This window comes from Macaca mulatta, chromosome 6, assembly GCF_049350105.2.
Source record: "Macaca mulatta isolate MMU2019108-1 chromosome 6, T2T-MMU8v2.0, whole genome shotgun sequence".
Taxonomy (NCBI): Eukaryota; Metazoa; Chordata; class Mammalia; order Primates; family Cercopithecidae; genus Macaca; species Macaca mulatta.
The window spans coordinates 98,091,761-98,235,939 of NC_133411.1; positions in this window are offsets into that span (position 1 = coordinate 98,091,761).

Below are 144,179 nucleotides of genomic sequence, written 5' to 3' on the forward strand. Positions count from 1 at the left end.
GCAGCAAGCAAAACGAGCTTGTGGAGGAAAACTGCCCCTTATAATAATCATCAGATGTTGTGAAACTTACTATCATGAGAACAGCAAGGGAAAGACCTGCCCCTATGATTCAATTACCTCCCACCTGGTCCCTCCCACAACCCATGGGAATTCAAGATGAGATTTGGGTGGGGACACAGCCAAACCATATAATTGTCCCCATGGCCCCTTCCAAATCTCATGTCCTCACATTTCAAAACCAATCATGCCTTCCCAACAGTCCCCCAAAGTCTTAACTCATTTCAGCATTAACTCAAAAGTCCATAGTCCAAAGTCTCATCGAGACAAGGCAAGTCTTTTCTGCCTATAAGTCTGTAATTTTTTTTTAAACCTCATTACTTCCTAGATACAATGGGGGTATAGGCATCAGGTAAACACAGCTGTTCCAAATGGGAGAAATTGGCTAAATTAAAGGGGCAACAGGCCCCATGCAGGTCCAAAATCCAGTGAGGGAGTCAAATCTTAAATCTCCAAAATGATCTCTGACTCCATGTCTCACGCTGATGCAAGAGGCAGATTCCCATGGTCTTGGGCAGCTCCACCCCTGTGGCTTTGCAGGGTATAGCCTCCTTCCTGGCTGCTTTAACAGGATCACACTGAGTGTCTGTGGCTTTTCCAGGCACATATTACAAGCTCTCAGTGGGTCTACCACTGACCTGTCGGTAGTCTGGAGGATGGTGGCCCTCTCCTCACAGCTCCACTAGGTGCTGCCCCAGTAGGGACTCTGTATGTGGGCTCCAACCCCACATTTCCCTTCTGCACTTCCCTAGCAGAAGTTCTCCATGAGGGCCCTGCCCCTGCAGAAAACTTTTTTCTGGACGTCCAGATGTTTCCATACATCTTCTGAAATCTAGGTGGAGGTTCCCAAACCTCAGTTCTTGACTTATGGGCACCCACAGGCTCAACACCATGTGAAAGCTGCCAGAACTTGGGGCTCCCATCCTTTGAAGCAACAGGCCAAGCTGTACCTTGGCCCCTTTTAGTCATAGCTGGAGTGGCTTGAGCACAGGGCACCAAGTCTCTAGACTGCGTGCAGCACGGGAACTCTGGGCCCAGCCCAAGAAACCATTTTCTCCTGTACCCCTGGGCCTGTGATGGGATGGGCTGCCATGAAGACCTCTGACATGCCCTAGAGACATTCTCCCCATTGTCTTGGGGAATAACATTTGGCTCCTTGTTACTTATACAAACTTCTGCAGTTTGAATTTCTCCTCAGAAAATAGGTTTTTCTTTTCTATCACATTGGTAGGCTGCAAATTTTCTGAACTTTTATGCTCTGATTCCCTTATAAAAGTGAATGCCTTTAACAGCACCCAAGTTATCTCTTGAATGCTTTGCTGCTAAGAAATTTATTCCACAAGATACCCTAAATCATATCTCTCAAGTTCAAAGTTCCACAAATCTCTAGGGCAGGGGCAAAATGCCACCAGTCTGTTTGCTAAACCATAACAAGAGTCACCTTTGCTCCAGTTCCCAACAAGTTCCTTATCTGCATCTGAGACCACCTCAGCCTGGACTTTTATTGTCCATATCACTATCCGGCTTTTGGTCAAAGCCATTCAACAAGTCTCTAGGAAGTTCCAAGCTTCCCTACATTTTCCTGTCCTCTTCTGAGCCCTCCAAAGTGTCCCAACCTCTGCCTGTTATCCAGTTCCAAAGTTGCTTCCACAGTTTTGGGTATCTTTTCAGCAGTCCCCACTCTACTGTGGGGGGACTTACTATATTACCAACTTACTATATTAATTCGTTTTCATGCTGCTGATAAAGACATACCCAAGACTGGGCAATTTACATAAGAGGTTTAATTGGACTTACAGTTCCACGTGGGTGGGGAAGTCTCACAATCATGGTGGAAGGCAAAGAGAAGCATCTTACATAGATGGCAGCAAGCAAAAACTGCGTGTGCAGGAAAACTCCCCCTTATAATAACCATCAGATCGCATGAGACTTACTATCATGAGAACAGCATGGGAAAGACCTGCCCCCATGATACAATTTCCTCCCACCAGGTTCCTCCCACAACATGTGAGAATTCAAGATAAGATTTGGGTGGGGACACAGCCAAATTGTATCAGTCAGAAATACCTTTCCAGGGAAGTGCTTTGTGCCTAGCTCTTGGCAACTGGGTTTAAGTTTGTGCTAGGAAAGGATCATAATCCCCAAAGATGTAATATGTGTCCAAACAATTCATAATAGGATTATTTTAGAATTTTCATTTATTCTGCTTATATCATATGCTGACTGACTTCTGCATCCTATCTATATTTTATCATGTGTCATTCATCCTTCCTTGCCTCTCGAATTTCAAAGTTGCCTTATTGTCTAATAAACTCCTGAATTTAGCTTGCAAGGTTCTCCACAATCTCATACTAACTCACAAATCTTAAAATTCAATAAAAGGAAAGCACACATAGACATTGTAGTTTTTTAGCTTTTGTGTATATGAGTTTTGGTCTTCACCTATCTTTGCCCATAAAAAATAATTTAAGACATAACTAAAATCTCATTTTCTTCAATAAGTTCTCTGATTCCACTCCTTGGGAAAAGCACTTACTTTCGAGAACTAAGAGGTTTATTTTTGTTTGTTTGTTTATAAAGTTAATTTGGCCCTTACCCCGAATATATTTCCTGAGAAGATTTCACTGACAGAATATATTTAATGTATAAAGTTATTTACCTGAAAAGAAAATAAGACTGCTTGAAAAATAAGTGAAAAAGTTATTTCATGTGCCACAATTACATTTTGAGCTCATTAGTGTTGGTGGTACAAAATTCAAACATATACTTTAACTCGGCTCTATCTCAAAAATTAAGTAACTCATTTTGAAGAATATAATGCATCTATTTAATAGTATGGAAGTTTTATAACAGTTCTGTTTCAAAAATGATAAAAATTATGCTTTATGAAACTGTATTTTTCTATACATTTATTTTTTGGCTTCCCAGTTAAATTTTAATAAGCCCTGTGAAATAGGGACCTTTCTTCTTACTTCTCTTTCTTCCTCCTCTTTTTCCTTAGCTTTTTCCCCTCCCTCCCTGCCTTCCCTCCTTCCCTCCTTCCTTCCCATGTTTATTCAGTAAACATGTTTAAACTACAGATTCATTTAGGGAGCATTTGGATGCCTGAAAGAGGATGCTTTAAATTAAGGAGTCTAAGGAAAAGAACTACCAGGGCATGTCATGGAACCCAAGGGGAGGAAGTACAGCTAGTTTTCGAGAGGTGCTAGAATTAGAAACTGGAAAATAGTTACTAGTATTAGTCCATTTTCATGCTGCTGATAAATACATACCTGAAACTGGGCAATTTACTAAAGAAAGAGGTTGAATGGACTTACAGTTCCACATGGCTAGGGAGCTCTCACAATCATGGCGGAAGGTGAAAGGCACTTCTTACATGGCAGTGGAAAGAGAGAGAATGACAGCCAAGTGAAACGGATTTCCCCTTATCAAACCATCAGATCTTGTGAGACTTATTTACTACCAAGAGAACAGTATGGGACAAACTGTCCCCATGATTCAGTTATCTCCCACCAGGTCCCTCCCACAACACTTGGGAATTATGGGAGTACAATTCAAGATGAGATTTGGGTAGGGACACGGAGCCAAAGATACCATTACTAAAACAGCTATTTGATCTCTTTTTTTCTCTCTGAGGGAACATAATTCTCTTACCTCTGGTTTTCTCTTTGTGTTTCCTCTGTTGTCTTCATTTTCCCTGTAAACGTGTCTTAACTAGCTTTTCGGCATACATGACTCAAGACCCCACTCTCTGACAAATATGACTTTTCTGATGCAGGACCACCACCAAATAAATGACTCCTAGGCTTTGTATCTCACAATTCAAATTCTGCAAAGAATCTAATCTGCTCAGCCCATTGTTCAGGTCCAAACAAGGGAGGTGAAGGATCACGGTTGTACGAACCTGGCAAGTGAAGCCGCCTCTTCTTGCTAGAATCATTGCTGCAGGAGGATAGGCCATCAAATGAGAGAATGGTCCAAACATGCCTGTTACATTTATTATGTATTAAGCACCCTGATAGGTATTATGAATGGCAAAGGATGCTATTTAGGAAGACAAAACTCAAACTAGAATTAACGAATGAGATTCAAAAAGAAATAATGAGCATAAAAATTAGTAAATTCATCAATAAATTTAAAGTCTTATTGAGACATTAAACAAAAATATGTAATTTGAGGAAAATAAAAGTAACATGAAATATATTTCTTTTATATTATTACTTGTAAGATAATATTGAAGAGTCTAAAGATGATTTGATGAATTTGATTATGAATAAAAATATGTACATCACCTAGCACATGTATATAATTATAATAAAGATTTCTTTGAGAAATTTAAAGACCATTGTAAGGAGAAAATCAGTAATCAGAAAATTACAGTGCAATATACCAAATTATGTGTAAGGGCAGGTTGATTATGAGATAATTTGTGAAGCAGCTATCTCCAACATTAGAGTCTGGGAAAGCTTTCTGAAGAGTATTCCATGTAAGTCGAGGCTTGAAGAATGTGTAGGAATTAATCAGAGAAGAGGCGGGGAAAGGAATTCCAGGCAAAGGACCTGCAAGTGTAAAAATCCCAGAGATTAAAGGGCCCATGATTGGCTTAGAAAACTTGATGAAGTTCACTAAGTCTGAAACACTGAGTGTGGAAAAGTAACAAGTTATATACAGAAAAGGGAAAGAAGAGCAGATCAGGCAGAGTCTTGTAAGACATATTAAAGTTAATATTAAAAACAATGTGGAGTCTTATGGCATCTTAATTAGGGGACGACACGGTTAGATTTGACTTTTCTGAAGAGCACTCGGTGCAGTCGCTTTGTCGCCCAGGCTGTAGTGCAGTGGGGTGATTTCAGCTCACTGTAGTCTCTGCCACCCAGATTCAAGCAATTCTCCTTCCTCAGCCTCCCGGGTAGCTGAGATTACAGGTTTGTGTCACCATGCCACACTAATTTTTGTATTTTTTGTAGAGACAGGTTTTGCCATGTTGCCCAGGCTGGTCTGAAGAAGTAAGTCTTGAGTCTTGAGAGTATTGCAGTCATTCTGGTGTGATGTGATTGGAGTTTATTAAAATAGTTGGCAGTGGGAATGGGGAAAGTAAGATGGAGTCAAGAGTATTTTGGAAGTAGAATCCACAGAGATTGCTGTTTGTAGGAAGTAAAGTATGTAACATAGTCAAGTATGACTCTCAGGTTTCCATCTCAGACTACTGTCTGGACTGTGGTATTATTCACCGATGCAGACACAGAAAGAAGAAAAGCAGGCTTGTGGGTGGGAAGAGGAAGACAATAATTTCAGTACTGAATAGATAATGTTTAAATAACCAGAAAAGCATTCAGATAGGTGTTTCCTTAGTTCTTGGCAAGTCATTGTTACCAACATTTAGTAGCAATTTCTCATTTTGAAGAAATAGTTCAGTGTTGACAAAGAAACATTAAATACCTTTTAACATTCTAATTTTAGTTAAACCACATACCACTCTTCAACTGATTTTTTCGAAAACCTATTTCATACTACTCACCAGTTCGAGATTTTAAATATTTAATACAGATTGTTGCCAAATGGAAATTGTTTATTCTTCTACTATTTTGTTGTACATAGAGGACACTCAGGTTTTTTTTAGAAGTTCATATTTGTTATGTAATTAAATTCACTTAATAAATATCTGCAACTTGCAACCCACTGTTGAGACACAAAAGCAAATCAGACATGGCAATGATCTTCAACAGGTTTTGAATCTGTAAAACATTCACTTGAACTTTATGTAGCTCTGTAACACAAGAGGGGAAGTAGGAATAATCGAAAGAAAGAGTGACAAGGTTTTGACTGCTTTAAAAAGAACCAAGATTCAGTACATCCTCAGAAACCTGGAAATGTTAGGGAATACATAAAGGAATAAAGATTAACCATGTGGGCATTGAGAAGATACTAAAAATATGAAAAAATATAGATTCTCATTTATCTAGTGATGAAAAGGTCATTCATTACTTTTCTGAGGGCAATTTCAGGTGAACAGTGAGGACCTAAGTCAATCATAAGAGTATCACAGAGAGAACAACCATAGTCTACATTCAATTAGATTTTATATAAATGGGTAAAGTTGATGGATAAAAGCTGGAACTAACACTGTGATTCAGATCACAGTGTATGTGTGTGAGAGAGTATCCATATGTATGTGTGTATATATGTATATGTGTATTTATATATTTTTAAGTGTTTATGAAGAATTGAGGTAACTGTAGTCTCTAGAGATACTATTGTGGCAAGGTCTATCAATTTTCAAAAGGTATTTAGTCATATATACAAATAATAAATAAATATTATCTGTATGTGATTAGACAAGGGGTAATGAAAAATAAATTGCTGCATGGTTAAGTTAACCTAGAGGAGAAGAAAGGCAGAGATAATTGATAATTGATGATATTCTGTTTTTCTTGTGAAGACGCTTTCAAGAGTCTGATGAGGGATTGGAATCCAGTAAAAGACTGAGAATGCCATGACAAGCAGAAAATTTGAGTTTTTGATAACCCCATATCTGGAAACACAACACAATAGGGCTCAGGGCTGCCAAAGCAATCAGAACTTGAGAGAGCATGATCCTGGATAAATGGCAAGTACAAAAGAATGTCCAATGCTCATAATCTTCTCTCTTGAGGTAACTGATGAATTCTTAAATTCCTCAAGCTAAGAGGTATGCATAAAGATTCTGAAAAGCAGAGAGAGGTTTTTGGAAACTTCAAAATGCTGAGAAGACAAAAAATTATATAGATTAGGAATTGCCAAGGAAGAAGGGCCTTACTAAATGACCCATGCTTTTGGACCTGAAGGGTTATGTCCTAGTTGCAATATTATAAGCAATATGGAGCCCTTATGGCATTTTAATTAGGGGGTGACATGATTAGATTTGCCTTGTCTAAAAAGCATTCTGTACAGTGTGGCAAATTGGAAGAAGCAAGTCTTGAGTCTTGAAAGTATTGCAATAATTCTGGCATGATGTGATTAGAGCTCATAAAAATGTTGGCAGTGGGACTGGTGAGAGGAAATTAAATGAATCAAAAGTAGAGAATCAACCTTAAAAAAACTGCAACCTAACCTTGGGTCAGCATAGCTTCTGACTGATCCAAGAAGAAAACAGATACCCATATAAAAAGAATAAAAAGTTATAGGCCTGAAATATAAAACAACTGAATTGAATAACTCAATTTTTGTGTTTAATATAAAATGAACATTTCATAAAAGATGGCTAGTGTCAGCTGAAATGTCAGTTGTTATCCAGGATGAAGAAGAGGGAAAAATTACTGAAAAACCAGGAAAGAGGAAGAAACAACAGGCCACGGTTGGAGTATCTAACATATATTTAATTGGAGTCCTGTAAGAAGAGAACAGGATGTGGCAGATGTAATATTTAAAGATATAAAAACAGATGCTAAGCCCATCACACTAAAACACATTGAAAGGCAAAGACAAGGAAGAACACTCTTGATAGCAGACCGAAAGAAAAAACACATAAACTTCACAGGAGCAAAACTAAGAATTGCTTTTTTATTTTTAGAGATAGGGTCTTTCTCTGTGGCCCAGTGGCATGATATCATAGCTGATTGCAGCATCAAACTTCTGGGCTCAAGGGATCCTCTCTCCTCAGCCTCCTAACTAGCTGGGACTACAGGTGCATGCCGAAATGCTTGGCTAATTTAAAAAATTGTTTTTGTACACAGGGGTCTTGCTGTGTTGTCCAGTCTGGTCTTGAACTCCTGGCCTCAAGTGATCATCCTGCCTTTGCTTCTCAAAGCCAAGTATTACAGGCATGAGCCACCATCCCTGGCCAGGACTTCCTTTTGAGTAGAAATGAAGAAAACCAGAAAACAATGGAACTGCATCTTTCAAGTGTTGAAAGAAGACAACTAACTACTTCAAATTTTATAAATGAGCACAACTATCCTTCAAAGATGAAGATGCAATGAAATATTTCCTGACAAAAAAGAGAGAATTATTTAACACCAGTTAAATCATATATATTAAAAATACTCAGTTGCATTCCTCAGGTTACAGAAAATCCATAAACCTTAGGATAAAAAACTAATATTTTTCAGGTTTTAGGGAACTTCTGCATCATAATTATTGTATATATAGTTCATGATACACTAGTATAATCAGCAAATTGTAAATACATCAGTTCAGTAATAATTGTAAACACTCTTTTTAGTAGAGAATATTTTCTTTTGGATTTCTTTTGGGCCATTTTATTAGTTGATTGTTTTTGTGTTATTTCCCTTTCTCAGAAAATACATCAAATGCAAGCCAACAGTGTGGGTAGAAAAATCTTTATTATTATTATTTTTTAAATCATAATTTATTTTGGCCTTATGTTTAGCAGTTAAATACAAAGTCTATAACATCTAACAAGATGTAGTATGTGACATACAGTATTACTATGGTCTGAGTGTTTGTGTCATCCCAAAATTCATATACTGAGATCCTAATGCCTAAGGGGTGGTATTGAGGTGAGGCCTTGGGAGGTGAATGCCTCATACTGCCCTCATAAAAGAGGCCCAGGGGAGCTCATTTGCCCCTTGTACTATATGATGACTCAATGAGACGATGCCTTCCATGAACCAGAAAATGAACTCTTACCAGACACGAAATCTACTGGTGCCTGAACCTTGAACTTCCTAGTCTTCAGAACTGTGTTAAATAAATTTCTCTTACTTTTACACCACCCCATGCATAATACTTTGTTAATGTAGCTCAGACTGACTAACCTAGGCATGTACAAGAATAGTTTTTCTTCCTACTTAATAATTTTTTAGTCAACCCTTCTTTAAAAACAAACAAGCTTAGCTTACTTTTCTTAAAATTGACATTTAAAAAAAATTTTAATCACTTTTTATAAATTTAAAATGTAGTTTTACACTATATGGTTTATAAACATATGCTATATACATATAATTTTATTTATGTATACAAAATTATATATAATTATATACACATATACAATAGTTTAAAATCAGTTAAGAGAATAAGAAGAATAAATATGGATTTATACTATCTTTTATAATTATAGAATTACCTTTACTGGTGCTCTTTGTTTTTTGCATGGATTTGAACCTCCACCCAGGGTTACTTGTTCTCAGTCTGAAGAACTTTCATTAGTATTTCTTATAAAGTGATTCTACTAACAATGAATTCTCTCATTTTGTTTACCTGAATGTCTTTATTTCATCTTCAGTCTTCAGTTTTGAATGACAGTATTGCTGGATCTGGGATTTTTTTTTTTTTTTTTGAGACAGTCTCGCTCTGTCACCCTGGCTGGAGTGCAATGGCATGATCTTGGCCCACTGCAACCTCTGCCTCTCGGGTTCAAACGATTCCCCTGCTTCAGGCTCCCGAGTAGCTGGGACTACAGGTGTGTACCACCACACCCAGCTAATTTTTGTATTTTTAGTAGAGACAGGGTTTCACCATGTTGAGCAGGCTGGTTTTAAACTCCTGACCTCAGATGATCTGCCCACCTTGGCCTCCCAAAGTGCTGGGATTACAGGCATGAGTCACTGCACCTGGCCACGATCTAAGATTCTTAGTGGAAATTTTATTTTTCTTTCAGCACTTGAATATGTCATCCTATTGCCTTTTGGCCTCCATGTTTTCTGATTACAAGTCAGCTGTTAATTTTATTGGGGTTCCCTTGTATATGATGAGTCATTGTTTTGCTTGCTGCTTTCAAATTTTCTATTTGGATTTTGCTGAGTTTCTTTTATGTGTGAATTAATGTTTTTCAGCCAATTTGAGAAATATTCAGCCATTATTTCTTCAAATGTTTTTCTGTTCCCTTTTCTTTCTCTCTTCTCCTTCTGTTCTTCCCACTATGTGTATGCTAGTGCTCCTTCAAAGAGTCCTCCATTTCTCTGAGATTCTATTCATTTGTCTTTATTCTATTTTTCTCTGTTCTTTAGATTTCATATCTGTCAGTACTAATATGTATGTACAATTTTCTGTTTCTTTTCATGTCTCATATATTTTTGTTAAAACTTGGACATCTTAGGTAATGTAGCAACTCTAGACACTGATTCCCTTCCTTTCTTTTTGGGGCTGGTTTCAGTTCTTGTTTTCTTAGACTAATGTAGTAAAGTCTAGTTCCTCCACAGTGTGAAGCCTTTGGTGTTGCTACTCAGAAGGTGCAGTCTTGGGGTTTTGCACAGGCTAAGACAGTGGTTTTCATGGGTCTTTCTTCTACCGGTTTTTTGCTTACTCTGTCTTTTTTAAGGTGTCTGACTCATGTGGTATTATGCCTAGTACTCAGTCTCCACTAATTACAGGCTGATTATTTCATTGTTTTTGATAATGTCCTGGGACATAAATTGCTTGGTAGTTTGATCCAATTAAATTCTGGCAGAGGTAGTTTTTGAGGCCAGTCTTTGAGCTTTGCTTTTGTTAGCTTTCCTTGTTTCTCCTGGTGAACTGGCTGGTCTATGATTAAGCTTATTGCTCTTAGTCAAGTGAATCTATTGTTATCTACAGTACCCTTTAGCCTATCTTTCCTCATGCCATTTCAAATAAAATCAGTTCCTTTGATGCACTCTTTTTTTTATGGACTGCTTCTTCCCCTGGTTAAAGTATCTAAGTCATTACTCTGGGCACTGGTGGTAGCCTCTGGTCTTCTTGACTTCTCTTTCTTGCATGCAGCTTCTGCTCTACAAAGGAGTTAGGGTGAGGGTGATCAGGTCCCCAGGGTTTCTTGGCATGCAATTCTTAGGGCAGAGCCTCTGTCTTATGGGTGGGGGCCTGGGTGGAGGAAGGGAGTCTTCATCCTCTTACCTGTACTCAGCAACTCAACGTGGAGCTGACTGAGGTGAGAAATGCTGGCTGCCTGGCCCTCCCAGTACGATAGGATAGTCTTTGATTAAGAACTGAGAGGAGATGGAGCTCTTTCTTCTTAGCCACACCTGCCCAGAGTGGGGTTTCATAGAAACTGATATGGGGCAAGTCAGATAGGGGATATGGAGAAAGTGCATTGTGGCTAAAAAATGGGAACATATTTAAAACCCATAAAATTATAATTTTATAGATTTTATTGGATAAATGTTTCTTGATTTGCCATAAGCTCTTAGGACAATTTCCTGATAATTTAAATACTTTTTAAAAATAGTTTTTGCCAACTTTGCTTGTTTAGCTGGGGAGCAGTCTACAGCACTCCTCATATTCCCATCCCAGGAGTGGAACTCCCGGAAGTACAGTTTTTGTAGGTATCATATAGCTGGGTCATGTCTTTTTATCCAGTCTTATAATTTCCACCTTTTAAATGGGCTTTTAATATTATTTTTATTTAATGTGATTAGTGATACGATTGAGTTTTATTATATTTTTATTTCTTTTCTATTTGTCCCATATGTTCTTTGCTTTTTCTTTCCTTGTTTTCTGTCTTATTTTGCATTAAGTATCTTTTCTGATTTATTTTATCCTCTTTTTGGCTTATTTCAGTAAACCAATATTTTATTTACTGACTATACTAAAATAATCACTCAACATAACAAACAGTTTCAGCACGATTGATTGTATATTTTAGTGATTGCTTTAATATTTATCGTGTTCATCTTTAGTTTATCACATTCTACCTCCAAGTAATATTACAGTATTTTAGGTTTAGAAAATAAAGCCTTAAAAGAATATGCATTCATTTTTCCTCTCCTGGACTTTGTGCTGTTGTTGTTATGCATTTTATATCTACACATGTTATTAAAATCCAAGTGCATTGTTCCCATTTTTTATTTAAAGAGTCAATTCTATTCGAAAGAAATTTAAGTACTTGAAAAAAATCTTTATATGTATCCAGTTACCATTTCTGTTGATGTCATTTTTTTATGTTGATTTAGATTTCAATTTCACATTTTCTTCTGTTTAAAGGACTTTTTAAAGTATTTCTTACAGTGCAAATCTGTAATGAAGAGCTCTTACAAATATTATATATCTGAAAAAGTCATTCTTTCACCTTCATATTTGAAAGATATTTTGACTGGTTAAAAAAATTACAGGCCAAATTTCAACTCCTTTCCCTGCCCTGTACTTAAAGATGTTCCAGTGTCTTTTGTTTCTGACCAGAAATATGTTACAATCCTTATGTTTGTTTTTCTATATGTAACGTGTCTTTTGCTACAGCTATTTTTAAGATTTTTCTCTTTATCACTGGTTTTAAGCAATTTGAAGATGATGAGTTTCAGTGTAGTTTTCTTTTCATCTTTAATGTACTTGGGATTCGCTGAGTATTTTAGCCTAGTACTTTATAATTTTTATCACGTTTAGAAAAATTTCAGCCATTATTACTTCACATATTTTTTCCACCCTTTAACTTCCTATGTATTGTTTGAGAGATTCCAGTTACATGTATCTTTATCTCCTTGAAGTTGCAGCCTGGGAACTTTTTTCAGGAAATAAGTGAGGGGAATATAGAGCTTATCCCCACTTTTCATCATTTTTTACAATTCACTGTTCTTTTTGACTTGAGTTCTGATGTCTTAAGTGCCATTACTTCATATATTTTGTCTATAATTTTGTCATTTCATATGGAGTAAATCCAGTCCCTGTTACATCATCTTTATTAGAAACAAGCCTCTCGGTCTCTTAATTTTTAGTGAGAAAAATGTGTTGGATAGTTTCATGAGCCCCAAAGTTAGTTCTCTGTTTGAAGGCCAAACATGTGAGTCAAAATAATAACAATGTTGCTTGGTGACTGTGGATGCAGATCAAAGGGAAATCTCTATAAGTTTTAAATGTATAAAGACTGAAGACCTTGACAATTTCAACATTATATTACACAAAGAAAGGGAAATAGGAAACAAAAGAGCAAAAATATGGCACTTAACTTGTATATATAATTAGAGGAAACATCTGATTAATAGTCCCATCTAAAGAATTTGGAAGTGATTTCTTTTTCACAATACATAGGTACACTATCAGGGTAAGGGACAAGGGACACATACAACATTGTACATATATTTGTATGATAAAATTCCATAAAATAATGAAAATGAATGAAGCATATGTAGACATATACATATGGATGATTGATATTTTCAGAAATAAGTCTTTGAGTAGACAAAATACACAAGGCAGAATCAACAAGACCTAGAAATAGTGCAATGGTATAAAATATTTATTACAATGAGGAGAGTGACATTTCACAGATCAAGATTTCTGACATAATAGGCAAATAAGAGATGGGTTGTACCTGTGGATCCTGAATTTGCCATGACTAATGATGGACCTAGAACGAAAGATTTAGATAGTTTATCAAATAAAGACATCTTCAATAAATTGGGGGAGTTGGGTGGAAGTAATGCCATGTTGAGTGACATAGGCTTATTACAGATGCTTTAGGAGATCTATACATTTTTGAGAGAAAAAGGTAGACTACGTTGTCAAAGTTATAGTAGAGGGATGAGGATGAAGGTTTGGTGGGTGATATAGGTAAGACCTGGGAGCACCAGAGGGAAATGAAATAGAGTCACATTAGCAAAGAAGTAGGACATTGAGATTATAATCCCTGACTCCATCTCCAAAGCACACACCATTTTAATGCAGAACTCATCAACTTTAATCAGCAGACTTCAGCAGAGGGTCACAGCACGGATTCTCAACAATAAGCAGGATCAGTGGTATTTTAGCAGGTGCCAGCATCTGTACTTGGACTGAATCAAATACCAAAACTCTAGAAACCACAGAAGGACCAGAAGTCATATCAGAAAATATCTTTAATATTTTCTATGAGGGAGGATGCACCTGATAGGTACCTTCCAGAGAAAAATATCAAAGATAGGTGTATTAGGCCATTCTTGCATGCTATAAATAAATACCTGATACTGGGTAATTCATAGAGAAAAGAGTTTTAATTGACTCATAGTTCTGCAGGCTGTACAAGCACAGTGCTGGTATTTGCTTGGCTTCTGGGGAAATCCTCAGGGAGATTATACTCATGTTGGAAAGTAAAGCAGGATCGAGCCCTTCACATGGTGAAAGCAGAAGCAAGAGAAAGGTGGAGGGAGGTGACACACTTTTAAACAACCAGATTTTACAATAACTCCCTCACTGTCATTAGGACAGCACCAAGCTGTGAGGGCTCAGTACCCATGACCAAAATAACCTCCCACTAGGCCCTGCCTCCAACATTAGGGATTAGAATTCAACATGAGATTTGGTGGGGGGCATCTATTCAAACTATATCAGTAGGCAAGAAAGGTAATTCAGAAAATATTAAGCATTTAAACTATCTGACACTGAAAGAGACTTGGTTTTTTAATTAGAAAAAACTGTCTCAGCTTCATACTTCTCCTGTCTATACTCCCTCCCCCAAACAGTACAATAGGCTTTGATGACATTCAAATTCATTTGAGAAAATTTAGAAACTATATGTAAAACACTGCAAATATATGTTAATTATTTATCCCACACAAGTTATACACACACACACACACACACACACACAGAAAAATATGGTATTTCTCTCTCTCTTTCCCCACCTTCTTTTATTCATCATTGCATTCTAGTTACTTAAACAATTTGTGGTTCATCCAGATATATATTTGTTAATTAAATGAATATATGCATGAACTTAATATATAATAAAAGAAAATCACAAAACAAAATAAGGAGTTATGATGGCAAAATAATCAGGGATTTTCCTCTACTCTATACTGATATATTTCTGTATCTGGATGATTTTCTGGGAAAATAAAATTTTCTGGGAAAATAAAAATTTTCAAAATTTATAGCAAAAGAGACTTAAAACTCAAAAAGGGAAATTATATAAGATCAGAGACAACACTTTCAAAAGAGCTACTCCCACCCCAAAAGCATTACACCAAGATATTCCTACAGATTAATTCTACCAAAACTTAAAGTAACACATAATTTCTTCACTATTTAAAATCTTCCAGAATTTTTATAGTTCCAGGTCTTAGATTTAAGTCCTTGATCCATCTTGAGTTGATTTTTGTATAAGGTGAGAGATGAGGATCCAGTTTCATTCTCCTACATGTGGCTTGCCAATTATCCCAGCACCATTTGTTGAATAGGGTGTCCTTTCCCCACTTTATGTTTTTGTTTGCTTTGCCAAAGATCAGTTGGTTGTTAAGTATTTGGGTTTATTTCTGGGTTCTCTATTCTGTTCCATTGGTCTGTGTGCCTATTTTTATACCAGCAGCATGCTGTTTTGGTGATTATGGCCTTATAGTATAGTTTGAAATCAGGTAATGTTATGCCACCAGATTTGTTCTTTTTGCTTAGTCTTACATTGGCTACGAGGGCTCTTTTTTGGGTCCATATGAATTTTGGAATAGTTTTTTCTAGTTGTGTGAAGAATGATCATGGTATTTTGATAGGAATTGCATTGAATTTGTAGATTTCTTTTGGTAGTATGATCATTTTCACAATATTGATTCTACCCACCCATGAGCATGGGGTGTGTTTCCATTTGTGTCGTCTGTGATTTCTTTCAGCAGTGTTTTGTAGTTTTCCTTGTAGAGTTTTTTTTACTTCCTTGGTTAGGTATATTCCCCAGTATTTTATTTTATTTTATTGCAGCTATTGTAAGGGGGTTGACTTCTTCATGTGATTCTCAGCTTGGTCATTGCTGGTGCATAGCACAGCTACTGATTCGTGTACATTAGTTTTGCATCCGGAAACTTTGCTGAATTCTTTTGTAGTTCTAGAAGCTTTTGGAGGATTCTTTAGGGTTTTGTAGATATCATATCATCAGAAAACAGTGACAGTTTGACTTCCTCTTTACTGATTTGGATGCCCTTTATTTCTTTCTTTGTCTGATTGTTCTGGCTAGGACTTCCAGTACGACTTCCAGTACTATGTTGAAGAGAAGTGGTGAAAGTGGACATCCTCTTGTTCCAGTTCTCAGAGAGAATGCTTTCAACTTTTCCCCATTCAGTATTATGTTGGCGGTGGGTTTGTCATAGATGGCCTTTATTATATTGAGGTATGTCCCTTGTATGCCAATTTTGCTGAGAGTTTTAACCATAAAAGGATACTGGATTTTGTCTAATGCTTTTACTGTGTCTATTGACATGATAATGTGATTTTTGTTTTTAATTCTGTTTATGTGGTATATCACATTTATTGACTTGCATATGTTAAACCATCCCTGCAACCCTGGTATGAAACCCACTCGATCATGGTGGATTCTAGAAGATAACGTCAGAAAAACCTTTCTATTTAATTTAATTTAATTTAATTTAATTTAATTTAATTTTATTTTTTGAGACAGAGTCTCGCTCTGTCACCCAGACTGGAGTTCAGTGGTGTGATCTTGGCTCAGTACAAGCTCTGCTTCCCAGGTTCTCCTGCCTCAGCCTCCCGAGTAGCTGGGACTACAGGGGCCCACCACCATACCTGGCTAATTTTTTGTATTTTTAGTAGAGATGGGGTTTCACCACATTAGCCAGGATGATCTCGATCTCCTGACCTCGTGATCCGCCCATCTCAGCCTCCCTAAGTGCTGGGATTACAGGCGTGAGCCACTGCGCCCAGCCAAAAAACCTTTGTAGACACTGGCTTAGGCAAGGATTTCATGATCAAGAACCCAAAAGCAAATGCAATGAAAACAAAATTAAGTAGCCGGGACTTAATTAAACTAAAGCGCTTTTGCACAGCAAAAGAAACAGTCAGCAAAGTAAACATACAGCCCACAGAGTGGGAGGAAATCTTCAAAACCTATACATCTAACCAAAGATTAACATCCAGAATCTACAATGAACTCAAACAGATTAGCAAGAAAAAAACAAATAATCCCATTAGAAAGCGGGCTAAGGACATGAATAGACAATTCTCAAAAGAAGATATACAAATGGCCAACAAACTTATGAAAAAATGCTCAACATCACTAATGATCAGTGAAATGCAAATCAAAATCACAGTACAATACCATCTTACTCCTACAAGAATGGCTATAATCAAAAAATAGTAGATGTTGGCATGGATGCAGTGAACGGGGAACACTTTATACTGCTGGTGGCAATGGTACAACCACTATAGAAAACAATGTGGAGATTCCTTAAAGAACTAAAAGTAGAACTACCATTTGATCCAGTAATCCCACTACTGGATATCTACCCAGAGTAAATGAAGTTGTTATACAAAAAAAATACTTGCACACACGTTTATAGCAGCACAATTCACAATCACAAAAATGTGGAACCAACCCAAATGCCCATTATCAATGAGTGGATAAAGAAGCTAGTATTCATATATGATGGAATACGACTTGGCCATAAAAAGGAATGAATTAATGGCATTTGCAGCAACCTGGATGAGACTGGAAACTATTATTCTAAGTGAAGTAACTCAGGAATGGAAAACCAAACATCTTATGTTCTCACTCATACACGGGAGCTAAACTGTGAGGATGCGAAGGCATAAGAATAACACAATGGACTTTGGGGACTCGGGGGTAAGGTGGGAAGGGAGTGAGGTATAAAAGACTACAAATTGAGTGTAGTGTATACTGCTCAGGTGATGGGTGCACCAAAACCTCACAAATCACCACTAAAGAACTTACTCATGTAGCCAAACACTACCTTTTTCCCAATAACCAATGGAAATTTAAAAAAATTTTTTAAATGTAGAATTTTTATCTCAAAAAAATAAACAAAATCTTCCAAACAGACTTAAAGCAAATAGTACTTCAAATTTCTTTGACAAAGTCTGCAAAGCCTTGATAAGAAAACCAGAAAAAAATAGCACAGAAAAGAATATAATGAACTAATAAATGTCAATTAAAATAGCCTTAATAAAGTATTAGCAAATAGAATACAGAAGCATGTTAAAAATACATGAAAAAACAGCCATCTGGGATCCACAGCAGAAATACAAAGATGGTTTAAGAGTAGAAATTCCATTAATATAATTTAACATATGAAGATGAATCGTTATCATTTTTCATAGATGCTAAAAATTCAGCATCAATTATTAATTAAAATTATTATTTATTTGTTCTTTATTTACTTTTTATTTATATAAACCTAAGGGATATAAGTACAGTTTTGTTAAATGGTTATATTGTGTAGTGGTAAAGTCTGGGCTTTTAGTGTATCTGTTCTTTATAAAGTAATAGTAAGTTGATAGCATGTAAAACATGTACATATCAACCCAAAACTCAGAATTATGACTGATACGGTAATACAAGGAACATTTCTACTGAAGTCAAGTACAAGACATAGCTATCCAAATTACTGCTGTTTAACATTTTTCTGGGAGGACTAGTCAAAGCAATTGAAAAAGAGGAAAAAATTGATGTTAAATGTTCATAGGTCATAAATTGAAAAAACAAAACTAATACACTTGGTTGGGATTTCTAGAAAAGATTATTTTTACTCTGGTTCAAATGGTTGTGTAATCTAGAAAAAGTTACTTATTTGCAACTAATTTTTTTTTCATATAATGAGGTGACTGAGAGAGGAAGTAGTGGCATACATTTCTGAAATGACAGATTTTTTTTTGTAAGTAGCAAATGAATTTCTCTACCAGCCTTCCTCTTCCCCTCTTACTCCATTTGAAAACCATGGCTTAAATAATACATGGTATTTCCACTGGCTTTATATTATTTTTTTCTGTTTTATATTTGTATCTTAATAAAAATGGATCTCAAATGGTGGTGCTAGTTGGAGAATTCAGCTATTATTTGATATTAGTCTTAAGACATTTTCTTGTCAATTTGTAGAGGGAAATTTCCATTTAAGGGCACATTCTCAGAAGGGATAAAACATGGAGTGGTAGTGAAAGGAGAAAATTGCCTGACCAGCTAGACTGGCTTGTTTAATCTAATGGCAATAAATAACACTATCTATTTTTAAAAAAGAAATTTTAAGGACCATTCTCCAAATTTGAAGAGACTTAGAAAAATGATATTTTTAGCAGTTTAGAAAAATGATTTTTTCAATATAATCTAATATTTTGCCAACTTTTCATTTAAAAAGTCATATTTTTAATTTAGTGAATTTGAGAGTTGGTTTTCTCAAAACCTATATAAAATGCTTTATGAGTGTGAAAGAGAAAATAGATAAACTAAGACTTGTTGAACTTTAGCTAAGAAGATTAATTATTTTTCACTTTCAATTTAAGAGAAACAGCTCATTTGTTGCTTTGTTTTACTTCTAGAATGTAATTTATCTTGTGCCAAAGAGGCAAGAATGAATCCAAATTAGAAATCCAAATGTAGAACACATGTTTTTTTACTCAAATACCATTAAAATGATGGCATAAATAAAAAATATTAAGAAATATATAAGGCAAAAGAAAATAGTCAAGGACAAGAGGACAGAAAACATCATGTAATAAAGATCAACATAATATTTTAAAGTATATGTAAAATGGACAAGTGGCAACTCACTAAGACTAGAAAAATCTGAATTTTAGTTCTGTTTTCATGCTGAGGATCAATCAACAAACAATTTGATTTATTCCAAGGATTTGGGGATTGGCAACAGCTGCATGTTGGATATGATGGTGGCAGGACAAAAGCAGGAAGAATGTTGAAAGCTGGTAACACAAAGCAATTAAGCCACTTACTCTACCTGCACTCCAAATCACCAGCAGAAGACTCCCTCCTCAACTCCAGCAGAGGTCTGGATGTTTATTTTTCTGGGAGGACAAACCAGAAGGACTCTGGGTTCAGGAACAATGGGCACGTTTGAACATGGTGGATCTGTATTCAACTCCTAGGTTTATATCTCCTAGTGTGTAGACTGGAAGGTTCCTCAGGGAGAAACTGGAAGAACCAAGAGGAGAGCTATTTAGATATTGCTCTCCAGTAATCCTGCACACTGAGGCTCTTCAGCTGATAAGCCCCTTCCCACCTAGAGTCATTTCCCTGATGAGTACTAGCTAGTAGGCCTATGAAAAATTGCTCAACTTCATTAGTCCCGAAGGAAATGAAATTTAAAGCCACAGTGATATATCACTACACACTTGCCAGAATATGAAAATGAAAGCATCAGGGAGGAGAAAGGGAGGAACAGAATTCTTACGTATTGTTGGTAGGTGTTACAAATTGGTACACTTGCTTTGGAAAACTGATAGTACTCCTATACCTAAATGCCCTATGATCTACCCTGGATGAAAAGGCAGTGAAAATGAGGACATATATTCACCAAAAGACATGTACAGTAAAGTTTATAGCAGTTTGCTTAATAATAGCCCAAGAAATAACATAAATGCCCCAAAACAGTTCAATGGATGAAGAGTGCTCTTTTCATATAACCAAATTGCTACACTATGATAAAGAAAACCATTCTGTTATTTGCAATATTAATGATGAATCTCACAGATATGTGGTTGAATGAAAGACATCAGACGCAAAAGAGTACATAATACATGATTCTATTTGTATGTTGTTCAAAAACAGGCATAGTTAATCTTTGATGATAGAGGTCAAATTGTTGGTTACCTATGAAGATGTTGACTGAGAGAAGGCAGCAGGAAGTCTTTGAGGTGTTGGAAATATTTTTTATCTTGATTTGGGTTATAGTACACAGTGTTTACACATGCAAACATTTATCAAGATATATAATTAAGTTTTATGCAGTTCACTGCTTATAAACTAAGTCTCCATAATAAGTAAAAAGGAGAAAATAAAAAGTAAATTACAGTATCCTTCCAAGAAATTGTTACAGTTCTCAAGGCTGTTAACCAAGATTCTGGCTGTCCTTTCAGGGACCTAGTGTGACTGCACCTCCTCTCTTTTTTGCAGATAAGCATGGGCCTGTGACTTTCTGTGACTGATAAAATGTGAGTAAAAGTGACATGAGTTCTTTCTGGGTGGAAGTTTTGAAGTAGCCAGAGTGTGGCTTGCCATGTTGCCTTTCCCCTACTTCAGTCCTGAGATCCTTCGGAGGGTGGAGACTCAGTTGCCTTAGCCTCTGAGTAAGAATGATGTGGAGCTGAGTACTTAGCTAGTCTCTTTGACTCATAGTATCAGTGAGAAATAAACATCTGCTGTATTAAACTACTGATATTTGGGATTGCTTTCTACTCCAACACAATACAATTCATTTTGACGGATTCTAGAGTCTAGCTTCCAAAAGGAGAGAAAGGAGATAAAAAGGAGTGAGAAAAATGTCAAAGAAATAAGGTAAAAACATTTCCCAGAAAGGAGTGGCGGGGGCGGGAAGGGGTGGGACGGGGGACTTTAATTTCGAGACTGAAAGACCCTCCCAGTGTTGAGTATAAGGAATGAATGGAACAAAACCCACATAAAACATGTTATTGTGGCACTGTAGAATACTGAAGTGAAGAGATTATACTAAAAGCTCATAGACAGGGGTACAAACAGATCACAAACAAAGAATTAAGAATCAGAACAGACTTGGACTTCCTGCAATAAATTCTGGAAGCTAGAAGGCAATGAAATACCTTTTAAAATTCTACAAAACATATACAATCTGGTTTTAAATCCCAGCCAATCTTTCAATCAGATGTGAGTGTGAAAATAAAGACATTTTAAGAGGCAATGCTTCAAGATATATATCTCTAGCTTACCTTTTCTCCCAAAGCTCTTTTAATATATGCTGCACTAAAATAATCTAGAAAGATGATATAGTATGATACAGTATCTCACAATATTGCCCACTCTCCTTTCTTAGCAACAGAATAACTGAAATAAAGACAAATTTCCTATCATGCCTTCCTTGAAGGTAGGCATGGCCATTTGAGGTAGTGAGTTTGACTTGCTTTTCCTTTCTTTTCCGTAGTATACACGTAGTGGCTGAAGCTCCGTCAGACATCTTGTATCACAACCTGGTGTCCCAGGAAATAAAAAGCAAGCACAGCAAAGCAACGCAATCTTAGGGTTCTTATTTCCTAACAATATAGTTTCCATTCTACTGCAGGACCATTCTTTTGTCCATGGTAAGTAGACTCCTGTTTCATTTAATCCTTTGTGTTGTTTTTCTGTTTTTCAGAGACGAGGGAAATTCTAACTCAAAGGGATTCTCTGAAAGGCGATTGAACACAGGGGAATGGCAGAGGAAATCCCCAGGAATGACAACAAAGGGAAATCTTAAGTTTTGAAGCAACAGTGTTCCAAAAGGGCTATATCTTATTTTTCTTATTATAGAAAGTCAATATATAATATCCAAAATTTAAAAATTGAGATTTAATAATATAAACATGTTAGTTGGGAATATAAGCTAAATATCAGGGGAAACATTGAAGAGAACCAAAATAAGTTTCCTCTGGGGAATGACAAGCAAGAGTGAAAAGGGGTGAGAATGGGTGGCATAGGATAACACCGTTTTCTATTATGAGCTTTGGTGAATTATTAGATCCATTAAACTCTGGAAATGTCTTTATTATTTGCTGTATTTATAGTGATAAATGATATAAATAACTTTTTAAAGAAACTGAATATTTGTAACTGCAATTTGCATTTTCAGCTGCATGTGAACCAGAATGGTAAGGAAATTCTATTATTTGTGCTAGTTGACTTACTGGAAGGTGGTTGAAAGAAATGGCATTCTTAAATTGAGAGACAAAGGTCAAAGACAAGCAATGACTTCGCTGTTAAAACGTATATCATGAAGCACAACTCCTTAACGGCATACAGTGGCAGTCCATGGGGAGTGAGGAGCAGTGCCTTTGGTTTGTATCTGTGACTTATTGCTATGACATGATACTATTACATTTTGGTTTTTAGCATTTTTAAAGAGGAAGTAATAGTTATGAGAGATGAAGAACTCAGAATTAAGTACTGTAGTTATACACAGAAGGGTAATTTGGTTTTGATGTATTGGCCTGGGCCTGTTAACTAATAATACCAAATTTTAAGTAGCATCTCACCAGTATGAAAAAAAGGTTGCATCATTATTAATGTCTAAACTATAGTGTGTTTCACACAGGATTATGGTAAAGGTCAGGCCATGTTTCTCTGAATTAAAAGCTATTCTGAGCTATCGCATTCCTAATCAACTCAGACCTAAAGGTGCATAGCTCAGTTATAATGAGGCACAATAAATTTAAATAAACTGCAAGATACTGTATAGTGATTTATATGAGCACTGTGGTATCCTTTTAACTCATTAGCAATGAATGATACTATGTGTTTGCAACTGTTTTTTTGCTGTATAACTATTTTTTAATCACAATATTTCTTAGGAAAAGTGCCTTATGCTCCCATTTTCTTTCTGTATGTGTAAAGTAAAAGGCAAAGGGTGCTCCTGGCATGTACTCAAACATGAGTCACAGCAGAAAGAAACTGTCAAATATCCATGCAAATAAATTTCGTAAATTAACAATTTGTAACTGGGCTCACATGTTTATAGTTTCACGGTATAGAATTGCCATGGGACTTGGGAAAAGAAATTGAAGGTTATGTGCAGGTTTCTGAATTATACTTCAGATTTATCCTTGTGGAGGAATTTTTAAAAATCTATTGAACACATTTGGGCATTTATTAAGAAACAAAAATAAAACACCAATATTTAGCTAGAAACTATTCTGATTAACACATGAAAGGAGTTTTATTTACCATCTTTCGTTCTCTTATGTTCACCCAATAATTTTTATAAACAGCATATCACTATAGTTTGCTCATATGGCAAATTTACACAAAGCACAGAGATTTAATTTCATTTAGTAAAACTCTTTTAAAAAATTTCTGGATTGGGAACATCTCATGTATGCATGATCAAACATTCATTTAGAAAGGGAGTAATAGAATTGGTCAAATTCCTTTAATGGATGACTCAAATAACATTCACTTTTTGTGGTGATCAGAGGAGACTGGCTTAATATCCTGAGACCTGTGCCTCCTAATGCTTAAGAAGTGTATCCAGATGTTACATTTGTCTTAAGTCCCACTCTTCATACTTGAAATGGTCTCACTATTGCTGGAATTGAGTTTCTTTTAAGCAGGGCTTTGTATTGAAGCTGGATTTCTTTCTTGGGGCCCAGCAAAAAATTTCTTCCTCCAAGGCCCTGACCTGGGGATTTCATCTGCCATTCTCTTTTGTTCAATCCCCTTTATTGCTTTTGGGTTTTATTATCAATTACATATCCTTCCCATTTTTTTTTTTTTTTTTTTGGTTGGTGAGTTTTTACTGGATATAAACTTGGTCTTGTACTTATTAATTCTGTAATAATGTGACAGATGCTGCTAAATATCCCCCAATGTTTAGTTTTGTCTTCCTCCTTTTAGCAATGGAATGGAAGTTTTATCTAGCTGAGTGACCATTCAACTACTAACTAATTTCTCAGCCTCCTTTGATGTTAGGTTTTATGGACTGAATTGTGTCCCCACAAAATTCACATGTTGAAGTCCTGATCCCCATTCCCTTAGAATGTGACTGTATTTGCAGATAGGGTCTTTAAAGAGGTAATTAAGATTAAATGCGGTCATTAGCATGAGTCCTAATCCAATATAACTGGTGTTCTTATAAGGATACTAGGACACAGACACACACAGAGGAAAGACCATGTGAAGATGAAGGAACAAGACAGACATCTCTAGGCCAAGGAGAGAGGCTTCAGAAAAAATAAACCCTGCAAATACTATGATCTCAAATGTCTAGCCTCTAGAATTGTGAGAAAATAAATTTCTGTTATCGAAGTCATCCAGTCTGTGGTACTTTGCTGTGGAACTCTACAAACTAGTATTCTAGGTGTGGCCATGACATTGAGTTTGCATTAATGAGGTATAAGCAGAAGTGATGTGTGTAGATTCCAGGTCATTTTCTTAAAAGCTAAGTCAAAATATGCTAGGTTGTCTCTTTACTTTCTTACAGGCTGGAACATAGATGTTGTGGGGGCTCAGCTTTGAGTTTTCAAATAAGGACAATACCTGGGGCAACAGGATAGAAGAAACCTGGGCCCCTGAATGACTTCATGGAGAAGAGCCATTCAGCTAGCCAGGACTACTTACATCTGGATTATTATGTAGGAGATACACAAACTTTTATCTTACTTAAGCTACTGAATTTTTTTGTGGGGGTGAAGGAGGGTCTTTGTTACTATAGCTTAGCCTTTCCCCTAACAACAACAAAAAAACATTTTATAGAGTATCAGACAAAGGACTCCTACTCTATTTCCATTTTAATTTTCACTTATATTCTACACATAACGTAATACAGTTACACATCATAAGCTATAAACATTTATAATGTAAATATGTAAAAGTGATAGTATCTATATACTTTTTGATTGCATATTACATTGTGACACAACTGCCATTTTTATTACAATTCCATTTCCATTACAGATGTAGCAGTAATATGTTTAAAGAATGCTTCTGTCTTTCCTTTTATTAGTCATTATCAACAGGTCTTAATGATCATAAATAAACTCAATTTCATCCTTCCTGAAGATCATCTGACCACAGGTGTCACCTAATGGTCCTTGTAAATAAAAGAGATGGCGTCAACCCACAGTCTGGCCCCATACACCTGGTCGCCATTCAAGACCTTCTCTAAGGGCTTTCTGATTACGTTTTGTTATTATTGTTACTTGTTAACCTTTTACTAAACTATGAGGCTGGAACATATGGAATTATTTTTCACAGGCTTATTGATTTTCTACCTGTTCCTTTATGATCATATGAAGTGATTTTTTACATTCACTGATGTTCATTGGATGTGAGTTTGGTGGACATCATACCCACCCTTCCATGTCCTACTCGTTTCTGGTCATTTCAGATGATTTCTACATTTTAGAGCATCAGTGTACAATGTTCTTTCTAAAATTGTTTTTGTAATCAGAAAGTCCAACCTTCTTTCTAATCTAACTTTATATAATCTTGCTGCTCTTTTTTGGTAATCTGTTACGTGTTGAATGGGTGTGTTTTAATGCTCAAAACCTAATAATTGCAGCAAATAGAAAGATAATGCCCCCTAAGTGAAATGGTGCATCAAATGGCACTAGTAGCCATTTGAAACTTCTTTCCATTTTGACTTATATGAAATAACTTGTAAGCAGAACAGCTTCACAGACGTGTTCAACTAGAGTACTGTTGGGAACTAAAAGATGGGCATTTTCTTGCTATCTCCCAAGAAAAGGATAAGTTTAGCTTGACTGAATGGTGGTAATTCCGTCTACCCACTCTTGCATTGAGTGATTAACCCACTGGAAGTCTGTGATCTTCTTTGAAGTCCCTAGCTTCAAAAGACTCCCCACATGAGGCCTATTCATATAAACTTGAGTTCCTCTAAGTAGTAAAAAAAAAAAAAAAAACTTCTGCATTTTACTCTTAATTTTCTTTTTCAGTTGATGAAATATCTTTGAGCATCAATAGGATTTTGAGATTATCATAATTTGTTCTCAGATGCACTACTGGGAGGGTAAAACTCAATGGTCCTGGCACGCAGTATTCTGTTCCATGTAAATCAGGCAGGAAAGTGACTCTACATTACTCTTTGGGTTTTGTTGAAGCAATAACTCTGTCTTGCCATCAGGTTATTGTTTTATTCTAAAGAACAATAAATTGAGATTGTGAGAGCATTTTAAATGCCAAAATAAACATTTATTCTTTGAATTTTTGAAGAGGAAATGCAAATTATTGCATTTTATTGACTTTCTGGACCCTGGAGAGTGTACTCTATTTGGTAATTTGAGATTTCATTAAGTAACCGGGCATAGTTCTCAGTGGAGAAGGGCAAATAAAATACTTAGATTGAGTGGTCACTTTAAAAAAGTAAGTTTCTTCCCCTCCATTAATTTTTGTAGAAAATAATTCATTTCAAATGAGAATTGAAATTATCCTAGTCCTAAAACATCTCATAATTGGCTGTCATGCCAAAAAAAAAAAAAAAAAAAAAAGAAAAAAAAAGAAGATTAACCCAGTAAGATAACGGAAAACATGAGGCCTAAATATAAAAATTTAAGCCCAATGGACAACACATATGTATTTAAGCTATTAATTACCATCAATATATTATATGCTGAGCATTATAATAAACAGAATAAAGTGGTGTGAAAGATTTAGATTTTATAGAATTCATAAGGTAAGGGCATGTTAAAATAATGACTTATTCAGATATGTTGTGGTTAGAAGTTTTCAAAGTCTGACTAGAGTCCTAAAATATTTAGGAGGTGTATTCATTCATTTATTCAGCAAATATTTATTGAGAAAGTACTACATTTTAACCAAGATGGCCTTAAGATTCCTCTTCATTTCACTTAACTTTAGACAGGTTTCTTCCTGACTATAGATTCCTAAACATCTTTTTCCTGGAGCATGTACTTTAGGAAATTTGCAATTGTAAATTTTTTCTCTTTGATATATAAATCCTCTCCTAACTTCTTGCCAGTTTTACAACCGAGGAATGTCTTTCTCAAGGACCTGGAAGCCATCCCTTTGAAATGTAATTATCAGGAAAAAGCACCCTGTCTCTCAGTCTCTGTAGGACTGGAGGAGCCTTACTTAAATAAATGCCAATTAGCAAATATGAATGGCTTAATCACCATGGTCAGTCACCTCCCTAACATCCGCCAGTATTTTTCCATTAGCTCACTCTGCTGCTTAAAGTTTCTCCCCTCTTTGGTTTCAGGGTCTCAGCAGATGTGAGTTCAATCTCTCTTCCCTATTTTAATAGTCTTGATTAAATTTTTCTTTACCTATTTACCTTGTCCAGTGGAACCTTTCTTTAACAATTCCAAATGCTATTTTATTGGGGAATGTATGACACGATTGGGATAGGTATTGTCCTTGCCCTCAAAGAGCTTAAAACTATTAAGGTTATAAAAATTCCTTCCTTGTAAAGTCAAGTTCAAATCTACATCATAGATCCATTTAATTCATGTATTAGGCCATTCTCACATTGCTATAAAAAATACCTAAGACTGGGTAATTTATAAGAAAAGAGATTTAATTTGCTTACAGCTCTGCAGGCTGTACAGGACATGTGCTTCTGAGGAGGCCACAGGAAGCTTCCAATCATGGCAGAAGGCAAAAGCACATCACATGGCAGAAGTGGGAAGGTCGGGGGGAGGTGCCACACACTTATAAACCACCAGACCTTACTAGAACTTACTATCACCAGGAAAATACCAAGAGGATGGTCCTAAGTCATTCCTGAGTAATCCACCCCCATCTTCCAATCACCTCCAGGTTCCACCTCCAACACCGGTAATTAAAATTCATATCTACAAACTTGGCCAATTGAGAGGTCCTCTAGACTGAGGATGCTTATCTGAAAGCTTCTGGATCAGAGCTCATCTCAATTTCTACCCAAAGTCATGCTTATATGCAGGTTGAATAATGGTGTGATTTGAAGGGCAGTAGCATGATATTTTACTTAGAAATATCTTTTCTGTCAGGGTTGCTGGATGTTTGAAATACCTTATGTAAACATATGTTACTTTGTATTGACAATTACCTTTTCTCTCACTTTCTTTTCAAATATGATAAATAAACTGCTAACATCCCAGTATGAAGTAATACATCATATAGTCCTCCTCTGTGACATGAAAGAGGCAGAGTATCATAACTTTGGGAGGTTGATTTAGAGAGGAGCAGAGGGAATGAAGGAGAATGTTGAGAGTACAGTTCTTGGATAATTTTTGCAGAGCTAGTAAGTGTTGTCAGGGTGGGTTTTATTAAATAACTCACATAAAATAACTCGTAGAAATCAAACACATAAACATTACTTGGGAAAATAGAGAATGATCATGGTTAAAAAAAATGGCTGAGTGATTTGGGGTCAGAACTAAAGCTTCCAAAAGTAAATAAGTACATGTGCTATTTATCTTGATTTTTTCCTTAGGTATATATAGTTCTTTTTTTTTTTTTTTTTCCTGAGACAGAGTCTCTCTCTGTCACCCAGGCTGGAGTGCAGTGGCATGATCTCGGCTCACTGCAACCCCCACCTTTCCAGGTTCATGCCATTCTCCTGCCTCAGTTTCCTGAATAGCTGGGACTACAGGCACCCGCCACCGCACCCGGCTAATTTTTTTGTATTTTTAGTAGAGATGGGGTTTCACCGTGTTAGCCAGGATGGTCTTGATCTCCTGACCTTGTGATCTGCCCGCCTCGGCCTCCCAAAGTGCTGGGATTACAGGCGTGAGCCACCACGCCCTGCCAGGTATGTATAGTTCTTAATATCTATCAGGGCAAACATGTTTTTGACACACCTAAAATAGCTACTAGGTATTTTCCTTTGTATTTCTCTCCTCGTTCTTACTTACCCTGTGTCCAACTGCTTTTCCAAAGATGAAATATTTTTAAAGTAATGTAAATATGTGGTCTGAAGAAATTCCATCTGATGGAAAAATTAGGCTAAAAAGGGACTTTGCATGTGTGATCATGTGGATCTGGCGTGCTCTGCTCACAGATCTACCTGTGATTTCTTTCTTGTTCATGACTCAATGCACATCATCTCTTTTTGAAACCCTCCCTGGCCATCAAAAATAAAGTAGCTCCCCCGCACACCCTGCCACTAGCACAGATAGATTCTGTCCCATGACTCTATTTTATATTTGTCATAACATTTATTACTACCTAGAATCATTATTTCTTCAGTTTATTTACTTATTTATTAACTGTTTTCTCCCATTAGGAAATAAGGTCCATGTAATAATGAATATTGTCTACATTGTTCAGTGTTATTTCTGCAGAGCCTCAATTATGACTGATGCATGGTGCACTCTCTAATGAAGAAAACTTCATATTACATTTATTTTTTTACCTAAGTATATTAACTCATCTCTTCCTCCTTTTGCCATGAATTAATTTTGCTGTTATTTGCTTTCCATATATTATATTTACAACAAAAATTACTCTTCGTACTTTGCCAATTAATTCCCTTAAATTCTAGTTGAGGAATGAATGTTTGTTCGCAATTGCGTTTATTTTCTATTTTGTATTTGTGTCCTATACTATTGGGAAAATATATGAAAACTAGAATGTGTCTTATTATGTACAATTTATTTCAAACACATGAAGGTTATATAAGGAAGAAGGCTTTATCAAAACTTAATTTGTAGGATGAAAGGAGTTGACAAGTTCCATCACCGGCTCATATATGCAATATACAAAGATTAGCCCCCATGAGAAGCCCTTCAAAGACATACTTTCTGGTTTTGTTTACTACAATCACAAGTATTCTCTTTGCTTTGTTCTGGAGGTTGCTTAATATATCATTTGGTTCTACATGTTTCTTTCTCCTGATTTTTTTTATACTGTCAGATTCTGCCATGTCCATTCAAATCTAAAATTGTCTGAAAGTATCTAAGTCACAACAAATCTGCTGTGTGAATAAAATCTTTATGGAGAGCTGTGAGGTTTCCAAGGCACATGCATAATAGAAATTCAATATCACTTCATTTGAGTTCAGGCAGAACTACCAATAGCTGCATTTCACAGAGACCCACAAATTGTGCTATGAAAAGAATGATTACGACAGAATGCCAAGCCTGTGTATGGGGGCCTGGTAAATGTATTCCAGGGTCAGTGTGTGGATCACCTCAGGGTGGTGCTGATAGGGAGAGGGGTGCTCTCAAGTTCAAAATTATATTAGGAGCATCTAATAGTAACCAATTTTGATTGTTAATACACATTCTTTTTAGTATAAAAACTAAATTCAAGTAGGAAAAATGGCAATCTGCACAAGCTGTTTTAAAATGGAGAATTTGGCATTAGGCTATTTAACTTTAGTGCCAACAAAGCAGTTAGCCAAAAAAAAAAAAAAAAAAAAAAGCTCGTAAGTACAAAATTTATTTTTTTAATGCTTAAAGAGTTAATAAGAAGTAATTCTCTTTAGGACAAAAATTAAAGTATAAAGAATTTCTGTGTGTTCCTGAGTAAGAGAGGAAGAAAGAGAGAGGAGAATTCAAATAGAATTAGAGTAAATATTAGCAGGGAAACAGTTAAAAGAGAATTAAAATTATTTTAGGGACTATTTTAGACCAGCATATGATTAACTTTACCTATGTAGATTCTAACCTCTAAGGATATGAATAATATAAAATTAAATGTGCTGAATTATGTTTCCATCAATATTTTTCATTTTGGGCCTTTTTTTTTTCAACTAACTTTTTACCTAATACCTATATTTAAACATACTTTAACATCAAAAAATCTAAATTTAATATTTTAGCATACAACTTATTTGTGAAAAAATAGTTGTCTAATAATACTCATTAGTTGGTTCACACATTATTTTCTAAAGAGTTAACTGAACAACTAAAATATGCCCCGTGCAATTTATAGTTCTTAAAATCAAATTAGAGCTCAAGAGTTAGGTCATTATTACAATTAATCTTAATTTAGCATGAAAATGTGTGTCTATGTAATGCTGTATTTTGATAGCTAGAGCATCTTTAGATGACTTAGGCATAATTAATATTTCTTTATAACTTCTAAAAGAAAAATTACTCATAATAATATATGGTCATAAACTAATAAGTAGAATATCTGTTAAGTGAAACATCCAAAATAAATTTTATCTACTGATCATTTTGAAATAGCCACAATTTCTATGAGATTACATACATTCAAGATGATTTTAGAAAGAAATAAATATACAATAGAGATGTTATTTTTTCATTATTAAAACATGATTGAGTCAACAGAGTGTATACAGATAACTAGAAAAAACTATTTTTGTTATGTTCACCTGATCTCTCCTGATATCCTCCCAAAATCCATATGTTGAAACCCTGACTCCCAAGGTGATAGTGTTAAGAGACTGGGCTTTTTGACAGGCTGTGGCCTGATGAATAGCTTTAGTGCTCCTTTAAAACAGGACCAAAGGAACTCATTGGCCCCTTCACCATGGGAGGTCGCAAGGAGAAGGCACCACCTATGGACCAGAAAATGGGCCCACACCAGACACTATATCTGCTGGCGCATTGATTTTACGCTTCCCAGCCTCTAAAACTGTAAGAAATAAATTTCTGTTGTGTATAAGCTACTCAGTTTATGGTAGTTTGTTATAGTAGCCTGAATGGACAAAGACTGACTACACATGAAAACAAAGCTGATCCTGAGTAGTACTATTGAAATTTTGTTTAAACAAACACTGAGAAAAAATTTCTGTGATGCGTTATCAAATATTTTTAAAATGTCAACCGTGAATGGAATATTTTGAGTACATATGAAATAAGTTGGCTTATAAAGCACAATACTTTATTCTAATTCAGTACTTTTTATTTGTTGACAAGTATTTCTGAACATCTATAGAATAATCAGGATATGCTAAGACCCAAACAATAATGACAGCTGCTGTTTACTGAACACCTACAGTTTTCCAAACATTGAGAGGTGGTATTGTATGGCATTTAAGGCTGTTTACTTTTTAACCAGAAGCTCTATTCAAATCCTGCTTTAGTCTCTTACTAGTTGTGAGGCCTTGGGAAGGTGATTTGCACCTCTGTTACCATTTCTGTAAAACAGAGACGATAGCAGTACCTACTTCATAATGTTCCTTTGAGGAAAGATTATGTGAATTCATGAATTAAACCCCTTGAACCAATGTTTGGTACACAATAAGTACTTACAAAATTTTGATTAGTATTACTTGTTTCATTATTTTATCATGGCTTTCCTTAATAATTCTTGGGGAAAATATGTATTATGATTATTTTATAGATGAGACAACTGAGATTAAAGTGTTATATGCAAGTTTTCCCAATTCACATAGACAGTAATAGAGTTGTAAACTCCCAAGTTCATGCTCCTTCCACTCTATTGCTTTGTCTCCAAAAGTACTGGAGACCCAAAATTACTGGAGAAACAATGTAAACAATAGCTGTAGCAATAAAAATGGATAATAGATGTGAGTTCTTGGCAAGTATATTAAAACAATCCTCAAATCAACAACAACAATAATATTATTATTGTGGGTTTTTTTTTTTTTTTTTGAGATGGAGTCTTGCTCTGTCACCCAGGATAGAGTGCACTGGCACAATCTTGACTCACTGTAGCCTCCACCTCCCAGGTTCAAGTGATTCTCGTGCCTCAGCCTCCCGAGTAGCTGGGACAACAGGTGCATGCCACCACACCCAACTAATTTTTGTATTTTTAGTGGAGATGGGGTTTCACCATGTTGTCCAGGCTGGTCTTGAACTCCTGACCCCAAGTGATTGGCCTGCCTCAGCCTCCCAAAATGCTGGGATTACAGTCATGAGCCACTGCATCTGGCCAACATTATTATTATCTCTATTTTATAGATGAGGAAACTGAGACATAGAAGAGATTCCTAACCTGCTCAAAGTCCTACTGCTAGTAAGTGGCAGAAGTGCAAATGCTCCTTGAATATCTCGTATGTCCCCAAGTGAAGCTCATATTTGCTCAGAAATGGATGAATTTCTCAGGTCTCCAGGTACTTACCCAGCACTGATGTGCTCTATTGCTGAACCACAGCTCCATGAGGCAACAGCAGTTCTGTTCTTTGCATCCCTTACAAACCCTGCTGCTACCCCACATTACACTGCACAGCACAAGTCTATGCTTCCTCTGCTTCACTGAGGTGCTTACAGCAGTCCTTTCCACTGTTGACTACCTTGGACCCAAACTCAGAGGTGATCTATGGTGGAATTGAGAGGACTTTCTTTATATTTTTCTGATGGTACTGTTAAGGAACCTGAGGGAATGATCCTGTGTTCCCAAAGTGTTACAGGTTTCCAATTTTTATTTTAGTCTTCTTTTGTTGGTCATGCATCCAGAAACTCTACTAGCAATGGATCAATTATGAGTGACCATCTTGTACTGAGTGCCTTCTTATCTGGCATGACTGGCGATATGATGCTGACTTGAATTTATCATGTCTGGTTCCCTAAAACTTTTCTCCATCCATCCCCAGTTTGTCAGACATGTAGCAGACATATAGCAGAACATGCCAGACATATAGCAGAACCCCAGAATGGGCACACTTTAAATTGTGTCCCAGGATTCTCCTGTGCATGCTTGCAAATAAAACGTTCCCAGTCTATAAATTTATCTATGCATGCTTGGATCTTGGAAGTGGCCAACAGAGGGCAATGATTCAAGGTGAGGACTTCACCAACCAAACATAAAGAAATTAATGATAATGTTATTTTAAAGATCCTCTTTTCTCCTTTTCTTTTCTTTTCTTCTCTTCCTTTCTTTCTTTCTTCTTTTTTTTTTTTTTTTTTTTTTGGTTGGAGTTTCGCTTTTGTTGCCCAGGCTGGAGTGCAATGGTGTGATCTCGTCTCATTGCAACCTCCGCCTCATGGGTTCAAGTGATTCTCCTGCCTCAGCCTTCTGAGTAGTTGGGATTACAGGCATGTATCACCACACCCGGCTAATTTTATATTTTTAGTAGAGACGAGGTTTCTCCATGTTGGTCAGGCTGGTCTCAATCTCCCGACCTCAGGTGATCTGCCCGCCTTGGCCTCCCGAAGTGTTGGAATTATAGGCATGAGCCACCGTGCCCGACAAGATCCTCATTTCTTAACCATGTCCAATAACAGACTAGACTATATTTTATTTTTTTGGTCAATACTCCTAAATTATATTCAGAACTTAGTAAGCTTATGATATTAATACATAGCCAAATGTAATATGGAAACAAAAATACTATTAATATGTTCAATATATTTAGGAAAGTGGGTACAGTCTTAGGTATTTTATGAAATGTAATGTTTATTTTCATTAAACAATTATGTATGTGCATAATCACCAAACAAAATATATAAACATCTATCTATCTGTAATATATATTTGATAAATATATATAGTTTGGTATCAATGTGTGTATATATACCTTGTGAGTGTGTATGTCTGTGTGTGTGTGTGTGTGTGTGTGTGTGTATGTATAAGCATGAGTCATATTAAGATAAAAGGTGCAGGTAAAACAAATTGGAAGTAAAACATCAAGGCTAACTTTTAAATTGGGAATTCAAGCTTCCCAATTTGTATATATGTATATACACAACTATCAATTTCCATGTGTTTTTAGAAATTATTTCTCTCTTATGTTCATCTTATTGGTGGTAATGTTTCTTTAGGTGGATCAAACTGATTTCATATGGTTGAGACAGGGCTGACCCTAGCCCCTGCTTGCAGACTGGTGAAATTCTCAGACCTGTCCAGTGGATATATTGTGTTACCCTCGGCACCACTTTGATTGGTTCAGGACTGGGTATGTGACACAAACTGTAAACAGTCAGAACTCTAGAACTTTTGCCTGAGCTACTTAGAGTACTAGTAAGTTCAATAAAGCCACTGTTGCCCATATTTGCCACCACAGAATAAGTGATGAATATCTTGAGTACACTGAGTTCCAGAGTTCTTATCTACCAGGGAACTTTTAATAATAAATCAACACCTTGTCTTTTTGCCTAGTCCAATTGTGTTGCAGCTTTTTCAGTCATGTTGTTTGGCTGTTGGGAGGGAGTGTTACAGCTCTTTAACTCCCACCAATGGTAAGCTCCGGGTTCTTGTCCCACAACCAAGAAGAAAAAGGTGCATGGACACCAGAGAGTAAGGCAGAATCAGATTTATTAAGTGACAGAAAAGCTCTCGGCAAAGAGAGAGGACCCTAAAGAGGTTTGCTGGCTATGAGGCAGAGTCCAGGGTTTTCATGGACTGGGAAGGGGGAGGAGTGTGCTGATTGGTCTGCAGGCTGTCATGGAGAAAGCACTACTCAGAAAGAGGTATAATAGTGTAAAAAACCAATTGGAGGCAGAGATGAAGGCTTAACTTGGGACCTTGGCCCAGGACCAATCAGGGGCTGAAGCAATGATTCACCTTGTGTAAGTGAAAACTTCCCAGTTTCATGGTTCCCAGTCACATGGTTATTTAAAAAAAAAAAAGAAAGAAAAGAAAACTCAGACTGCGGCCAATCACAAAAAGGTAGATATATGTAAAATACATGAAAAGTAAAAGACTAAGGCACACCAAGGAGATTGAACTGCATCCAAAAAGGAGTGGAATTTGTTCATATGGGTTCACAGAGTAGATGTTTCCATTCAAGGACAAGGGCTTTTTCTTATCTGGGGCCTGCAGTTTGATTTTCAGGCTGTTTTTGGTTTGAAGGAGTTTTGCTAAGGACTCCCCTAACTGCCTGCCTGACTGGTTTATTCCTTCCTTCTCTGTTAATTGAATCGAATAATTTTAAAATCTCATCTTAGTCAGAAAAGTCCTAAGAGGATGGAATAGTTTGGAAAATTAAAATAAATTTAAGTCATGCACACTTAAAGGAAAAGCTGGCATTCTCAATTTAAATGTTAGACTTGATGTTTTATCTTAAAATATTTTTAATCTGTAGCTTTTGACTTAATATTAATCATGCTAATGATAACTTTTTAATTACATTTAATAAAACTTTTTAATTACACTTGAAAAGGCAAAACAATTGATAACTTTTTAATTGTGTAATTATTTTGCCTTTTTTAATCTGCTAAATCTTCTTTTTTCATACAGGGAAAGTTAGGTTAACCTTCATGAATAATAAGGGCTATCTTATACTTTCATTTTAAAGAAAAATTCGATGTTTTAGCAAGTTATTCAGGCAAAATAAAAGCACTCTACCAAAATGCTTTTTTCATTATTTTCTCATTACTTTTGTTGTTGTTCACGTTGGACTGCTACTTACTTGTCTAATAAAGCATTATTTGCCAAAACTCTTGACATGAAAGTAGCCAACCTCAGGTTAGTCTTACCTCTTGAGACATACTTCATTGCTTACTACTTATGCCTGGCTTTTGAAGACTCAGGAATTTAGAAATAGACTGAGCCATATTAAATAACCTACAATTATGACACGCAATATTTGAGTACACAATTTGACATACAATTATTTCAGAAGCTTCCTGATTGTGTTATTGTATTCTTGATTTCTATTGTGTCCTTTGAAAGTGTTGTATTCAGAAGTGTCTGATTTTGTCTCCTATTGTTAAGACAGTAAACATTTGTAAACATTCCAAGTCATCTGAGCTGAAAAAGTCATTTTATGTTTTTCTTGTAAAATATTTAATTGAAAGAGTTGAATACAGGTGTACTCCACTTTTAAAATGTTAAAATTACATAACAGTAATTACATAATAAAAGTAACTTGTAATGTAGCTGTTTGACTTCCAAATAAAATTTCTTAAGAATTTATTGAAATGGCAAGTTTTTGAAGAACAAAACATTTTACAGTAATACTTTGCTTTATTTTTCTCTCTATAATAGTTTTATCTAGTCTTGCAAAAAATAACAGAAGGGAAATTTTGTTTTATTTAATTTTCAAACAGAATCTCATGTATGTTGATTTTGAGCCAGAAATTATGCTAAGCATTGTATCATTCCTTAAGGTACTCACAGTGTAGATGAGGATACAGATAAATACATATCAATCACAATGTCCATGGTGTTTCTGATATATGAAGAAAAATAAATCTTAGTATCATCTCCCAAGAAACTTGTGATGTAGTATGGGGGAGAACTTATGCAAACAGTAAACTGTAACAAACAATGCTATAGGGTAAATTATAAACACTAATATATGGTGCTTGCAATGCTATAAGAAACCAGAGAAAGAAGATATCATTTTCAATTGAGGATTTCACAATTAGTAAAACTGTATATGCAGGTAGCAAATGGCAGAGTATTCAGAACTAGAGCAAATGTATATTAAAAGCCTCAGTGATGTAGGAAACCTAGAAAAAAAAATTTAAGAGAGAGTGTTTTTAGCTGACTGGAGGATGAAACAATTGGCAAATCACATGGAAAGTTGGAAGCGTTGGCCAGGTGTGGTGGTGGGCACCTGTAGTCCCAGCTACTTGGGAGGCTGAGGCAGGAGAATGGCGAGAATCTGGAAGGTGGAACTTGCAGTCAGCCAAGATCGCACCACTGCACTCCAGCCTGGGTGACAGAGGGAGACTCTGTCTCAAAAAAAGAAAAAAAAAAAAAAAAAAAAAAGTTGGGAGTGTTTCTGAGATGGGAAGTTGCAGGATGATCATGGTATTAAAAAAAAAATCCAGTAGTGGGTATATATACATAGAAATACAGAAAAACTGCCTAGAGGCAGGATGTTTTCTTTGAAGGCTATTTTAGTAACATTAAGGGATAACAATATGAAATAGGACAGGAGTAAGTGAGAGAAATACAGAAAATTGACAGTGGAATTATTATTATGCTACAGTTTATGTGCTTCTCTGGCTAACTCAGTATGAAAGAGAAATAGTAGAAATTATATACCGAATTCATGTTCAATATTACCAAGTTTAGTGTGTTATAGAATGGAAGTTATAAAGCTATGGCTGGGGTTAACGTCACACTCTTTAAAACTTCCACAATTACTGCTTATACTTCTAGGTTTAGGTGGTCGTCATCTAAACAGAAGCCATTTCTCTGAGTAGGAATCCATAGTATAGATAGGTCTAGGCAAAAGTGCTAGAATAAATGTGACATTTGGACAATAGAAAAAGATTGTTCACATATGAAGAATTATATAGTTTGTTTACATCACGATTTAAGGAATTATCAAAAAATAAGAAGGATATTAGTGTTTCTTTGATAGTGGGAGTGTAATTATTATACCAATCTGTAATTAAGAATTAATGAACTATTAACAAATTATGAAATATTTATGTGGTTCTTAGAAGTCTGCCTCTGTAAAATATTTTAGCCCTATTTTGCAATATTTATTTTTCTTTTATTGTATAACATGGTAATCATATACTTATTATTAAAGAGTTGTTTCATTTTAAAGCATGAAAGAGTTAAACTCTTAAAAACACCAGGTTGAATTTTCATAGCGATATTCTGATCGCACAAGAGTACTTTCTAACAAAACTTGAGAAATTCCTCTTGGGGTCTTTTTACACCCAAAGCAAAATTATTTTTCTCATTTGAATTTTTTTCCAATCTTTTTTTAACTCTTGAAAAACTTATCTAATGACTTTAATTTAAAAATGGTGACTTCCTATTGGTTTTTAATGACAATGTCAGTTTTAGAATAGTTCCTGGTTTCTTAGAAGAAGACAAAGGTTAATGAATCCTGTAAGAGCCAAGTAAATGAGTTTTGCTAATTTTTTAAAGAGAGAGTCTCTGAACTGTAGAATATATATATATGTATATAAAATGTGTGTGTGTATATATAATATGCATATATATGTGCACACACACTGTGTTTGTGTTGTGGGTGTGTTGTGTGTGTGTGTGTGTGTGTGTGTGTGTTCTTGAAAGGCCACGTGTATCTGGAGCTATTCCATATAGGGAAGCAAGTAAAGCTTTGTGGGATGTGTATATAAACTCACTTTAGATTTAGGTGACTCTTGCATGCATACTTTTATTTCAATGTGTGATTATTTGAATTTCAATTCACACATTGAAGACTTTCTCTTTTAAATACATGAAATAAATTCCAGTGCCAGGAAGAATCTACTTTTACAATCTTAACATTTTCTATTTCAAATACCTTCCAAAATATTGTAATCAGATATTAATTACCCTGGGTAAATTTTTTTTATCTTTGGATCAGGTTATCAACTCATATTAAAACTATTGCACTGCTATGTAATACAGAATATGCTGTTTGTGAAGAATTGCAGTCTTGATTTCCTCTTTGAGTTTAACTCTGAGATAGCTCTGATTAGATTAGGAACATAAATTAACTTCTGCCCTTACCCCAGTTTCCACTAAGCAGGTACACAGGTGAGGGAGCATTAGAAGTACCCTGGCCTTAGACATAGAGTAAGAATGCAGTGGAGGAGAAATGGACAAGAGGAAGGTAATTTTTTTCCCAAGCCAACTAGATTCTGGGTGTATTGTGAGAACCAGGGTGAGGAAGATTATTTGATAATGACAGAGGGGTTCACTTGCAGAGAATAAAATATTTACCTTGCATAGATTCAATCATGGACAATTGTGAATTTCTAGGATGTGGCCACTTTGCTCTAAGCCCTTGGGAGACCACAATGAGCCAAACCAACGAAGTAGACTTAAATTTTATTGAGGGGTCCAATTTAAACAGGTGTTTTACATCTGATAGGGAAAGTACAAATCACCTTTGTCACTTACTGACTATGATGTGACTAGTACTCATATGAAATTGGTACTCTGTGTCCAATTTATAAATGAAAAAGAACCCAGGAAATTTAAGTAGATCACCAAAATCATGTAATTGTAAGTGATAGATTTAACACATCAGTCAGTTTCAAAAAGCGGGTATCCTTTTTACCATAGCACACATGCATTGAGAGGTTCATGGAAGATTATGAGCAGATGTAGTTCACCAAATCTGGAAACATGGACTTTAGAGGGGAACTCTCGTGACCCTGAACTTTGCCCTTTAACAGACCTGTGACCTTAGAATGGTTACTTAAAGCCGGAAGCCTTAGTGGGATAATTATATATCTGTCTCATCAGATTATTGGGTAATTATATATCTGTCTCATCAGATTATTGTGAGGATTAGGATAATAAATAGTAAACATTTAGCATAGTGACTGGAACATAATAAGTGTTAAAACATTATCTCTTATTATCATCATCATTATTATTTATGATATTTTATTATTCTTTCCTGACAAGGGAAACTATTTGCCCTTTTAAAATCTGTACCTAGAATGAAGGATTATGGCTTAAAATGGTAAGAAAAAATATGTATGAATTTAAAGGTATAAAATTTAGGAGACACAAGGTATATAAAGACTATTCTATTGGTTTCAACCTTATTTTAAAATTGAACTGAATTGTCTCCAGATACTTGGATCATTTTGGTGTTTTCCAACATTACGCATTTAAATTAGAGGTATGTTTTCACTACTGAATTTTTATATGAAAAAAGTACACTTGATGGAATTACTAGAAACACAGGACATTTAACTGAAAACACAAATGAGTTATTTATTATATTTGCATAAATATATTTGTGCCATATACATTCCCTTTTTCTAGGTTCTAAATAGTGCTGCATTGCAATTGCATATTAAGTTTACAATTATACACAAACTATGCAATTAAATGCTTACTTGGAATTAGGAATTATAAACTTTCCTGCATATATAGTTGCTCCTAAAGAATGTAATGTACTTGTAGTAATATCCACTATATTGTGTGTTGCTTTTCTGCTGTTAAGCAAAGGGATAGAGTGGGGAAATAATTTCACACTGCATATAATGCATCTGATATGAAGGAAACTTGAAAATTATTTAGTTACAGATTTCTCTGACCAGGCTTGCAAAGTGGCATATATTATGTTAATGGGCAAGCATTTGAAAATGAATTTGAATATTAAATGCACTAAGTTTGGGTTCTGACATGAAGGAAGGCATAGCTGGTATACAATTTACAAACAGGTTCTTGTTAACTCTTTCATTACTGTTGCTCACAATCATGCTTTGTGCTTAAAAATTGAAGAGTCATATTTTTCACTGAAAATTTATAAGAATGAAAATGATTATGGTATACAAGTGAAGTTCTGTTACAATATTAGATTGTAAACCATATTCTGTGTTCAGTTGTATTCTATGGAAAATAGTTGCTTATTCATTGAAAGTTTATAAGTAGAAACGAAATGAGCAACATCAATCACTGTATTAATGGCATACTATATTTTGCAGCTTTCATTTGTAAAGTAACACATTTGAGTTGGCATATACTGGAAGTATACTACCAAGCCACCATTGTACATTCAACCCAAATATCTTGTTCTCAGGTCCAAGCAGAGACCACAAATGTACTATTAGTGGATTCATAGTGTTTAAATTTACGGAAAATGAATAGTTAATAGTAAGTCTTCCAACCAAAGCATATTTTTATTGAAAGAGCAAAGCATTATAGTACACCGGATGTTTTAGGTCATTTATTTTGTTTTTGCTCTGGGTCATTTTACAAAAGCACTTCTGCTCTCTAGCGTTAAAATGAGAGCCACTCTACTCCCCAGATATTACCCAGCAGCACTTGGGGGCTCTTAATGATTAATACCATCACCGTCCAGCCACAAACCTTTCTGCCGCAGATAATGCCAGGCAGCAAGCGCGCTTGACACTTTTAATGTATAATTAAGTAGGAAAAGTCAGCACTCAGTATGCAAATTTTTCAAAATGATAAATGATGCCATACAGCAGTAGGGATTGATTTGGTGTAAATGAAACTAATTAAGGAAATGTCAAACATAATTAATAAAACAGGTTTAAGCTGCAAAACATTGTCAATTGAATGAATGAGGAGGCATTGGCTCCCATTGTTTCGGCTTTATTTAGGGCTTGTGTTTAGCTTGTACTCTGTTCCTAAATGCACTTTCGCTACCTCACACCCTCCACTACCAATTCCCAGAGAGGGGGAAAATAAATTTGCTTGTCTCTCCACTGACTGCAGAAATTAATTGCAGAAATCTTGTCCCATCCAAGTGTTACATTCACTCACAGGACATTAACATAACTAATTTGAAAGAGCCCAAATGACTGCATAATAGAGCACTGTCAGTATGCCTGACAGTCTTTGGTCATACCAAATTAGCTTGGTTTTCTAATTGAAATTTTTTCCCTTAGACTCTTTTTATAATTTTTTCCTCAGCTATTCATTTTTGATAAGAACAAAGGTTTTATAATTTACAAAAGAGTGCTTGACCTATAATTACTAGGAGGAAATTAGGGGAGGTAGAAAAGTCAGATTTAGTCCTGGTAATGATGCTAGAGACCTTGCTCCCTCTAGGGAGCCTGAAGAATAATGGAATCTTCTATTTTTACGGGCGACCTGTGCACTGGTGCTGACTCTAACTGTGAATCCACTTTACTTTGCAGATCACTTGCTTAACACTAAAAGTGCCAGCAGAATGGCAGGCCATTACTCCAAATGTCATTCAAATCAGTGCCATTTCCACATGCCCTTCCTTCTCAAAGAGTGAACTGAAGAGCACTGCCAGTCCTCTTATCACGCCTTTGTAAATCTTCCACGTAGAGTTCTGTGCAACTTGATTTGCGAACCATTTGGGTAAATAAGGGTGAGAGGAGGGTAAGGAGTTTGTTGAGAGTAAGAAATGTAAAGAATGATAAATTGATTCATTTGGAAAAGAATCCAATAGGCCCTGATTTTACAATCATGTCACCTGCATGCTATGGATGTAATCTTATCCTACCTGCTATGGTTTTCTAAGAAAGGAGTCCACTAATTATATCCTCAGTTTAGAGGTCTTTTCTCAGTAGCACTGCTTTTCTTTTGAGTATGTCATGAAATAACACTTAAGAATGGAGAAGTCAATTTTTTATACTTTATGAGTTATGTACTTAATGTGGCATTTCAGATTAACCGGGGAATTGGATGGAACTGAAGGCATAGAATCATGAGAAGGCAAGTGGGAGATATACACATGCTTCTTAATTCATGCGGTTTCTGCTGAATAGATGGGTGGAGGTATAAGTGCAAGGCATGGTGTTGTTTGCTTAAAGTCTTGCTTCTGTAAAACCTCAATTTGTATGGCTTCTTCTTTAATTTGGTTCAGAAACAGAAGTTTATTTATTTACTTACATCCTAGGTGAGATTGTGAAGATACTTGATTTTGAGCTAAGTCATTTTGGGCTCATTTGTAGGTGCCGCCTGGCATATTATCTCTAGTTACTGAATATTGCGCATATAGTTACCTATTGGTTGGATTGGTTGATTGCATTGTTCTTTATTGGTACCCTTGATATGGGATGTCTTGCAACATCTTGTGTGTTGTATACAACTTAAGATAAAGATGAGGTTGTTATACTCCACTTTTAAATGGAATGGATATGGAATAAATCAAGTGTATTCAAAATAAATTATTACTTCATCTCTTGTCTAAAAACGGACACAACTACCTTAGGTTTATTTTACATGGTATGTTAGCATCGATAATTTAAAGAACATTTGCTGATACAGATTGCATGTAGCCTAACTTCAGTCCCACCAAAAATTATAAAATGAGAATACACAAATTGGTCATCTTATAAAATGGAAAAGTCTGGGGTCAGTTTTCCAGAAGGATGATTATCTTAAGACATAGCTAAATGAACTGGCTTTAAAAATCTCATCAAGACCAGGTATTTCTTTCTTTCCCATTCATTTCTTCCCTTGGCTCTGCTTTCCACTGTGTTGATTTCATCTCCAGACTCCATCCTGTAGGCTCAAATAACTCCATGAGTAAGATTTTATCAATCCTCTAATAATAGTTCAGTAGAATGAGATGTAGTTGTTTTTCAGGCCCTTAAAAAATGTCCTAAGATTGGCCTTGGCTGAACCACCAAAAGTGATGTGCTCATCCTAGAATCCTGTCTAGCCCTGATTGATCCTGCCTCATGCAAAATCAAATGAACTGAGCATGAGAGGAATTATCTAAGAAAAATCAATGTGTTTTTATCAAAGTAAAGGAAAACTGGGAAAACATTGACAAAAACGATAAATATATTCTCCAAGAGTATACCCTAAAATCTCTAATGCAAGAACATACAGCAGTCGCCCCTTCCCCACACTTTCACTTTCCGCAATTTCTGTTACCTGCAGTACTATACTACTGTTCCGTAAGGTATTTTGAAAGAGAAAGAAAAAGACCATATTCACATAACTTTTATTATAGTATATTGTTATAATACTTCTCTTTCATTATTAGTTATTGCTGTTAATGTCATACTATGCTTAATTTACAAACTAAACTTAATCACAGGTATGTATGTATAGAAAGAAACAGTATATATAGGTTTCAGGACTATCTGTGGTTTCATTCCACTGTGAGTTTTGGAATGCATTTCATGTGGATAAGAGCATTTCATACTGTATATGCAATACTAAATTCTTAGTCACTGTGGGATGCTACTAACTTAATTAAAATGGAAACATTTTAGTTTTATCTAAGGATTGTGTTTTACTTATAATTAACTCCTTTGATGGAGAATATAAGCAAAGAGAATTTTTTTTTTTGCTTTAATGCTTTATTATTTATAACTTAGAAAGGGAAATGTGGTTTCTTAGTCTTTTATTTTGAAATAATTTTAGATTTACACATTTACAAACATGGTACAAAGAATTAATGTATGCTCTCCATAAATCTTCCCAATTGTTAACAACATACATAACCATGGTGTATTTCTTAAAATTAAGAAATTAACATTGGTACAATCATATTAATTAAACTAGAGATTTTATTTGGTTTCTTCCAGTTTTTCTACTGATTTTTTATTCCCTGATTTAATGCAAGGTACCACGTCACATTTAGTCTTCCTATCTCTGTAGTCGCCCCAAATCTATGACACGTCCTTAATCTTTCCTTGTCTTTCAATGATCTTCACATTTTATGAGTAATGATCAGTATTTTGTAGCCATTTGGGTTTGTGTGACATTTTCTCATGATTAGTTTGAGGTTATGCATTATTGGAAAGAATCCCACAGATATGGTGGCCCTTTTCACTGCATCATATTAGGTACCTAATGTCACATGCCTTATTACTGGTAATGTTAACCATAAGCACTTGGTGAAAGTGCTGCCAGCCAGGTTTCTCTACTGTAAAATTATTATTATTTTTAAAACTTTCCATATTCTATTAAAAAGCGAGTCATGAAATCCAGCCAGCCCACACTTGAGAGGAGAATTGAATTTCACCTCCTGCAGGAAGGAGTATAAATATTTTTGAAAATATATATTAAGGCCACCATAATAACTTATAAATATTCTGAAAAGACACCTAGAAGTTGTGGAACTATCCTGTTTCTCCTTAAAGTTTCACCCAATAAAAATTATAGCATTCATTAGTGGATATTGCCTAACTAATGGTGATCTTAAATTTTCCTCATTTCTTGTATCTCTATTAATTCTTCTGAAAAAAAAGGCTTATTTATTTATTTATTTAAACATTTATTTATACCAGTCAGGACATTGGTATTGTAAATCTTAAAATTAAAATTACTATAGCATTATAGTAAATCTTTTTAAAATTTTGTTATTATACTTTAAGTTCTGGGATACATGTGCAGAATGTGCAGGTTGTTATGTAGGTATACATGTGCCGTGGTGGTTTGCTGCACCCATCAACCCATCATGTACATTAGGTATTTCTCCTAATACTATTCCTTCCCTTACCCCCACCCCCTGACAGGCCCCGTTGTGTGATATTCCCCTCCCTGTGCCTACATGTTCTCATTGTTCAACTCCCACTTATGAGTGAGAACATGCAGTGTTTGGTTTTCTGTTCCTGTTGAATGATGATTTCCAGCTTCGTCCATATCCCTGTAAAGGACATGAACTCATCCTTTTTTATGGTGTATAGTATTACATGGTGTATATGTGCCACATTTTCTTTATCCAGTCTATCATTGATGGGCATTTGGGTTGGTTCTAAGTCTTTGCTATTGTGAATAGTGCTGCAGTAAACATACTTGTGCATGTATCTTTGTAGTAGAATGATTTATATTCCTTTGGGTTTGTACCCAGTAATGAGATTGCTGAGTCAAATGGTATTTCTAGTTCTAGATCCTTGAGGAATCGCCACACTGTCTTCCAAAATGGTTGATCTAATTTACACTCCCTCCAATAGTGTAAAAGCATTCCTGTTTCTCCACGTCCTCTCCAGCATCTGTTGTTTCCTGACTTTTTAATGATTGCCATTCTAACTGGCATGAGATGGTTTCTGATTGTGGTTTTGATTTGCGTTTCTCTGATGACCAGTGATGATGAGCTTTTTTTCATATGTTTGTTGGCCACATAAATGTCTTCTTTTGAAAAGTGTCTGTTCATATCCTTCACTTACTTTTTGATAGGGTTGTTTGTTTTTCTTTTCTTGTAAATTTGTTTAAGTTCTTTGTAGATTCTGGATATTAGCCCTTTGTCAGATGGATAGATTGCAAGAATTCTCTCCCATTCTGTAGGTTGCCTGTTCACCCTGATGATAGTTTCTCTTGCAATGCAGAAGCTCTTTAGTTTAATTAGATACTGTTTGTCAATTTGGCTTTTGTTGCAATTACTTTTGGTGTTTTAGTCATGAAGTCTCTGCCCATTGCCTACGTCCTGAATGGTATTGTTTAGGTTTTTTTCTAGGATTTTTATGGTTTTAGGTCTTACATTTAAATCTTTAATCCATATTTAATTTTTGTATAAGATATAAGGAAGGTGTCCAGTTTCAGTTTTCTGCATATGTCTAGCCAGTTTTCCCAACACCATTGATTAAATAGGAAATTCTATCCCCATTGCTTGTTTTTGTCATGTTTGTCAAAGGTCAGATGGTTGTAGATGTGTGGTGGTATTTCTGAGGCCTCTGTTCTGTTCCATTGGTCTATATATCTGTTTTGGTACTGCTACCATGTTGTTTTGGTTACTGTAGCCTTATAGTATAGTTTCAAGTCAGGTAGCATGTTGCTTTCAGCTTTGTTCTTTTTGCTTAGGATTGTCTTGGCTATACTGGCCCTTTTTTGGTTCCATATGAAATTTAAAGTAGTTTTTTTCTAATTATCTGAAGGAAGTCTTTGGTAGCTTGATGGGAATAGCATTGAATCTATAAATTACTTTGGGCAGCATGGCCATTTTCACAATATTGATCCTTCCTATCCATGAGCATGGAATGTTTTTCCATTTGTTTGTGTCCTTTTTTATTTCACTGAGCAGTGGTTTGTAGTTCTCCTTGAAGAGGTCCTTCACATCCCTTGTAAATTGTATTCCTAGGTATTTTATTCTCTTTGTAGCAATTGTGAATGGGAGTTTGCTCATGTTTTGGCTTGCTGTTTGTCTATTACTGATGTATATGAATGCTTGTAATTTTTGCACATTGATTTTGTATCCTGAGACTTTGCTGAAGTTGCTTATCAGCTGAACGAGTTTTTGGCCTGAGACAATGGGGTTTCCTAAATATACAATCATGTCATCTTCAAACAGAGATAATTTGACTTCCTGTCTTCCTATTTGAATACCTTTATTTCTTTCTCTTGCCTGATTGCCCTGGCCAGAACTTCCAATACTATATTGAATAGGAGTGGTGAGAGAAGGCAAGCTTGTCTTGTGCCAGTTTTCAAAGGGAATGCTTCCAGCTTTTGCCCCTTCAGTATGATATTGGCTGTAGGTTTGTCATACATTGCTTTTATTATTTTGAAATATCTTCCATCAATACCTAGTTTATTTAGTGTTTTTAGCATAATGTGGTGTTGAATTTTATCGTAGGCCTTTTCTGCATCTGTTGAGATAATCATGTGGTTTTTGTCATTGGTTCTGTTTATGTGATGGATTATGTTGATTGATTTGTGTATTTAGAAACAACCTTGGATCCCAGGGATAAAGCTGAATTGGTCTTGGTGGATAAGCTTTTTAATGTGCTGCTGGGTTCAGTTTGCAGGATTTTATTGAGGATTTTCACATCGATGTTCATCAGTGATATAGGCCTGAAATTTTCTTTTTTTGTTGTGTCTCTGACAGGTTTTGGTATCAGGATGATGCTGACCTTGTAAAACGAGTTAGTGAGGAGTCTGTCTTTTTTTATTGTTTGGAATAATTTCAGAAGGAATGGTACCAGCTCCTCTTTGTACTTCTGATAGAGTTCGGCTGTGAATCTGTCTGGTCCTGGGCTTTTTTTTTTTTTTTTTTTTTTTCGTTGGTAGACTATTAATTACTGCCTTAATTACAGAACTTGTTGTTGGTCTATTCAGAGATTCAATATTTTCCTTGTTTAGTCTTGGGAGGGTGTATGTGTCCAGGAATTTATCCATTTCTTTTAGATTTTCTAATTTAATTGTGTAGAGGTGTTTATAGTATTCTGTGATGGTAGTTTGTATTTCTGTGGGATCAGTGGTGATCTCCTCTTTATCATTTTTTATTGTGTCTATTTGATTCTTCTCTCTTTCTTCTTTATTAGTCTGGCTAGTGTTTTATCTATTTTGTGAATCATTTGAAAAAACTATCTCCCGGTTTTTTCAAATGATTTTTGAAGGGTTCTTCATGTCTCTATCTCCTTCAGTTCTGCTCTGATCTTAGTTATTTTTTGTCTTCTGTTAGCTTTTGAATTTGTTTGCTCTTGCTTCTCTAGTTCTTTTAATTGTGATGTTAGGGTGTCCATTTTATATCTTTCCTGCTTTCTCCTGTTGGCATTTAGTGTTATAAATTTCTCTCTAAACACTGCTTTAGCTGTGTCCCAGAGATTCTGGCACGTTGTGTCTTTGTTGTCATTGGTTTCAAAGAACATATTTATTTCTTCCTTAATTTTGTTATTTACCCAGTAGTCATTCAGGAGCAGGTTGTTCAGTTTCCATGTAGTTGTGTGGTTTTGAGTGAGTTTCTTAATCCTGAGTTCTAATTTGATTGCTCTGTAGTCTGAGAGACTGTTTGTTATGATTTCCATTCTTTTGCATTTGCTGAAAAGTGTTTTACTTTCAAGCATGTGGTTGGTTTTATAATAAGTGCTATGTGCTGCTGAGAAGAATATGTATTCTATCGATTTGGGGTGAAGACATCCGTAGATATCTATTAGGTGTGCTTGGTCCAGAGCTGAGTTCAAGTCCTGAATATCCTTGTTAACTTTCTGTCTTATTGATACATCTAATATTGACAGTGAGGTGTTAAAGTCTCCCATTGTTATTGTGTGGGAGTCTAAGTCTCTTTTTAAGTCTCTAAGAACTTGCTTTATGAATCTGGGTGGTCCTGTACTGGGTGCATAGATGTTTAGGAGAGTTAGCTCTTCTTGTTACATTGATCCTTTTACTATTATTTAATGTCCTTTGTCTTTTTTTGATCTATGTTGGTTTAAGTCTGTTTTATAAGAGACTAGGATTGTAACCTCTGCTTTATTTGCTTTTCATTTGCTTGGTAAATCTTCCTCTATCCTTTTGTTTTAAGCCTATGTGTGTCTTTGCACATGAGATGGGTCTCCTAATAACAGCACACCGATGGGTCTTGACTCTTTATCCAATTTGCCAGTCTGTGCCTTTTAATTGGGGCATTTAGCCCATTTACATTTAAGGTTAATATTGTTATGTGTAAATTTGATCCTGTCATTATGACAGTAACTGGTTATTTTGCCCAATAGTTGATGCAGTTTCTTCATAGTGTCGATGGTCTTTACATTTTGGTTTTCTTATGCAGTGCCTGGTACTATTTTTTCCTTTCCATATTTAGTGATTCCTTCAGGAGCTCTTGTAAGGCAGGCCTGGTGGTGACAGAATCTCTCAGCATTTTCTTGTCTGGAAAGGATTTTATTTTTCCTTCACTTATGAAGCATAGTTTGCCTGGATATGAAATTCTGGGTTGAAAATTCTTTTTTTTAAGGATGTTGAATATCGGCCCCCACTCTCTTCTGGCTTGTAGGGTTTCTGCAGAGAGATCCGCTGTTAGTCTGATGGGCTTCCCTTTGTGGGTAACCCGACCTTTCTCTCTGGCTGCCCTTAACATTTTTTCCTTCATTTCAACCTTGGTGAATCTGACAATTATGTGTCTTGGGGTTGCTCTTCTCAAGGAGTATCTTTGTGGTGTTCTTTGTATTTCCTGAATTTGAATGTTAGCCTGTCTTGCTAGGTTGGGGAAGTTCTCCTGGATAATATCCTGAAGAGTGTTTTCCAACTTGGTTCTATTCTCCTGGTCACTTTCAGGTACACCAGTCAAATGTAGGTTTGTTCTTTTCACACAGTTCCATATTTCTTAGAGGCTTTGTTTCTTCCCTTTCCTTCTTTTTTCTCTAATCTTGTCTTCTCACTTTATTTCATTAAGTTGATCTTTAATCTCTGATACCCTTTCTTCTGCTTGATCAATTCAGCTATTGATACTTGTGTACGCTTCATGAAATTCTCTTGCTGTGTTTTTCAGTTCCGCCAAGTCATTTATCTTCTTCTCCAAACTGGTTATGCTAGTTAGCAGTTCCTCTAAACTTCTATCAAGGTTCTTAGTTTCCTTGCACTGGATTATAACATGCTCCTTTAGCTCAGAGGAGTTTGTTATTACCCACCTTCTGAAGCCTACTTCTGTCAATTCTTCAAACTCATTCTCAGTCCCGTTTTGTTCCTTTGCTGGCAAGGAGTTGTGAACCTTTACAGGAGAAGAGGCATTATGGTTTTTGGAATTTTCAGCCTTTTTGTGCTGGTTTTTTCTTGTCTTTGTGGATTTATCTACCTTTGGTCTTTGCTGTTGGTGACCTTCGGATGGAGTTTTTGCATTGTCATCCTTTTTCTTGATGTTGATGCTATTGCCTTCTGTTTGTTAGTTTTCCTTCTAACAGGCCCCTCATCTGCAAGTTTGTTGGAGTCTGCTGGAGGTCCACTCCAGACCCTGTTTGCCTGGGTGTCACCAATGGGGGCTGCAGAACGGCAAATATTGCTGCCCGTTCCTTCCTCTGGAAGCTTTGTTCTAGAAGGGCTTCCACCAGATGCCAGCCAGAGCTCTCCTGTATAAGGTGTCTGTCGACTCCTGCTGGATGGTGTCTATGGTGTCTACCAGTCAGGAGGCAGGGGGGTCAGGGCACACTTGAGGAGGCAGTCTGTGCCTTAGCAGAGCTTGAGCACTGTGCTGGGAGACCTACCGCTCTCTTCAGAGCCAGTGGGCAGGAATGTTTAAGTCTGCTGAAGCTGCACCCTCAGCTGCCTCTTCCCCCAGGTGCTCTGTCCCAGGGAGATGGGAGTTTTATCTATAAGACCCTGACTGGGGCTGCTGCCTTTCTTTCAGAGATTCCCTAGCCGGAGAGAAGGAATCTAAAGAAGCAGTTTGGCTATAGCAGCTTTGCAGTGCTGACTGCAAAGTCACCCAGTCTGACTTCCAGGAGGCTTTGTTTACACTGTGAGGGGAACACCACCTACTCAAGCCTCAGTAATGGTGGACGCCCCTCCCCCAAAAAAGCTAGAGGGTCCCAGGTTGACTTAAGACTGCTGTGCTGGCAGCAAGAATTTCAAGGCAGTAGATCTTAGCTTGCTGGGCTCTGTGGGGGTGCGATCCGCTGAGCAAGACCACTTGGCTCCCGGGCTTCAGCCCCCTTTCCAGGGGAGTGAATGGTTCTGTCTCGCTGGCATTCCAGGCACCACTGGGGTACAAAAGAAAAAAAAACACTTGCAGCTAGCTCTGTGTCTGCTCAAATGGCCATCTGTTATTATTGTCATCAATAAGATTTTAACTTTAACTGAAAGGTCAAGAAAGGAGAATAAACTATATAATTATTCATTGGAAAATAATTAAATTTTTTAAATTTTTAATCCTACTGGAGACGGCATCTGGCTGGTTTCAGATTAGCTTGTAATAGGTTTGTTTCTATGACATTCTTTCTTGCCAACTTGTGAGCTTCTGCTTTGTAACAATTAATTTATATTTTCCATTTCAAGCTAATATATATGTTGATTTGTACAGTTTTCTACTTTAGCCTTATAGGATTGCCTTTTAAGTGATTTTTCCCTACTTACTACTCTATATAGTTAGATGCTTGTTTGAGATCCAAAGAAATATGTTACGACAACTACTTAATATTATTTGATTAACTTATAAAAAGCGGAAAATGTCTTTCTGCCAGGAATTGATACAATATTTTAAAGCATAACTAAGGACTACATAATTTATGTGGTTAGCATTAATTTGGATAATGAAATAATTTCTTTTACTTAGTAAGTGGAATACTAAATGATGTACCTACTAAATGATTGTGGTATAAAGTAATATTTATAAGTAAAACACTTAACATATTTAACAAAATGTTATGTGAGATAATATTTATAGAAGGATAATAAAACCTCTTGTGCTCCTGGGACACTATCCTCTTGAAAATAATGTCAACAATTCTAGGTATGATCAAAATATATTTCGGATTTGCAAATAGATTTTCATTGCCTTTCTTTAAGAATGTAAGTTAATTAGTGTTTAATACCTATTGGTTTTTTAGGAAAAAAAAAAAAAGAAAAACATTCATGGGTATGTGTGAGAGAAAGTGTGTGTGTGTGTGTGTGTGTGTGTGTGTGTGTGTGTGTGTGTTTTGAAAACATGCAGGTCCCTTCTGTGGTGAACTTGTATGGCTTAGCTGCTACATCTTTTGGACATTTAGAAACATTGTTATTTGTGAGAGAACATGGTAGGATTGCTACAGACTATGGGCAAAACAAACATAAATAGTTTAATTGATGTAAACAATAATAATAGATTGTCTCTAAGACCACAGGAAAACATAGGGGCAGAGGTTCAATTTTTCCGTACAATTGTGAACATGTTTTAAGATTTTCATGCTTTGATTTTTTTTTTTTTTTTAGAAACAGTAGGAGTAACAGCTGTAAACAATAGTAATAACAACTGTAACAAGCATTAACCGAATCACTTCTTACCCTTCCTCTCCTCTCTAGCATTACCATCTTGATTCAAAGAGACATTGTTAATTGCAGTGTAAAAGTTTATTTCCCCAATGATCTGGCATGAATAAAAATCGACAATACCAAATTATTGGTCTCTCTTCAACCCAGTCTTCCCAACTCTAAAATAATGCCCAAGAAATTTTGTCTGTAATTATCTTAGGAAAATACTTTGAACATGGCATAGCTCTTACCAGAGATTTGAAAATCCTCTTGGAGTAATTTTGTTAGAGACTAAGATAAATGACAGAAGACTAGAAATAGATGAGAGACCAACATAAAAATGTTGTTTCGTAAGAATCTCAGGACTATCCCATAGTGAAGACCTTCTAGAGCAGCTGCAGTCTGGACTGTGCAAGGCTGAACTGTCCAACCTGGATTTATGCCCCAGGAGTAGCTCTCCAAGTGGCCCATTTTCTTTAGAAATCATCATTCAACTTACTTTTCACTTGTGTGTTGTGGGTCTACATGGACTTGCCAATAAGGGCAGTTCCTGGTGATTTTTCAAAGTTACAAAGAGTTGAAAGACACCATCCAGACTGACACCGACACTAACAGGATATCACATATAAAGGAATAAAAACTTTATATAATAAGACTGCAAAAAAAAACCCCATTATATATTTTCCAAATTGGAGAGAGGCAACAAAATCCATTTGTTTTTTCAAACATCATCAATAAACATCTCTTGAACAATTAATGCCTATGTATCAGGGATAATGCACAGTGGGTACAAATACTCTAGCAGACTCTCCAGCCAGTATACAAACACTGACTTTTAGGAATTAATTGGTCAAGCAGTTTCTGGTCTTTTTGATTTCCAGAGGTTGGAGCACATCAACTGATTTCCCAAACTCACTGAGTCAAATGAGATACTAGAATTAATAAAACACAGTCTCTGACCTCAAGTAAACTGACAAAATATTATAGCAGGACTAAAATTTTATGGTGGCTATAAATGCAAACACTAAAAATGTTACATAAGAGTAAAAATGAACTTTGTTGAGATTTAGCACATATTCTTTCATAAAAGACACATACCAACCTTGTGAGGGAAATGGCAGTATTCCATTTAGCAAATGAGAGAACAGAGGTGCAAAAATCCTCAGTTCAGACTCACACTGCAAATACGTAGCAGACTTAGGATTTCAATATGTTTTTTTGTCCCCTCAGCTCTTAAACCTATGTATTTCCATTATACCTACTAGAAATAAATATATACATATTTGAAAGTGAAAAAGGGACCAAACACTTCCTACATGGTTGCGGGTAGAATCAAGAAAGGTTTTGCATTTTAAAATACTTCAGGGCCAGGGGTGGTGGCTCATACCTGTAATCCCAGCACTTTGGAAGCCCAAGGCAAGTAGATCACTTGAGGTCAGGAGTTCGAGACCAGCCTGGCTAACATGGCGAAATCCTGTCTCTACTAAAAATAGAAAAATTAGCCAGGCGTGGTGGCATGTTCCTCTAGTCCCGGATACCCTGAAGGCTGAGGCAGGAGAATCCCTTGAACCCAGGAGATGGAGGTTGCAGTGAGCTGAGATTGCGCTGCTACACTCCAGCCTGGGTGACAGAGCAAGACTCCGTCTCTAAAATAAAATGAAATAAAATATAAAAATGTTTCAAAGTCTGAATAGGAGTTGAAGACAATGACAAGATGAGAAGCACTTTATTTTCAGGGCTCAGAGGGCACGCTCACACATTTTACAGTGATCCAAAATATGTTTTTTTCTATATTATGAAATATTTAGAGAATGAATCAATAATTAAATATACAAATAAGAAACAAATAATTTACCATCTAAAGAATGAGCTACTTCAAATAATTTCATAAGCAGGAAATGAATTACAATAAAATAAAATCATAAATGAAATGCCTTATTCCAGGAGCATTATTTTGTTTATTGTTAATAAGAGCGAAGAAAATAGTATTCTGCCTCCAAAGAGTTCACTGTGTGTGTTTATTACTGGCAATTGCAGAGTCATTTGAAAATATCCTGGTGGTTATATTTATCCTCTCATAATTTTACACAAAATATGATGCAACTATTTTTCTTTTCTTTTTTTACTGTTAAGGACACTTAACATGAGATTACCTTTGTACCAAATTTTAAACTGCACAGTACAATATTGTTCAGTAGAGGCACAGGGTTGTACAGCAGATCTCCAGAACATATTCATCTTGCATAACAAAAACTTATCCTCATTAACCAGCAACTTTCCATTTTTCCTTTCCCTCAGCTCCTCGCAACTACCATTCTGTTCTCTGTTTCTATGAATTGGATTATTATACATACCTTATATGAGTGGAATCAAGCAGTATTAATCTTTCTATGACTGGGATTATGTAACTTAGAATAATGTCCTTCAAGCTCATCTGTGTTGTCACAGATGGCAGAATATTCTTCTTTTTAAAGGCTGAATTATATTTTCTTGTAAATATATACCACATTTTGTTCATCTGTTCATCTGTGGATGGACATTTAGGTTGTTTCTAATCTTGGCTATTGTGAATAATGCTGCAATGAACACAAAATCTTCAAGATCCTGATTTCACTACTTTTGGATGTGTACCCAGAAGTAAGATTGCCGGATCACGTGGTAATTCCGTTTTTATTTTTTGAGGAGCCATCATACTGTTTTTTATAGTGGCTGCACCAGTTGCCTTTCCTACAAGAATGCATGAAGCTTCCAATTTCTCCACATTCTTGCCAAAACTTGTTATCTTTTGTTTTTTGATAATTGCCATTCCCACAGGTGTTAGGTGCTATTATGTGGTAGTTTCAATTTGCGTTTCCCTGAAGACTAGTGATGTTGAGCATTTTTTCATATACTTGTTGGCATTTTTATGTCATCTTTAGAGAAATATCTATTCAAGTCCTTTGCCCAGTTTGTAATTAGATTATTTGTCTTTTGGCTGTTGAGTTGTACCTTGCATATTTTGAATATTAACCCCTCATCAGATATATGGCTTTCAAATATTTTGTCTCATTCTGTATGCTGCCTTTTTACTCTGTTGATTGTTTTATTTGCTGTGCAGCAGCTTTTAGTTTGATATAGTCTCCCTTTATTTTTTCCTTTTCTTTTATTTTAAATGTAGGGGTACATGTGCAGGTTTGTTATATAGGTAAACTTGTGTCATGGTTGTTTGTTGCACAGGTAATTTCATCACCACCCGCTACCCTCCAATAACTGTGTGTTGTTCTCCTCTATGTGTCCATATGTTCTTATCATTTAGCTTTTCTGTTGCCTGTGCTTTTGATGTCATACCCAAGAAATAACTGCCAGGCATGATGTCGTGAAGGTTTTCTCCTATGTTTTCTTCTCAGAGTTTTACATTTTCACTTTTTACATTGTTGTTAAGCTTTTTTGAGACCGTTTTTCTTTTTGTGTAGTGTAAGGGCCATATTTCATTCTTTTGCATATGAATATCCAGTTTCCACAACAATATATGTGAAATTTCCCCATTGTGTGTTTTCTTCCCCTTTGTGTATTCTTGGCATTCTTGTCAAAGATCAGTTGACTATATACACATAGATTTATTTCAGGGCTGTCAATTCTATCTTATGTGTCTGTTTTGTCTTTTTATATCAGAACCACACTGTTTTAATTAGCATAGCTTTGTAATATATTATGAAATCATTAACTGTTATGTCTCCTGTTATGTGTTTTTTTTCTCCAGATTGCTTTGGTTATTCAGTCTTCTCTGGTTCTATAAAAATATTAAGATTTTTTTTTCTATTTCTGCAAAAAGTGTCATTGGGAATTTGATAGGGATTGCATTGAATCAGTCGATTGCTTTGGGTAGTATGGACATTGAAACATTATTAAGTCTTCCAATTGATGAGCAAGATATCTTTCCATGTATTTGCATCAATTTAAATTTCTTGCATCATTGATTGTAGTTTTTAATATACCAGTCTTTTACCTTCTTAGTTGAGTGTACTCCTAAGAATTTTATTCTTTTTTACGCTATTATAAATGTGATGTTTTTCTTAATTACTTTTTGGATGGTTTGTTGCTGGTATATATAAATGCTACTGATTTTTGTGTGTTGATTTTGTATTTTGCAACTTTCCTGTATTGGTTTATTAGTGTTAACTTTTTGTGTGTGTGTGGAGTCTTTGGGACTTCCAATATTTAAGATCATGCTGTATGCAAACAAGGTAATTTTACTTCTTCCTTTCTGATTTGAAATGACTTTAATTGCCTAACTGCTCTTGCTAGAACTTCCAGTACAATGTGAATAGAAGTGGTGAGAGTGAACATACTTGCCTTGTTTTTGAAGCTAGAGAAATACTTTTCATTTTTTCACTATTGAGAATGATGTTAACTATGGGCTTCTCATATATGATCTTTATTGTGTTGAAGTAAATTCCTGCTATATATAGTTTGTTGAAAATTTTCATTAGGAAATTGTGTTAAATTTTGTCAAATGGCCTTTCTGCATTCATCAAAATGATCATGTTATTTTCATCCTTCAGTCACATTAATTGATTTGCATATGTTTAACCATCTTTGCATCCCAGATGTAAGTCCCACTTGATCATGCTGTATGATTTTTTTTTAAGTGCTATTGGATTTAGTTTTATATTATAAAAAACTGTTGAGGATTTGTGCATCTATATTCATCTGTGATATTGGCCTGTAGTTTTCTTTTCTTACATTGTCTTGGACTTTGGTATCAGGATAATGCTGGCTTCATAAAACAAGTTTGGAAGTTTCTCTCTTCTTCAATTTTTTGAAAGCGTTTAAGAAGGATTGGTGTTTGCTTTTCTTTAAATGTTTCATAGAATTTACCAGTGAAGCCATCTGGTTCTGGGATTTTCTTTGTTAGGAGGTTTTTATTTATGTTTTCAATCTTACTCATTATTGGCCTGTTCAAGTTTTCCATTTCTTCATGATTAAGTTTTGGTATGTTGTATGTTTCCAGGAATTTATCCATTTCTTCTAGGTTATCCAATTTGTTGGTATATAATTTTTTATAATAGTCCCTTATTATGCTTATTTCTGTTGCATCAGTTATAATGTCTCTTCTTTAATTTCTGATTTTATTTTCAATTTTGTTGATTTTTTAAAAATTCCAGCTGTTTCACTGATTCTTAAATTGTTTTTCTGTTTTGTTTAATTTTGTTTGGATCTTTGTTATTTCCTCTCTTCTGCTAACTTTGAGCTTAGTTTGTTCTTTTTTTTTTTTCTGTTCCTGAAGGTATAGTTAGGTTATTTTATTTGAGATATTTCTTCTTTTTGAATGTGGATGTTTCTCACTGTAAATTTCCATGTTAATGCTGGTTTTGCATATATTTCAAATTAAGAGGTAAGAGACGGAAATAACATTTTTCCATAACTGTTCTAAATATACTTATGTAGTAATTGTGTCTTAATATTTTTCCTCAGAAAGTTTACATTATCATATAACAAGAGTTGGTATGTAATTATTATTTTAGTTCTTTACCTTCTGTTCCACTCAGTGTTTAAAATGTTGCACAAATTGTGTAGTGTTTTATGTTTTTATTCTAAATAATATGTTCTGCTGTCTGACAGGAGCAGGTCTCTTTTTATTCAGTAATACTGCATATGTTCTTCTAAATAAACATTTTTCAAGCTTATTTTAAATCAAGAATTATATTATTAAGTTCAAGTTTTGAATTAAAGATTTAGATTAGAATGGTTTATATAAGATACTTGGAACTGGACATAGAGATATACACTGTGATTCATGCATAGATGTTGCTACTGAATGTAATACTGGCTTTCTGTTTAGCAAAGAAAAACTATTTTATTTCATAATATAAAATCCATTTAGTAGGATTTGGTTCTAAGTTTTAGCAATTACTTTTAGACATGCAGTAAATTATTTCTGTTATTTTCTTATTTAACTTTTTACCTTAATATTATGTTAAAAGAGTCTCTGATATTAATAATGATCTTTGGATTTCTAAAGGGGAGAAAATAATCAGTATTCGTTCATAATGTTAATAATATTCTTTTAGTAGAGTACTGCATTCAGATTCCTAGTACTTTATATAATTGCCAGTTATCTTTCTCAGTGAGATGAGTAAGAAGTTTGTTCTGTCAAAATAATGGACAAGAATGTGTTCATGTAGGGTGAGCGACTAGACTCATCAAGTAATGGTTTTAAAGAAAGACAGACAGGAAACTTGTCAAAGGAAAAAAGATAATGGTTCCAAAAGGCTAACATAATACATAAGAATTTTGCTTAGTGCAAGTCCAGTGAAAAATAGTCACAATATAATATACAGTCAACTGATTTTCAAAAAGAGTGCCAAGATACACAATGGGGAGAAGATAGTCTCTTCAACAGATGGTATTATGAAAACATAAACAAAATAAAATAAGATAATGATAGGTGCATTCAATAGTTAAAAGTGAGCATTAAACAAGAGAAAAATTAGCAAGTAATGGGGTACAGAAATTAAAAATACTTTGGCAGAACAATTTTTTGTTTTGAATTAGGAGAAATTATGATGAAATATATATGCACATTCATTTTCTGGGAAATAAGAAATATGTAACCTAAATATTATTATTTTATAATAATATTGAATAATAATAATGTTTGTTGCATGTTATAGATATTTTCCTCAATATAAGGATAATATGTATTCAAATTAGTAGAAAAAATTCAAGATCCCAAGTAAATTAATGGGCAGACAATATCATAGTTTATACATGGGAAATACAATGGATAAATAAATGGGACAAATTTCTAGCTTCTTTAGTTATCAAAGAAATATAAAATAAGGCAATCTTAAGATTTTTTTTTCCCACAGTAAGGATAGTAAATAAACAAACAAAAACCAAAACATTCAATGTTGGCAATACCGCAAAGAAATTGCCATATTTGTTTATTACTGCCAACTCTGTAATTTCATACAGAGTTTCTGAAAAGTAATATGGCAGAGAAGTTAAATTGCTTGAGACTTGAATATCATATTTTCATTCCTAATTTTATCCCACATAAGCAATCTAACAGAAGCTTAAATACACTTAAATATGCTCACTGTTGCTCTAGTAATGATAACAAAATATGAACAAAATAAAATATTTTACTAACATATAGTACAATCTATTAGAATATACATGCATACATATATTTGTGTTTACGTGTGTGTTGTATATCCATTACTATAAATATGAAGGACCTGTAGAGAAACCAAAATGTTTATGACATAATTCTAAGTGAAAAACAGTATATAATGCATTATATTAATATTGCAAATAAATAAATATAGGTGCCACTGATCATTAACAGTGGATAGTGACAGGTTAATCACATAAATTAACCAATTCATTGGCTTGCTAATGTTAACATTACAAGACAATACGTTTCTTTGACTTGTAGATCTCTTTGCCTTTTTGTGTACCTAACCTATTTGCTAGATAAACAGGTATCATTTATGTCCCGATTACTTACAAAAGGAATATATTGACCTAAATACTGAGTCAACAGATTTTGAAAAATAAAGATTAAGTTGAAAATTGTAGTAACGATTCTGGATGTATTTCCAATCTGATGAGCTTTTCATAACTGAAATGTTATGCTGGAACTTTGGTAAATTCAACCTGCATACAGGGCCAATTCTCATTAAAATGACAGTGAATTTACAGTAGGTAAAAGCATGATTGCTAATGCCATTGATTCATTTATTTATTCATTTTAATCATAAATATATCTTGCATCTCTAGTATGTGTCTGATATCATTCAGATCCTAAACAAGACTGAAACTGCAGTTGCTATTACAGAGCTTATAGTTTCTAGAGAAGAAAATCAGTTGCCACAGACTCATAGGCGCCATGCTTAGATTCCCTGGGAACCCTTTATTGGTTTGGTGTGTCTACTCTCAGCTGTCCTGATAGGATTTTGCTGCAAGGACACACATCTGTAACCTTTTCTGGAGTGTTGCTCTTGGGATAGTGGAGTCATCTTACTGGGAGAGTCTAGGAATTAAGCCCCACCTCCCTGCCTTAAGGAAGTCTGTATCCAATGACTGATGCTGTGTACAGAAGTCCAGTAACTACCTTAAGACAGGATATACTTTGTGGGATAACTTAAGTTTTGGAGCTCCTCTGTGGGATCAGATTGAAGCTCAACTTTATGCCAGCCATACTTTGCTGAACTTCTTCTTTAGCTGTCCTGTTTCCCTCACTCTCATGCAAGTTTTTTTCCAAGAGCCCTCTCAACGTAGGAATCTTATAACCTAGATTAGAAAGTCAGAGGCATCTTCCTTGAGAAAAACACACTTATATAAGACCCTATGTCTTTTGTGTATTTTGTTTAAAAAAAAAACATAACATGCATTCGTGAAATGGATGCCTGTGATCTTTGATGATGACCATCATGAAATTCATCAATTAATATCATGACTGAATCCTGTTTCTTATTAGCATCAAACTGTAAACATTGGTCATGGATGGGAATGAATCACCACAAAGAGTAATGAGTTACTCAGGCACAATACCTATCAGGGCACATTACAGACTGCCATAGGAAACATCCATGAAACTGTACCATTGAGAACTCCCTTCAACCTGCATGTGCATGTTTGTGTGTATATATGTAAATGCAGTTCTCTATTATATATATATATACATGTGTGTATTTCATAGTTGGCCATAGTTACTTCGGTAATGAAAACTGGCTGGTAGAATTTGGGTGATAACCAAAATGACACTATGTTTAGCATAACTCTATTATGACCCTCTAGTTCTATATTTCTGCTTAATACCACAGACATAATGCTTTTCTTAAATCAAATTTTGGAGTTAAAGTCCTTATTTTGAATTTTAATAGGACGTTGATTCTCATTTATATCAGATGTATTCTGTTTAAGGCACAGACCATAAGTATAAGCTGCACCAATCGCTGAGATCTTGGTGGAGAGAAGAGGTACAACTTCAGAAAAAAATCTGCATGGTAGTTATGATGAAATCAAATAAGAAGGTAGACAGTCCTACTGCTTTTTAGTGTTTACTGTGCACTGCACACTAGAAAGCACAATTATGCTATATACAATTTTCAAGTGGTTGTTATCATGGCAAAACACATGAAAATATTATTGATAAAAGATAAGTGATAATAAAAGCCAGCAATTCCCATATACAATGTTTACAAGAAAAAATAAATTTGGCAAATATGTTTGTCATGATTATGTTGAAATAATTCTACTTCACAGTATATAATATGGCTTATTAAAGGGCACATTTATTTTGAAATTCTTTTCATGTGCATAAAGAAGAACTGAAAGTATCCAACAATATATTGAAGATATCACAGAGGCACTGTAGCCATTGTGAGGATCATAAGTGGATGTAGCTTCTCATATTGACATTATTTTTAAAAATGGAATTTTTAACTTTTGAGAAAACAACACTTTCGTTATCCTGGTACAATAAATTAAGCATCCAAATATAATGTTTGTCAAATTCTTTAGGAAAAGTTATGTTTTAACATGGATAGTTTGCCAGTATAATGGTAATCTTGGTTGATATCTATTATATTTTAGAGATTTTTGAATTCCATAAGTATACCAGAAGTAATAATAGTCTATTATTTGAAAAACTTTAGGAAGATATTTTATAAACATTGCCTTTTTCCATTTGGACTTAATAGTACATAAAATTGATATCACTGTTATTGAAAGCATTTGAAACGTTATAGTAGAAAGCATTTGTAAACATGTACAAGAGAAAAATAAAGAAAGGAAAAGAATTTCATTAAACAGTGGTTTAAATGCCTTTGTAAGTGGAAACTATGATAGGGGTTAAATATGCATTTATTTTAGCAAAGCTTCTTTTTTTTTTTCTTTCTTTTTCTTTTTTAAAAAAAATCAGCTCAGAAACAACAAAATTTGTTGTTATAATTCAACAAATTGTAAAACTGAAGGGCTCTTGGGTCCAGGACTCTTTGGAGAGAAAATACTAGCTCAATATTGTACTTAGCCCCATAGTAAATTAATTACTTAGGGCTTATGTGGTTTTTATGCAGGACACAACCATTTTGAAGGTGGGAGTTGTTTATTAAAGATATATTAAAATCAGAATCTAGGCAAGAAAATAGTGAATAATATGCAAAACAAATGCTGAGCATAGTTAATTATCAATTAAAACATTTAAGAACATAAGGTTAGGTTAAATGCTGTAGAGATTTGGCTGAGACAACTGTATCCTTAATATTATTATATACCACCCTGTCATTAGTAAATCAGCTGATGCCTATTCATAGAGGACCTCCATGCCCAAGAGTTTAATAATTGAACAAGACAATGTAGAGCAAAGCAGGCTTATACTCTAGTTAAGAACATGAGGAATGATAAAATTAACAAATAAAATGTTAACATAGATGTAAATAAGAATGTCACAAATAATCATGTGTTTAGTTTTACAGCATGGATAGAGAATAAGACACCCACTAAATTTAAATTTTCATAGGTGGTATTTATATCTCACTCTGTCACCCAGGCTGGAGTGCAGAAGTGTGATCACGCCTCACTGCAGCCTCAACTTCCCATTAGTCAGATGATCCTTCCACCCCAGCCTCTCAAGTAGCTGGGATTACAGGTATGAGCTACCACATCCAGCTAATTTTTATGTTTTTTGCAGAAATGGGGTTTCATAATGTTGTCCAGGCTGGTCTTGAATTACTGGGCTCAAGCTCCTGCCTCGGCCTCCCAAAGTGCTGGGATTACAGACCTGAGCCACCTTGCCCGGCCAGGAATCAATTTTTGTTTATGAGAAAGGTCTTTAATTTTGTTACAAGGATCTAATGTTGTATTCAAAATGGATCATGCTCATAGAATTAATTTGAGATTCTTTCTGTTTTTCCTTTTCTATAAAATAATTTGTAGAAGACTGAAATACCCGTTCATTTAGTAAACTTTCCTATAAAACTATTTGTGGCTTTCTTTGTAGAAAACTTTTGAATTACTTACTATTTTTCTTTTTGGTTATAGTACTCTTTAAGTTCTATTTTATGTTGAATGAGGTAATATAAATTTGTTTGGAAATTTGTGGAGTGTTTGCGTGTTTTTAAGTATATTGGGATACATTTTTAATCATGTGTTATTATTTAACAATCTCTACTACACCTGTGTTTGTATCATTTTGTTAATTGCCAATATTGTTTGACTGTTATATTTTGTTTTATTCTTTTTAATTAGTCTTGCCAAATAATTCTCAATGCTACTACAGAGTCTTTTATTAGGCCAGACTTTTGACTTTGTTCTTTAATCTTCTCTATTGTGTTTTCCTTTTTATATTTTATTAATTTGTCATATTATCTTTATTAGTTCCTTATCACTGCTTTTCTTGGGTTCATTATGTCATTTTTCTATTAATTCCTTACAACTGATGCTTAGTTTATTAACTTCAGTCATATACAAAGAGCTGTGTTAAAATCTATTCTGATCACGGGCTTGTCAATGTATCTTTGTAGCTGCCAAATTTTTTTTTTTTGCTTTACATATTTTGAAGCTATGTTTTTAGATGTACACCAATTTGGAGTTATTGTATCTTATTGGTGAATTAAAGCATATTACATATGTAGTTTTTCTTTATCTCTACTAATTCTTTTGCCCTGAAATTTATGTTGTCTAAAATTAAATGGTTATACCAGGTTTTCATCATAAACTATTTTCTTCAGGTGTACTTCCTTCATCATTTTACTTTCTGCCTTTCAGTGTCATGTTTATAAATACTTCTTAGAAGCAATTTATAGTGGGATTTTGTTTATATCCAATCTAACTCTTAAATAAATAAGAGTGTGGAATGCTTTAAGTCCCATCATCCTTCCTTTTATGTGGTATTGTTCTTTAGGATTTTTGCGCTATCTTGATTTTTTTCCCCATTTGTAACCTACTAAACTAGACGTTATTATTATTTAATGCTGTCAATAGTATTTTATATTTACCTATAAAGTCACCATTTTTTTAGGTTGATTTTCTTTCTTCCTAAAGTTCATTTTAAAATTTCCTTTAGTGAAGATCTAATATCATGCTAGTAAACTCTCAATTTTTGTTTATTCCAAAATGTTCTTCTTTGTTCTTGGTATTGAAAGATAATTCGGCCGGGCGCGGTGGCTCACGCCTGTAATCCCAGCACTTTGGGAGGCCGAGGCGGGCGGATCACAAGGTCAGGAGATCGAGACCACGGTGAAACCCCGTCTCTACTAAAAATACAAAAAATTAGCCGGGCGCGGTGGCGGGCGCCTGTAGTCCCAGCTACTCAGGAGGCTGAGGCAGGAGAATGGCGTAAACCCAGGAGGCGGAGCTTGCAGTGAGCCGAGATCGCGCCACTGCACTCCAGCCTGGGCGACAGAGTGAGACTCCGTCTCAAAAAACAAACAAACAAAAAAACAGAAAGATAATTCAAGGGTTGAGATTGTAGACTTATCTAATTAACTGGAGGATTTAGGATAAAAATATATCCCTATTTTTTAAAAAAAATCTTTGGTTTCAACATCTTCCTAATGTTTTTATTTGGACTGAGAGCCACAGCAGTCTTTTTGGTTATAAAAGTTCACTCTTTCCAAAGCTGTGCCAATCTTTTTAGTCAAAATGCCAAATGTTGGCTATGTATATGCTTTGCAAACTACTATATGGGCAAGAATGACTGCCACCTTGTAGAAACACCTCCTAACAACAAGAACAAGAACAATATCAAAAACCTCAGACTTTTCATCTCCCAAACCACATCTTGCCATCTGAGGTTTCCCAGATGATCTTTTGGCGATTCCAATTCGTCCCCTTTTTACTGTTAGCAGAGTTATTTCTCTAAAACGATCATCTGATCACTTTTCCCCTTTGCTTAATATTCTTTAATGATTCCCTTTATTCATTATGATTAAATGTAAGCCTCTTTGCCTTAAACACAAGTCTCCTCCTGATAAACTTCCTGTTGACCATATCTTGCCCTTTCCTTCCCTTTCCCCACATGTAGTACTTAGAAATTTCTTATGTGCCTCTTAGACTTTGCATAAACTATTCTTTTTTTGTGTAATGCTCCTCTGATCCCTGCTGCCCTTATCCTTAGCCTTATCCTCATGCTCCACCCTTTCCCCTTTGTTTTTCTCTCTGTGTCTCCATATTTTATGATTGTCTTAGAGAAACAGTCTGTGTATCTTCAGTCTGGGCTGGGTAGTTCTCTGAATTCTCTCAGCATAGCCAGCACTCACTGTGCCTTATTAAAATCATCCATTATTTGACTGATTCTCTTTCCTATTCTCTGATTATTAGAGTAGGAGCTAATCGAAAGCAGAGGCTGCACTTGTGTTCATCTGTTTCTATAGTGCCCAGTATAGTGACAAACATGAAGCACGTGAATAAAAAAAAATCTGGCTCAGTTACTAGGCTTTAAGTAAATGGCTCATTAAATTAAGAAAACAATCTTTAAATGTACCTATTGCAGAACTTCTACTGTTCTGAGAACAGTATTTCCTGGCTTAGCTAAATAGGAGTAACAAAATTATCCTGAGTGTCAACACAAGCACAATCTTCTTAACTTCCCTTTTCTATTTATCTTCAATTGGGGAAGCTTATACAAAGTCAAATAGCTGATCTATGTCAAAACCCTTTCATAGTAACCATGGTGAGGTTTGAAATAATTTACTTATATGTAAAATTTTGGAATTTTGGTGCTTGGAAACAAATTAAGATGGGAGAGTACAGATTATTCTTTGTTCTGACTCTTCTCTTAATTATTAAAATCCTAATTCTATCGCTTCCTAGTCTAGGAAAGCTGATATAAAAAAACAAATGAAAACCAAAAACCTTGTTTAATTAAACACAGTATGTACATTTTCACCTCTGGCTAACATATTTACAGACATTTTATATAATTTACATAAATGGATGTTCATTATCGGTCTTGCAGTTATTCAGTTATGTCTTATCTGGAATTTATAGAGGAAAATTCTCATCAATTCAATTTATACGGTGCCTGGTTCAGTACCATCAGAGACGCATAATACATGTTTTTTATAATGATGTTAAAATGTTCAGTTGCAAAGGTGGGCTGTGGTCACATAATCTTTCTATTCCCTGTTCAATGAATAATTCAAGTAGTAGCCTTCACACTTCTCATAAGATTGAGATGATATATCTATTCCCAAGTCTTGTTTTCTATTATTGAGATGTAAGACGCTACTGCAAATGCAAAGTCTCTGGGGCCTTGTTGCAGTGGCCAGCTTCAAGTTTCCTTTGTGAACTCAAAAGGATGTGCCAGGAGAAACTTCAGAATAGAATCACTAGTGAAAAAGCAGGCACAATTTTGGGGGCAATGTTCATATTACATGGAAAGTATATGTGTATTTAGCAAAACTGTGTGTGCTTGGAAGGAAGGGGGTGTTCCTTCACCTTTTTTGTGTTTTCTAACATAAACAAGTAGTAAAATCTCTTAGTGGATATTTTTTGAAAATATATACTCTTGTATGTGAATGGCAGATTTTAAAATTAAGTGCTTTACTTATGATTATAATGTGGTACTGCACATTAATTTGATACTTGTAATTACGATATCATATAAGAATCCCCAAAAAATATTTGTGTGTTTTTGTGTGGGGAGAAAACAAAGAGAAAATGTAAACTGAAATATAAAGCTACAAACAACTATCCAATTTATCTTGTAACAAACACCCCTTGGACAAAAGCAAAGTAAGGCATTCATTAAGTCTTAGACTGTGATCATTAAAATATAATGCTTATTACTTCAAAGGAAGATAATGTGAGAGGTAAGCTACATAAGCTACATTTAGTTTTAAAGGAAAATGTTCTGTCTTGAATGAAAATATTCTCATCTGTATAGTAGCTGAGACTTTACATTTTATTTCAAGTATGTAAAAATAAATACAGCAAAACCATTTATTCTGTTTCCCAAAGATATTAACTGCTTCGTGAAAGCAAAGAGCATTAAACTCTAATAATGAATTTCCTATAATTATGGACAAACAACTTACTAAGTTTTTTCTTTCTAGATCCTGATTTAATGAAACCAACCATTTTCTGCACTACTAACTTTCTCATTTCAAGCGGTGCCTGGAAAGAAAATCCTAGGTGAATACTCTCAAAAATATTGCTTCATTTACAATTTTGAATAATACTTTCATAAGAATTCTGATAACAAAGACAGCCCAAACAGGAAAAACAATAGAAAAGTTTATGACGTATAAAATGAATTCTTCAAAAGAATTTTGTTTCGAAATGCCAAGGGTTATAAGTCAAATATATGCAGTGCACATTACTATTTATTACCTTGCATTGGCTGAAATTCATCTCTTCTGACAACTCTGGGTAAATCATGTTACATATTTCATAAAGGATGAGTGTTGGTCCTTTTCTGAAGATGCCACTTACTGTGTGAACTCACTGCCATTGGCTACATCCCGGTTGCTGTAAGCTCCCTTAAGACCACTACTTCTGCAGAGTCCTGTGGCAGTTGAATCAGAGAAGAAAAGGTATTTATAGAAAACATATGCAAAAGGTTGATAGCTCGTCCAGTTTTTAGTGCACAGACTGACAGCTTAATACAAATTGAGATATGTAAGTTTCACTTCGAGCAAATTTACTGGGTGAAAACCTCATTTTTTTCATTTCATTTGAATATGTTCACTGCTTCTCAGAATATGCAGCTTTATAGTGAGCATATTTTTTATTCTTGAAGGCTCATTATTTTACAGTGAGGTTACTGAACCTAGACCACATAGTACAGATTACCCAGCGTAATATTAATCAAAATATACATGGCAAATGGGATTCCAAACAGTGCCAAATAGGCATCTGCTTTTAACAGAGAGTAAAAAAGTACATTTAGCACCTTTATTAAAAGGTATTATGGGCAATTTATTTTTAAGCCATCTCTCTAACACTATTAACTAGCATATAATTTAATGTACTCCCAAGCAACTTGACTTTTACTGTTTCCTTCAAAACATTAATTTGTAAAAGCAAGTTAATGTAAAAGATGCCTTTGACCCAGAGAAAAGATTTGAATCATTAAAAATAAATTAAGTGATCTTTTAGACGCATGTAACTGTTACTTTGGGGCTTGCAAAATAACATATTTTCTGTTGCCATGTATGACATGATATTTCATAAGGAAAAATAAAGCTAGTGTTACTTCTACTGGAACAGTTTATAGCCTCTGAATGAATCAAATCAGTTTTGGAAGTTTTGCCTAAATTTGAACAGAGTTGCCCGATGCCTAAATATTCCTCAATGAACCAATTAGAGGAGTTCCGCCAAGTTTTTATAAGGGAGAAATACATTCTATGTCCATTTAGGAAGTTTTGGATTGTTTAGTGGGCACTTGGTTTTGTACATGTTTATAGTGTTAACTTTATAGAGAAAAGGAAACCAATTCACTGCTATTGAAATGTAGCCAGCCACTTTTATACTAAATAGGCAATGCAGATAATAATAGGAAAATAAAAAATGTTCTAGGTTAAGCAGTATAAGGTAAACTGAAAACTGTGACATGTTTATGTGGGCGAAATTTTTGAGTGGTAAGTGGCAAATAAAACTTAAATTAAGAAAGTAATACAAGGATGAATACTCCCTTTAAGGAAGTGAAAGTATTCAAGAATAATAGTACTACATGAAAAACAACAAAAGCAAAAACAAAATCTCAATGCCACCTGGATTGCCCGCAATAAAATTCCGCTGCCTAACTGTAGGTAATTGCCATGAACAATTTGGATAGTATCCTTCAAAGTCTTTTCCTATATATTTACATAATGATATATTTATATCTTGGATGCGTGTGTGTACATGTACATAAAATAAGTACACATTGCATATGTATATATTTTAAATAGTCCACAGCCAGTTTAGTTTTCACTTGATAATAAAATGAACATCAATACTTTGCTGTATACTTCTTTTAGTTTTCTTATTTTTTATGCTATTTTTGAGTAGGAATGTGCTTACATAATTTAAACCATTCGCTACTGATAGATATTTGGATTATTTTTACTTTTTTTGTTTACAAAAAATCTAAAGAAATCCTTATGCTATCTGGGAGATAAATTTCTAAGTAATTGGTTTTAATAAATATTGTAAAATGATCTGTGATAAATTTTTATTAGTTTGTGTCCTCTCTCAACAGTTGATAAGACTTGCTAAGACTTTCTTCATATTTTTATACTTTAAATTATTGATCTTTAATTTTTATTAATCTATTAGTAAAAGATATCATGATATTAACATGCATTTCCATTGTTACTGGTGAGGTTGAGCAATTTTACCTGTTTATTATACATATGTACACACACACAGATTCCATTCTTATCTCTGTTATTTATATTCTATAAAATTGTTGTGAATACGGAATTAGCAAATACTGTATTATTGATCCTAGGGAAAATACATACATACTTATATATTTATATATATAATCTTATATATATTATAGTTTTAAATCCTGAAAAACAACTCATCCTAGTAGATTCTTCTTTTTTTTTTATTTTGCAAAAGAGAAAATGTTCAGGAATGTTAAGTGGCTTACCTGAGGGTACCCCATACCAGGTGCCACAGTTTGATTTGAGGGTTCCAAACAAATTTTAGGGAATAGGTAAATTCTTAAATATGAAATAATAATAAAGATCAACTGTACACACACAATAGACATATAATGTACATACATACATATCCATTTGAATTGTCTCTTAAAATATTTTATGGACGTATTTATTTTCTTTTGTAGACTCCATCTCTAGATTATGTCCGTTACCCTTTCTTTATTCTGTATTTTCCAAACATTTTCTCCCAGTTTGGACCTCCCATTTTAAGTCTGTTAATAGTATATTTAACCATTCAGGAGAATTACATTTTTATGTAGTCAAATATGTCGATATTTCCTATGTCTTATGTGTTTTATTTAGAAAGGACTTATTAACCAACTGATAAAACAGTTCTCTTTTCAACTTTCAGCACTTTAATCCACCTTGAATTAATTTTTGGTTTATATTATGATGTTGGTGTTTTTATTCATCTTTTTTCCAAGATGAAACTCAACTGTCTCAAAGATATTGCTTGAGTCATCTATTATTTCCCTCATTTCAAATGTTGCCTTTATTTCCAAATGTATATGCTTTGTTTCTGAGCTCTTTACTCTTTTTCATTGATCTATGTGTCTATACCCAAATCAAGAGACATCCTGTTTTAATGGTTTAATTTTACAACACATGATTGGAAATAAACCCTCTTTTTATGGCCCTTCTTTTTCAGAATTGTCATGGGAATTCTTTAACATTTTTCTAGATGCAATTTAATAGTGGCTTTTAAAATTCCATAAAAGGTTTTCTTGTATTTGTATTGGATTCTGTATTAGTTACCTACTGCTATGTAACAAATTACTCCAAAATTTAGTATCTTAAAACAACTACACTATTAACTGCATCAAATAGAAAAAATGTTATCTCAGAGTTTCTGTGAGTCAGGAGTCAGCCCCAAGATAGTTTTCCTGAGTGCCTCTGCTTCAAGGTCTTTCATACGGCTGCAATCAAGATGTCAGCTGGGACTGCAGTTATCTCAAGGTTTGAGTGGGATATGATTTGATTCCATGGTCACTCTTTTGGGTGTCAAGATACAGTTCCTCATGGACTGTGGGAACAAGGGCCTTACTTTATCTCTGAGTGTTAACCAAAGGCTGCTCTCGGTTTCTTGCTGCCTTTGCTCCTTAATAAACCAGAGTATAACATGGTCACTGGACCTCCCTCAGAACCAGTCACAGAATGAAAAAGAGGGAGTGAGACAACCAGAATGTTTTTTTGTAATCTAAAGTCAGAAGAACAACGCATCACTTGTGCCATATTTCATTCATTAGAAGTGAGTAACTAGGTCCAGTCCACAGTAAAAGGGGTGGGGATACTACACAAGGGCATAAACACCAGGAGGTGGCTGTTGTCAGGGGCTATTTTAGAGGTTGCCTATAACACAAATGCATAGAATAACTGCCAAACTGACAGCTTCACAATATTGATTATTCTCATAGAAGAATATGGAGGATTTCCTTAATTCAATAGTTCTTCTTATATATGTTTTTATTATTTTGTTATTGTGAATAGAATTTTATGAATTTCTAATTGGAGTTGATATCACTTTTTTTATGCATTATGGTAATTTTTTATTTTTCAGTGTACACAGCATTATACACATGGCAGGCACTCAAAAATTAGGTGAATTATATACAGATGATATAATTACAGCATTTTCAACCTTATGATACCACTTAATTCAAGTCCTAGTTTTCCAGATGAGAAAAATGAAGCCAACATAAGTTCCTGCTCAAGATCTTATGACTAAGATATAATTTAAAAATAATCCAAGCACATCATTTGCTTAGGAAATAGGTGTTTCATTCATGTTCTTATTTAACCTATTTGTTTAGTAGATAAACTTGCCTTTTCACCAGCATTGCAGAATTGTATCTCATCCCTACTACTGCTGGGATCAGTGAGGATGTGATATATTTGCTGTTGTCTTTAGAACACTGATGCTGTCATTAGTATGTATCAACACATTTGCAAATGCTTATACAATTTCTTTTTCTAACTTGATGGTTTTAGGCTTCATTGTGAAGTTTCCATCCTTTGCTGCAATTGGAACGATTGCCTCTCCGCTCACATAGAGCTTTGTTTCTGCCTGGACTTTATTGCTTACCACAATTAGACCTGCATTGTGATTTGGTGAATAGATGCTTGTCTCCCCTACTATTCTGAGGCTGTTTGAGGGTGGGGAATCACATAATGATCGTCTTGGTTTCTCTATAGCACCTAGCCCAGTTCTTTGAATACAGTAGAAACTTCATAAATGCTGAATAAATTGTTCTGTTCAGTCTAATATAATGAAATGATAGTTACAGGACTGTGTTTCTGAAATCAGGCATTTTGCATGAAAATGCTAACCAGAGCCTCTTGCCCACTATTTGAAGAGGAGAAAGAATATAATATATGGCAACACAAAACAACCCACCAATTTCCTAAAAGATAACTAAACCCAGCAAAATGTGTAGGTAGAAGTAACTACCATGTTAGGAGTAAAAAGCTTAAACATCACTTTCTAATCACTAATTAATTAGGCTGTTAGTAATGACTGTGTATACAGTAATATGTACAGTTTTTATACCACATCATAAATATTTTGTTTATGATAAGGCATAGAAATAAACACACATCAATAAATAAAGCTGTTAGGGAAAAAACAAAAAGTTACAATAAGAGTTTGTTTCTTGTAATACATTCTTCATCATCTGCAGCTTGAAAAAAGTTGAGAATTGAACTGGGAGAAGGATTGAAACAGTGGTTTGTCAAAGGTTATGGAAAGAGGTGGTATGAGGAGTTGCTGTGCCTGGGTGACTGTGTTGGTCCCCTTGGGCTGCTGTAACAGAATACCATTGACTGGGTGGCTTATACACAATAGGAATTTATTGATCACAGTTCTGGAGACTGACAAGTCCAGATTCAGTGTCTAGTGAAGGCCAGCTTCCTGGTTCCTAGATATTGCCTCTCACTGTATCCTCACATGGTGGAAGTGGGGAGGGCACTCTCTGGGACCTCTTTTATAAGAATACTAATCCTATTCATGAGGTTTCCATCTGTATGGCCAAATCACCTCCTAAGGTTCCATCTCCTAACCCATCACTTTGGGGGTTAGTATTTCTTTCTTTTTTTTTTTTAATGCTTTTTAAATTATTATTATATTTTAAGTTCTAGGGTACATGTGCATAATGTGCAGGTTTGTTACATATGTATACTTCTGCCATGTTGGTGTGCTGCACCCATCAACTCGTCAGCACCCATCAACTCATCCTTTACATCAGGTATAACTCCCAGTGCAATCCCTCCTGCCTCCCCCCTACCCACAATAGGCCCCAGTGTGTGATGTTCCCCTTCCCGAGTCCAAGTGATCTCATTGTTCAGTTCCCACCTATGAGTGAGAACATGCGGTGTTTGGTTTTCTGTTCTTGCCATAGTGTGCTGAGAATGAAGGTTTCCAGCTACATCCATGTCCCTACAAAGGACACAAACATCCTTTTTTATGGCTGCATAGTATTCCATGGTGTATATGTGCCACATTTTCTTAATCCAGTCTGTCACTGATGGACATTTGGGTTGATTCCAAGTCTTTGCTATTGTGAATAGTGCCACAATGAACATATGTGTGCATGTGTCTTTATAGCAGCATGATTTATAATCCTTTGAGTATATACCCAGTAATGGGATGGCTGGGTCATATGGTACTTCCAGTTCTAGAACCTTGAGGAATCACCATACTGTTTTCCATAATGGTTGAACTAGTTTACAATCCCACCAACAGTGTAAAAGTGTTCCTATTTCTCCACATCCTCTCCAGCACCTGTTGTTTCCTGACTTTTTAATGATTGCCATTCTAACTGGTGTGAGATGGTATCTCATTGTGGTTTTGATTTGCATTTCTCTGATGGCCAGTGATGATGAGCATTTTTTCATGTGTCTGTTGGCTGTATACATGTCTTCTTTTGAGAAATGTCTGTTCATATCCCTTGCCCACTTTTTGATGGGGTGGTTTGTTTTTTTCTTGTAAATTTGTTTGAGTTCTTTGTAGGTTCTGGATATTAGCCCTTTGTCAGATGAGTAGATTGCAAAACTTTTCTCCCATTCTGTAGGTTGCTTGTTCACTCTGAAGGTAGTTTCTTTTGCTGTGCAGAAGCTCTTTAGTTTAATTAGATCCCATTTGTCAATTTTGGCTTTTGTTGCCATTGCTTTTGGTGTTTTAGACATGAAGTCCTTGCCCATGCCTATGTCCTGAATGGTATTCCCTAGGTTTTCTTCTAGGGTTTTTATGGTATTAGGTCTAACATTTAAGTCTCTAATCCATCTTGAATTAATTTTTGTATAAGGAGTAAGGAAAGGATCCAGTTTCAGCTTTCCACTTATGGCTAGCCAATTTTCCCAGCACCATTTATTAAATAGGGAATCCTTTCCCCATTTCTTGTTTTTCTGAGGTTTGTCAAATATCAGATGGCTGTAGATGTGTGGTATTATTTCTGAGGACTCTGTTCTGTTCCATTGGTCTATATCTCTGTTTTGGTACCAGTACCATGCTGCTTTGGTTACTGTAGCTTTGTAGTATAGTTTGAAATCAGGTAGCGTGATGCCTCCAGCTTTGTTCTTTTGACTTAGGATTGTCTTGGCAATGCGGGCTCTTTTTGGTTCCATGTGAACTTTAAAACAGTTTTTTCCAATTCTGTGAAGAAAGTCATTGGTAACTTGACGGGGATGGCATTGAATCTATAGATTACCTTGGGCAGTATGGCCATTTTCACGATATTGATTCTTCCTATCCATGAGCATGGTATGTTCTTCCATTTGTTTGTGTCCTCTTTGATTTCACTGAGCAGTGGTTTGTAGTTTACCTTGAAGAGCTCCTTCACATCCCTTGTAAGTTGGATTCCTAGGTATTTTATTCTCTTTGAAGCAATTGTGAATGGAAGTTCATTCATGATTTTGCTCTCTGTTTGTCTGTTACTGGTGTATAAAAATGCTTGTGACTTTTGCACATTAATTTTGTATCCTGAGACTTTGCTGAAGTTGCTTATCAGCTTAAGGAGATTTTGGGCTGAGACAATGGGGTTTTCTAAATATACAATCATGTCATCTGCAAACAGGGACAATTTGACTTCTTCTTTTCCTAACTGAATACCCTTGATTTCTTTCTCTTGCCTGATTGCCCTAGCCAGAACTTCCAACACTATGTTGAATAGGAGTGGTGAGAGAGGGCATCCTGGTCTTGTGCCAGTTTTCAAAGGGAATGCTTCCAGTTTTTGCCCATTCAGTATGATATTGGCTGTGGGTTTGTCATAAATAGCTCTTATGATTTTGAGATACGTTCCATCAATACCGAATTTATTGAGAGTTTTTAGCATGAAGAGCTGTTGAATTTTGTCAAAGGACTTTTCTGCATCTATTGAGATAATCATGTGGTTTTTGTGTTTGGTTCTGTTTCTATGCTGGATTACATTTATTGATTTGCGTATGTTGAGCCAGCCTTGCATCCTAGGGATGAAGCCCACTTGATTATGGTGGATAAGCTTTTGGAGGTGCTGCTGGATTCGGTTTGCCAGTATATTATTGAGGAGTTTTGCATCGATGTTCATCAGGGATATTGGTCTAAAATTCTCTTTTTTTGTTGTGTCTCTGCCAGGCTTTGGTATCAGGATGATGTTGGCCTCACAAAATGAGTTAGGGAGGATTCCCTCTTTTTCGATTGATTGGAATAGTTTCAGAAGGAATGGTACCAGCTCCTCCTTGTACCTTTGGTAGAATTCAGCTGTGAATCCATCTGGTCCTGGACTTTTTTTTTGGTTGGTAGGCTATTAATTATTGCCTCAATTTCAGAGCCTGCTATTGGTCTATTCAGGGATTCAACTTCTTCCTGGTTTAGTCTTGGGAGAGTGTAAGTGTCCATGAAATTATCCATTTCTTCTAGATTTTCTAGTTTATTTGTGTAGATGTGTTTATAGTATTCTCTGATGGTAGTTTGTATTTCTGTGGGGTCGGTGGTGATGTCCCCTTTATCATTTTTTATTGCATCTATTTGATTCTTCTCTCTTTTCTTCTTTATTAGTCTTGCTAGCGGTCTATCAATTTTGTTGATCTTTTCACAAAACCAACTCCTGGATTCATTGATTTTTTTGAAGGGTTTTTCATGTCTCTATCTCCTTCAGTTCTGCTCTGATCTTAGTTTATTTCTTGCCTTCTGCTAGCTTTTGAATGTGTTTGCTCTTGCTTCTCTAGTTCTTTTAATTGTGATATTAGGGTGTCAATTTTAGATCTTTCCAGCTTTCTCTTGTGGGCATTTAGTGCTATAAATTTCCCTCTACACACTGCTTTAAATGTGTCCCAGAGATTCTGGTATGTTGTATCTTTGTTCTCCTTGGTTTCAAAGAACATCTTTATTTCTGCCTTCCTTTCTTTATATACCCAGTAGTCATTCAGGAGCAGATTGTTCAGTTTCCATGTAGTTGAGCGGTTTTGATTGAGTTTCTTAGTCCTGAGTTCTAGTTTGATTGCACTGTGGTCTGAGAGACAGTTTGTTATAATTTCTGTTCTTATACATTTGTTGAGGAGTGCTTTACTTCCAATTACGTGGTCAATTTTGGAATAAGTGTGATGTGGTGCTGAGAAGAATGTATATTCTGTTGATTTGTGGTGGAGAGTTCTGTAGATGTCTATTAGGTCTGCTTGCTGCAGAGATGAGTTCAATTCCTGGATACCCTTGTTAACTTTCTGTCTCGTTGATCTGTCTAATGTTGACAGTGGGGTGTTGAAGTCTCCCATTATTATTGTATGGGAGTCTAAGTCTCTTTGTAAGTCTCTAAGGACTTGCTTTATGAATCTGGGTGCTTCTGTATTGGGTGCATATATATTTAGGATAGTTAACTCTTCCTGTTGAATTGATCCCTTTGCCATTATGTAATGGTCTTGTCTCTTTTGATCTTTGATGGTTTAAAGTCTGTTTTATCAGAGACTAGAATTGCAACCCCTGCATTTTTTTTGTTCTCCATTTGCTTGGTAGATCTTCCTCCATCCCTTTATTTTGGGCCTATGTGTGTCTCTGCATGTGAGATGGGTCTCCTGAATACAACAAACTGATGGGTCTTGACTTTTTATCCAGTTTGCCAGTCTGTGTCTTTTAATTGGACCATTTAGTCCATTTACATTTAAGGTTAATATTGTTATGTATGTACTTGATCCTGTCATTATGATATTAACTGGTTATTTTGCTTGTTAGTTGATGCAGTTTCTTCCTAGCATCAATGGTCTTTACATTTTGGCATGTTTTTGCAATGGCTGGTACCAGTTGTTCCTTTCCATATTTAGTGCTTCCTTCAAGGTCTCTTGTAAGGCAGGCCTGGTGGTGACAAAATCTCTAAGCATTTGCTTATCTGTAAAGGATTTTATTTCTTCTTCACTTATGAAACTTAGTTTGGCTGGATATGAAATTCTGGGTTGAAAATTCTTTTCTTTAAGAATGTTGAATATTGGCCCCCACTCTCTTCTGGCTTATAGAGTTTCTGCTGAGAGATCTGCTGTTAGTCTGATGGGCTTCCCTTTGTGGGTAACCCGAGCTTTCTCTCTGGCTGCCCTTAACAGTTTTCCCTTCATTTCAACTTTGGTGAATCTGACAATTATGTGTCTTGGAGTTGCTCTTCTCGAGGAGTATCTTTGTGGCGTTCTCTGTATTTCCTGAATTTGAATGTTGGCCTGCCTTACTAGGTTGGGGAAGTTCTCCTGGATGATATCCTGAAGAGTGTTTTCCAACTTGGTTCCATTTCCCCCCTCACTTTCAGGCACCCCAATCAGAGTTAGATTTGGTCTTTTTACATAATCCCATACTTCTTGAAGGCTTTGTTCATTTCTTTTTCCTCTTTTTCCTTTAGACTTCTCTTCTTGCTTCATTTCATTCATTTGATCCTCAGTCGCTGATACTCTTTCTTCCAGTTGATCGAGTCGGTTACTGAAGCTTGTGCATTTGTCACGCATTTCTCGTGTCATGGTTTTTATCTCTGTCAGTTCATTTATGGCCTTCTCTGCATTGATTATTCTAGCTATCCATTCTTCCATTCTTTTTTCAAGAGTTTTAGTTTCTTTGCGCTGGGTACGTAATTCCTCCTTTAGCTCTGAGAAGTTTGATGGACTGAAGCCTTCTTCTCTCAACTCGTCAAAGTCATTCTCCATCCAGCTTTGATCCGTTCGTTGCTGGCGATGAGCTGTGTTCCTTTGGAGGGTGAGATGCGCTCTTATTTTTTGAATTTCCAGCTTTTCTGCCCTGCTTTTTCCCCATCTTTGTGGTTTTATCTGCCTTTGGTCTTTGATGATGGTGACGTACTGATGGGGTTTTGGTGTGGGTGTCCTTCCTGTTTGTTAGTTTTCCTTCTAACATTAGGACCCTCAGCTGTAGGTCTGTTGGAGATTGCTTGAGGTCCATTCCAGACCCTGTTTGCCTGGGTATCAGCAGCAGAGGCTGCAGAAGATAGAATATTGCTGAACAGCAAGTGTACCTGTCTGATTCTTGCTTTGGAAGCTTCGTCTCAGGGGTGTACCCTGCCGTGTGAGGTGTGGGGTGTCAGTCTGCCCCTAGTGGGGGATGTCTCCCAGTTAGGCTACTTAGGGGTCAGGGACCCACTTGAGCAGGCAGTCTGTCCGTTCTCAGATCTCAACCTCCGTGTTGGGAGATCCACTGCTGTCTTCAAAGCTGTCAGACAGGGTCGTTTGCATCTGCAGAGGTTTCTGCTGCTTTTTTTTTGTTTTTTAGTGGTGCCCTGTCCCCAGAGGTGGAGTCTACAGAGACAGGCAGGCTTCCTTGAGCTGCTGTGGGCTCCACCCAGTTCGAGCTTCCCAGCAGCTTTGTTTACCTACTTAAGCTTCAGCAATGGTGGGCACCCCTCCCCCAGCCTGGCTGCTGCCCTGCCGTTTGATCACAGACTGCTGTGCTAGCAATGAGGGAGGCTCTGTGGGCGTGGGACCCTCCCGGCCAGGTGTTGGATATAATCTCCTGGTGTGCCCTTTGCTAAGACCCTTGGTAAAGCACAGTATTGGGGTGGGAGTTACCTGATTTTCCAGGTGTTGTGTGTCTCAGTTCCCCTGGCTAGGAAAAGGGATTACCTTACCTCTTGTGCTTCCCAGGTGAGGCGATGCCTCGCCCTGCTTCAGCTCTCACTGGTTGGGCTGCAGCAGCTGACCAACATCGATTGTCTGGCACTCTCTAGTGAGATGAACCCGTTACCTCAATTGAAAATGCAGAAATCACCCATCTTCTGTGTCACTGGCGCAGGGAGCTGGAGACTGGAGCTGTTCCTATTTGGCCATCTTGCTCTGCCCCGATATCACGTTTATACAAAAGTTTCTCTCTCTCTCTGTATATGTGTATATGTGCATATGTATTTATTTTACCTTTTGACTTTTCTCTGTTAACGTATTTTGTCTCTAAACAACAATGGCTTTAATTTATACCTTTTATGTATTGATACTTCTTACTTATTTTTCTTATTTTATTGCCTTGGTTAATACAATCAAAATGAAGCCATTTAGTTGTAGTGGCAGCAAGCAGCTTGTGTTACTATTGTCTTCAGTGGAAATGTTTAATGTTTTCCATTAGCATAATAATTGTTCTTTCATTATCACATTATAATGCTTTTCATCTTTTATTCTGATAATAAATTGCATTAGATTTTCCAATGTTGAAACTATCTTTCCATCTGTAAGTTGTACAGATTATTACACTGTTGAATTCAGTGAGCTGGTATTTTATTTAGGAGTTTTGTGTACACATTCAAATGCAAGATTGTCGTGTGTCTTCTGTTTTTCTTTATCATAAGATTTTCATCATAAGATTTTAATATGGCTTATGATATGCTGATAGAATACTTTAGACTATCATTTTAGCAATAATTATATAGTTTATAGAGTACAGGAATTAGTGTGATATTGTGTAATGATTTGCCTGCAGAATCGTGAAATTAACAAGAAACAGTAAAGTGAAATTCTTTTTTTCAAACTTTTATTTTAGGTTCAGGGTTATCTCTGCAGGTTTGCTACATAGGTAAATTGTGTGGCACCAACATTTGGTGCAGAGATTATTTTATCACACAGATAATAAACATGGTACCTGATAGGTAGTTTTTCTGTCCTTACCCTCCTCCCACTCTCCACTCTCAGGTAAGACCCAGTGTTGTCATTTCCTTCCTTGTGTCCATGTGTACTCAATGTTTAGCTCCCATTTATGAGTGAGAACTTGTGATATTTGACTTTCTGTTTCTGTGTTAGTTCACTTAGGATAGTAACCTCCAGCTCCACCCATGTTCCTGCAAAGGACATGTTCTTGTTCTTTTTTATGGTTGTGTAGTATTCCATGGTGTATATGTACCACGTTTTATTGACGTAGTCTGCCGTTGATTGGCATTTAGGTTGATTCCATGCCTTTACTATTGTGAATAGTGCTGCAATGAGCATACACGTGCATGTGTCTTTGTGGCAGAGTAATTTATATTCCTTTGGGTATATACCTAGTAATTGGATTGCTGGTTCCAATGGTAGCTGTGTTTCAAGTTCTTTGAGAATCACCAAACCGCTTTCCCCAATGACTGAACTAATTTACATTCACACCAGCAGTGTATAAGTGTTCTCTTTTCTCCACAATCTTGCCAACCTCTGTTATTTTTGACGTTTTAATAATAGCTATTTTGACTGGTGTGAGATGGTAACTCATTGTGGCTTTGATTTGCATTTCTCTCATGATTAGTGATGTGGAGCATTTTTTTATGTTTGTGGGCCATGTGTATGTCTTTTTTTGAAAAGTATCCATTCGTGACCTTTGCCCACTTTTTAATGGGACTGTTTTTTACTTGTTTATGTGCCTAAATTCCTTACAGATTCTGGGTATTAGACCTTCGTTGGATGCATAGTTTACAAATATTCTCTCCTATTCTGTAGTTTGTCTATTTAGTCTGTTGATAGCTTCTTTTGCTGTCCAGAAGCACTTTAGTTGAATTAGATCCCATTTTTCAATTTTTGGTTTTCTTTCCATTGCCTTTTGTGTCTTTGTTATGAAATATTTGCCAGGTCCTATGTCCAGAATGGTATTTAATAGGTTATTTTCCAGAGTTTTTCTAGTTTAAGTTTTACATTTAAGTTTTTAATCCATCTTGAGTTGTTTTTTGTGTGTGGTAAAAGGAAGGGGTCCAATTTCAATCTTCTGAATATGGCTAGCCAGTTAACCCAGCACCATTTGGGGAAAAAGTCTTTTCCCCACTGCTTGTTTTTGTCAGTTTTGTCAAAGATCATATGATGTAGGTATGTGGCATTATTTCTGGGCTCTCTACTCTGTTCCACTGGTCTATGTGTCTGTTTTTGTACCAGTACTATGCTGTTTTAGTTATTGTAGGCCTGCAATATAGTTTGAAGTTGGATAATATGTCTCCAGCTTTGCTCTTTTTGCTTAGGATTGACTTGGCTATTCATGCTCTCCTGTGGTTCCATATGAATTTTAAAATGTTTTTATTCTAATTCTGAGAAGAATGTCCTTGGTAGTTTGATAGAAATAGCATTGAATCTGTACATTGCTTTGGGTAGTATGGCCATTTTAACAAAGCTGAGTCTTTCTATTCATGAGTATGGAATGCTTTTCTGTTTGTTTGTGTCATCTCTAATTTATTTGAGCAGTGTTTTGTAATTATTGTTGTAGATATTGTTTACCTCTCTAGATAAGGATGATCCTAGGTATTTTATTCTTGTTGTGGTTATTATGAATGGGATTGCACTCTCAATTTAGCTCTTAGCTTGAATGTTGCTGGTATGTAGAAATGCTACTGATTTTTATACTTTAATTTTGTATACTGAAATTTAGCTAAAGTTGTTTATCAGATCAATGAGGTTTCAGGCACAGACTATGGGGTTTTCTAGGTATAGAATCATATTATCTGAAAACAGAGATAGTTTAACATTTTCTCTTCCTATTTGTATGCCTTCATTTATTTCTTTTGCCTGATTGGTCTGGCTAGAACTGCTAGTACTATGTTGAATAGGAGTGGTGAGAGGGAATATCCTTGTCTTGTTCCGGTTTTCAAAGGAATTGCTTCCAACTTTTGCCCATTCAGTATGATGTTGGCTGTGGGTTTTTCATAGATGGTTCTTATTTTGAAGTATATTCTTTTAATGCCTAGTTTGTTGAGGGTTTTTAATATAAAGAGATGTTAAATTTTATAGAAAGCTTTTTCTGCATTTGTTGAGATGGTTGTGTGGTTTTTGTTTTTAGTTCTGTTTATGTGATTAATCACTTTTATCAATTTGCATATGTTGAACCAACCTTGCATATCAGGGATAAAACCTACTTGATCATGGTGGATTAGCTTTTTGATGTGCTGCTGGATTTGGTTTGCTAAGTTTTTGTTGAGGATTTTTACATCTATTTTCATCAAGGATAATGGACAGAAGTTTTCTTTTTTGTATGTCTCTGTCAAGTTTTGGTATCAGGTTGATGTTGGGCTCATAGAATGAGTTCGAGAGGAGTCCCTCCTCCTCATTTTTTTTGGAATAGGAATGGTACCATCCCTTCTCTATACATCTGGTAGAATTAGGCTATGAATTCATTTCATACTAGACTTTTTCTCTGATAGGCTTTTTATTACTGATTCAATTTTGGAGCCCACTATTCGTTTGTTCAGGAATTCAGTTTTTTCCTGGTCAATCTGGGGAGATTGTATGTTTTCAGGAATTTATCTATTTCTTCTGGGTTTTCTAACTTGTTTGCATGGAGGTGTTCATAGTAGTCTTCTAAAGCATTTTTTGTGTTGTTGTGTGGTCAGTGGTAATGTCTCCTTTGCCATTTTTGATTACATTTATTTCAGTCTTCTCTCTTTTTTTCTTTACCAGTCTAGCTAGTAGTCTATCTATCTTATTTATTATTTCAAAGAACCAACTACTGAACTCATTGCTCCTTTTAATGGTTTTTCATGTCTCAGTTTCCTCAGTATAGCTCTAATTTTGGTTACTTCTTGTCTTCTGCTAATTTGGGGGTTGGTTTGCTCTTGTTTCTCTAGGTCCTCTGGGTGTGATGTTAGGTTGATAACTCGAGGTCTTTTTAATGTTTTGATGTGGGTGTTTAGTGATGTATATATCCCTCTTAACACTGCTTTAGCTGTGTCCTAGAGATTCTTGTATGTTTTAGCTTACTTCTCATTAATTTCAAAAAATGTCTTGATTTCTGTCTTAATTTCATTGTTTACCCAAAGGTTATTCAAGAGCAGGTTGTATAATTTTCATATAATTGTATGGTTTTAAGTGATGCTCTTAGTATTGATTTCTATTTTTGTGCTGTGGTTTGAGAGTGTGGTTGACATGAGTTTGAGTTTTGATAATCTGCTGAAGTTTGTTTTATGCTTAATTGTGGGGTTGATATTAGAGTATGTACCATGCGATGATAAGAAGAATGTATATTCTGTTGCTTTTGGTACAGAGTTCTGTAGATGTTTATTAGGTTCATTTAAACAAATGTTGAGTTCAGGTGCCAAATATCTTTGCTAGTTTTATGCCTTGATATTCTGTCTTATACTGTTAGTGGGGTGTTGTAGTCTCCCACTATTATTGTGTGGTTATCTAAGTCTCTTTGTAGGCCTCTAAGAATTTGTTTTATGAATGTAGGTTCTCCTGTGTTGGGTGCATATATATTTAGGATAGTTAGATCTCCTTGTCGAATTGAACCCTCTACCATTATATAATGTCTTTCTTTTTGATGTGTGTGAATTTGATCTGTCATCATGTTGTTATCTGGCTATAATGCAGACTTGTTTGTGATTGCTTTAAAATGTCAATGGTCTATGTACTTAAGTACATAATGACTGGTAACAGTCTTTCCATATTTAGTGCTTCCTTCAAGAGATCTGTCAGGCACGTCTGATGGTCATGGATTTCTTTAACATTTGCTTTTCTGAAAAGGATCTTATTTCTCCTTTGCTTATGAAGCTTAGTTTGGTTGGATATAAAATTCTTGGCTGAAATTTCTTTTCTTTAAGAATGCTGAAAATAGGCACTGAGTCTTTTCTTGTTTTTTTTTTTTGTTTGTTTTTTGTTTTTTTTTGTTGTTGTTGTTGTTGTTGTTGTTTTCCAGAAAGGTTTGTTCTTAGCCTGATGGGATTCCCTTTTTAGGTGAACTGTGCCTTCCCTCTAGCTGACTTTAGCATTTTTTTTCTTTCCTTTTGACTTTGGACAATCTGATGACTATGGTCATCTTGTAGTATCTCACAAGGATTCTCTGAATTTTCTGAATTTGACTATAGGTCTTTGTAGTGAGGTTGGGGAAATTTTCATGGACAATTTGCATAATCCCATATCTCCCAGAGGCTTTGTTCATTCTTCTTTAATCCTTTTTCTTTATTCTTATCTGAGTGAGTTATTTCAGAGAAGTACTCTTCAAGATCTGAGATTCTTTCCTTAGCTTGATCATTTCTATTGTTAACTTGTGATTTTATTTTGGATTTTTAAAATATCTTTTGATGCTCTTGAGGTTTTGCTTGTAGTATAAGGTGGGTTCAGTCAACTGGCTTTACTTCTGAAAGATTTTAGGGGGCCAAATCTCAGCCCAGCACTCCTGGGTTGCATGTTCTAACACTGGGGGGCTGGTTTCAGGCCTTTGTTCTCTGGCTCCTCCAGGTTAGGAACCTGCTATGCTGGAGGAGATGAGGTATTCCTGGACTATTGGCCACAGCAGTCTGATGTATGGTGCCAACCAAAGCTCTTTGTCAGGGAGGTGGCAGTGAGTTCTGTGCTCATTCACAATTGCCAGCAGCACAGGCAGTATGGTTAGGTGCACAAGAGTTGGCTGGGGCAGGGTATCAGTGGGAGCGGGACTATGTTGTTCCTATATGTGCTCACACAGGTGGCAGTGGCAGCAGTGGGGGTGGCATGGCAGGCCTGGGGCTGTCGGCCTCCATGTGTGCGCTTGTAGTGGTGGTGGTCACAGTGTGGGGTGGAGGGGCAGGGTAGTTTGAAATCCTTAAATATATAAAAATAAAGATAGCCCTGATTAAGGTCTTTAGCATGCATTCATTCTTCACATGTATAATGCAGTAGTAGGAGTTTATTTTAAAGTCGTACTTTTAACTGAAACTCTAAATTACAATTCAGAAAGTGCATTACTGTAAGATAGCATTTTTTAGACATTGGAAAATTATTTAAGATGAAAGAATTTTACTTTCCTAAAAAAAACAAACCCCATACTTGTTATGTTTTGAAGACATCAATGTTTTGTTATTTCCTTACTGTAGATGTTTGCTGTTTTGGTACAAGATGTATCAGAAATATCTATTACTTTATTCTGAAAACTAATAGACCATTTTTGAGCAGTTTTTCAGTTTATAAAAAGAAATAGAAAGACTTCCTACATATTCCCTCACACACTACCCCCTGCCTAGTTTTCATTATTATTAACATCTTGTATTAGTGTACCACATTTGTATTACCTTATTTTTAATGACCTTGAATGCAATTATTAAGTAATCTTCTGCTGTGACTTGTTACTAATTTTTTTCCTGAAAATATCTTGCAATTTTATATTGGATGATAAATTTGGAAAAACAATAGTGGGTATTTATATTTTAAAATGAAAATAAGTTCATGATTGGTTGACAAACTAGTAACATGCTTAAAGAAAATAAACATTTCTATTTCTAAAAATTAATGGATTTTTTAACAATTAAGAAAATAGAATGTTGAATGTATAATGTAAACCATTCTTTTAAGTTGTATTTAAATATTGCCCTGAACAGGTGAGAAGGAATCACTCAATGTAATAAATACTGGTAAATATAAATATAAAACAAACACCTAACATCTATTTAAAAACTTTTAACATCTATTATTTATTTATTTATATAGACAGGGTTTTGCTCTGTTGCCCATGTCGGAGTGCAGTGGTGCAATCATGGCTCACTGCTGCTGTGAACTCCTAGGTTCAAGCAATTCTCCCATCTCAGCCTCCCTTGTAGCTGCGACTGCAGGTCCATACCACTACGCCTGCGTAATTTTTGAATCTTTTCTAGTTACAAGATCTTGTTTTGTTGCCCAAGCTTGTTTCAAAACCCTGGGCTCAAGCAATTCTCCCACCTTGGCTTTCCAAAGTGCTGAGATTACAGATGTGAGCCACCATGCCCAGCCTTATACAATTTAATGAGCGCTAGAGGTTTTTATACTCATAAATGTGAGTAACTATCTGATGTTTGTCTTACTTCTTCAAATATTAAAAAAAAACTTAACTTTTTCCCTTATAAACTACAGTTTGTAGTTGCTTTGCTTTGTAGTTTTTAACCATTTTCCCATTTAAAAATAAAAGGTGCAGCTCGCTACCAATGGTCATTTAATTTTACGCAAACACCCTCTTTGAGGGTGAAGCAAATCTGACTGACTTTCAATGTAAAAATAAAATATAAAAACTGTTCTTGGAGTTATTTCTAAACGGAACTAACATCAGAATCATCTACCTCAGAAAAATCAGATTCATCAAATGAATCTTTGGGCAACTGTTCGAGAACGATGTTAACATCATATGTAAGAATGCTACGTTTTTTATAATTTGACATTTTCAGCAATCAAGAATTACTATATTTTTAAATGGAAATACCATTACTAAAATAGAAAATGTCTTTTGTTTCCAAAGTAGGTATACTAGGGCAATGAGAGAATCATAGTAAAAGTAAGATACTGTGTGGCAAAGTTATCTCAGGGTAAACGCTGCAGCTGCAACTGTCACCAGCAAGTATTCTCAGGGCAAATGAGAAAAGGGTTAGCTTTTCAAAACAATTAATTGTTATTTTTATTAGACTATTCAGCTGACAAAGGCTTTATAAGTTTTTTTCTTTTAAATATTTGAAAAATATTTTGTTTTGACATTTTGAGTTTTATTATTTCTTTATATTTTGAGCTATCATTGTCATGTAAAGAATACTACCTTGAGAAGGCCTATGTTATGGTTCTCCCAGGTAGCTGGAGATTTAAATTATTAACAACCATTTAAGGGAAGGTGGCAACATTGTCCAATAAGTAAGTGTGTGTGTGTGTGTGTGTGTGTGTGTGTGTGTGTGTGCATGTGTAGTGTTTGGTGTGGGAGAGATGTTGTTGTGAAGGGAAGGCTTCCAAACTTCCCTGTACATCATATGTACCCATCCAACATGACTTCTCCTCCAGACATATTTCTTTTTGCCCCCTTCCAAAAGATATTCAAAATAATAACAAGGGGGTAAATCAAAAGTAAAGGGAAAATAAATAAGAATTGATATGCTCATATTGAGATAACATAATGCTGGAACGGTTTGATTTCAAGTAGTCAATGACTTCATTGAGCATGTTTTAGAATCCTTCTGATCTTTGAATAGCCATGCTGATAGACCTCTCAAACATTATGAGAACCACTTTTCAAATGGTGGAGGTAAGAGTACCCAACAATCTGCTCCTCCATAAAAGCAAGAAAACAAGTGATGAAAAATGTTAAAATTACCTTTTTCAGAATTCTGTAAATTAAGTAAATATTTGTTACTACAATTTGAGGAAAGATAAATTTCCTTTCTACTAATAAAAAAAAGACATATTATCTGAATTGCTGTAAGAACAGTGAGCTGTCTGGGTTCCCCATCCCTGTGTCCCTTACTGTAGCTCCACACTAGCCTTGAAAATCAACAGCCTCAGAACTACCGTATCTGTGAAAGGCAATGGCCTGGCAGCTACTTAAGGGGCTGAGAGGTTTCAAACTCCCCCAGAATTCTATCTCCAGAGAATATTACTATTTGCCCTGTCTGGCAGTTCCATGAAAAGCTTCCTTCTTGGGGTTTGTCTTTTTTCTTTTTTTTTTTTTTTTGAGACGAGTCTTGCTCTGTTGCCTGGGTTAGAGTGCAGTGGCATGATCTTGGCTCACTGCAACCTCTGCCTCTCTGCCTCCTGGGTTCAAGTGATTCTCCTGCCTTATCCTCCTGAGTAGCTGGGATTACAGGCACGTGCCACCATGCCCGGCTAATTTTTGTATTTTCAGTAGAGAAGGGGCTTCACCATGTTAGTCAGGCTGGTCTCGAACTGCTGACCTCATGATCCACCTGCCTTGGCCTCCCAAAGTGCTGGGATTACAGGCGAGGCTTGTCTTTATTAGAGTTCTCTCTGTGTACACAGCTTTATCCCCAACACATTGTTATAAAAAAGTCAGTGGCAGTTGTTTTACATCACAACTACCCGAGGAAGCAGTAACAGTTGGGGCTAGCAATCAGCTGATTGAAAAAAGAAGACGAAGAAAACGGGAGAATAAAACATCCATAAAGGGCTTTGTAAAGTGCCTACATATTTCTAGAAATCCATAAGGCCACAAAAATGTAGAGGACTGTATATATATCCAGGAATGATATGAGAAGGGGTTAATCTTTTACCCCTGCTGATTTAGAGGCTCTGTACTAGCAGGAATTGAAGGCTAAAGTAGAGTTGTAATCCTCCTGGCAGGGGTTAAAAATGTGTTATTGAACACATGAAGAATGCCTGGTCAAGGTTGGGAAGCTTACTGGATCAAGAGATCTAGAAAAATCTTTGTCAAATAATTAGCCAACCACTAAGCCAACCAAACAGAGACTTCAGTGGCCATACATAACAGAATACATAATTTTCAGATTTAGTCCAAAATAATGATTAAGCAAACAAACATCAGCAATGATTTCTTGCTGGGAGGGTACTAGTTGTGGGAATATTCAATTACATTTATAGAATTGCCACATTATTTTGTTTAAAATATCTAGTTCTTAAGAAAAGTTACAAAATGTGCAAAGCAACAGACAGGTATGACCAATACACAGGAAAAAAGGTAATCAATAGAACCTGTTCTTGAGGAAGCCCAAATATTGGACTTTAGAAAGATGTCAAATCACCTATTTTATATCTATATCTATATCTATATATAGAACTAAATAAAATAATGCATAAATAATTAGCAAAGTATGACAATGATGTATCAAAAGAGAAAATATGAATAAGGAGATAGAAATAATAAAAGAGAACCAAATGGAAATTCTGAAGTTGAAAAGTATAATGCCTAAAATAAAAAATTTAGTAGAAATGCTCTGGAACAGATTTGCGCTGGCAAAAGAAAGAATTAGTGAATTTGAAGATAGGTCAACTGAGAAGATTCAGTATAAAACACAAAGTAAAAAATGAGTAAAGTGACAAGAGGCTCAGAGACATTAGGACACAATCATACTAATATGTACATAACAGGAGTTTCAAAAGCAGAGGAAACTGGGAAAAGGACCAAAATAATATTAAAGAGATAAAAACCAACAAATTCTCAAATTTTAATATAAAATTTAAAAGGAGTTTTAATAAATACATCCAAGAAGTTCAAAAAACTCCAAGTAAGATAAACTCAAAGAGATTCACACCTAAGCATATCATAATCAAACTGTCAAAACTAAAGATAAAGAGAATTCTTGAATACTACAAGAGAAAGATGATTTGTTACTTGAAGATATTATAATAAGATCAGCATTAGGTTTCTCAGCAGAATCCATGATGGCCAAAAGGCAGTGAAATGATCTATTTAAAGTGGTGAAAAAAAGATTGTGAACCAGGAATTCTGTACCCAGTAAAACTATCCTTCTTGAAGTAAAGAAGAAATCAAAACATTCCCAGATAAACAAAAACTAAGAATGTTTGTCATTAGATGATCTTTTCTACAAAAATACCAAGAAGTCCTTTGAATTCAAATGAAAGGTCACTAGATACTTACTTGAATGTATACAAAGAAACAAAAAACATCAGCAAAGGTAGCTAGATAAATATGAAAGTATAGAAATACTTTGTAACTCTATTCTTTTTTCTGTATGATTTAAGAAATGACTTCATAAAGCAGTAATTTAAAAATCATGTTCTTTAGATATTCTGAGTTCCTGGCATCTACATATGAAATTTAATATTAGTTTGTCAGTTTCTAAAGAAAAGCCAACTGGGGTTTTGATAGGAATTGCTTTGGATCTATAGATCAATTTGAGGTATATTTCCATCTTAAGAATATTAAATCTTTTGGTCTGAGATTATGAGGTATCTTTCCATTTATTTAGGCCTTCTTTAATTTCTCTCAGCAATATTTTGTAATTTTTAGAGTAAAATTTTGCATTTCTTTTGTTAAATTTATTCCTAAGAGTAATACCTTCTTGATGCTATTTTAAGTGGAACTGTGGTTTTAATTTCCTTTTCCATTGTTCACTGCTACAACTGATTCAGAACAGTTTTACAGGAATACTTTAAATCACTGTTTAGGTAACTTGGATAACAACTTTGGTTTTAGGAATGAGAAAAATAGATTCATTCAACTTTTTATAGTTACCATGACTAATGCTCCTAAAATTGGAAATGTTTTGGCCAAACCACAATTTTGGAAGAGGAGATCTGAGATAGATAACTATGTAAATGTTTCAATGCTGGAATACGTTTTTTATGAGGGTTGATAAGATCTTACCAGATGATTCCATGGGTTTGCAGACAAAGAAACTGGTAGAAATTCCATTCAGATTCTTGGAAAATGCAGTTGCTCTTTGACAGAACTCAATGAGAATTTTGAAGTAAACTATGAGAACACTGATACCATTTGCTAGAAGGTTTTTCTATGAATTTTGGTTTTAAAACTTTGCTATCATTGGAATAAAACATTTTGAATTCATTAAATAAATTGAATATACTGAATATACTTTCAGCTTCCCATATAAGCCAAACAATAGCAGCTGTCTATTGAAATAAACTTTTATGCAGAAATAAAGTTTATATTTGGTTTTGTTTGTGCAGCTTTACTAAAGTTGTTTACAGGAAGTGAGTGTTATTTTGCACAAAAAATTAGAAAAAGAGGATCACACTTTTTTTCAGCATTGTCTCTATGGTTTATGTAGATAAAATTATCAAAGTATAAAAATTAAATATATGCATATATTGTGTGTATATGTTCATGTGTCTGTCATCTGCTTCTGAAAAGGTCCCAAATATCTAGTAAATTAGAAACCATTGTTATATAAAATGGTTTAAACAATTCAATGTAGGCTTCAAGGACAAGTATGTGCTTTCATTTTAGAATTACTGATTTGTATTTTTTATTTTTCATTCTATACTCAGTTGCTTACTCAAAATCTATATTTAATTATTTAATACAGTTGCAAATTTAACATTTCCAATATTATCTCCTGATTTTCTCCTACTAAAGGTGTTCCTCCCACAATTTCCCTCATCTCAATTATTGACAATTCTTTGCCTCCACTTGCTCAGGAGAAAAGCCCTAGTCATTCTTGAATCTGCTTTCTCATACCCCATGTTCAATCTGCCACAACACTGTGTTACTTTCTTTACATTGATTGTCTGATTTAGTGCTAACAAACCTATGCAGTAGGTATTATTTCTATATTTAAATAAATAAACATTAATAAAAGACAATAATAATCATAGCATTTACTATGTACCAGGTACTCTTCAAGTCATCTTACTTATAATAGCCCAGATTATCCTACTAATAACTCTGTATGGTTGTTACAATTGTTATATTCATTTTACATGTGGAAAAACCAAGGCATACAAGGCTAAGTATCTTGTCCAAATTCTCATAATTCGTAAGTGTAGGAGCCAAGTTTCAAACCCAAACATAGTACACTAAAATACATTAAGCACTTGCAACTCTAAAGAGGAAGTTTTAGGAAAAGTTCCTAAATGAAATACTTCATAATTAACAGACACTAAATGTATAGGATTTTATTTTCCTTTCCTTACCAATATCCAACACACATTTATAGTTTTCCACACGTGCCAGATATTAATGCAAAAAGATGACTCCAGTGTGTTTCTTGCCCAGAGGAAGATCATAATCACATAGGAGAAGAGAGAAGAAATTAAAAAATGAATAAATGAATCAAGATGTCATTAAAACATGAAATATATGAGTATTTTTCATATATTATAAGAAGGAGTGCTAAATATATTGCAACAATCACTTGTGATACACAAATAAGTTTGTAAAATAGAAATAAAGTATTCAGGCTGAGCATGGTGACTCATGTCTGTAATTCCAACACTTTGGGAGGCTGAGGCAACCAGATTGCTTTGAGCTCAGGAGTTTGAGACCAGCTTGGGCAACATAACAAAATCCCATCTCTACAAAAATTATAAAAATTAGCCTGGTGTTGGTGGCTCTAAGTAGTAAGCCTTTAGAAACATTCTATTTTCTTTTCTGCTAAGAAACACAAGTACTGCATCTACAAGGTATGTATGATAGAAAATGAAATTAAATGAAAGGTCTGAAAGGTGTGTTTTGAACTAAACAAAATACAACTTTAGATTTTTGGGGGTATATGAATACATTGCATTTTTCTTACAGAGCATTTGGCAGATAAAATTCAGTTTGTAAATTGCATAACCGTAATGGTGTTATATAAGATTTAAATATATTAAATGCAACAGAGTATTTAACCAAAGTCCTTTCTCTTTTTCACAAAAACAAGTCACATGCAGAGAAAAGGTAACAATTGATAGATATATTTTGAAACATGGGTCTTAAATATTTACAGAGTTTAGAAAAGAATTATTTTTAAGTCTCAACTACGTAATGTTTAAGGCTTCTCAGATTATGCAAGTTATTGATATTTACCTCTGTTTCTATGACTATCAAACATGCAGTAGAGAAAATAAGAGAAATTGTTCAAAAACTGTATCCTCTATAAGGAAGTTCATTTTCGTAGCAAGTACATCTTGCTGCTTGAATACTTCCTTTTAAATGAACTCTTGATGATGTAAAAGAACAAGATTTATCCTTAAAGATGTAAAAGAACAGTCCAGTAGAATAAAGTACATGCGTTTTCTATGTAAATTGCAAATATGAAAAACATTTTACTTCATGGCATTAAAGTCACAGGTCAAAGTCAAGAGTTTATTGCCAATTTAGAAGAAAATTTCTTTTCAATGACATATGGCATGACCTTCAACTTCTACTAGTTGTAGAATGGTTAAGGTCAACGCTTCGTACATTCAGAAAATCCAAATGATGTACATGACAAATGGTAGAGTCTATTGTAACTGATTTCTGGGGCAAACGCAGTAAAATATTGCACAGTGGGATGAAAGGTTATTGACCTTGTGATATTATGTCTGACACTAATCATTATTTCCCAACTGAGCTATTTGAAAGGATAGTTAATATTTTGTTTATTTTTTCTGATTGTTTATAAGAATTGGAAATGCTCTGCCCCCTCCCTGCACCCCACTAAATGGAATACAGCTATTTCTGTTGGGATTTTGTCAACTAAGGGCAAGTTTAAGTGAACAAAAGAGTGTTTTAATTTACTTTCAGTACAGTTTTTCTTTTTTGCTTCTGTTTTAGTCAGACTTTTGTTTTAGCCTCACACAATAGGAAAAAATACGAACCTTCATGAAGAGTTAAAATTTCAGGGTTAATACTTTACCTTCCAGAAAGAAAAATAAATATTGAGTATTCACTCTTTATATACTAAAACTATCCTGGCTTTTTTTTTTTTTTAAGAAAGCCTCAATAAACACTGATTTAGACATGCTTCATCTATCTCCTCTCTCAAATGTGCTCTGCTTCTGGGTTCTGTAGCCCTGCCAGTGGAATTGTTTTCGCTTTTCCCAAGTTGCCATGTTCTCATCTATTGCCCTTTTCTCCTACACTCCAGAAGTCCAATTGCCAATTAACAACTGCTACCCAGAGATTTTCTCATAGCACATTGGACTAAGGCTATTGTCCTTTTTCACTATATGTCCCATTCATTATAGGACTTTGGCTTCTTTTTGTATTTTGAAACCTTAATACATCTAAGCAACACATATGCATTCATCTGCTGTTCTTTCTGTGTAAACCATGGTCTAAATTTCTCCGCACTAAAAATGCATTAGAGATCATCATTTGAATTTACTTTAGGCAACTGGAGATAGGACAAGAAATAAGCACTACATAAACGAATTTGCCCAACTGTTAAACCTATGAAGGGCAGGAAATGTGTATCCCATGCATTATATTCTCCAAGTCTTCTTGACATGACCTAAAGCAGTAAACTTGAGCACCCAGAGTATCTGTGTAAGCTAAGAAAATGAGCTCACTCTGGGCCCACTATTCATGGGACTGCAGAGAGAAAGAATCCTAGAAGCTGTAGTTGCAAAATAAAATTCTTCTATATCTTTCATTATACAAGGTTTGTCTTTAGTCACTATCATTATTACTTTTGTTGTTATGTTTATTTTCAGGTTTGTTACTTTGCCTATACTATTAATCTACTAATATTTCTATTATTCTAGATTCAACCTTGCTATGCCCCTAACTTTGAAGCAACAAAGAAAAAAGATTTTCTATTCGAAAAACAGAGATGACTCTATAATAGGCTGTAAAGTGGTCCAAATGTGAGACCAAGTATCATGAAGAACTTTCTAGGTAACTTTGGCTTAAGAGCTGTAAGAAGTTGCACATCATCACTAACCAGTGAAAGTCAAACACAGAATATTTATGAGAATATGGTAAAAACCAGGCTAAAATTTTTTCTTAGGAAAACTCACAAGAAAGGAACTCAAAATGTCTGGCTCATTTTTTAGGAAAAGTGTTCCAAGAACAGAAGTGTCCCAGGTCAGGAAACAACCTATTCCCATCACTCTTTTAAAGGTACATCCTAGTCTGCCTTCCTTCCTTTACAGCATCATTTACCCATGTAGGATATTTTGAGAAGCATCCGTCTCTCTAAAATGCTTTTTCCTAATAAGTTAATTAACCTATTGAAATAATTATTTTAAATGGTAAACTAGGATGTTGATGATTCTGAGGCCGTTTTCTTGTAGCAGGGATGACTGGGTTGTCATTGTTTTGGGAAAATAAGAGCAATTTCATTGTTCTTAAGAAAAGATAATTTAGTATATAATCAAAAAGGTGTATTAAAAAACTAAAAAGCAAAAAATGGTATGTTCTTCAAAATTTGGTCTATAACTAACCTTGTTCACTTCTTCACCATGAAACAAACAAAAATTTCCCTTCTCGTCATATATAAACATCCTTATAAAAAAGTGCAGTTTCTATTCTGCATTTTTCTAAATCTGTCTCAAGGCAGGTGAGTTTCAAATGAGTACCTTAACAAAGGAAACACTCGAATTTCCTCATCTATGTGGTATTACTTGTATTTTATGAATGCCTTACAAACAATTAGTTCTTTCTTTTTTGGAGTCAGGCATCTATGAGACAGATCAGTTACTGAATTTAAAAGCACTAAAGTTACTTGTAGAGTTCCTGCATTACTCAGGGTTATCCAGAAAAATAGAACCAAGAGTAGTGTGTGTGTGTATATATATATATACACAACCACACACACGCACACACACAAGTATATATATATATATATATACACTTGTATATGCACTTATATACAAAACAGTGTGTGTGTATACACACACACACACACACACACATATATATATATATATATATAGAGAGAGAGAGAGAGAGAGAGAGAGGAGATTTGTTATGGGAATTGTCTCATGAGATTATGGAGACCAAGAACTACAAAATTAATTTGGGACAAATAATTGCAAACCACAGCTTGAGGTTACCTGTCTGATTGAGAACTGTGATGGTTAATTTTATGTGTCAACTTGAGTAGGCTATCAGTTGTCCAGATAGCTGGTAAAATATTCTTTCTGGGTGTGTCTGCTGTGAGGGTATTTCCTGAAAAGATGATAATTTGAATAGGAAGACTAAGTAAAGAAGATCATATTCACTGGTGTAAGTGCACAGTATCCAATCTGTTGTGGGCCTAAATAGAACAAAACGGAAGAAGAAGGGCAACTTTTCTGTTTCTATTCCAGCTGAGACAGGGACATCCATCTTCTCTTGCCCTCAGACATTGGCATTCCTGATTCTTCAGCCTCTGGACCCAACCATAGACCCTCCTCCACTATGCCTATTCTCAGGTCTTTGGATCAGGAGTTACACCAGGTTTTTGGACTTGGACTAAATTACAACCACCAGCTTTCCTAGTTCTCCAGATTGCAGACTGTGGGAGTTCTTGGTCTCCATAATCTCATGAGCCAATTCCCATAATAAATCTCCTCTCTGTCTTCTCCCCCCTCTCTATATATACACACACTGTTGTGTATATATGTATGTATATATATACACACACAGACACACACACACTTGATTCTGTTTTTCTGGATAACCCCGAATAATGCAGGAACTCTACTAGTGACTGTAATGTTTTTAAATTCAGATGGTATCTTAAATTATAGATAGAAAAGCTGAGATCCAAAATCTTAAGTTATTACTCTCAGGTCATAAAATAAGTATGTTACAAAGCTGAAAGTAAAACCTGAAATACTGATTCTTGGATTGGTACTCTAGCCTCCAGTATATCACACTGCTTTTCCAACCTCAGTTGACCAAACTCTCCCTTAGTTAGACTGTCTTACAAAAGCCTATTGTTTTATATATTAAAATGAGGAAATAATTTTTTAGTTTTGTTTTGTGTATGCAAGCAATATAGTAATTATTTTTATCTCCATTTCTAAGGTATGTAACCTGAGTCTTTATGGAATTTCCCAGGCCACATCTCACATCAAATTCTAGACTATGAATTTCTAGGGAAGTAAACTTTTATACTATAAGTAACAAACCTATGTTCAAAGACAGAAATAATTTTTGCAAGTTAATAAGGAAAGAAAATGTCAGAATCTGGGCATATTTCATGTGCTGTGATGGTGCCAATCTCATGGACTCTCTACTCCTGGTTTGGTCTGTTCTTACAATAAAAGTGTCAAAACCTTGGTCAAGTGCAATGCACAGGAGTTGCATCCACAACAGCAATTAGTCAGAAAGAAGAGGTATTATCCAAGGATGCTACAATACAGTATCTTTCCACTTGAATTAATCATTTTCAGAAAATAAGACTAAAAGTACTGTTAAGAAGCAACAAGGGCAAAAGGGAGATTTACTGCTGGTCGAAATGGACTAGTAATTCTTTGTTCATCCTCATAAAAATCATGCAGTGCAGCAGGGGGGAGAAATTAAAGAAGCATTTAGAAGGCCAGTGGCAATGGTATATCATTGTAAAGACGAAAGAATGAGAGCATATTAGGTGAACCATAGCACCAACGAAAGAGAAGTAGGTGCCTGCTGTCCTCCTTTGATCTTACCTTATTCATCACGGCAAACTTGTCTATGTAACATAGGAAGTTTCTCCTTACAGGAAAAGAAAAATATTTTGAAAGAGACATATAAAATCCTCTTGTGCAATTCTTTATGTATATGTAAAAATATATTTCTGCCAGAATTGGAAGATGAATCATATTTGTAGTATTTGCTAAAATGTAAAAATTTTGTTGACAACAGAGTTGACAACAGAGATACATGCTTTAGATTACTTTTGTGATTCTTGACAAAATTTTCTATAGAGATTTTACTTTCTAAAGATATTTTAACTTTTCTGATGTACTTTCATGCCTTTTTTTCCATTCGTTTATTTATTTACAGATATTTGTGAAATGGCTGCCGTGGCTGGACTGTATCCTAGATGCTGGTGATGCGTTGGTGAATAAGACAAACCTTGCTCTGACTGTTGGAAGCTTGTATTTTCATGATGGAAAGACAAACAATGCACAACTAAATAAACAAGATGTTTTTGGAGAGTGACAGAAGAACTAAGATCAGATTGGTAAGAGTGTGAGTTCCTATTAGGAGCTAATCGAAAGTGGTCTGGGAGGATCATTGTGATGAGGGGACTCTAGAGTGAGAAGGAGCTAGCCAGGGGGAAGATTATTATTAATTTCTTTTAAGCACTCTGAGAGGTATTTTGACCCTGTGCTAATGCACCTATTTTACGAAATAGGAGCATGAGACACAGAGAGAATCGCTGACTCCCCTAGGGAGCACAGTGCATTAATAGCATAGCCAAGGCTAAACCCAGGCCTCCTCATTTTTCTATAACCATGTTTAAAATACGAGAAATACATGGCAGATTAAGATTTATAGTATGGATTCGTAAAACAAATGCAGAATAAAATGTTCATTATTCTGGAGTGATGTATATTTTTCTCACTCAGTGTTATTGGATTTGTTTTCTGTGTTTTTTGTTTGCTTTAGTGCAGCTTATGTCTGTTTGTGTATTATGAACCAGTGCTTCAGAGTAGTCATTTCTTTAAAAAACTGTAACTTAAATTAGCAATTATGTATGTTTAAAAGTACATATTTTACCAATAAAGAGAAGGATTTCAAATAGTTTTATATTAGCAGGGATTCAAGAATGAAATACATACACTTTTCTTCCCAGAGCCTTGTGCCCATTTTCTAAACTTCTGTATTTTAGGAATCCCCCACTAAAGATAAAACTGCCAGACACTCAGTCTCCCAGCATCCCTTCTGGCTTGTCTAGGACAATTGGATGCATCACCCCTTATTCTGAATTAGGAACTAGAAAACAAATGAGCAAGGGTGGGAATCCATTTTCATGGTAGATGGCGGCCAAGCATCAACATCATTCATATTTCAGGGGCATCAGAGAAGGCAGGGCCAGTGCCACGCAGAGTGCCCAGAGCCAGCCACAGCGGCAGTGCAGGGGCAGCATCTGGTACTCATGGGCTGGGAGTCTTCTCTGAGGTTTGGATTTTGGGGTATGACTTTGCTGCTGCTCTTGCTCTTGCCCAGCTGTTTTTAGTTTGTCCATTTCTGAGATGTTATCAGACTGTGGACATGTCAATATGTCTCAATGTAACATCAGTAAATGTCTTCTCTGGTTAAATAGGTCAGAAGTGATTTCTGTTATTTGTAACATTCAAATCATATGTAGATACAGCTTCTCTGAATAAAATTATGTGTGTGTGTATATATATATGTATAACAGATATTAGTTTTATTAGAAATCTCAGATTGGAGCTAGGTCAGAAGACAAATATATGAAATTTGTAATATCTCCACAGGAAAATTCTGCCCCTATTGAGAACCTCTGGAATTTTAAATTCATTGATTCCTAAGGCAGAAATCAGTGGTGGGGGAGGTGGGGGGTGGGATGGAGTGAAGAAAACATTTGGTTGAATTTTTGTCTTTTGTGGGTACAAGATTCTGAGCATTATGGAAATACATTTTGCAAACACAATTGAGGGAGCCTGAGAATCATGGGAGATGCCACATATATAAACAAAGCCAATCTGTTACAAATTAATCTTAAACATATATAAAAACATATGGATAAAACACTTTTCAAAAAAAGTTTAAAAATATTTATAGTATATGTTTTGTGAAAATTATATTGAGCAAAATGAGAGCGAATTTCTTTAACCAATCTTTTTCTACTGGTTTTAGTCTCTACATTCACAGAGTTTCATATTTGGAGGAAACAATAAAACTTCTCAATAAACTAAAAGTAAACAAACAAACAAACAAACAAACATAACTACCCTATCGCTAAAAAAAAGGGAGGAAATAAAAAGTCTACTAGCCATATCCTGAAGGGTGAAATGCCCCAAATTTGCAAACATATTGCATAAGTGAAATATGAGTGCCAAGGTGTGAAATGGCTTGCATATCTTTAATAATTTTCTTGCATATCTTTAATAATCATTTTAATAAATTTCTTAGGAAGCATGGGTGGCTTTTTGAGGTGAAAAATAAAGGTTTTATTTTGCAAAAGCATATAAACCACAAACTCAAATTGAATTAGCAAAATATGTAGTTGCCATTTTTATAGGATGGCATCAGATACAATTTTTGACTTACTCTATATACATGCTATGACTATAATACCAGTGGGCATAGGATTTTACTTCAAGAAGCTAACAGATAATTAACCATCTGAACACCCTAATGAATGGCTCTCTTACTTGTATTGGAGAAATTATATATGCAGACGACATTGCAACATTGTCATTTCTACTTCGCTATTATTTCTTGTTTATTTATTTATATTTCCAGTCCTGGGTGATAGTGATTTGTCATTCAATATAGTAACCATCATCCTTTAAGATCCCAGTATGAAGTACAAGTATAAATTCAGCCTTATTTTAAAATGTAACCCACGATTATGCTGCTATCAAAGAGTTTAGTGCAATGTTCTTGTGATGCATTACAAATATAAACATTCCATTGTTTCAGCAGAATTGAGCTTCAAATAAGAACAGAGGGCACTTGACAGACAGGTATCAAAGTTTAGGCATAATTAATATCCTTCTCTGACCCATAGGTCAATAACTAGGCTTACATTAACACTGCATAATTTAGATTAACAAAGGTTTATCGAGTAAGCAGCAGGGGATCCACTGGAATGCCATAAATAACTGAATAGTGTTATATGGAATCAAGAGGATATCGATTGAGTTGTTGTCCTGGGAACACTGGAGTGGCTTCTAATTTTCTTCAGCACTGTTCTATAATAGGATATCCCTGCATGTGTTTCCAGATGGTGATTTTTCCTGAGTGCCAAAGTTAAGTCAATGCCACCAGGGAAAGTGGGAGAAGAAACTGCCCTACTATCTACATTTAGGGAATTCTCACTGAAGGTATGATTTCATCTCTCAGCATCTCTTAGTGACTTAATATTCAAAAATTTTAACTGATGTTTCATTTACCACAAGGTAGAAATTCCAGCAATGTAAATTAGTTGTTATTAATAAGTTCTAGATTTCATTGTTAAAAAGTTAAATTTAATGATTCTACAGGGAATGCATTTAAGGGAACAAAGTAAAAGTGAGAAGTAGTAAAACATAAAATTCAGTTTTTTAGCTCATGTCTTTCAAAAGCTTTGTAGACTTAATTCCAAACACTTTGCAATTGTTCTTGTATACCTCTTGTCCCCCCTTCCAAGTTTCTCACACTCCTCATTGGCTCAAAACCTGTCATTTGCCAAGTCCCATCCAAATCATCTCTAATCCTAGTTTTGGAAGACCATTTTCATCTTCCTCCTGACCTCCCTCCCCTTCTTTGTCTCTTGTGATTTTACAGTGTCAACTTCACCTATAAATAGGCTTTGTCTCTCTTCCACATCAGGCATCTGTGGTTCATTCCGTCTCTGCTGGTTCTCCATTTCCCCCTTTTAAAAGTCTAGGAATTAGCTTGACTGAAACAGCTTATCCGTAGAAGGTAGAGAAAGGTAGAGGAAACTTAACTGAGAAGACAATTAAGACTGGTGTGAAATGATAGTAGAAGTTGGGAAAAGGAGGCTGAGATAAGCAATGGGTAAAAATATATACATATTTTATATACATATTTTTACTGGATTTCCTCAAAAATATATGTTGTGATGCCATGAAAGGGAAGGATGTGTTGATTTTCTTTGGTTGTTTAAATATCCGTCACTTACCTTCTTGTATATAGTTTTGCTGCTCTAATTTCAGTTTTGATTTTATAAATCCCAACTTTCATTTTGTTTTTCATATCACAACAAAATAATTTCCCTGAACTTTGAACAGTAAAGTCAAATTACATGGAAACCAAATGTCTCTAGGTCTTTATAATCCTAAATTATGTGTTACTCAAGAAATGGCATAATGAATGCAACCTAGGTAACTGTACAACATGTGCATGCCTTAAGAGACCTGGATTCTCTAGTACTATGCTCTCCATTTAAATGCCCAAGTTTTGTGTTGCTACTTACATTCAAATTTATAGAAGCATCCTGAGAAAAACCTAAGTGAAGGCTGTATCATATTAATTTCCTCTCAGTGAATGTCCTATGGATTTTCCTAAAATATCAGTATGTACATTTTGACATATTTGAATATATAGCTCTGTAGTAGTCCATTCTCATGCTGCTAATAAAGACATACCCGAGACTGGGTAATTTATAAAGGGAAGACGTTTAATTGACTCACAGTTCAGCATCGCTGGGGAGGAAGTGTACAATCATAGCAGAAGGAGAAGCAAACGCATCCTTCTTCATGTGGTGGCAGGAGTGAGAAGTGCAGAGCAAAAGGGCATGGGAGGCAAGACCTTTATAATACCATCAGATCTCACGAGAACTCACTATCATGAGTACAGTGTGGAGGTAAACATCCCCATGATTCAATTACCTCCCACCGGGTCCCTCCCATGACATGTGGGGATGGTGGGAACTACAATTCAAGATGAAATTTGGGTGAGGATACAGCCAAACCATATCATTCCACCCCTGACACCTCCCAAATCTCATGTACTCATTTTTCAAAACCAGTCATGCCTTCCCAACAGTACCCCAAAGTTTTAACTCATTTCAGCATTAATTCAAAATCCACAGTTCAAACCTCATCTGAGGTAAGGCAAGTCCCTTCTGCTCATGAGCCTACAAAACCGAAAGCAAGTTATTTACTTCCTAGATACAATGGGGTATAGGCATTTGGTAAATATGGTCATTCAAACTTGGAGAAATTGGCCAGAATGAAGGGGCTACAGGCCCCATGCAAATCTGAAATCCAATAGGACAGTCATTAAACCTTAAAGTTCCAAAATGATCTCATTTGACTCCATGTCTCATGTCTAGGTCATGCTAATGCAAGACGTGGGCTTACACAGCCTTGGGCAGCTCCACCACTGTGGCTTTGCAGGATACAGCCGCCTCCCAGCTGCTTTCATGGACTGGCATTGAGTGTCTGTGGCATTTCCAAGCACATGGCGCAAGCTGTTGGCGGCTGTACCATTCTGCAGTCTAAAGGACAGTGGCCCTCTTCTCACAGCTCCACTAGGAAGTGCCCCAGTGGGGACTCTGTGTGGTGGCCCCAACCCCACATTTCCCTTCTTCACTGCCCTAGCAGATGTTCTCCATGAGGGCCCTGACCATGTAGCAAACTTCTGCCTGGACACCCAGACGTTTCCATACATCCTCTGAAATCTAGGTGGAGGTTCCCAAAACTCAATTCTTGACTTCTGTGCACCCACAGGCTCAACACCACATGGAAGCTGCCAAGGCTTGGGGCTTATACCCTCTGAAGCCATGGCCTGAGCTGTAGCTTGGCTCCTTTTAGCCATGGCTATACCAGCTGGGACACAGAACATCTAGTCCCTAGGCTACACATAGCAGGGGGCCCTGGATCCAGCCCAGGAAACCATTTTTCTCTCCTAGGCCTCTGGTTCTGTGATGGGAGGATCTGCCATGAAGGTCTCTGACTTGTCCTGGAGACATTTTCCCCATTGTTTGGTGATTATTACTGGGCTCCTTGTTATTTATGTGAATTTCTGCAGCCAGCTTGAATTTCTCCCCAGGAAATGGGTTTTTCTTTTCTATCACATTGTCAGCCTGCAAATTTTCCAAACTTTTTTTTTTTTTTTTTTGAGACAGAGTTTCACTCTGTTGCCCAGGCCGGAGTGCAGTGGCGCAATCTCGACTCACTGCAAGCTCCACCTCCTGGGTTCATGCTATTCTCTTGCCTCAGCCCCCCAAGCAGCTGGGACTACAGGCACCCGCCACCGTGCCTGGCTAATTTTTTGTATTTTTAGTAGAGATGGGGTTTCATCATGTTAGCCAGGATGGTCTCGATCTCCTGACTTTGTGATCCGCCCACCTCAGCCTCCCAAAGTGCTGGGATTACAGGTGTAAGCCACCGCGCCCGGCCTAAATTTTCCAAACTTTTATGCTCTGCTTCCTCTTGAACACTTTGCCATTTAGAAATTTCTTCCGCTAGATCCCCCAAATCTTCTCTTTCAAGTTCAAAGTTCCACATAGCTCTAGGGCAGGGGCAAAAAGTCACCAGTGTCTTTACTAAAGCATAACAAGAATCACCTTTGCCTCCCAACGAGTTCCCCATGAGTTCCTCATCTCCATCTGAGACCACTTCAGCCTGGACTTTATTGTCCTTATCACCATCAGCATTTGGTTAAAGCCATTCAACAAGTCTCTAGGAAGTTCCAAACTTTCCCACATCTTCCTATCTTCTGAGCACTCCAAGTCTCTAGGAAGTTCCAAATTTTACCGTATTTTCCTTTATTCTTCTGAGCCCTCCAAACTGTTCCAACCACTGCCTGTTACCCAGTTCCAAAGTCAATTTCACATTTACAGCAGTATCCCACTCTACCAGTACCAATTTGCTGTATAAGTCCATTCTCAAGCTGCCGGTAAAGCCATACCCCAAAAATTGGGTAACTTATAAAGGAAAGAGGCTTAACTGATTCACAGTTTAGCATGGCTGAGGAGGCCTCAGGAAATTTATAATCATGGCAGAAGGGGAAGCAAATACATCCTTCTTCATGTGGTGGCAGGAGAGAGAAGTGCAGAGTGAAGGGCAGAGTGGGGGAAGCCCTGTATGAAACCATAAGATCTCATAAGAACTTATTATCATGAGAACAGCATGGAGGTAACCATCCCCGTGATTCAATTACCTGCCACCAGACACATGGGGATTATGAGACCCACAATTCAAGATGAGATTTGGGTGGGGACACAGCCAAACCATATCAAGCTCATTAGGCACTATGATAATTTTAGTTTTCAGAGTTTGAGACTCTAAAAATTGAAAATTCATACCTTTGGATTTACGCTTCAGGTTAAACTAGTGCCAATACGAGTGGATAGAGTTAGGTAATGGTTCTTGATCAGGAGTGATTTTGTCCCTCTTCCCCTACATAAAAGACATTAGGCATTACTTGATTTTTATAATTCTATGCGTGCTATTGGCACCTACTGGGTAAAGGCCAGGAATGCTACTAAATAGCTTACAATGAACAGAACATCTCCCAAACAATTATCATATTTAAAATGTCAATGATAGTGACAAGGTTGAGAAACCCTTGATCACATATTTGTGAAGTGGTCTTACCAAGTTTTTTTCTCTAGGCCTTTGACAGCAGCCAAGACATGACTTCAAGATATGCTGCTCAGCACTACTTGTATAACTTTTGCTGAGATATAGGTTTTTAAAAAAATGTATCTTTTAGGCAATATGTCATAATGCAATCCAAGAGAAATTTAGTTAAGAACATTCTGACAGTGGCAGGAGGCAGTCAAATGCCTAGGCAGATTGAGGAGGGTCCCTGGTAAAACCCCACCTTCAAACCAAAGACAGCTTAAAGCCTACAAGCCAAGCTACAAGTTCTGGGTAAATCCACAGGCCAGACTGAGAACTTCTCTTCCCTTTTGGTACACTTTTCTCTGATTGATCCCCACCCTTCACCTATTTTGCATATACCTACCCTTCACTGATTGGTTTTCACACTGTCATGTCTACCTTTCAGTGGTGCCTTTGTTTTAGCCTTTTTTGCTTACTCACAAGCAAATCAGCATGCACTCCCCCATTTTGGGCCCATAAAAGCCCCAGACCCAGCCACAGTGAGAGACTGACCACACGACTTTAGGTGGAGGACTACCCTCACATCCCCTCTCTGCTGAAAGCTGTTTTGTCACTCAGTAAAACTCTTCTCCCTCCTCACTCTTTGTTAGCGTAACCTCATTTTTCTTGGATGAGGGACAAAAACTTGGGACCCACCAAACACAGGAATTGCAAAGAAGACTGTAACATCATGGCCTTCTGCCCTCTGCTGGTGAAGAGCAGTCACCCCATGTGATGGGAAGCAGTGGTGGGGCCAATCTGTTCTTGGAGCCATGGGTCAGAGTGGAGTGATGGGACTGACAGAACTGTTAACACACTGCTGTCCATGAAGCTGTGGATGACAGGACTAAAAGAGCTATTAGCATACTGTAACACCCTCTCTGGGGCTTCAGGGTTGTGGGCTTCCTTGTTTGTGTGCCACCATATTTCCCTTGTCTGGACACTAGAGTCTAACATGGGAGTCAATTGTAACATGCTTGGTCCAGCCACAAGCCCTACACAGAGCCTGCTTCTGTGCTAGCACTTGCAGTGACCAGCCAGACCTCACACTAGCTCACCCACACATCCCCTGCAACCAGGGGCTGAGTGTACAGTTGCAGCATCTGGGGGATCTGCACTGGAGCACAAGCCAAGCTTTGCCTGGCAGGCCAAGTGGGTGGGATGCCTTCTGTGGTGAACCCGCGGCCAAGCAAGGCCTGGGCAGGAGCATTGCTGACTGGAGGTCTCTGGCTGGCAAAGTGGCTAAGAGTAATCCTATGTCATTTCTACTTCAATTATGATGGGTAATAAATATCAATTTTAATATTATTTTTGATTTTGATAAAAATACTACTTATGTGAATACTATTCTGTCACTTTATCCCTTTTTTAGCTCAAATGTTATTCCAACATACCTTAGTGATAAATACTGTGAGTAAACTTTAATCTAAGTTTCAGAAAGGCTCTGAGTGCATATATTGACAAAGGATTCTAAAATGCTTTAGGTTATTACTTTTATCCTACAGATTAGGTTTTCACTTTTAATATTTGTTCAGAAAGTATAAAGCATTGGGAAATTAACTGTTAATTTATTAGAATTTTTAATTGCTTTTCCGAAAAGTATTTACTCTTTCATATATAGACCTAGAGTTTTTTTTAAGTTCTGCAATTGAATCAAAATACTGATAATAAAGGCTTACTTTATATTTTCTCCACTAAAAACTTATTTAGATATTCTACTTTGCATATATGGGTATGTAAAATAAACTTTTATTAATCATGTAAGGTTACTATAAATAGTTGAATTCAATTTAAGTTTTTGAATTATAGAATAAAAGTCTAATTGGAATTACAAAAGTTCACCTTCTGAATTGAAGTCCCCTATACAATTGAGTTTGATTTTAAATATTTATTGAGCATCTTACATGTATAAAGCATCATATAACATGTATATCTCTACAAATAATCTACTTAGTCATTTCCATCACAGATCAGAAATGCTTCAAATTAGGTGTTTCCATTAAGATGTAGTAAGCCACAAGATAACAACAAAACAAAAACAAATCAACATAATATATAAAAATCATAATTTGTGTAAGGCATTAAAGAGCTGAGATTATAAAGCAATCAAATGAGCTGATTTCCAAAGGGTGACAAGACTCTCCAACAGAGAAGGTTCACACAAACTGTTTCATATTTGGCAGAGAATGAATGAAAGGAGAAGCCAACATAGAAGTGAGTAAGAAGAAAACAAGAAAAATTTTAACAAATTCTTAAGAACTGAATGTGGGCTAACATAACAGTTTAGAATCCCTGGGAGCCTCAGGCAGATGGGTAGTCCACATACATTTCTCCAGATCTTTTTCATAGTATTCCATTGGGTGTCAATGAGAAAAATGGGAGTAAGGCAAAATACTTGAGAAAGGACTATTTGGTGGTGCTCGGACACCAACTCCACACACTTCCTGTAAGCTTCTGTCATTTAAAGGAGCAGTCATAAGTCTAAGCCACTGGGGAGGAGTCAGGAGACCCTCTGACACCCAGGGTGCAGGAAAACATCAACTTTTCCTGAGGCAGAGGTAGAAACAAAAGCAGTTTTAGCACACAGGATTTGCCTAAAACTGAGGTATGAGCAGAAAAACGAAGAAAATCCCTGGCTTCACCATTATACTTGTCCCAATTATCAAGCAACAGCAGTGTGACACGGAGGGAAAAAAATGTGGAAGAATGTAAGAAAAGACCACCTCTATAGTACAGGAATGACTTATCTTCTGAAAGCTTAAGGTGAAGCAAGAATGCTGAGAATAATCCTCTGGCACCCCAGACCACCCAATAAGTTCAAGAAAGCAGCAGCCCACCACTGGAAAAATTTGAAATCACTGCTATACTCTACCAATAACAAGAAAAATTATGCCAGTAACAAATCCCAAACCTAGTTCAACTGCTGACTACATTGACTAGACCGCTGACACTGATAGCCTAATCAAAGAAAAGTCATGTCTTTTTTTTGGCCATAAGTTCTATTTACTTTAGTCTCTACTGCTCTTCTACAACAATTTCTAACATTACAATAAAAATACAAGACACGCACACAAAAGCAATTGAAGAAAAATGACCCCTTGTCAAGAGACCAAATGGTCAACCAAACCAGACCAGAACCAGAGATGACATTTATTGAGCTCTCTGTATCAGGCACTGTACTGCCTACTTTATGAATGAGATATAATTTAATGCTATTATTCCCATATTATATCCACATTATTTATAATCTATTATATATGTTACACATATGAAAAAATGTGTAAAGAGATAAAGACATGTTCCCAATCCACAGAACTAGTATATGCTGGAATTAGGATTTAGATACAAGTCAGTATGTTTTCAGTGGCCAAATCAGTCATACAATCTTCCAAATATGGCAGTATAAGAAGAAGTAATTGAGCACAGAAATTTGTGTATGAATTATTTCTTTATGTACTTTTAGAAAAAGATACATGACAGTTATTTTTTTCTAAAAATAGAACTAGAAGAGGAAGAATGTTAGAGAATAACTTTCTATGTGCCATTTCCTCTGCTTCTGTATCAGTTCTCAAGTTTTCTTACCTAAATATCTGCTGAGTCTCTGTCTATGGGTTATCTTGTTGAACAACATTGATATAACTATTTAGATATTTAAATATACAGCCTTGATAGTTCTGGCTGTGAGGGGAAATATTTTATTGGAGAATCTACTAGACTCCTGGGAATATTAAAGTTTCAGTCTTTCATTCTTTCCAAGGCAGCAGGTTTCAGAGTGGAAACATTGTTTCAGGTTGGCAGGAGGTCTGTAAGACAGGCAAATATTTTATCTTCATCCTGCCACTAGACCAATGGTCACATATAGAGACCATTTTTTTTATAAATGTTGGACTAGGATATATAAAGGAAACAAGAACATGAAAAAGGCAAAACACATTTTGGAAAAAGGTGCAAACAAGACCAAACCCTCCACTCAAAATTTAATGTTAAAACTCTCCCAATATTAGTGTATTTGGTTAGTACAAGGGCTAACCAAAGGACTTGAGGAATCCAAATAATTTATACAGGTCTAGTTTCCCTTATCTGAAATGCTTGACACCAGAATTGTTTCAGACTTCAAATTTTTTCAGATTTTATAATATTTATATCTATGAAATAAAATATTTTGGGGATAAGACACATATCTAAACCCAAAATTCATTCATGTTTCATATACACCTTATACATATAGACTGAAAGTGATTTTATACAATATATTTTTGTTTTCTTTTTTTTTTTTTTTCAGACAGGGTTGTCTTTCTGTCCAGGCTGGAGTGTAGTGGCACAATCATAGCTCACTGCAACCTTGAACTCCTGGGTTTAAGCCATCCTTCTGCCTCAGCCTCCTGAGCAACTAGGACTACAGGCATGTGGCACCACACCCAGCTAACTTTATTTTTTGTAGAGGTGGGGTCTTGTTATGTTGCCCAGGCTGGTCTTGAACTCTTGGCCTTAAGCAATCCTCCCAACTTGGGCAATATGTTTTAAATGTTGTGCATTAAGCAAAGTTTGTGTTACATACTTATGTGTGGAATTTTCCATGTGTGGTGCTTTGTTGGTGCTCAAAAAGTTTCAGATTTTGGAGCATTTTGGTTTTCAAATTTTAGGGTTGGGGTGCTCAACCTGCACTTAGTTGCTTGGAAGACCTTGGAGAAAGGATTCATAGGGAATTGGATGTCATCAAGAAAAAGATCATGAGGAGACGATCTGTGTTAAAGCCACACAGATTCAGTTGTCCCCAAACATTTCATGAGAGGTTTGCCCCAGGTACCAGCTACATATAGTACCTGGATAATTGGTTCAGTTTTTTTTTTTTTATATTATAAAGTAAGAAAAGAGGTGGTAATCTCTATTGCTTCAAGCCTGGCCAGCTGATTCTCTCTCTCATAGTCCTAAAATCAAAATCTTGGGCATCATAAATCCAATTAAATTAAATTTAGTTAATTTAATTTAATTCAAGATGAGATAATTACAAAATATCTATTGGTTACTTTTTACTTTGCCTATGGTTTCTGTTTTCAGCCAACAAAAATGACTATATTTGTTTTAGCTAATGATAATAGTTTATACTCTTGATGTCCTGAAACAGTTGCCATTACCTGTATGGGACTTTTGAGAATTTAAAATGTAAACAGTCCAAATTAAGATATGCTGTGAGTATAATGTCTCATCAGATATTGAAGAAGTAGTACAAAAACATTGTATAATTTATTATTCTTATTATTAATACATTATTTATTTATTTGTAGAAACAAGTTCTTGTTATATCATCCAGGCTGGAGTGTAGTGGTGTAATCATAACTCACTGCAGCCTTAATCTCCTGTGCTCAAGTGATCCTACCACCTCAGTCTTCTTTAGTAGCTGGGACTACAGGCACATGCCACCATTTCCAGCAATTTCTTTTTTTTTTTTTTTTTAATTTTGAGATGGCATCTTGCTATGTTGCCCAGGCTAGTCTTGAACTCCTGGCCTCAAGTATTCCTCCCACCTTGGTCTTTCAAAGGGCTGGGATTACAGGAGGGGCGCTGAGCCCAGCCTGTTGTTATTTTTAATAATTATGTATTGAAATAATAATATTTTGATTATATTACATTAAACAAGATACATTACTGAAATTAATTTTGCCTCTTTTTACCATTTTAATGTAGGTATTATGGATTAACAGTTACATATGTGGCTTGCCTTATACTTTTATTGGATGGATAGCAGGTTTTGAGTTGTTGTATATTTTAAAGAGTCTTTGTTTTGCCTTCATTTTGAATGAAGAAATGTTAAAAGAAGTCCTTCATGCAGACAAAAAAATAATACCAGATGGAAATACAAATCTACGTAAAGGGGAAGGTCATTAGGAATGATAATTGTATGGGTAAATATCATTATTTATTGTTTAAAATTACTTTAGAGGATAATTGACAGTTCACAAGAAAAATAGTGAATAATGAAAAATATTGTGGAGTTTGTAAATAGATGGAAACAAATATACGGCAATAAAACCAAGCCCAACAGGGAGGCATGGTAGTTGCAGTATACTGTGTTAAGGTTTTTGGGCTGTAAGTTAGGACTACTTGATGGTACGACTTGAAGGTAGATTGTGATAGCTAAAGATGTATTTTATCAACTCTGAAGGAGCCCATACAAATAGTATAGCTAATATGTCAACAAAGAACATAAAGTGGAATCATACAACATATGACATTAATCCAAAAGGAGGCAGGAGAGGAGGAGTACAAGGAAAAGGTGATAATCATAGCACACAAATAGCTATTTGGTAGATTCAAACTAAAAGTACCAGTAAAATCTTAAATGCAAATGGTTTAAGTGCCTCAATTAAATTTTCTTTTCTGATTTTTTTCCAGATAGATTAATAAAAAGCAAGACACAGCTTTGTGATGCCTACAAACATATAAAAATGTAAATAGGTTGAATGCAAAAGCATTAAGAAACCACACCGTATTAACACTAATTCAAAGAAAACTGTAGTGAATTGAAGACAGATACTTAAAACACTACTTATATATGAATGTTAATAGCAGCGCTGTTTATAGCTTTCTGTCTTCCAGAATAACTGTCAGTTGTTAAACATTTACCTGCATACTCCAATCTTCATAGATGCAGGAAAAATGTTTGACCAAATTCAACACCAATCCATAATTAAAAATACATTTCAGACTGGGCGCAGTAGCTCATGCCTGTAATCCCAGCACTTTGGGAGCCTAAGGTGGGCATATTGGCTGAAGTCAGGAGTTCAAGACCAGTCTGGCCAACATGGTGAAACCCTGTCTCTACTAAAAATACAAAAAAAAAAAAAAAAAAAAAAAAAAGCCAGATGTGGTGGCATGTGCCTGTAATCACAGCTACTTGGGAGATTGAGGCAGGGGAACTGCTTGAACCAGGGAAGTGGAGGTTGTAGTGAGCCGAGATCGCGCTGCTGCATTCCAGCCTGGGCGACAGAGCAAGACTGTTTCAAAAAAAAAAAAAAAAAAAAAAAAAAAAAAAAAAAAAAAAAAGGCATTGCAAACTAGGAGCAGAAGGGAGCATCCTCGTGTTGATAAAGGACATCTACACAAAACCCTTCAGCTAGCATTGTACTTACTAGTAAAAGACAATTTTTTCCACCTAAGATTGGGTCTAAAAAGATATTGCTCTCACAACTCATATTCAACATATTATGGGAGATTTTAGGCAGTTCAATAAGGTTAAAAAAATTAAAAGGATACAAGTTGGAAAGAAGAAATGAAACTACCTCCATTTACAGGCAACATAATTGCCTACATGGAAAACTCCAAAGAATCTACAGAAGAGTTACCAAACTAATAAGTGACTTTAATAATGTTTCAGGTTGCTAGGTCAATATACAAAAATCAATTGAATTTCTATATCCCAGCATTAAAGAATTGTAGATTGAAATAAAAATATGTATTACTTACAACTGCACACAAAATTATGTAAATCTAATAAAACATGTTCCAGGCCTTTATGCCGAGAATTACAAAATACAGATGAAAAAAGTCAAAGACGATGCAAGTAAATGGAGAGTGATGTGTTTTTGAATTGGAAGATTCAACATTGTTTAGATTTCACTTTTCTCCTAAATAATCTATAAATTCAAAGAACTTCCAAAAACATCTGTGTAATATTTTTTAGACATTATCAAGTTAATTCTAAAATTTATTTGGAAAGGCAAAAAAAAAAAAAAAAAACTAGAATAGCAAAAAACAACAACGAAAAACAAAGTTTAGAGCTCACACTAACTTATTTCAAGACTTACTATGAAACTACAATAATTTGTCAATGCAGCTTTGATGAAATTACAAACAGACCGATAAGACAGAATATAGAATTCAGAAATAGCCTCACACAAATAAAATTAGTTGATTTTTGACAAAGATATGAAGGCAATTCAAAGGAGAAAGAATTACCTTTTCAACAAATGGTGCTGGAACAACCGGATCGCTATATGCAAATAAAAAACAAAAAACAAAACAAAAACTTTGATATAGAAGAAAAATTAACTCAAAATGGATTATGTCGCTAAATGTAATACATACAACTAGAAAAAAATATGAAACAAACTTTGTGAAACAAATCTTTGTGATTTGCCTTTGGTAAAGATTTCTTTGGTAAAATTTTAAAAAAGCACAATTCACTAAAAATTAAGAACTTGAACTTTATCAAAGTAAAATACATGTCTTTCAAAGACACATTGTTAAGAGAAGGAAAGGGCAAACCACAGACTAGCTGAAAATACTTGTAAATATTTGAATCAGGTATAGAATTTTAATTAGGAATATATAAAGGAATTTCAAAACTCAATAATGTAAAAACCTCAAACTATAAAAATCCTAGAAGAAAACCTAGGAAATACTGTTCTTGACATTAGCCTTGGCAAAGAATTTATGGCTAAGTTTCCAGAAGCAATTGCAACAAAACCAAAATTGACAAGTGGGGACGTAATTAAACTAAAGAGATTCTGCACAGCAAAAGAAACTATCAACAGAGTAATCAGACAGCCTACAGAATGGAATAAAATATTTTCAAACTATGCATCCATCTAATATCCAGAATCTATAAGAAATTTAAACAAATTAACAAGCAAAAACCAAATAATCCTGTTAAGAAATGGGCAAAGAATATAAACAGATACTTTTCAAAAGAAGACGTACAAGCAGCCAACAAACATGAAAAAATGCTTCACATCATTGATCATCAGAAAAATGCACACCAAAACCACAATGAGATACCATCTTATGCAGTCAGAATGGCTATTAATAAAAAGTCAAAAACCAACAGATGCCCGTGAGGCTGTGGGGAAAAAGGAATGCTTATACACTACTGGTGGGAATGTAAGTTAGTTCAACCACTGTGGAAAGCAGTTTGGTGATTTCTCAAAGAACTTAAAACAGAGCTATCATTCAACCCAGCAATCCCATTATAGGGTATATACCTAGATGAAAATAATTCATTCTACCAAAAAGACACATGCACTCGTATATTCATCACCACACTATTCACAATAGAAAAGACATGAAATCAACCTAGGTGCCCATCCATGGTGGACTGATTAAAGGAAATGTGGTCCATATATGCTATGGACTACTATGCAGCCATAAAAAATAATGAAATCATGTCCTTTGCAGCAAAATGGATGCAGATAAAGGCCATAATCCATAATCCTAAGCAAATTAACATAGGAACAGAAAACTAAATATTGCACATTCTCACTTATAAGTGGTAGCTGAACATTGAACACAGAAAGAAGAAGAACAGACACTGAGGCCTACTTGAGGGTGGATGGTGGAAGGAGGATAAGGATCAAAAACTACATATGGGTATTATGGTCACTACTTGTGTGATGTGATTCATACCCCAAACTTCAGCATCACACAATATACTTATCTAAGAAACCTGCACATGTACCTCCTGTATCTAAAATAAAAGTTTAAATTTAAAAATACAATGAAATAAAAAACCATAAGAAAGCAAACATCCCAGTTAAAAATATGTTCTAATGATTTGAACAGACCCATTACCAAAGAAGACATACAGACAGAAAATAAGCACACAAAATATGTTCAACATCATTAGTTGCTAGGGAAACACAAACTAAAGTCAAATCTCATAGAACAGAAATAATAAGTAAAGACAAAAACCAACAAACCATGAAGACGGGAGCAGCAAATGGAAAACTCGTCCATTGATGGTAAAAATGCAAATGGTACAATCACTTTACGAGTGTTCCCTAGAAAGTTACCATACCCTTACTACACCTAGCAATCACATGGTAAAATCATGTTCACACAAATATCTGTATGCAAATATTAATATGGTTTTATTTGTTATTCACATAAATATATACACAGGCCCAACTCAATATTATTCAAAGAAGTTAAACATTTTTTCAAAATGGAATACTGCTTCCAGCTATGATAATGATTTAAGTATTAGACTTAATCTTCTACTGTAAACAACGAGCAAGTAAAAAAACACATGGAGTGACTGTTTCGTGTGACAATGACAATGGACTCTTACCTTTGAGAAAAGCAAAACAAAGATGGTAAGCCCCAATGTCACCCAAGTTTTCTGCCCAGTGGGAGCTTCTAGATTATGAGCACAGTGAGGGAAACCTAAATAGAGTCTGTTGGCCGTGCTGAGTTGGAGCTGGAAACTGGAATTCAGGGAAACTGAGACAGCTAGAAGTTTCAGTAAAATAGAGAATTACATAAAAAGTAGTTACAGATATCTGCATGGGGTGTCCTTCAGTATTTCATAAGAATTATACTGCATATAAATAGATTCAAACTCTACAAAATATGACTAACATTCATTTTCAGGTGAGCAATATTGGTCTTTAGTATCCACCAACTTCTCCTAGATGGACTCTTTGCCCTAATCTTGGAGGCCAGGTCCCATATGTACATTCTTTACCACACTAGCCATTTTCCCCCATCTCAACCAAATAAAAGATTCTTTTCACTAAGGGGTTTGATAGCACCAATTGACCAAATATAACATGTTAAGCGAACTTACTTGATCAAAAAATAATTGATCGATATCCATCATGGACAGTAATAAAGACTGTAGTAACGGCAAAGAGATAGACACAAGAATCAAGGGAACTATATAGAGAATTTAAAAACTCACCTATAAAATATGGCCATTTGATTAATGTTAAAGATGCAAAAGCATCTTAAATGGAGAAAGATGAGCCTTTTAAATAAATACTGTTGGAACAATGGGTCATCCATTTGAAAACACATAAACTTAGACCTAAACTTTATTCCTTACACAAGAGTTAATACAAAATGGATCACAGATCTATATTTAAAACACGAATCTATAAAAGCTTTAATAGAAAACATAGGAGTCAATCTTCCTCCTCTGAGGTTAGGCCAAGAAATTTTAGAAATGACACGAAAGGTATGATTCATGAGAAAAATTTTTGGAAAATTGACTTATTTTAAACTAAAAACTTTTTTTTTTTTTTTAACCAAAGACACTATCAAGAAAATAAAAAGACAAGCTACAGATTGAGTATTTGCAAGTCATGTCTCTGACAAATATGAGGAATTCCTAAACCTCAATAATAAGAAAATAACCCAATTAAGGGCAGAGTGTGGTGGCTCACATCTGTAATTCCAGCACTTTGGGAGGCTGAGGTGGGCAGATTGCCTGAGCTCAGGAGTTCAAGACCAGCCTGGGCAACATGGTGAAATCCCATCTCTAATAAAGTATAAAAAAATTAGCCAGGTGTGGTGGTGCACACCTGTAGTCCCAGCTACTAGGGAAGCTGAGATGGGAGAATCACTTGGACCCGAGTGGCAGAGGTTGCAGTGAACTGAGATCATACCACTGTTCTACAGCTGGGGTGACAGAGCAAGACTCTGTCTCTAAATAAATAAATAAATAAATAGACAAAAACTTGGACACTTCATCAAAGAGTTGTAAGTGTGAAAAATAATTACATAAACTATATTCAACACTATTATCCATTAGAAAAATTCTAATGAAATAACTACTAAACACCTACTAGAGTGACTAAAATAAAAAATACAGTATCAAGTGTGGTAAAGATGTGGAACAACCATAATTTTCATACATTGCTGGTGAGAATGCAAAGTGATACAGTCTGGAAATAGATTGGCAATTTTTAATCAGTTAAACATATACCTACCACATGAGTCAGCAATGCCACTTTTACCCATGTTCCTGAGACTAAAGAAGACTTACATTCACACAAAGTTATGTACATGAATGTTGATAACAACTTTGTAATAGTCATACCTCTGCTGTGGGTAGGGTCAGGGCAGAAAATAGCTGGGAATTTGGTTCAGGGAACTTGTTTCAGGAAGATGGAGAAGTGGCTAGTAGGCACAAAGAAGGGCTTAGAGACAGCAGAAATGGAAAATTGAAGGTACTACTACGATTAGGAAAGCAGATGTTTTTGTGGCAGTTGGCATTGATTGATAACCATGGCATTCCTGCCAAGGGAAGTACAATAGAATGAGTAGAACTGACGTTTTCATATTTCAATGAGATGGTTGCTGATTGCGTGAAAATGATTTTTATTCACACATCTGAATGTATGGACTTATATTCATTACATATATAAATCTTAACTTTCTTATTCTTAAAAATGTTAACTCAAAACAAGTCCTTAAAGAAATACACAAAAAATTTTCTGTATTTTTGGGGAAACTTTGTTATTCAGTTATATTGTCTTGCTTTTTATCTGCTTTGAGGGTTTATTTGACCCTATTCATACTTGAAAAACGAGGGCAGAATGTAATTTTTAATAAGGAGAATATTATAACCTACTAATATTCTATATGTCTTTTACTTCTCTAGTTCATTGACTGTTGAAATGGTATACATGTATGAATAAAAATTTATTCAACAAATGTTTAAGATTATTAATTAGGTACCTGCTACATTTTGACACAGGTTTTCTAGCTCTTATTTCTTTTAGGAAAAAAAAGAAATAATGGAAATATGTTTGCTATTTTGCCTGAATACTCAATTATCTATGATTAATATTTGATAAAATTCCAACATGGATTTTGGGATTCCCACTAAGTTACCTGTTTATGTTCAGTAATATATGAGAGTTGCTGGGAAAAAAACAGTTACCTACTCTCAAAGTTAGATCTATCACTCACCTTTGACACAATAGACAGTGATATATTGTTAGATCTTCCAGAAACGTGAGTTGGAATTTCTGAGACAGCATTAAATTGGTTTGAAATGTAATTATCTTTGTCAGCAGACACAGCATAGTATATTGGGTACCAGTTCATCAGAAACAGTTGCTGTAAAATGTGTTGTCCCTCAGGGCTCTATTCTTGTCCTTTTATTTTTATATTTATATGCTTTTCATGGCAGTATCATTAATAGATCTGGATTTGATTATCATATCTATGCCAGTCTTACTCAGATTTACTAACTGGTTCTTGTAGAACCAAGTCATATGACTTCCCAACTCCCTTTCTGCTTTATTAAGACTTAGAATTGAATGATAGGGTTAGTTCCTTCAAAAGGATGTTCATAGGAAACCATTAATATTAATCTATTTTATGGATTTTTTTCATATTGCGCTTTCTTTCATCTAGATTACATGACATCAATTAAAAAATTATATTAAAGGACACTATACTGTCCTTATTGACTGCATTCTTATTTTTGTGTGGCATGGGAACTTCACAAAATGTATTTTTTATTGTATTATGAATAGAAGTTGTACAGAATTATGATTTCTTTACTCTGGAATTCTATAATTTTTGAATCAGATGCAGACTTATGTAAATCCAGTGGGACCATCCGATTCTATCACATTATAATAGAGTCACTAATAGAAATGTCCCTGCAGCAAATTTTATCATTCTCAAGGTTTGAAGTGATTACAAAAGTGTGATGGATGATATAGTGTGTTTTAAAAAATGATCTCACAGTGAAATGCTATGGTGGTCATCTTTGGCTTCCGGGACCAAGTTTCAACTCTTAAGAATGATCTTCAAGTCCCAAACCTCCCTTTTTAGCTGAATCACTCAGTTTATTGTTTGTCTCTTTGTTTGTATGTATGGGTTATTAAGTTACCTACCAACAGGAATGAACCAGAGATTCCCTAATTCTGAAAAATACACTAACCTTGCTTTTTCCCCTTTAAAATATAGTGTTAAATGAGTACCTCTCTTTTAGTTTTATTTCAGGCCACAAAGGCCATAATTGCAAAAAGAATTAGATATTCTCTTATCCTAAAGTAAGATGTTTTGTTATCCTTGCAGCACATGCTAAGAGACAGTAAGCTAGTCCTAGAACTGCCTCATCTCTCACATGTAAGCTGTAACAGAAGAATGTTGAATACTAAGGTGGGGAGAGATTTCTTCCAGATATTTTTCAAGTGTGCTCTGGATTCCCCATTCATTTTATGGAGCACAGAATTTCTATGCTGTCCTCTCAAGTGGATTTTTATAAGGCTAATACAAGGTTGGATACCTTTGTGGGGTCCAGATCTGCTTCCCAAGACACGCCCACTTCACTTCCTCCAAACTCTGAAACTGAAGCTCATGCAAATGCAATTACTTCTCTGTGTTAAGTCTTCAGGAAGAGGCACCTTCAGCCAAATTCGATTTTCTTTTTAGGTATGGAGGTAAGGAGGTAAAGACAGGTATTTTCTTCTCACCTCAGATCAAGTGAAAGAAACTTCAAAAGAATGGCTCAGGAAGTTCAACAAAATTTCACTAGAATTTGAAGGATCTCATGACTCATCCTCATTCATACCTAAAAAGACAAGAGAATCTGGCTGCAGGTGCCTCTTCCCAAAGACTTAATACAGAGAAGTAATCACATGTGTGTGAGCTTCAGTTTCAGAGTTTAGAGGAAGTTAAGTGGGTGTTTCTTAAGGAACAGATGTGAGCCCTGCACAAAGTATCCAACCTTGTGTAGCCTTTTAAAAAAAAATTCCACTCAAGAGAACCACACTGAAGTGTGCAACTATCTCAACAGAGGAGGTGTTGCAAATGGCCAGCCAGTGCCAGCACTGTGGGAGCTACAGTGGGAGAGCCTCATCAGAAGCATCTCTATGGAATCCGCAAGATCACCCAATGAGAGAGAAAACAGTAATGACTAAACAGCCATTCAGAGGGTACCACAGTATAATCCTACCACCCATATCAGACTAAGTTTTTCTTCTTAATTTCCCTTACCTATGTTATGTTTCCCAGGCCCTGGAAGTAGTTTAAATTGGCTAGTAGTTTGATGTTATTAAAATATATTGGGCTGACCTAAAGTTATGGGGTCAGGAGAATGGTCAGACATTTCAATTATTTAAAGGTAACTGGAAAAATCTATGGGACCTGTCTTTTCATTTCAGGGATGGTGAAAAATGAATCCTCATAGTGAATCTGTAGTACTTACAGTTAGAAAAAAAAATAAACTTGCTTTTTTCTTCTCTCCAGTGAAGTCCAGCTTATCCTATAAATGAGCTGCATTAGTTCTTTTTCCATCATCTTCACCTGCACAGATCAAAGTTCAACTTCCAAAATGAACTTTCAAACCGAAGTCTGTTCTGACTTTATGATATTAATTTCTCTATGATATGATATTTTCTCCATGAAAATCCTTTCTCATTTCTATGTACTTCCAAGGCACTTTGAACTTCTTTCACACTGACCTGTCTTCATGAATTGGACTGCTTAATATAGTGTAATAATTAAACACAAATAGAAATATAAGGAATGCATCAAAAGAGTTACAATAAGGAGCCTCAATTGGATGCAGTTTTCCCTGAAGAAGTGACCTTCAGATGAGGAGTGAAAATGAGTCGATGTTAACCACCTGAAGTCAGAAAGATAGTGTGATTCAGGCAAAAGGAGAAGACTGAGAAATTGAAAAAAATTATGATTGCTAGGGTAGAGAGAGTAAAGAGAATGAAAATACTAGAGAGGTAGGCATAAATTTGATGATAGCCTTGCAATCCTTATATAACAGTGCTTGGATCTACTCAATATCTATTTACCCTTCTTTTTGTAACAAATTCCCAATTTTTAGCTGGGGATATTACCACCTGAAATAAGTGTTAAAAATTTTCAGCCTCCCTACTGGCTAAGTATGGCATTTTTATTTAGTTCAGGGCAAATTGGTATGATGAAGTGAGGTGCATTAATTCTGAAATGTGTTCCTAAAGGGCGAGGCCATTTTGCCACCTCTCTCTTCTTCTCCGTCCTGCTGTTTGGAATGTGGTTGGGTGGGCAGCCATCTTAGATGGCAGAGCAAGGGCAAAACCTGAGGAATGACAAAGCAGCAACATAGAAGGATGCTGGATTGTTTGATATTGGAAGCAATGCTTCCATTCAGTCCAAAGCTGACTTCCAGACTTTTACATTAGGAAGACATTATTTTCTGTGTAATTGAAATCACTCACGTTGAGTTTTGTTACTCACAGCTTAGCCACATACCTAGTAAAACCACATTAAGGATTTTTCACTTTATCTTAAGGGCAAGCACTGAATTGTTATGCAAATGAAAGATATTAAAGATGGAAATGGATTGAGAAGGGGGCTGGAGAAGGCTAAAGAGTGTTTTTTTCAGATGAATGGATGATTTATATGGCACAATAAACAATGCCATTTTACAAAAGAAGAGGTATAGACTGAAGTAATTAGAGGGAACTTTAAGATGTAGAATTGGGACAGGAAAATAGGAAAAGAAGAAGATAGTTTTAGAAAAAATTTCCACTGTGTGGTGGAGAAGGAGGACAAAGAAACAAGGCTTGAGTGTGGAGAAGTCATAGGGACTGAGACACCAAGATAAAATGAAGGCAGATGACATTAAAGCTCTGAGAGCTAGACCGAACAAAATGAGTTTGTTTGGGAAATCCATAATGAATCATGACACAAATGTTTGAGAGGGCTGATACATCTTTAGTAGGGTTTTGTGAAAATGGATCTGGTAGTATTAAATAACTATTAACTCCATCCTGGAGAGGGGGATTCATTAATCCCAGAAGAGTACCTAAATATAGTGTATTGAAATGCTAGATAAAGATATAGTATCTATAAAATGTAATTTGTGTACAGGCTAGTTTTATTTGTATTTAACATGAGAATCAACACTGGCACCCACTCTTAAACAGAGAGTCACACATTACATAACATATGCAAAGCATTCTGGGACAGGAACGGTGTTCCCCATCATCTTATGGTACCCTCAGTAGTTTGCTTACTTTCCATGCCTTGTTACTTGTTATAGTTTAGGAGCATCCTATGAAGAAGATTTATAGATTACCCTTTCTGGTTTTATTTAATCTTATTTTCCAAAGAGTACTAGTAAACTAGTCCCATAGAGAGAGTTCACATCAGAAGCAATACCAATAGCACTGGCACAAGTAAACTACTAGAAAATTGTTGAGTTAGCAGTTCTTTCACCCTTAACTCAAGTTTCTTACCTTTATTACATAGAAAGTTTAAGTTTTTATATAAATTACATTTTATAGATGTTATATCTTTACCTAGCTTTCTAATACTATATTGGGTGTTCCTCTGGGGTTAAAGCACAGAGTCAAACTGATTAGACCTAAATCATCACTTTTTAAAAAATTGTACTTTAGCTTCTGGGATACATGTGCAGAACGTGCAGGTTTGTAACATAGGTATACATGTGCCATGGTGGTTTACTGCACCCATCAACCCGTCATCTACACTAGGTATTTCTCCTAATGCTATCTCTCCCCTATCCCCTCACCCACCAGCAGGCCCCGGTGTGAGATGTTCCCCTCCCCGTGTCCGTGTATTCTTATTGTTCAACTCTCAATTACGAGTGAGAACATGTGGTGCTTGGTTTTCTGTTCCCATGTTAGTTTGCTGAGAATGATGATTTCCATCTTCATTCATGTCCCTGCAAAGGACATGAATTCATCCGTTTTATGGCTGCGTAGTATTCCATGGTGTATATACGCTACATTTTCTTTATCCAGTCTATCATTGATGGGCATTTGGGTTGGTTCTAACTCTTTGCTATTGTGAACAGTGCTGCAATAAACATATGTGTGCATGTGTCTTTATAGTAGAATGATTTATAATCCTTTGGGTATATTCCCAGTAATGGGATTGCTGGGTCAAATGGTATTTCTGACTCTAGATTCTTGAGGAATCACTACTGTCTTTCAAAATGATTGAACTAATTTACATGCCCTCCAACAGTGTAAAAGCATTCCTATTTCTCCACATCCTCTCCAGCATCTGTTGTTTCCTGACTTTTTAATGATCGCCATTCTAACTGGTGTGAGATGTTATCTCATTATGGTTTTGATTTGCACTTCTCTAATGAAGAGTGATGACGAGCTTTTTTTCATATGTTTGTTGGCTGCATAAATGTCTTCTTTTGAGAAGTGTCTGTTCATATCTTTTGCCCAGTTTTTGATGGGGTTGTTTTTTTCTTGTAAATTTGTTTAAGTCCTCTGTAGATTATGGATATTAGCCCTTTGTCATATGGATAGATTGCAAAAATTTTCTCCCATTCTTAGGTTTCCTGTTCACTCTGATGATAGTTTCTTTCGCTGTGCAGAAGCTCTTTAGTTTAGTTGTATCCCATTTGTCAATATTGGCTTTCGTTGCCATTGCTTTTGGTGTTTTAGTTATGAAGTCTTTGCCCATGCCTATGTCTTGAATGGTATTGCCTAGGTTTTGTTCTAGGGTTTTTATGGTTTTAGGTCTTACATTTAAGTCTTTACTCCATCTTGAGTTAATTTTTGTATAAGGTGTAAGGAAGAGGTCCAGTTTTAGTTTTCTGCATATGGCTAGGCAGTTTTCCCAACACCATTTATTAAATAGGGAATTCTTTTCCCATTGCTTGTTTTTGTTAGGTTTGTCAAAGATCAGATGGTTGTAGATGTGTGATGCTATTTCTGAGGCCTCTGTTCTGTTCCATTGGTCTATATATCTGTTTTGGTACCAGTACCATGCTGTTTTGGTTACTGAAGCCTTATAGTATAGTTTGAAGTGAGGCAGTGTGATGCCTCCAGCTTTGTTCTTTTTGCTTAGGATTGTCTTGGGTACACGGGCTCTTTTTTGGTTCCATATGAAATTTAAAGTAGTTTTTTCTAATTCTGTGAAGAAAGTCAATGGTAGCTCGACGGGGATTAGAGAGGATGCAAAAAAATGGAAAACTGATCCATGCTCATGGACAAGAAGAGTCAATATCACGCAAATGGCCATACTGATCATCACTTGTTAACCTAACAGTAAGACAGAAAATTAAAAATGAGCATATTCACTCATATGTCTCACAGATTGATGGTCAATGATAAATAGATGTATTTGAGGAAGAAGCAATGAAGGAACCTGGAGACTAGTGGAGGGGCTATTTCTGGCTATTTTTAAGCTTCTCGTTTTTTTTTTTCTAAAATTAAGTGCATTTATGTAGGTGCGTTTTGTGATAACCCAAAATTCAATGAAAAAGAACAAGGATTAGGATAGATTTGAAATGTATTTTAAGTGTTATTTCCTTTATGGTAATGCTCAAAATGTTTCATCTACCATAACTAGCAGTTTCTTGGATGGTGCATATAATATTTTAAACTTTTACCTTACATCTATTTGAAACTCTTATGTGATTTTAACCCTGGACTTTGAACTTTTCTTGTGTTCTCCCTACATCTTTTAGATTAACAGAGCATTGTGACAGAATCTTAAAAACATAATAAAACTTTAGTCCTTTCTTGATTCAACAACACCCCCTTTCAGTTTTATAATTTTATTCAATCTCATGTCCCCCACTTTGTAGATTGGTTCCTTAAAAAATTATTTTCCCAATTGGTCATAGATATAGTAAGAATATTGTAAATTCAAATGCCCCAGTCAAAAGAGGCAAATATGTAAGATGGGATTTTATTTACAAAGTCAGGTATTCCCTGAAAATATTCCTGAGTTAAGTTATGGCTATCCTTAGTTTGCTCACTTCCATTTTGGCATACAAGGAGTTAAACTACATATTATGGCTTGTTATGGTCTGTTGTGCTCATGAAATCACTCAATTTGGCTATTCTTTCTGCCTCTTTAGATACTGGAATTGTAAGTACAAGAAATAGTTAAATTATAAATATTTAATGTATTTGTGTTTTAATAATAATTTTGTTTATCAAACCTATTACACAATAATATAAAGAAATACATAACACCAACCCATGTTTGTAGTCAAAATAAAATTTAGAAATCTAGTTGTAGGTGTATTTTAAAGCAAATAGAATGTCCAATGGCTCTTACTTTTTAGTAAAGAGTAGCAATTGGTCATTAATTTGAGATGTATGAACCCTTCCTGGAGAGGAGACTGGGATTACTACTCTAAGCTAAAAGTACATTCACCTTCAAATTTGGGAAGTCCATTTCCTTTTCATAAATTAGTTTATATTAACTAAAAATCGATCTCAGAGGGATCCAAAGACAGGTTTCTCTTGGTTTTTAGCACCTTATTGGAGAAAAGTTGTAACATCAAAGTAAAACAAATTAAGTGCAACCAGAATCTTCAGAAACCATTTGGGAGCCAAAGAACGTCTGACTTACGTCATTAAGAGAAGGAGCAATAGTACCTTGTGGACTTTTTGATACTCAGTCTTGATCTCTGACTTAAAAATTTACCTGTAAATTTTTGTTTTGATTATTTTTATGACTATGTTATAAAGACCTTTCCTAAAGAATTGCTCATGTAAGTGTGTGTGTGCATGCCTGTACGTGTATTGCCAAAATGAGCATTTTTCTTCCTGCTGCCTGGGAAGATCATACTCAATCATTAGTATTTACATAGCACTTGTTTCCATCGAATTCTAAGAGCAGAGGGATTCTGTTTTAAAGTCATCGGTAAGACAGTTTGTTTTTCTATGAACATACTGAAATTATGCACTGGGCAAATTAGTGAATTTTACCAAATATGTCTCAAGGATAAATATAGTAATTTTCACAGTGAATGTTTTCCATCTCTCAGGAAATCTATGTTTGTCATGAAATGACAAGTTTTTTTGGAGGGTTGGGGGAATGGGGTGGTTGTCTTTGAAAACTGATTTTAAATTTAATTAAATAACAAGGCAAACCTGAAAAATATTTTACATTTAATGGAAGAATTTAAGCATGATCTTTTGGTGGAATGCAAGTGGCAAAAAAATTTAACACATCTCCTGAAGAAACAGATTTTCCTTTTCCTGGGTTATCATTATAAACCGTAACTTTAAAATTTTAAATTATGAAAAATATCTTATCTTGGGAATGAGAATTTATACCAATAAACTATTCTTGTAACGTTGTAACTGAGAATTAATGTGCTTTTATAAGATGATAACTTTACTATTTTTCTGTGCAGTAATGCCAAAAAATAATCAGGCTTAAAATATGACTTGACTTGTAGTGTAAATTGGCATAAAGATTTCATATTTGTGTCTTTACTGCTATATTTTTCCTAAGAATGAAATGAATAAAATACTAGCTGGAGAAGTACCTAAGATTTTACGCCTACTAAAAGCGTATAGACAATATAAAACCCAATGTGTACAGATGACCTAAATTCTTCCTATGTCTTACCAGTAGCTGTCTGTATAGACCCAGATCTTCAAACCAGTTATTAAAATGATAGTGAGAGTTAACTTTGAGTATGGTCATGTGCTAATTATCTGATAATATTACAGGGATGTGAGCTGAGAAATACTAGAAAAGTATAGCTATAATAGAGTTCTTCAAATTATTTCTCTAAGAAGTATTCTTTCTGGTGGAAATTTAAAAACAAAACAGAAGAACCACAACAATAAAACAGCAACAAAGCAATGGTGAAGTGTTTTGTAAATAGTTTCCCCAAATCAAATTAAAGTGGCAAAGCTTTCATTTTATGTCTATCTCTCGGGTCTATGGATTTTTTTTTTTTTTCTGTTTGGTTTGAGTGATCTATATAAGGAGGCTTTAACAATTAAATGCTGTGGAAGTGACCTGTTTGTTTTTCTTTTTGTGTCTTTCTCCTGTTTATGTGACACTTCGTTTAGGGAGCCCTTACCTATGGCCCTGTTTTTCTTTATGCCAAAGCTATGTGGATTTTAGTGGTTAGTTTAATATTTGCCATCATAGTGTAGTCTCTTTATGTCTTAAGCCACTCTCTGTTTAGAAAGTCTAATTAAGACAACACTTAATGTAGAAAGTAAAGGGCAAAAAAAAAAAAGGCAAGCATTTTTTTCTCGTAAAATTGTTGTCAGTCAGAAATCATGTTATAAGTGACTCTTTTATCATATCCATGTGTAACAGAGCACTGATTGACAAGAAAGGTTTTATAAATTGATATGATTCATCGTTAGCTTTTAACTAGTTTTCTGACTGACAGTTTAACAAAACAAAAATGACACCACCTAGGGGTAAGAGTAGTCATAATAATAACTTTTTTTCTAGAGGATATTAGGACAACTGACCACACATCTGTTAAGTTATATATTATCTCTCACTAATCTACTACTAATGTTTAACTATCTCCTATAAAACTGATGCTACCAATATAAAGTAACTTATCATGATTGACAAAAATTCCACAGTGGTTGTTTCAATAATTTATAAGCTAATTCATTATTGTTTTCCTACCAATTGGCAGGATTTTGTGTTTGCACCTGGAAGATGTTTGAGATTCTGCATAACCCAGGTTTATTTTCTGTGTTTGCAAAATGCAGGATGTTCCCTTTAATAACCTGAAATTTTAATAAGGACCTAAGAAATAGTTGAAAAAGTGAGTGAACTTGTATTTAAATTAGGTCTTTGAGAGCTTGGAGATTCTAACTTGGTGAACTCTAATTAAATCCCTTAAGGCCACTGGGTCTGCCTCCCTAGTTCTTGATGGTGAAAATAAGGTCTTCAAAAAGAGTCCCTTGGCAGTATACAAGTGGAGGGGAAAAAATCCTGCAACCCTTCACTATAGCATTTTATAAAGCCGGAATTCCAGAAGGAGTTCCAGACAAGGAAAACAATAGAGACTGAAACCCGAGAACTAGTAAAGCAAGGAAGGTAAGGGAAATAGAATTTGGACAGAGTGGTTATTCAAGAAGAACATCACTCATTCAGATCAGAGCATGAATGTAGAGCAAGACAAAGGGGCAAATAAGATATACTAGTGCTGGTAACGACATAGCAAATCTTAGTTGGCACATTTTGCAATTAACATTTCCAGTAAGAAATGCTCAAATACAAAACTGCCATTTTTCAGTTCTGACATTATAGTGGCTTTTTCCTCACGGCACATTTTCCGTATAAATATCTAAGCATTTTTGTTTTTCTTTCCAGCTAGATTTCAGTACTTATTTGTGTGGGTGAATTTAACTGTGATGGTGGGAACAAAACAGGTATGGAATCTACTTAGAGCCAAGAGGAGATAAATAAAAGGTAATCAAAATCTGGATATTGAACTTGAGCGTATTTTCAGCATCTTTGCCTATGTAACAATACAGATATACGAATTGAATGGGTGCTGCTTTATTTCTGTCAATATGCTAGAAGGTGAAGGTACAGGGAGATTTTGTACTTTCTCCTTAACATTTAAAATACATTCTAAATAGTGTTTCTTGGTATCATAAAATTAACAGTTGAACCTCCTCATCCAATTATGAACCAATAATCTAAATCACCTCCTAAAAAGAAGAAAGAAATATCAACTTTGCAGATAGTTTCCCCTGGCTCGCAGATCTTCAGTTAATACCAAAATATCCGGTTTGGCTGCCAACATGTGCATCATTTCCCCCATATACCTCAGTCTCATTTCTTTTCACGTTTCGGCATTTGCACTCTGTTTCTGAGTCTTTATTTCAACAGATTAAAAGAAGATAAAGATCTGCTAGTGGTGGCAAAATACCCACAGAGGTTCCTCACCCAGTGGACTCCTGTGAAAATCGACAGAAAGCTAATTGAAGAGGAGAGGCACGCTGCTTGGCTCTCATTAGTCTATTCCTGTGCCATGCCCACGTGGACCAGTGCATTCTTTCATAGCTGATTGATATGTGATGCCCTCACACCCCCCATCCTGACCAAATGTTCTACAAAGTAGGAGCGATGTAGGAAAACTTGGAATTTATACTTTTGTAGTTTGCTCTACTTTTTATTTCAAAAGGCTTTTAAAGTTCTATGAACACTATTTAGATCACTTGTATGTCTAGATGGAAATACTGATTCTTGATGCTCTGAATAAACCCCTAACCCCAAAGGGATATTGAACTACTGGGTGCTAGCTTTGTTCTTAAGTATAAGTTCCAAAAAGTTTTATTTACTTTTTGAACTCTTTACTAGGATGAAAGTATCACAGTGCTTTTGTGGTCTGCCACTTAAGTGGCTTCATCTTTTCTTGGGGGAAAAAAATGAAAGTAACAAGCAAAATATAGAGGAGATTTTAGTTCGTTCTTTGATCAAAAGGGTCATTTATTGATCTGGGGCTTAAAAGGAAAAGATCTGTTTTGGGGAAAGTCATTGTACTACCCACAGTTTGAACTCTTCTTTTTTACTATCTATTAGAGCATGATAAGTCTACATTTTTTTTTTTTTGAAGAAGCAAAACTCACAATTAAAATAAGAACTCCATTATCACTATGATCATATGACTGTTGCAGTAAACTTGCAAAACAGTATCGACATTAATTGAAATGCTGGTAATTTATAGTCTTAAATAGAGATAATTTCTTTTAAATTGTGACTTTACATGACTTTTTTTTTGTTTCTTCTTTTACTTCAACTAGAAAAGGAAAATGAGTTGTACTTTAAAATTAAACATCATCTGCTTTCTTTTCTACCCCTTCACTTTTCAGACTCCAGGAATCAGCTTGAATATTCTACAGAGGATTTTCCAGTGACTATAAAATAAACTGGAAGCAGAAATTTCAGTAATTAGTTCAACTATAGAGTCATTACGTGAACTAGAACAAGTTAGTAAGTCCTTCCTATATTTGTTTACTTCTTGGAATATTCTAATAAGGGAAATAAAAAAATCAGTGTTTTGAATTAGAATTATTTCCCTTCTAATAAGGGAAATAAAAAAATCAGTGCATTGATAAAGTGAGGTACATAGGATATTTTATAGAAAAGACATATGACTTAATAGCATCATACCTAAAGATTTTTGGATGGGTATATAATATATCTATATAAAGAGACAGATACATATCTATGTATATGTGTGTGCATATGAGCTACTGTCATAAATTATGTACTCCAGCATGTTACACAAATATTGAGTAAATACATGGAAATTTGCTGGCACAGCTTTTCCAAACTTTGTTCTTTGGACTAGTGTTTAATAAGATATTGATGTGTATACTTTGGAGGAAAATTGTACCTGTTGAAATAAGAGGGAAATTATTTTTTATAGAGATTCACACTATAAATTGGAATATTAATGACTCTGAGAAGGAATTTAGAAAGTCTTTGCTTCTAACACTTACTTAATCTCATTATAGTGTTTAAGGTAAAACCTTTATTAAAAATTCAATCACTGTTCCAAATATACATTCCAGAATAAAACTGTATATGGGCAAAAATACACATTTTAAAATATCACAACACTCCTGTTTAAATATTATCTCAATTGTTTACTAACTGTAATACCAGGGGAAAATATTCAGCCCTTTCTTATATGTCAATCCTTATTTGCAAAATGAAGATAATATTTATCCTGTGCTTGTTGTAAGTGTTTACAATATATGGGCTGTGTGATATATCAACTTGCTGTGCATTCCACTCTGCTCTGCTATTTTAGTTGAGTTTTCATTTTAGTTCCTCTATTTTGATATAATTGGATTCAATGTCATCGTTAAGTGAGTTCCACATGGGAATCGTGGGTTTCAAGAGGTTGTCAAAGCAATACACAAAACTAAGCATCTATGTCAGCTAATAATGTATTTGCCTACAAATGACAGGAAATCTAACTACAATGGCTTAAACAGTTTTTGTTTGTTTTTCCATATGTGGGAAGTCCAGAAAAAAGCACTCTTGGGATATTATATACAGCAACAATAGCATTGGGGACCAACACTTCTATCTTTCTGCTCTTTCATCCTGGTCATGTTGACTTTCCTCTCCTTACTTGTCACTTTATGGTGACTAGATGGTGAAGTTGTTGAAGCTGGTGAATAACTGGCGATTGCACCTTCAGACATCATGTCTGCATTCTGGAGAGAAGAGTTCAGGAAGAGTCAGATACTAAGCCAGGCCCGTCTATTATGTAAAACAAAACTTTTCCGGAACCATCTAAGTCAGAACTGGTGCAGGTGGCATCTCTTGCTTCAAGGGAGGCTGGAAAATTTGGCAAAAGTGTTGTAGTTGAGATAGACCAATCACCATCCATTGCCCAGCTCTAAGCTTATCGCTGACTATAACACAATTGTAGTTTTCTTAGCAAGAAAGAGAGAAGCAAAATGACATTATTTGCACAAATTGACTTATGTCATAGATTCCCTTTTAAATGCATAGATTAATATGATTCAAGGATAGCATCCAGAATTAAATAATGACCCAGAAAAGTTTTCATGTTTAAGGTGGAGGAAGTCAACATTAGGGAATTTGCATTTTTAACAATCCCACGTGGTAATTCTCACCAAATGGCTTTGCTTGCCAAGCTCTCTAGAACATGGAGCCAATGCACCTAATGTCAGTGTGCAGGGAGAGTGAGGAATAAGGGCAAGCAGGCAAGGAACAGATGTGGAAAATAAATAAATGGAATGCTGTGTTTTTATGTCTGGCTACTGCTTCCCAATAGGCCATGATGTTACTAGGCAGGTGTAACAGCTCAGCACACAGTATATTCCTGGACATACTATATGAAATTATTAAGTTGGAGGGTGAGGAAAAAAGAAGACCTTTATCTTCTTGGGTTCCCTTTTCCTCTCTTTCCTGCTGGTCAAAGCTTTCCCCACAGGGAGTTAGCGCTCCATCAATTCCAAGTTATATCATTCTGTCTCTTTGCATGCCAACATCTTTGATGCAGAAGATGGTGTGTCAGATCTCATGTCCTGTGATGAGACGTTCCATTAAAATCCAGAAGCAGAGGGAAAGGATAAAAACTCCAGGAATGCAGCTTGTCTGCCTAGCTGTGTGGCAACTGCCAAGGGAGAGAGGTGACGCTGACAGAGGGAATGCTTGGTTGGGCCCCAGTGGCAGCAGCACTGTCCAGAATGGGAGAACCACAGGAGTCTGCAAATGATAATAACATTTTTTTTTTTTGTCTGACGCACTACATTTGAGAATTGGTGCTTTAGAATTTAATTTATCTCTGGAGTCTAGATTAACTTCAAAGTCAAAAGATCCTCATGCCAATAAGTGTTGCCCCATATAACTTCTACAAAAGTCTTAAGGCATAACAAGTTTCCTAAACCTTCATTATAGGCTGTATTGCTGGTAGATAGTGGATCACACTGGCTAATAACAGGACTTTGGTTTCACACACAATGATACTTGAATCTGGGCTGTGCTGATGTTTATCTTTGTCACTCTGGCAAGCCATTTTTTAACCCAACCTCAAATACATATTTATATATGTAATTACATATTTACATATGTATTTACATATGTAAATATGTAATATTTACATATGTAAACATATACATACATATATACATATGTAATTACATATGTATATATATATTTCACTAAATAAGTGAAAGTATTGACAATGTTTTTCTTTAAGGCTTGGGGAGGATGGTATCTGACAGTCTGTTTAATGAATTTGGTATACAACTTTTTGTCAGATATAACTATTTCATTCACTTTATCCTTCTTTCTTGAAGATAATTTCTAAAATTTCAATAGCTTTGCTTGTCAGGTCGATCAAACTTCAACAGTCTGGAGAGCCACAGTGAGTCGGGAATTTCTGGGTTTTGTCTTGCTCTCTGGTCCAGGTAGACCAGAAGAGACCACACAACTCCCAGACCAATTCCACTTTGAAAAATGCAAACTGCTGAACACATTTTGCTCTCCCTGGGGAAAAGTCTCAGGTAACATATGAGGATGTTGAAATAACACCACACCCACCTCTTACCAGAGCAGCTAATTTAAAATCACTCGCAATCTGGGAGAATCTGTCACAATATCTTCTTGTAAGAACCTACAGCTAACTGTTTGCTGAAAGGTTTCCTGAGAATAGGATCTTATCCAAGGCTTGTGACAGTGGTAACTTAGAATGAGGCTACAGAGATCTAATTAAAAAGGTGATTTCCTAACATATGGAGTGCCTATGTGAAATCAAGAGAGTTTTCTGTGCTGGGGGAGAGGCTGACCCTGTAAATTCTTATGACATGAGGCTTAAATCTTAGCTGCTAAACACCTTTCAAATATTTATCTCTTCCCAAGTAAATGTACTCCCTGCAAAGCTCTATTTGTTGACTTTTATCCCAGTTGGATCGACTGTGGGGACTGTATCACTGAGACCTGTGCATTAAGTGGTACATATGTTGAATAAACAGCCAGACAGCTACCAACTGTCAAGCTGCTTTACTAGAGTAGAAAAAATAAGCACATATGCCATGTTGAAAAGCAAAAGAAAAACAAAAGTTTATAATAGAACTAGGAAGTGGTTCAGGTAAAATACAGTCACGTGGTTATGTACATGATTATTCTTGAAAATACCATTATAATTTTTTTGGAGGATAAATGAAAATCCAGGAATGATCTCAAATGTAGCATTAGATATGAAATCTCCCCTGGTGGCTCATAATTTATTAGCAAATTAATAAATGGAAAGGGACACGAGGTATGTAAATATAAGCAAAAGCTGGAATGTGTGCTCAGTGAGGAAATGCAGGTTTGATTTTCTTACAAGTGGCAGATGGAAATAAGGGGACAGGTTGTTCTTTACAGGTATGGATGAAACAACAGAACACACCAGCTTTTCTGGCAAGGAGACTGGAAGTATTTATAGATAGTTTTCCATCTTGTTGCCACCAGCATTGCTCTCCTATAATACCATAATGCAACAACATTGACTACACATTCCAGGTGGCCACCTGCAGAATAGAAAGGATCCTGGTCACCAGCAATTGATTTGTGCAGGAGACATAGTAGCCCTGTTACTTTAAAAGTTGTCTCAGCTTATTTTGGTAAGGAAATGAACTGAAGTTATGAGTGTCGGTTCAGGTGCTCTGGAAGCAGGTGGCAAGCAGGTTACAAGTGCAAAAACTGTATTGGAAGTAATATGCATTTGAGATAAAGAGGAGAGGGGAAAGATGATGAAAAGACATCAAACGATGATGCAGGTTTAACACTTAGAAAAGGAGCAGGGAAAGGAAGGAGAATTGGATAGAAGGGACCTCAGAGTACAGTGTTGCCCTGACAAAGTTTCAGTCAACTCATTGATTGCCCTAGAGGATTCCATGATAGACAAAAACAGCCAGGCCCTAGAAGAGTACTCTGCCATCATTGGTGAGAGCAGCCCATGGAAAATATGTGTTCTTATATTACATACCAGGGCAGATTCCAAAGATGGTACAACCAAAAGTTGTTGGCTGATTGCTCTTCTGTAGCAAGTTGCCTCTTGATAGGAGAACTGAGTGGAACAGCTCTGTGGCTGAGACAGTAGACTTTCCAAAGATGACATTGGAGTAGACTTCTAAGAAAGAGTGACTTTCACACATTTATTTATAATAAAAGACAAATATGACTTGGTCAGTGTGGATTCTTTTATGAGTTTTTATTCATAAAAAAGCCTCAAGGTAGTAAAACACTTTGTGTCAGCCTCTACTCATTTTCCCATCCATTCTTTTTTGCATGGTTTGGAAACAAAATATACTAGACAGTCAGGTAGAAATTTTCCTAGGGTGGAAGAACACTATCAAATTATTATTTTTTAAATTTTACTTTAAGTTCCAGGATGCATGTGCAGAATGTGCAGGCTTGTTACACAGGTATACTTGTGCCATGGTGGTTTGCTGCACCTATCAACCCATCATCTAGGTTTTAAGCCTCACATGCATTAGGTATTCGTTCTAATGCTCTCCCTCCCCTTGCCCCCCATTCCCCGACAGGCCACAGTGAGTGATGTTCCCCTCCCTGTGTCCATGTATTCTCATTGTTCAGCTCCCACTTATGAGTGAGAACATGCAAACACTATCAAATTCTAAGAACACAAATGCACTTTGCTGGTTTAGTGATGAAGAGCCAGGAGAACTGAAGTCGAAATCCTAGTTTTGTCACTCCCTAACTAAGAAATTGAGTAACTTAATTTCTCTGTGTTTCATTTTCTACATAATAAGAAAAAGCAAAAAGCAAACAAACAAACACACAAGCAAACCAGTATCAAGTAGTTTCATTTGCTGAATGATTTTTTGAAAGATTTCCTTATTCTAGAAACTTTTATTTTTATAAGATATTTGCTATAGTTTGTGTTAATCTTAAACACTGAAGAAGCCCATCTGGCTAATTCAGGGTAACCTCCCAGTATCAAGATCCTTAATTTAATCTCATCAGCAAAGTCCCCTTTGCCATGTAAGGTGACAGAATTCATATGTTCCAGGGATTAACACAGGGACATCTTTGGAGGACAAAGAATGTGGGCAGCCTGGAGAAGCTGGAAAAGGTAAGGAATAGCATTCTTCCCTATAACCTCCAGAAATGTAAGCAGGAATAGAAAACTAACATGCTACCCAAGCTGCCTGAGTTTATTCTCACTGCACTAAGTTTCACTGTCCTGACAGATACAGCTGTCCTTCCTCTTATCCCTAGGTCGGGTATGCTGATCTGAGTGACTAGCAGATGTCATATTCAATTAGTCTCCAGAATGTCTCTTGCACAGCTCTTTTGTTGCCTGTCTCTACGCCTTTGCTCGTGCTCTTTCCAGTTTTGGAAAAGACTCAGTCATTGGCTCTGCCTATTCAAATCTCCGGTATTACTTAAGGTTCTGATAATAACCTGTGTCCTTCCTGAAGACTTTTCTACCTACTCCAACTCACTCCAAATGCTTACAACTGAGAATTCCAATTATTTAGAATCAAAGACTGGCACTTTTGCTCAGAATGTTTCATATTAGCAATATCTCCTCCAATCCAAACAGTGTCAAACTCCTCAAGAGCAGGGACAATCGGTTATATATCTTTTGTGTCTCATTCAGCCTCAGCCAATGCTACACAGCCAGTGCCAAATCAGTGGTAGATTAGTACTTTGTTTATTGAGAAATAGTAAACATTTAAAATATAAATACCTCTGAGAGTTGATTACATCCTTTTAGCTATGAACATTTCACTGTAGTTTATATAATAAACGGAAGTAAATTCTTTTGTATTAATTAAATTTTAGTTGACAAATAAAATTGTATTTATTTATAATGGACAACATGATGTTATGAAATATGTATACTGGGGAATGGCTAAATCGTATTAATTAACATATGCATTACCTCCCATTATCATGTACATACACATCACTAAAAATCTACTCTCACCAATTTTAAAGAATACACTATGTTGTTAACTACAGCCACCATATTGTACAATAGATCCAAAAGATCTTTTGAATTTTTTCCTCCCATCTAACTAAAAATATGTATCATTTATCCAACATTTCTCCCCACCCCGGAGCTGCGGTTCTTGGTAAGCACAGTTCTATTCTCTGCTTCTAAGAGTTAAACATTTATAGATTCCACGTATCAGTGAGATTATGCAGTATTTGTTCCGTGCCTTGCTTATTTCACTGAACGTAATGTCCTCCAGGTTCAACCATGTTGTCACAAATGACAGGATTTCCTTGTTTGTTTGTTTGTTTAAGGCTGAAGAGTACTGTATTGTTTATGTACATCATATTTTCCTCATTCATCCATCCAGTGATAAACCCGTTGATTGGTTCCATATCTTGGCTTAGAAGGGGGACTAGTGGGTTTTCTAGGAAGCCATAAGAAGGCTTGGAAGCACTGCTCATCAGGGGAGTAGGTGCAGGCACCAATCGGGCAGATAAAGGTAGGGAGAGGGAAAGTAGAAAGGCCAGTTTCATCGATTTCACATTTTACCTTGACTGTCCACATGTTTAATATATCCTTGCATTCACAGAGTCTATGTTCTGAGAAATGAGGTAGTTGATATGATCGAAACTGGAATAAAATGTATATTTCATCAAGAAACAGATGGATCTTAAGAATTTGGTAAAAAAAAAAAAGTAGAATTTGGCATAGTTTGAATGTTTGCATATAGAAAGAGGATATTACATTGTGGCATTTCCCATTTCTTTTTACATGTGTAATTACAGTGAACTTATAAAAATCCCCCTCTGTCTTTTTCTTTTTTTTCTTTTTTCTTTCTTTCTTTTTTTGAGACAGGGTCTCACTCTGTTGCTCAGGCTGGAGTACAGTGGTATGATATCAGCTCACTGCAACCTCTGCCTTCTGGGTTCAAGTGATTCTCCTGCCTCAGCCTCCCAAGTAGCTGAAATTACAGGTGCATGCCACCACACCTGGCTAATTTTTGTATTTTTGGTAGAGATGGCATTTCACCTTGTTGGCCAGGCTGGTCTTGAACTCCTGACCTCAGATGATTCACCTGCCTTGGCCTCTCAAAGTGGTGGGAGCCCAGCCCAACTCTCTCTCTTTGTACGCACATGCATACATATTATGTGTATATATTTAACCACATCATCTATCTGTCATTACTTTCCATTAATTACATTTCTAAAATATGTGAATAATTTAAATTTAAATTTTAAACTTTAATACTTACGAAAAGGATAACTGCATAAAGGTTAAATTAAAAACACAACCATAGGCTTATGTTTCCAGACAGGTTTTGAAAGAGTACATGTGTTCAATCATAATACATTTCCTTTTCCAACAAATAGCTAAAATTTATTCTAACTCTAAATCATTAATATTATATATACAAGATTGAGCTCTGAGAGTTTATTAGGAAAAAAGTTTACATTTCACTCTCTCTTCAATGCTTTCATAAACAAAGTTACTTTAACATGACTTTCCATGAGCAAATATAATATTTACATTTCTGCTCTGCAAAATTTCTTTAACAAATTGGAGTGTAACTATACTGCCAGTTTTTATATATTGGTGAATAAGGTTTGTTTTAGTTAATTATCATCTTTCTATAACTGAATAACTCAGAAAAATTATATATTACCAACACAACCAAAATAAAATAAGATTATTATTATATGTCCTCCAAATGTTCTTAAACACTTTTTAAAAAGTGTTTATTTTGTTATGCTTTATGAGTCAATGCATTGTGTTATATTCTGAGTATAAAGAGATATTTAAATAGGACTTGCTTTGATGAACCAACCACGAATTCTGAGTTTTAACATGTATGCTAAGTTTTATAAATTTGGTGTGAAAATGAATGGGAATTCACGTGGGTTGTAACACAGAGATTCATAGTATCAGAAATTGAATGAATGCTTCACTAAGACTGTTTAAATTTCCATTGCCTCTTCCAGTACTCTCTTGTATTTGACCTGAATTCAAGAACTCACATGCCATTTACTTAATTGTGTGTATTTCTCTGCTTATAGTCCATATTTCAACTTGGGAATGAATTTCACATTTCTTTGTGTCCCAAGCACAAAGCATGTTGAACATGAGATTCTTAGTAAACAACTGATTGACTGCTTCAGGTTTAGGTCCAGTCCACACTGAGACCAGTCTGTGATAGACGATCTGGACATCCTTATTCAACCCAAGCATTTGGAAAAATGAAGTCCTTCCGGTGCTTTTTTTGACTATCTCCAGGAAAGGGATAGTTGTCTAGTTATCTGGAGTTAGCCAAGTAGTCTCTGATTTTCAGAAATCATCCAGTGTAATATGAAACTCATTACATCACAAATAACCCTGCTTTGAAATGAATTATTACCTATACAGATCCAATTTAATCTATACTTCACTTTTCTTCTTGTGGATGATTACTATGTTATTCCTATTGTCTATTACTATTGTTATTCCTATTATGTTACTCCTACATATTGGGGACCTTAATAAATATTAGTTGAAGTAAGAAATAAATGATGTATTAGTGTTAATGAATCATCAATCCAGAGTTAAACAATCCTACAGCATAACTGGCATTTGCTAGGACAGTCCTTGAGAAAAACCTTCTGTTATTTCAGGAAAAGGAACAAGGCCCCAGAGGTCTGTTACACTGGAAACTGCCTACCATGGGTAACCACCCATATAAACTGGTCCCAGTCAGCATATTCAAGATGTTTGTGCTTGTGGTGCCACAACCTACTCTTCGGCCAGAAGACCCTCTTCTTTTATAATTCAAGAATGCTTAAGACTTTCTCTCTAAAGTGTATTGACTTAAAAAGCTAGACGTCCTAGAAGTGGCTGTACTATAAAAGAGAACCTCCGATAGAACATGATGTGTTTCTAATGGAGGAATTTAGAAATAAATATGGGACATTTGAGGCTCTAGACTTCACAGAAACTTTTTGTATTATACTTCTTTGTCTCCAAAGGCAAAAGGTTGTGGCATATACATTTAAATGAGTTATTGTTACTGTGAGAGGGATTCTGCCACAGTAAATAGTTGTTGAGACAGTAGAGAGGTGAATGAAATCAAGTTACAGCTGATACTGGGGTGTGCGCTTTTGGTTCAAAGTAAAAGACTGTATATTTTCCAGTCCATGTGATGCTGTTACATTGGTTTATACATTTAAAGGAAAATTAAACAGTAAATATGATACTATCTGAGCCCTTTCCTGTGGCTTCTTTAAACTCTAGGGTTTGGTAGGTTTACACACGGAAGTCTGGAGAATGGGGGTGGGACATATTGCAAAGAATAACATGTCCGAAAGTTAAAGTTACAGTGACAGTAGTAGGAGCCTTTAAAATCAAGCTGCAGTGTTCTTTTCCTATGCTAGGGTCGCAGATAGAAAGATGATGAAAGTGAAGCACACGCACACACACATAAATATACTCACATATATGTGAAGTCAGTAATTAATTCAGTAGTAAATCTGCTTAGGCCTTCCTCTTCTATTTTCAAAATTTCAGGGCTTTTGTCTACTATTTTTTAATTCCAAATTTCACTTGAAAATAAAAACCTGTAATCTTTCAACAATTTTTATCCACAAAATAAAGTTTAGGAGAAGAAAAGCTAGCTGTGAGAATGACCTGAGACATGGTCATTCCTATCATTTTAGTTTGAAATTCAGCGAGTAGATCACAAAAACAAGTACGCTCCAGGGAAGGAAGAAAACGTGCTGTCCTGTGGGCTGTCCTAATACCCCTTCGATTCCTTGAAAAGTCTTTCCAGTATGTATAATTAAGAGGGCATTCTCTGCCTCATAAAATTCTCCAAAATAGCTTTTTTTTTTCTTTTTTCTTTTTTTTGCTGTGGCTATTTGGTTTTGCTGCTTATTTCTACCTAACGATGAGTTTTGCACATTCTGCATCTTTGTCCTAGCTATGCAACAGACCTAACTGCCCACCTTTCCAGGCTCATTTTGATGAGGTAGAACCAGAATTACAGTTCTCTGGTAGTTCGAGAATAAGCACTGCTGTAATATATAACATTTCTGAGAACACAGTGACCTTTTCCCGTTAGTAAGATTCTTTGAAATCTTGGGGATGTTTCCATTGCTATATTGATACATCTTATGTACTTTGCCAAAACCAGGCAGTGATATTTCCATTTCTGTTCTCTCTTTTTCAGCCACCCTCTGGGCTTGCTTTGCACCCCACACTATAAACACTGAACATGGTGTCTGAGTATGAGACAGGAATGGTCTAACCACCTGGGAGTCTAAACCTCCTCCATTCATTTTCAAAACAGGATCACAAAAACTGTGCTACACCTGCTTGTTCCACACAAGGACTAGATTCCCTAGTTCTTAGATAGTTTTACAGACCATTTCCCTACATATTCAGCTGTCAGCTATTGTTACTTTTTACAATCCAGAAGAATATGCTAATTATACTGACACATAATGCAATATGCTTAAGAACATGCCACTCAAACGTGTGGCTCTCAGGAGAATTCTACCTTCAAGAAACTTCATCTATAAGGAAATACCCCCTTTGAGATAAAGGCAGTTCTTTTGTAATAACAGAGGGGAAGGCTAAAATGTGATTTACAGCACATCACAACACTCGATAGTGTGATTTAACTGTTGTATAAAAACATATAGATTTAGGTTGAATTTAAATAGATGGGTGAGAAAGAGAGAGAAAGAGAGAGATTAAAATAACAGATGACTTCCAACTATAAAAAGTTCTCTAAGAAATGACAGAATAGTTAATGCATAGATTTCAAAGAAAACTACTGTTTCATACTATTGAGTATTAAACCTCTAATTTCTATAAAAATCTCTAATTTTTCCACATATTAAGTCAAGGAACTAAAAATGTCTTCTGTGGATATTTTTATAATAATATTTTCTGTTATAAAAAAGGCATTGCCAGACACTACCATCTGTCGTGTAGACTGACAGTGTATGAATCTGATGTCTTTCTGTGACTTCCTATCTTATATAATTGGAGGTTTCAGCCCAGAATGATGCTTCGTTTCCACCTAAGGACAACCAAGTTTGAGTTCGCCTGAAATATTTTAATCATTTCCCTGCTATGCGCTGATAAGACCAGTATTCTGCATAGTTAAAAGCTATAAATGTGTCTATTGAGAGGGTGTTAAAAATTCTCCTCTGAGCTTCTGGCCATCATCCAGAATTATTACCATAATACCTTCTGAAATGAGACAGAAAACATAATGCATTATAATTGATAAATGTTTCATTTGTACTTACTTTATTTTAGAAATTTGAAACACTCAAAATGTCTTGGCTTCATCAACATGGGGAGAGGTTTATTTTACTATTTTTTGATGAAAAAGCTGTCTTTGCAAATTGTTTATGTAAAGATTGGAATATTTGTCTACCATGCTTTAAAAAGAGTTCAAGGACATTAAAACTACTCTATTGACTCAGATGTGTGCATGTGTGTGTATGTGTCTAAGGGTACATGTAATCATCCTAATCCCAGTCAAGGAGACAAGATTATGGATTCACTTTTGTAGTTTTTTATTTAAAAAAAAAAACCTTTTTCAATAAAAGAGAAATTGTTATAGTTAAAACCTGTTAATTGGAGATAATGTCTGTGTAACTGAGCATTGTCCAAGGGTAATGACCTCCTGCTGCTAAGCCCTGAAAATGTTGACAGGAAGCCAACACATTTGTTTTCAAAGCAGGAGACATAGGTCCTTTGACATGATTCTATTAAAATGGCTTTATTTTTGTCGCACTACGTAATAGACAGAAATCTAATCATTCTAGTTTATATTATCAATGCGCTCCCATTTTTCTACCTCCAAATATCTTTGTAGGTTAGGTTTTCACTGCTACTAAATGCACCAATTAGCACCTTTGCTGCTGCTGAGTAGCTGATCTCATAATAATACAGTCAGTTAAGTTAATTCGGTAGGTTGTCAAAAAGCACTGAAACGAGTTAGTATTCATTAAGGTATGCCACTCAATACAATGTAATAATCAATGCTTTGTAATTCATTGTAGCCAAGGAAAGAGGCTGGGTAATTTATAAAGAAATAGTGACAAGGGCTCCCCACTTCCCTGCCCCATACTTCATTTGGCTAATGTTTGAAATTTCATTTGTCTAACGTATAAAATTTCACTTAAAAATATTCTTCTGGGTTGACTGAGATTTTTATCAGTAAGAATAAAGGATCTAAGAAGTGGTTTCCTTATGGGATTAGATGTACATGAAGGAGTGTTAACCTGAGGTAGGGAAAGAGGGATCTTAAAGTATTAAAGCATCCATAATGTGAGGACTGGAGGAGCTTAGAACCAATTCTGAATGCTCTTCAGAGACAACCTGGGTGGTGACGGCTGAACCACTTGCATTATGGTTGTGTGGAAAGAATAATTGCAATGATTCTTTTTCTGGCTATAGAGGGAAACTTTTGTCATATTTTAAAAATACTTATATTAATGTCCTGGCCCTATCCTCAGTGATTTTTAATTCAATTGTTTTAGGATAGGGCCCTGGTAGTCACATCAATATTTTTTAAAGCTCAATAGGTGATTCTAATTCATAGCCAGAGTCTTCTGTTCTGTGGTTCTGAGAGTCACCAGGAGGGCCTGTTGAAACACAGTGGGCTGCACCCCTACCCCTCCAAAGAGCTTCTGGTACAGTAAGTCTAAGAAACAGCCTGAGAATTTGCATTTCTAATAAGTTCCCAAGTGGTGCTGATGCTGCACTAGAATGTACAGGAAGCCATCTAAATTATGTCACCTTAGTCATTTCTTTATTCCTGATGACTTTCAAAGGAAGAAAAGGGAAGACTCAAGACAGCAAGAGTCAAGTGGGGGCCAAGGTAGACTGTGTTTTCCCCTTATGCACCACTGTGTTGTGGTAGTTCTAAAATAGCTTTTTGATTCCTTCAAGTTTCCCATTTCTCTGGTTTATTTAAAATTTGTTATTTTTATAGATTTTTTTAAAAATAGTAACTTTGTAGCTAATACTTATTGAAAATTCAGTAACCATCAGGATCCAAACTAAATGTTATATGTTACCTCATTTAATCTTCACCACTTAAACAGATGCTCTTATTATCATAATCAGTATTTACTTTCTTAAGGTCACACAACTAATAGGTAGTAGGTTTGGAATTGTAATACAAGCACACTGACTCTACAGCCTAAAACCTTAATTTCTCTATACTGCTTCCGCATACCTAATGATTTATGAAACATGATCTTACCACTCTGTGGGGCTAAGTATATCATTGTTTATTATCAAATTTTTCTTGATGACAGAATAACGATAAAGGAGCCTCCATTTATTGAGTGCCTGCTTAGGGCCATTCACTGTGGTAAGCCCTACTATAAAATTCCGAAGTGTTTAAGGGATGAGACAATTAAGTGGTGAAATTAGGGGTTAAATCTATGCCTTCTGGCGGGTGTTGGAGTTCTGCCCCCCAAAAGGAACTATTTAGGTTCCTGATAACATTCCAGTTTTGGATTCAAAATCCTGAAAAAATGCAGCTATGCTCCTAACAACATCCCTGTATAATTCTGGCAAATTTACTTTTGCTTAAGAATGTCTGATATGACTTCTGTTTCAGTTATAAAAAAAAAAGCTTTGATTAAAATGGTGGTCATTTTGGTGTATGAATATGAGGTCCCTG